Source organism: Lagenorhynchus albirostris, chromosome 16 (assembly GCF_949774975.1).
Source record: "Lagenorhynchus albirostris chromosome 16, mLagAlb1.1, whole genome shotgun sequence".
In the NCBI taxonomy this organism is placed as follows: Eukaryota; Metazoa; Chordata; class Mammalia; order Artiodactyla; family Delphinidae; genus Lagenorhynchus; species Lagenorhynchus albirostris.
In genome coordinates, this window is record NC_083110.1 from 2,874,357 (window position 1) to 3,018,535 (window position 144,179).

Sequence of the window (144,179 nt, forward strand, 5' to 3'; positions counted from 1 at the left end):
CAACCGAAAAGGAAAAATATGTGTAAGTGTACAGGTTTTATATGTTCCAAGGTTGGCAAAATACCAAAGACACCTGAGGTTTTTTTTAAGTTATAATTTTTAAAAATTTTTTATTTATTTCTAACTGCGTTGGGTCTTTGTTGATGTGCATGGGCTTTCCCTAGTTGCAGCAAGCAGGGGCTGCTCTTCGTTGTGGTGCACGTGCTTCTCATGGCAGTGGCTTCTCTTGTTGCAGAGCACGGGCTCTAGGCACACGGACTTCAGTAGCTGTGGCGCATAGGCTTAGTTCCTCCGTGGCATGTGGGATCTTCCCAGATCAGGGATTGAACCCGTGTCCCGTGCATTGGCAGGCAGATTCTTAACCACTGTACCACCAGGGAAGTCCCAGACAACTGAGTTTAATCATTATTACACATGGGTGGGTGTTAAAAAAATTTTAGGAGAAATGGAGCAGTGTGTAATCTCAAAACTTTTTGGTTTCATCCTGTGCCACCAGAGTATTGGGAAGCTTGGGACTGCTCAGGCTGAACCAGTCTGTGTTTCACCAGGTGGGCTGGGACTGGGCTACCACGCAAGTGCATCACCAATATTAGGGTATAGTTTAGTTGATCCAAAGGTGGAGAGGAAGGAGATATAGAAAGGGAGAGAAGAGAGGTTAAGAACATAGGGATAGGTGAAGACTATTTTAATGAAGGTGTTCCTGATACTGAATACATTGCAGAAGTCAAGACTTTATTAGTCAATAAAGGCACTTAAGATGCAAATTTTCATAGACCAAAGAGTTTTAAAATCACAAACAGACATATAATACCAATTATATAATGATAGAATTTTTTTAAAAAATTGGAGGCATAAAGACTGGAATAAGCTTGAGATATTATACAGTTTTTCTCATTGGATTAATCCTAATAAGAAATTGCTTATTGAGAGGACCTGAAATGAAAGAATTCACAAATTAAGTATAGCCACTAGGAGATCGGAGTGGGATCAAGAGGAATTCAGGGATCACTGACACTGGAGGATGGGGCTGTTGACTTCACCCAGGAAGAGTGGGAGCTCCTGACCCCTGCTCAGAAGGACCTGTACCGAGACATGATGCTGGAGAACCACCTGTGTCAGTGGGGTATCAAGTTAGCAAACCTGGAACAAAGAGAACCACCACAGACCTTAGAAGATTAAGTTCATAGTCACCTCCTTCCAGAAATTGAGAAAGTGGATGATCATGTGCAGCCGCGCTGGCAAAACCAAAATATGCTGAAGAGGATGGAACAGTGTTATGAACAGAATGCATTTGCGAATATTATTTGTCAGAGCAAAAGTTGTTTTCCTTTAAGGCCAAATCATGATGTATTTGATTTACAGAGGAAAACTTTGAAATCATTTTCAGATGTAATCAACCAGAGTAGAAGCTGTGATTTAAAAGGAGCCTGCTGAGTTTAAAGGAGATCTTTTCTCCATGCTAATCATGAGCAAACTTATACTGAAATTAAACATCAGCAAATACACAAAATAGAGAATGCCCACGAATGTACTAAATGTGGGAAAGCCTTCCTCAAGAAGTCTTGGCTCAACGAACATAAGAGAATTCATACAGGAAAGAAACCCCATGGATGCAGTGTGTGTGGGAAAACTTTCTCCAACAAGTTCAAGCTCATTGAACATCAGCGAACTCACAAAGGAGAGAAACCCTATGTGTGCAGTGAGTGTGGAAAAGCCTTCCTCAGGAAATTTTAGCTTACTGAACATCAGAAGACTCATATGGGAAATAAACCCCATGCATGCAGTATATGTGGGAAAGCATTCTACAGAAAGTTCAAGCTAACTGAACACTTGAGAACTCGTACAGAAGTGAACCCCTATGAATGTACTGAATGTGGCAAAGCCTTCTGCAAGAAGGCAGAGCTCATTATACATCAGAGAAATGAAAGAGGAGAAAAACCCCATGTATGCAATGAGTGTGGGAAAGATTTCTCCAGAAAATCACAGCTCATTTTGCATCAGAAAGTTTATACAGGAGAGAAATCTCATATATGTAGTGAATGTGGAAAAAGTTTCATACAGAAGGGCAGTCTTATTATACACTAACAAACTCACACTGGATAGAAACACTGTGGATGCCCTGAATGTGATAAAGCCTTCAGACAGAAGGCATGCCTCATACAGGAAAGACTCCCTGTATATATGTACTGACTGTGGAAAGTCTTGTTCACAGAAATCAGGACTCATTAAACATCAGAGAATTCACACAGGAGAGAAACCCTATGGATACAGTGACTGTGGGAAAGCCTTCACTACAAAGACAATGCTCGTTGTCCATCAAAGAACTCACAGGGGAGAGAGGCCCTATGGATGCAACGAGTGTGGGAGAGCCTTCACTACAAAGACAATGCTCATCCAAAGAACTCACAGGGGAGGGAGGCCCTATGGATGCAACAAGTGTGGGAGAGCCTTCACTACAAAGACAATGCTCATCCAAAGAACTCACACGGGAGAGAGGCTCTATGGATGCAATGAGTGTGAGAAAGCTTTCTCCCACATGCCATGCCTGGTTAAACACAAGAGGACACGCACAAGAGAGAAAGAAGTAGATTCAGTGAAGGTGGAATATCCTTCCATAAAGGGTCACAGCTTATTAGATACTAGTGAACTCCTGCAAGGGAAAAGCCCTGTTAATATGGTAACTGTGCAGATGCCTTCTGCGACCCCTCACTCATCATTACACATCAGTGGGCTCCTCACAGATAGGAATGTAGTCCTTATGGAACAGTCAGATGCCAGAGCTGCACCCTCAGGACATAACAGAAAGTTTGTGCAGGAGAGGAATCGCATGAATGCGCTGAATGTGGTTATGCCTGCAGTGGCCAATTACATCTTATTTTATGGCACAAAAAACACATAGGGAAAACCTGGTACATTCTATGTGGAAAAGCCTTGAGCAGTAATGTATAGCTGATTATATGGTTATGTATAACCAGAAAGCCTATGAATGCAGAGGTTAGGAAAGCTGTGTTTTGGAAGATAGACCCTATCATCAGTGATCACCATAGGTCATCAGTGAGCTTATACTGGGTAAAAATATAAGAGTGGGAATTCCCTTCCCTCAATACGTGTCATTACATACTGGAGAGAAACTGCTGGAAAGCAGTGAATGGGGCAGGGTTTGCAGTGGTACATTCTGCCTCGTCCATTAGCTGATGAAATCATATACAAATAAAACATTGTGAGCACACTAAAAAAAAAAGAAAGGAAGGAAGTCAATTATTGCTGACACAAAACTAAAAGGGCAGGTAGTGTATTGAATGACAACTAGATTTTGTAATGAAGTGAAAAAAAGAAAACAGGTATAAGAAAGCATGGACCCATACTGATAAGATTGTCCTTGATGGAGATTAAAAGATCAAATGGTAAAGCTTTATTAAACAAACATAGTCACAGCTAGGGAAGAGTTAGGTTAGGGGTTTTTAGTTGACTTAGGTCAGTAGTGTGATTAACTGTCTCACAGAATTACTGCAGTCTTTGTTATATTTATATAAAATTTATGACATATATTTACCATGCATATATACATATATAAATTCCTGGGCTTCAGGTAATGTTCTCTTTTGTCATCTAGATGCTGTTTATAAAGGTGTGTTGGGTTTGTGACAATTCATCGATGTGAACACATATGTGCATTTTTCGTATTATGTTGTACTTCAACAAAAAGATTTTTCAAAAGAAAAAGATAGCTCCTTTACACACTGTGCTGGCCAGACCAGAGCTGGACTGTTATTTTTATAAATGTTTCATTTTAAGAAGTAAGAAGAGGAGGTACAAGTTTAAAGAGGAAGGGAGAAGAGTAATATAACGGGCGATTTACCCTGAAGAGGAGAAAGCCCATGGGGTGGAGTGGTCAGAGGCTTTGTGCAGTAGAATCAGCGATGGTGCCCTTTATAGCCCTGTCAGCCCTCACTGTGTAACTTGGGAAACTCACCTCTTCATGTCCCAGTTTGTTCCGTTACAAATTGCAAGAGCTCAACCAGATAATCTGGGAACCCTTTACATTCTAAACTGCTGGACGCATTGAAAGGCATGTCCCTTAAAACGGGAAGCGTGTATTTCAAGTTTTCTTTTTTTTTTTTTTTTTGGCTGTGTTGCGTCTTTGTTGCTGCGCAGGGGCTTTCTCTAGTTGCGGCGAGCGGGGGTTACTCTTTGTTGTGGTGCTTGCGCTTCTCATTCCGGTGGCTTCTCTTGTTGCAGAGCACAGGCTCTAGGCATACGGGCTTCAGTAGTTGTGGCGCATGGCCTCAGTAGTTGTGGTGAACGGGCTTAGTTGCTCTGCGGCAGGTGGGATCTTCCCGGACCAGAGATCGAACCTGTGTCCCCTGCACTGGCAGGCAGATTCTTAACCACTGTGCCACCAGGGAAGCCCTGAAGTGTGTATTTTAATGGTTTGTTGGTTCCCCCCTTGTACTATTCTTCTGTATTGCATATATTTGTATGCATTACTTTAAACCTTTGTGAAATGGGATGGATAGTTAACATACACATATTTACCTGAAGCAGAAGTGACTTTTACACAACAATGGTAACTTAGGACTTAATTTGCATGTAAAAATTGTTCTAGACCTACTAAACTTACTAACTGAAAGATTCATTGATTCAGAATCTATTTTTGGTCAGAGATGTATTATTTTAAATTCTGATCCTAGCAAGTGACAATTGTTAGTCTTAGTTGAGACAATAAGCCTTAACAAATTTGTTCAGTCTTAGGCAATCTCCAGAGTTGCATTAAATTACAAGCCAATCTATATGGTCCCCCAATGGATGACCGCTGGGAGATCCTCGAAAAACATGGTGGCATTTCTACCTGGTATATGGCGGGAAGCAGTCAGTGCACTTTACAGCTTTTTTCCTCCCTCCCTCCCTCCCTCCATCCCTTCCTTCCTTCCTTCCTTCCTTCCTTCCTTCCTTCCTTCCTTCCTTCCTTCCTTCCTTTGTCCACCCAGGTCAAATCCCAGGGGGCATTCATCCCTGGGCCTGCTGTGCTCAAGGCAGTTTTATTTTATTTTTCAATGAAACATGGTAATTTTCACATTTTATTTCCTTTTAATACTTTTTTTAAATTGAAGTAGAGTTGATTTACAATGTTTCAGGTGTACAGCAAAGTGATTCAGCTACACACACACATATGTCCTTTTTCAGATTCTTTTCGATTATAGGTTATTACAAGATATTGAATATAGTTCTCTGTGCTATACAGTAGGTCCTTGTTGTTTATCAATTTTATATATAGTAGTGTGTATCTGTTAATCCCAAATTCCTAATTTGTCCCTCCCTCCACTTTCCCCTGTGGTAACCATAAATTTGTTTTCTATGTCTGTGATTCTCTTTTTATTTTGTAAATAAGTTCATTTGTGTCATATTTTAGATTCCATATATGTGATCCTATGATATTTGTCTTTCTCTAAGTATTTTACTTAGTATGATCATCTCTAGGTCCATCTGTGGTGCTGCAAATGGCATTATTTCATTCTTTTTTATGGCTGAGTAATATTCCATTGTATATATGTACCACATCTTCTTTATCCATTCATCTGTCGATGGACATTTAGGTTGCTTCCATGTCTTGGCTATTGTAACTAGTGCTGCTATGAACATTGGCGTGCACGTATCTTTTTGAATTAGAGTTTCTGTCTTTTCCAGATATACGCCCAGGAGTGGGATTGATGTATCATATTGTAACTCTATTTTTCTTTATCTGATTGACTTAGTAAGCGGACATGTATTCAGGGGTTAAGGCCAAGGGTACCGGAGTCCATCCCCACTGCCCCACCCCCCCCCCAAGTAAGTGCTTGCTTACTCAGTGGCAAGCACTCAGGCAAAATTCAAGAGCTGTGATGGGCAAGTGACTCCCCCATCTGAGCCATCGAAGTAGAGATAACACTGGTGCTTACTTAGAAATATGCCAGCCATAGTAAGTGCTCAAGATGTGTTAGCTCCAGAGGGCCCTCCCCCGGGGAAGATGGCAGCCAGCCCCATGGAGAAGTCCCCAGCCCAGCACAGGCCCCGAGAGCAGAGGAGCGACAGCCGATGGGGCAGCCTCCAGCGTGGGTGGACGGTTCAGCCCCGTCCTGCTCGCGCAGCACGGTGTCCAGTGGATGCCGAGGGGAAGGGGAGGTGAAGAGGCCACGCATGCACCGGTGGGCCAGCGATGGCCGGACACAGTGGCCGCACAGATGCAGCCGCTGCCAGTAAGCAAGGCGCACACGCTCCACCCAGTGGGGTCCATTGGGCAGCTGAGCCGCCCCACTCTGGGTCAGACCGTCCTGTCCTGTTTGACGGGGAGCTTCAAAAAGGCAGCTCTTTTCTTTTTTTTTTTCAAATATTTATTTTGGCCATGCTGGGTCTTAGTTGTGGCATACAGGATCTTTAGTTGCAGCATGTGGGATCTTTGGTTGCAGTATGCGGACTTCTTAGCTGCGGCATGCGTGCGGGATCTTAGTTCCCCGACCAGGGATGGAACCCGGGCCCCCTGCATTGGGAGCTCAGAGTCTTACCCACTGGACCACCAGGAAAGTCCCCCAATAAGGCAGCTTGAAACTGGAAATGTCCGAATCACCGTGATTCGGTGATTGGGTTACATTTTCCAGTACTGGTAGAAACTGGAGCTTGTGAACTGAGTTGCATTCAATTATAGAGAAATACCAGTTTCATATACGTTTGCATACCCAACTTTTGTGGACTACCAGTTACAATACTGGTAAAGTTGAGGCCTGCAAACTGGAGAACTAAAGTGATTTTATATTTGTGGGAACGTAGCTTGAAGAACAGAAGGGCCACCATAATTCTAATCGCAGCTGTTATTCAAGAAGATACTTGGCTCTATGGGGTTTCATAAAGGGGAGGAAAAAAAACCTCCCAAGGCAGCGAGGCAGGTTTTCATATCCTAGCTTGATGCTTCTCACGTATGGTTCCTGGACCACCTGTGTGTGAATCTCCTCGGGGAGGACGCAGACCCCAGGCCTATCCGCAGATCCCCGAGTCAGTAATCAGTGGAGATTTTTCAAGCTGGTGGTGGTGATTTCCTTTCTCTCTCCCCTCTCCCATTCATCTCCCTGCGCTGCAACTAAACTCTGTGATTTTTAAACCCCAAACCCCTCAAAACCTGTACTCTTGCTTAAAACCACAGGGACTCCCACTCTAATTATCGTCTGACGCACAAGCATCAGTGGAGGGGCGGTCTGTTTTCAGGGTAGCAGCACCGTCCAGCACAACTTTCTGTGATGATGGAAATGTTCCCGTCTCTGTCCCGTCCAATAGGGCAGCCGCCAGTCACCGGCGGCTCCTGGGCACTCGGAATGGGGCAAGTGTTACTGAGGAACAAGTGTGTACTTTCATCTTATTTAATTGCTTTAAATTTAAATAGCTTGGGCGGGACAGTGATGATGGCTGGACAAGAGCATATCTGGGACACTTTGGAGTCGACTGGACGGGCCAGGGCAGGCTCGGGGAGGCCCCTGGGGCTCTGGCCGGAGCTGCTGGGTGGGAGGGGGTCACTTAGGGAATAGGGAAGGGTGGGGGAGGGAAGTGACGTTGGGGTGAGGAGTCACCGGCTCCAAGACAGACATCTTGGGAATGTTCGTGAACATACAGCCAGCTCCTGCTGGTCTGGGACACACAGGTTTCTCCAGGTGACTCTGCTGATCTCTGCTCTGATTCGTATAAATCTTGCCTGAAAGGCAAGCACTGGAGAGCTGGAGCTTAGTTTCCCGTCCCTCACACTTTCCTCGTCAGAAATAATGTTCCACGCAAAACTCCTAGTTTGCGAACAAGTCTTACCTATAGGATCTTCTGGTCTTTTGAAAGTTTGAACGTGTTGTTCATAGGAGCCTTTTTACAAATAGAGCTGAGATACTTGGAAAAGTCTATAACCACGTGTTCATAATACAGTTGGTTACCACCGGAGGACACCATTTGGGATCATTCCCATGACAAAGCTTCTTCTAGTCTAATTCAGAACTCTCTAGGCTGTGCTATCCCGTATATTAGCCACTAGCTCCATGTGGCTATATGAATTTAAACTCTTTAGAATAAAGTAAACGTTCAGTAGTTCCTCGGCCACACTCGCCCCACTTCAAGCGCTCAGCAGTCACATGTGGCTGGCGGCTGCCATGCTGAACCAGGCACAGCCTCCTCTAACACACACTTCAAATCATCTAGGGGCTAAACGGGTCCTAAGACAGGCAACTAGTAGGCAAATGAGTTACTCAAAGAATATCTAATGGTAATAGCTGTAGCATGAGAGAACCAAAATGCAGGTACACAATTAGACCAACTGGGGGTAGGCTCAGGGTATCACAGGCCGAGCAGGAGAGCCCTGATTTCTGTGCCATGAAATCGAAAGGATCAGGGTATCTGATGAGCTAAAAACCAAACACAGACAGAAGACACGGAGCAGCCCTGTTTCTTCAGAATGATCAAGTTTTCTATATGAAATTTTAAGGATAAAGGTGAACCTGATTCTGATTTTAAAGACTTAAATGTTTTAAAGAAGTTTTAAACAGAGGACAGCTTGTATGATGCAACTCTGATTTTTAGGGGAAATTGTTCAATGTAACAGAAGATGTGATGACAGGACTTTAAACATTATGATATAAAAATGCATTCCAAATCTTCATGACCTTCTCGAGACAAGAACCCTCAAAGATGGGAACGGGAGCCCAGTACCCTCTCGGCCACCAAACAGACCTGCTCTGTTCAGACCACAGTCAGGTTGGCTCAGGTATTTTGGGACCTGGAGCAGAAGATGAAAGGTTTTCCCAGAACATCTTGGGATCACAGAATTTGGCATTTCAGTATGTCTAATGACATGATAGTTATAATACTCGCATGAGGAGAAACTGGGCTATTTAAATGAAAGTTGAAACGTAGTCATTTGGAGTTGGTAAACTGAGTTTCAAGGAAAAATTACATACTAATTCTGGGGTTTCGACACACTGTCGTATATTTTAGAAAAGTCAGCTAATTTATTTGGACCATTTCCCCAACTGAAAGATGGGTTGTCTCACAGTTAAAAATCTTGAAGAGTTGGTGATAAAGTAAAGAAAAGTCCTTGATAAAGCTGAAAGATTTTGCCTTTAAGATAATAAGCAAAAAAGAGGGAAAAGTTTAAAAACGTATTCATTTCTCCTTTGTTTAATCTCTGCAATCCCTATCTCACTTTGCAGTGCTGTAGGCTAGATGTGGATGCAGCTCCTCTGTGGCTTCAGGAGTCTTTAGGTAGCCCGGTTTGGTCAAACAGCCTGAAGTTGAGAGTCCAGAGAAATGTAACAGATAGATGGAGATTTTGCACGGAACAGCGTTAAGTCCTCTGAATCTTGAGAAGAACCTGCAAATGAATCCTTGGTGCCTCGAGACCGTGGTGAGGCAGGCTAGGCCCCGGGGGTCAGAGAGGCCTGGCTGGATCCTAGCACCTTGGCTTTTAACCGCTGGGGGACCCGGGAGAGTCATCAACCTGCCAGAGCCTCAACTCCCTCATCTGTAATATGAAAATGAAGACCCAGGGGAAAGCTGGCCTGTGGGTGTGAAATCTCTCTCTAAAGTGAGGTGTGCCTGACAATTTCTATCACCATCCAGATGAGAGGAGAAGACGAGCCAATCTTGGCGACTGCTCTGAAGCACACGTCAAGACGCAGAACAGCATCTGTCCAAAGGGCAAGTCCTATCTGACCCAATGGCCACGTTCTGCTGAGACCACAGACAACTCTGCCAGCGCCCAGTGTTAAGTCCCTGCCGACGAGCGTGGACGCCTGCAGACACTGCCGTGTCCCTCTCGTGCAAGCCTGCGAGACAAAAACTAAATAACGGAAACAAGCAGTGACTAGTTTAACTCTTTAACAAAAATCAAAGAAAAATGAAAATGATTTGGAAATGGCAACAGTTTAATTGAACCCATTTACTGGCATCTACCCTGTCTGAAAAAGGAAATCAGCAATTTTCTGATCTTATAACCTGACAGTGAAACTGGTTCACACAATGAAAACGTACATAATCCAGTGTCAAAAACTGGTGATTTACAGAAATCACCCCCATTTATTTTTTCCAGCAAAGAGGAGAAAAACAAACATGTTTCCACAATTCAGTGTTTGAATCACTGGCAAAAACTGTCTGCCTCGTTCAACGTTCCCGGCCAGCTCCGGGAACACTCTGATGGCCACGAACCTCCCGTGGTTCAAACGAAACGGAGAGCCCACGCATGAGGATTATGTGAGTTGAAGACAAGATGCCTTCTCACAATGTGCCTACAAAGAAGGTCTTTGAAGAATACCCAGATCTTCAAAGGAATGAAAACACTCCTGTTCTGTTGTTGATTTTTGGTTTTGGGAATAAACTTTCTTCACTGGGAGGAAGGGGTTGTATGACTTTGTAAGTGGAAACCAAGAGGCCGCTGGCTAATACGTATGCCTCCCCTCCCACAGAGCTCTTCTGTCGCCCCAAAACCCTCTTCCATGAATTTTGTTATGGTTCGGAAAGGTAAGGAAAATGACTTCAAGTATTCAATTCCTATCAAAAATTGGTATCAAAAGTAATAAAGGACCTAATTTCTTTATAATTCCATGTTTTAAAAAATAACTTAAGAAGCAAGAGGTCCGGCCCTTTACTTGTATAAATACCACAGCGTAACTAGAGTTTCTTAAGACAACGTGGGGAGGAGTCCGTGTTGAGCACCTCGATCATTGATCTTAACGTTGGGAACGTCTCAGACACGGACGGAAGAGTCTTATAAGAAGGTGAGATACTGAAAAAGAAAAACACAAAGCAAGGGTGTGAAAATCAACACAACTGTACAAAAAAGGCAAAGCTTACGGTCTATTAATTCCTATTACGATATTCACTTTCCAGTACTCCCTACGCACGACAGCAGACAATGTTACAAAGCAGGGGGCGCTGTGAACAGAGCAGGCCCTGCTGCAGTGATGATCTGGGGTACGGGCAGGCTCCCACCATGAGCTGCTGGGAAATTCAGCCAGTCTTCAGAAAGAAAAATCAACCCCTGATTTGCACAGTGAGTGCTACGCACACGCGTCCCATTGGGGCGCATGCTGGACATGGAACCAGAAGACACAGGTTTCGGGTCCAGCCTTGACCCTTATCAGCTTTAGGGGTTCCTCTCAGCCCCGCTTCCCATATCTGCAGCAAGAGGGAGAGGGTTCCTAACTCCCAGGGCTAGCAGGAGCATGGGACGGGTGTCAAGGTACGCTGTGAAACGGCAGCTGCACAACATAGGGTAGTGTTGCTATCTTTTCCTTAAAGAGTTGTTGACAGATCAACACTGTAAAATGATGTAGGAAACAGAGGCAAGGGCTTTGACCTTATGGTCGTGTTACTAAAACATGTGTAAACTAGTAAACGTGAAACAAGAATATACTGCAACAAGGTGTAGCTGTTAGGAGTTTCCATTACAGAGCTCATGGAATCCTTGCAAACCGGACAAAAGTGTCCTACAGACACAAATTTCTGTTTTAAACAGAGCACAAATTATCCAGCAACTTTTAGAGAGGTTGCTGTGTTCAGTAGGTAATGAAAGGCAGAACTGGAAGTGGTTATGATATAAAGGGATAAATAAGGTTGAACAGTGAGATTTGCTTATTCTTAACTAACTCTGAAAGCATCTGTGAGTTTAATTTCATCGCAAATTTACACGTTCCCCGTGGTGCTTCTGAAAACAAGGGCCAGGAAAGATCAGAGTCTGCTAGGCTCTCCCACCGTAATCGTCAGGGGTAATTTCTGGCTAGCATTTCCTGACTCGCGTGTATTCCGCACCTAAATAACAATAAAGTACCACCTTCCCAAAACCTAGAGTGCAGGAAAAATGCAGCTGAAAGGCAGGCACTACCACCCAGACTCAGTCTGAATCGGGTGCAGCTCAGCGTTCAAAGTCGCTCCCGAATACTGACCCTGAGAGTCTGGGACAAAGGGCGGATTAGGCAAGAGATACGGATATCTGACTATATAAATAAGACATTTGTAACCCTTTCTTCACAAACTGGTTTCCTTACTTTATTCATTATTCACGTTTATCCATATACTCACCTGTTAAGGGGTCTTACGCAACAGCAAAGACATTTTAACCTTGAAAAGTGGATTAAATTCATTGTATAATCATAACTCATAAAAATGAGCACAATTCCAGTTTCACGACGCTCGAAAAGTAACGGGGAGCCCCTTCTTTCCCTTTTCAGTTGTAACATCCTTTTGTTTGACCCCTATCCAGCAGTTACCTTTTCAAGTTCATCCAGCTTTTAGCTATTTTGCTAAAGGCCTCTGAACCAGGGGCGGTCATAGCTTCAAAGTCAACCAACTGAAAAAGAAAGAAATTTAACAATGTGATCAAACATGGAGGGGAAGCTCCCTTTGGGATCCGTTGCATTCGTGTGTCTCAACACAAAACTCCACAGATTGGGATTTAAACGTTTCCCTTCCAGCTCCAGCTCCGACATACCTTCCCTTTGGGAATTTTTCCTGCTACTTCCTTTCCACTCGCCATCAGGGCTCCCACAATCACTGAGTAAGCGATCACACTGTTTAGGTAAAGAACAATTACCGGTCAGTCCCAGGCCGCGGACAGTTACCACATTAGAGCTTACCACGGATTTTCCATCCTAAGAGATGACATTTTATTTCTCTTAAGAATTCTCTGGACATTAAACATAAGAATATTTTCATTTGCCTTAAAAATATTTACTAATAAAACTATTTACTGATTTACTAATTTAAGGGTAAACGTGTAAGAATAATATTTTTCTGAGAACAAAAAGTATCTTTTAATTAGGAGTTTTCTCCTCACTTGGCTTTTCTCTTCTTGTGAAAGAGTGAATTAGCAAATGTGCCTGCTTGTATTTTTAACATCTTCATGAGGCTTGGCTTTAAAACGCAATATGTACGATATACTTTGTAAATGCAAACATATTAATATTATCATTTAAACATTAAACACTGTGGCCCCGAAGACGAAACAAGCAGAACGCGTTTGCAGAACGCACTAACAGACTGGCCCGAAGCCGGCTGCGCTACGGGGACATCCCGGCATGTCCGGCCTCACTCTGGATCCTGACGTCTTTGTGGCACCAGCCCTGTGCCCTGTGCCAGGCAGCCCAGGACGAAGACAACTAAGACAGACGTCTTGCCCCGGCGAGCGGACACCAGAGAGAGTGAGCCCGCCCCGGGGTCGCCTGCCAGGGAAGCCCTCACTGAGGCCGCGGCCACGTGTGCTGCATCTTCGAGGGCCACGGGCGGGGCCCCCGAGGCAGAGGAGGGGGAAGCGGACCGGCGTGGGGGGGGGACAGGAAGGTGTGGGCACGGGCTGGGGGCGTGGGGAGGCAGAGAGCAGGGCGGCACAGCCGCCGTGAGGACACGCGCGTGCACAGCGCCTGTGAGGGCGGCGGGCGGCAGGCGGCACGTGGAGGGCATCGCGGGCACATCTAATGACGACTGTCCCGAAGGCACAAGGTTTATGTTCCCATTTTGTTTCAATGCCGTCGTTACCGTTATGTAAGTTCCGCGTAAGGGCACGCACCCGTCTACACCGGAGTGCTCACTACGAGCCTAGTTTCCATCCATCACCACACAGGGGACCCCCTTCGCCCATGTCGCCCACCTGCCCCCAACGCTTTTGTCATATTATAACTACATTTACTACCACATTTTGGAGAGTTTTACTTTCTAAAGTAGTACTTAAAGATCAAGACATTTAAGTGTATTACTTTAGCCAAAGCATCTTAAAGTCAAACATGCGCTAACGATGGCATACGCCATTCGCATGATTTACTGTACACGGTACCAGAGAAAAGGGAAGAAAAAGAAAGCTCTACAGACGCATCCTTGTTTGAATGACACCTGAAAGATGCCTGGTGAATTCAGTAAGCAGCAAGAATTCATTCATACGTGCGCACACAGGGAGACTTCGAGCTCCAGCCTATAAACGCCAAGCACCTTCTTTTAAAACTACCTTCCAAGACTCTTGGTGGTGCAGTAGATCAAGGACATCACGTTTGGGTGGACTTTGAAAAAAAACCAAGGGGTCTTCCCGCCATTGCTGGGGTACCTGTACCCAGGGCCCCACAGGAGATGTAGGCAAAAGGAGTGCGTTCTTCACTCCAAAAACTGTCAGATTAGAGGATATCACTCACCTGGATCCGCGAGAGAGCGGCATTAAATTATAAAAGTAATAAACTAAGGATAAGATTAAGTTGCCAACAGCATCAGTCTCCTAGGGAAAAAAAAACACATGTGCTTATGAACTTAAATAACAGATTATAAACTCATTTCTTATCAGGTGACAAGACACATCAGAAGCATTTACATTAGGAAGAGGATTATTTCCTTCTTCTTCTACAAGAACCTACTTTCCACATCCTTGAATATTTTATACTCTTCCCAATGATGTTTTTTCTCACGAGAGGGTATACATTCAGTTCGGTTTAGAGCAGTACGTCCCCAGCTGCCTTTAAAACTGCAACCGTTTCTGATAAACCTAGACATCTGTTTCAGTCTATAATGTTACTTGAAATGTCGACATATACATTGAGATTAAAATAAAACAAAGCACTTATTAATACTGAATACACTTTCTCAGACTACAGGCCCCTCTACTCCAGGGTTCTGATTAGTGCCCTACCCCCACCCACTGAGATTTAGGTGATCAGTATACTTAATTTTTGGGTATAAACTGATGAAGATCCTGAGAAACAAAGTAACTTCCCAAGGGCCACGGGCATCCATTCCAGAATGCGGATGGAGTGGCCGCTACGCTCTCCACACGGTGGACAGCTACAGCGACGGAGGTGACGTTGCAGCTCCTGCTACCAAGGAGCCCCCCCTTGAGTTGGGGAAGCAACGGAGGGCAGAGGTCACAGTCCAGGAGAGTGTCACTAAATGCAGCACAGGTCATATCCATCGTGGACCAACCTGTTCTCTTAAATCTCGACAAAGCCCAAATTTCGGATACTATGACACAGTCACTACATACATGTATCATTCCCCTTCCCCAGTTTCTGTACTTACTAAATACGGGAATTGTCTCTACAAGAATATTAAAAGAAATATTTACCGCTCAATTAAAGCTGATTTCAAGCATAAACTGTGTAATCCCAAGGAAAGGGTAAAGGCTTTAAGCAGTGTACAAAAGAATCAGAAGAAGCATGGATAAAATGAAGATAAACGAAAACCTACCCCAAATTCTGATGAGAGAATCAGTACTTTTCCTTTCGCTGTTAGATCTTTATAAAGTGCATCTATTTCGGCGTGATATAACTGTGTTCTTTCTTCTGTGGTCTGGGTTTCCACGGAAAATAGTATATTGCCTACCCTAAAAATACAAGAAGGTGTGTCGAAGGCACGTATGATACGGTTCAAAGAGCTAAGCACAGAAGGGTGGGGAGGGCAGCGTGGCGACGGGGGCACAGGACGCAAGGAAGACTGTCTCTGCCTCTCTGAGCAGACAGATGGGGCGTGGCTCACAGCAGGCAGCTTTTCCACAAAATACGGTTTTGCTCAGTCTAACTGTAGGCCCTGCTTACATGAGCTTCAGCTAACACAGGAGGAGGAAACTACACAGAGTAGAATGTATTTCAATGCCCAGGAAACATTTTATCAGACAGCCACCCTATTACAATAGAAGAGCAGGGGCCGGGGCTGTGCCCTGAAAGCGAGTTCAGGGCCTCCGCTGTTTCCTTTTCTATTAAGCTTCTGCCGCATGAGCTCCATGGGAGGCTCTGTGGAGGATATAAATTCTATGCAACAGGTAGTTACTGGATAACGCCGGTACCCAAACGCTGAGAATACTCCTCAGACCCTCTAAAGGACAACACAGCAGAGCTGCCGCGTTGATGGAGGGACGGAGGGGAAACGAGGCCACAGATTATGAGCCCGTGCGTAGAGCCGTAACAGTTCAGCAGAGGTCCCAAGGAGACAGAGTTGATCTACTCTGGAAGACAGGGAAGAAAACAGGAATTGCTTGCGGAGGAAGGGGCCTGAAGAGGCCCTCCTTGAAGAGGAGGACGGCGACGCCAGAGGCGCAGAGCCAGGAGGTGGGAGGTGACCTCGGCGAACAAGCAGTCCAGCTGAATTAGCAGGCCGGGCGCTGGCAGGAAAGTGCTTCAGGGAGGCAGGAAGCGTTGTTTGAGGCCATGACTACAAAAGGCCTGAATGTGCGGCACGGGGGCCGGTGTTGGTGCCAACGGGCAACGGCAGGGCATGGACTGGGGAGGGCGCTCTGGAGCCGGGGGCGCCCCGCGGACCCGGCCTTAGGACCCGAGGGTGCGCGGGCCAGCCCCAGGAGACGGAGATGGAGGCATGGGTCATGAGTGGGGTCGGAGGCCCCGAGCGAGACTGACAACAAATGGGGCGAGGCCGACAGCTGAGCAAAGACGCTGTGTTTCCGGGAAGGACTTATGGACTCTTACTCGGCAGCTGCATTTCTGCCTGGGTGAAGAGGTAGGAGAAAAAAATTTCACCTCGACAGAAGACCCTGGAATTCCTTCTGGGGGGAGGATGACCCTTATTGGGAAAGTACTTTGATAAGTGGCTTGAGTTAGAGACGGAGACCTCAACGACGTGGCAGAGCCATAGAATCTGGAAGTTGCTAAACGGGGGTTTCCTCATGAAGGCCTGTGTAAGTTTGGACAAGGAAACCAGAGCCCAGCAGGGGCTGAGAGGACACGGCTCCCACCGCTGAGCTGCCGGAAGTCCCTGATGCAGAAGTGGTGGAGCCTCCTAGGGAAGCAACTGAGGAGCGCGGTGTTTCGGGGACAGCAGTGAATGGAGAGGGTCAAGGTCATTCCACCCAGAACTCAAGGGATACGGAGGCTCCTAGGTGAAGTGTGGGTTTCAGATGTAAATAAAATGATCATTAATAAAAACGGTCACTGCGGCGCTACTACTGATAAGGTGAAAAAATGGGAAACACCCTGAATGATCAATGACAAAAAAATTAGTAGCAGCAACTCTACAATATCCCTAAAATGGAATACTACGCAATTTTTTTAAATGCTTCTAAGAATAGGATATGGGGAAATGTTCGTAGTAAGGGTAGAAAACAAACAGGTTGTAAAACAATATGTACAGTATAATCTCAGTTTTTAAAGGAAATAATGATTTCAAATTTTTAATCTTTGCTTATCTGTATTCTAAAGTTTCAATAAGACTGCACTTACACTCTCATACTACTTTAAAACCTATATTTAAAAATCCAGTAACAGCCTTCAACCTGCCAATCTCTCATCTTTTTTCCATTTAATGAGTAAAAGTCTTACCCACGACAAACTTCAAGAACCTGGAAGAATGCTTTCCACAAACCACATCAGACATTATACTTAATATCTAGAAAGTTGTCAGATTTAGCACAGTCAGAAAATCTATCTGCTGGTGTAATAATCTAAATGTCACGTTAAAAAAAAAAAAAAAAAGCTGGTTCTCGTTACACACTGGACCTTGATAATCTCCGTTTTAGGAGACAGCCAAAGCCCAGGAGGTCCGATCTCCCGCAGCAGCGCCAAGCTGCCTTCTGACACCAGCCCCCGTCTGCGCACCCGCACGTGGGAAGCACACGTACTTGTCTCCTGTAATAGTGATCGTGAAGCCGTCATATTCCTTCCCTTGGTCTTTGAGGCTGGGAACTTTTGTGTTCACAGTGAACCCATCCTTCGTTTTAGTATTAAACTGCTTTCGGGGAAAAAGAAAATTCACGTTACTGGTGAGAGTCACTGTAAATTCCCAACTGCCACTGTGCAGCGCCGACTCCGGCTTTCATGTTTTCAAGACGGGTCACGTGTATTCTCTGCCCTGGCCCCGTGCCCCAACTCACACTCCCAGCCCAAGCCACGCTCCCCGTGGCCCCTGCCAGAGGGCAGCAGAGAACCTCAGAGCAAAAGGCGCACAGCCTCCCTGCAACGCCAAGGCCCTGCTCACTGCTAAGAGCTCCCTTGGGGTCTTTTCTCTTGTTCATCTTAAGCGGCAGCCACACTGATACTCTGCAGAATAGTTGTACTCAACATCCTATAATTCGAAAGAGCACCTTGTGTTTATTCTACTGCTTCTTCAAAGGAGACTCTCATCTGTCTGCAAATACTCAGAATTTTGTCACCTGAGAATTTTATACACACACATGCACACACCCCAACTCCGCAGACCACAGAGTGACAAAGCAAAGTATTCTAAAGGAATTACACAGAGATCAGAGTGGCCCTTAAGGGTGATGAGTATGAACACGGCTTTCTGTTGAAAACACTTTTGACGAAGTGAAATGCCAATAAATTACTCCAGAAAAATCCTCCCCAATTCGGTTATTTAGTGTAGCCAACATGTTCTTAGGACTGACAGACTTGAATAAGAGAATCAATGGTAAAATTAAAAGAGGTCGTGCTTCGCATAAGATATTGGAGGGAAAGTTTGCCCGAAAACAGCGACAGCCAGCAGGCGTTCACCAAGCTCCAGAGAAGGACATAGATGAAGGGACGTCGGCAGGAGAGCAGGCGGCAGGGGCCAAGACAGGAGGTGTCCCGTAGGAGACTTGTAGAGGCAGAAGGCGCTAACACTTAGTATGTGCCAATGCTCTTTCATGCCCACAGCGTGCCCATAAGACAGGACATGACCTCCATCTTACAGGTGAGGAAACCAAGTTGGTGAGATGAAGCGAGGTGAGGTCTGGCCCGAGCTGGCATGAGGGAGTGGCAGAGTGGAAGCAGGGACCCAGGCCCTCTCGACGTCCAGTCCCCTAACTTACTAACCAGCCGCCCCGAGGGGAGCTGAGGTACATCTGAACTTGGCTTTTCAGAAAGCAAAAGTGAATGTGCTGAAAAAGTACACGTACTTTTCAGCAAAAGTACCTATATCTCAGTGGAGGCTGTCATGGCATCATATTCACCAAGCACTTTAAACACAAAGGTGTATTGTTATACACTTCTACGTGTGCCTTTAGAAAGGCCAGTGTGCCCACAGCCTGGCTGGAGGTGCGGTGAGCAAAACCACAGTGGGACGGCCACTCCCAGATGTGGCCAGACAGGCCGTGACTTTGCACTGGGAGCCAGGCACTGGGTGGGCGATGCCCGGCCCCTTAGCTGCTCTCCAGGCGACTGCAGCCTTTTGTCCATTGCGCTTTTCTTTTTAGACAAAGATATACATATATTAAAATATCCCTAAGCTGACTTTGTATTCTGCCTAATGTAGTAAATTTAAATGCCTAAAATACCCACAGGACAGCTAAAGACTGAAACCTGAGTCAGGCTCTAGTTTTCTTTCTGTCTGCTGCATCCAGCGGCCCTCGGTGCGGCCCTTCTGCCCCTTCGGGGGCGTCTGGGGAATTTATGGGAGAATGTGGTGGCTGAGGGGATGAGGTGCTGGGGACGGTCACACAGGTGCGACTCCCACTGGACGTCCATGTAGATGAAGAACTGTTCATAATGTAATGATTATCTAGGCCTGGAACCAGACTCCGTTTTACACTCACACGCTAAATACTTGTTACATTTTAATACACGCTGACTTTCCTAGGAATGCAAACAGCATATACATTGAGGAAAGAGGATACTATACGTCGTGTGGAACTTTATTAAGCGTGGTTTACCATTACAGAAAACCGTTATCGCCAACATCGTAGCTCGTGATACTTGAGTCACCAAATGACACATGGATACAGGGCTGCACCTGTCGCTGTCACGTTCACCAAGATTATACACATCTGTGCAAGCAACTGGCTACTTCTTTGTGGCTTCTCATGAAGACATGCCTGAATGTTGACACACTGAAATACATGGTTTTCTACTATAAACAACTTACCTTTTAGAACTCCCTTACGGCACTGTGGTGACTTTTGAAAGAATTTTTTGAGTAGGTGGGATACATTCTTTATGAATTTCATTCTAGTGCAGTAAAGGGGCCATCTGAACATGTTTACTGAGTTAAGACGGGTCTGAGAAGACTGAGAACCACTGCCTCAGTTCATGAGACCCTCACAACGAGCAGGTTGGCCGGAATCACGGCTCTCCAACACATGAGAGCCTGGGATGAGACCGGGAGAGCCTGTCAAACCCGGCGAGTAGACTGGACCCTGGGTACAGAGTCAGCTCACGGCTTTGTCCATGACAGGATGCTTCCTGGTTATTCTTTAGAAATGGATAAGCTTTGGTCAGTCAGAGAAATTTCTTAATGTTTATTTGATGTAAATCAATCTCATCTACTATAGCTACAAGGAGAACATTGATTCAAGTTTTATGTTATAGTTCAAACCATTAACTGAAAAAAACCAAACCAACCTGCTGCTGGTGCATTATGGGTAGTTATGGTCCTAGGTGAAGAAAAGGTGCATAAAATTATAACTTCTTAATGGATTGTACTTTTAAACAATATAATTGCTGTCCCGTGACACGCCCTTTATCTTGAATTCCAATGTTTCTGATACTGATACTGCCACACCTGCTTTTCTTCAGTAGCATTTGCCTGCCTACCTTTCCGCCTTCAACATTTTGAATGTCATCTCGTTGTAGGTGTTTCCTGTGAACAGAACCTAGCTGGGCTTTAAAATACCGATCTGAGATGCTCATTCTTTCAGCGAGGGCTCAATTATTCACGTCATGTTGAGAGCCAGCATCCATTACAGACATTTCCTCCTTACCTTTCCCCCCCTCTCTTTCTGTAAGCTTTTAGATGAACTGACTTTGTTTTCTTTATTCCAGTTTCCTACCTTCTAGGGTCTGTTTTGTTTTATTTTCATTATTCTGCAGAATGTGTTTTTATCAGTGTTTTCAAGTAGCACACTTTATAAAACTTAAAATACTTGTTAACAAACAGGCATTTAATAATTACGAGTTCGTTTTGTAAAAAGTACTGGGCTTCCCTGGTGGCACAGTGGTTAAGAATCCGCCTGCCAATGCACAGAACACGAGTTCGAGTCCTGGTCCGGGAAGATCCCCCCATGCCACGGGGCAACGGAGCCCGTGCGCCACAACTACTGAGGCTGCGCTCTAGAGCCCGCAAGCCACAACTACTGAGCCCACGTGCCACAACTACTGAAGCCCATGAGCCTAGAGCCCGTGCTCTGCAACAAGAGAAGCCACCACAATGAGAAGCTCGCGCACTGCAATGAAGAGTAGCCCCCGCTTGCTGCAACTAGAGAGAGCCTGTGTGCAGCAACGAAGACCCGATGCAGCCAAAAATAAATATAGAATAAATAAATTTTTAAAAAAGTACTAACTGTTTCCCCTAAAAACACCTATTGCGATTTTGATGATAAATTTACCTTCATAATTGGAAGGAGGTCTTCCACTTTGTGGACCTTTTCCAGAGCTTCTCTAACTTCCAACAATCCTTTAGGATTATTAGCTCTTAAAAAGGGAAAGAGAGATGGCAACTAAAATTAATACAGAAATTAATAATTATGTTCTCACCTTTAATTTAAATAAATCATCCTTAATTACTAGTGGCTCAATATTCAAAACAGTGGACCACACACAAAGTTTTGAAATAATGGGATGGTTTAATCCAATGAGTATTGGGCTACAGATGAGAATTAAGGAAACAAGACAGCAGTCTGTCTAGAATGTGAACTGGGGAAAACCTGAAAGGATGGACAGCCAATGTCTGTGTGGACATGCATGGGTCTGGGCTTGGTCAGAAAACCTTGATTCTCCTATTCCAACTATGAAATTAGAAGTGAATGTTTCTTCTTCCTAAAGTTGCTCAAATGGAAGTATCCTACTAAGCTCTTATACCAATTTTATATTTACTTGGTGAACTAACATTCAGAATTCCTTTTTCCCCAGCATTCTGTCCACTGTCCTGTCTATACTGTACTGCCTCTCAGTTGAGGGAGAATGAGTATTAAGGCGAAAATCCCTCATTTAATCCCTAATTAAGAAATTCAAAGAAACATCCTGCTTTGAATTCAAAGAAAGGCTAGACGCTTTCAAAGAGGCTAGAAAAGTCACAGCAATGTGTGTAAGATAAAAATACTCAGTTAAGGTCCATGGATTTTGTGGAGCTCTTAAAAAGAAGGTTGATAAATGATTATGAAAGGTTTTATGATTCCAAACAGTATGTAAAAATATGACACATTTTGTTTGGTCTGTCAATAGGCTTGGTTTTCAAGTTTCATAAACATAACGAATGCAAAATACATAAAATTTATCCATTACTATGAAAAGAAAATTGAAAGATTACCCATGATAAACTAGGATTCTATCTTTAATAAAATGAAGAATTTTCTCAAAATATTCCAGGTATCTCATGTTGATCACCTGACCCCTGTAAGAAAAAACAATTAAGAATGTTTTTACAAAGAAATATGTTCCACACAATATCTAATTTCAAAGTTAATTCAAAAGGACAATAAGAGAGCTGGGAAATTCGCTTGTTTGCAGCCAAAGAACGGGAGAAACAAACACCTGTCTAAGCAAGACTGATGGTCAGCGACTGGGCTTATTCTGGTGGGAAAGGCACCAAACTCAGCCCTGGAGATGCCAAAACAGGAAGAAAAGTCCTCAGGTACTTAAACGGGGCTCAGACTTGTATGCCCCTTTCCCCTTATGGATCCTTTCCCTTTTTCGGCAATATGCTCCCTCCTGCCCCTCGGGGCTCCTGATAGCACTAGGGGCTAATACTCCTTCTTGCTGTCCAGCTTACTAGCTGTCTTCATCTCCTCTACCACTCTAAATAGTATTTTCCTCCCGTTTCTATCCCCACTCCCATTTTTAAAACTCTCCCAGAACCTCACATACAGCCAACACGCCGATGTACCCATCCAGCTGACGCACGTGTCCGGCAACGTACATAGCCGACTGCTTCCCGGGCACGGCTCCCTGGACTCCCCGCAGGCGAGTCAAACCTCAGGTTCAGGAACTCACCCCAGCTCCCCCAGCGTGTTCACCTACGTTCTGCCCTGGGGCTTCCTGGCCTACTGGGGCAACCACGTGCCCGCTCGGCAATGGGGCAGCCTACCCGCAGCTTCACGCTCGCCCTCACTTCTAACCCACCCCCAGTGTTCCGACCCTGCCTTCTCAGTATCCACTCTTCCCCTCCAGCTCACTTCCACAAAGCTTTCCAGACCTCGGGACCAGTGCACCGGAATGTTCCAGAACTTTCTAACCAGTCCCACGCCTCCAAGGGAAGTCGCTGCCCTCTCATCTATTCTGCCACCTGTGGCCAAAGTGATCACCCAAATGTGTAAATCTGTTCAGCTCGCTTCTCTGCTTCTGATCTCTGAATGACTCTGTTTTATTTCAGGACAAAAAGGCCTGAGCATGGATACGTTAGCTATATTTGGGGGAAAAAAAGCTGTTTGTTTCAGCCTCTGCCTGTCTTTCCAGCCCCGACTGCTGACAGCCCCTTAATCATAAACTAACCACCAGTCATAATGAATTAGTGATACCTCCCTGACCATGCCTGACTCACAGGTGCGGCCACGCCTGACTCACAGGTGTGGCCACGCCTGACTCACAGGTGCGGCCATGCCTGACTCACAGGTGGGTCCATGCCTGACTCACAGGTGCGGCCATGCCTCACCTACCTCTCTGCTTTCCATCTTTCCAAACAGCATCACCTGAAGGCTGGACTGGGACCCCCCCCCCCGCCCCGGCATCCTGTACACGTGACCACCACCACTCTTAACACACTACACGGTAGGCTCATAGCTCAGTGAGGTCCATCTTCGTCACTAAGCTACAAGCCTTCTGCCGTGAGAGGCTGTACTTCACGGCTCAATCACCATCACGCTGCACAGCACATGGAGAGTGGCCTTTAGTTGAAGCTAGTTGAGTCTACCTGTGAATGTCACAAATTATTCTGTGGGAAACAGGAATATACAAGTCACAAGGGGAAAGGAAATTTATTTTCTAGGAATTAAAAACATAAATGTCTTAAGAACATTTCCATTAAACTTAAATGTCAAAGTTGTATACTATACTATTTTCTTGATTCAGGGTTCTGGAATTCGAAGCATTTTAGATGTGACACAACTACCATAGGTGTAAAATTTACCTAAAATTAAATTCAGTGGGTCTGATACTGAAGCTGATACTCTTTAATATTTGCTCATCATATACCTAGAGGGTGGCTAAGCACATGAAGGGTCCGGCAACGAGGTGAGCACTTCACCCATGCCCCTGACTTGCCAGAGCCTCTGGACAAAACAAAAGCTCCCCAGGTAACCTGGCTCATCCTCCCAGGAAGGCGGCTTAGCACACCCAGACCGCGCTTTGCATCCAACCGCCTTGGGCGTTGCAGGGCTGGAAGGGGGAGTCTTTCCCTCACCACAAGAATTCCCGATATTATCGGGATCTTACGGTAATGTAATATTCTCCATCTAATTACTTTCTATGATGTTTTAGGGCCCTTTAAAGACTGACATCTAGGCAAAAACCTGGCACTCTACCCTTCACTTGAGTTCTGCGGCAAAGAGCCTGGAGAAGGGGTACAGCATTTCCTTCTGCAACCAGGCTAGCTCAGAGGAATGCGGGAAGGACCTTGCAGGTGCAGAGCTGATTTGTGTCAAAAAGTCACCGAGGAGGGAGCACTGGGTTGCTCGTGGTCTCCATGAACTGACGATTTAAAATAAACTCCTATGAGAACAGAAAAGATAAACAGAATGTTCATACCTGATCAAATTGATGTGGTTGTTAAAGCCTCTGCTGAGACTTCGTGCTGGCATCTGATCCAACCATAACACTGGCTGGTCTGGGTCCGCAATCCTGTAAAAGGGAGCTTGTTGAAAAATGAAGACCTGGGCTTCCCTGGTGGCGCAGTGGCTGAGGGTCCGCCTGCCGATGCAGGGGACGTGGGTTCGTGCCCCCGTCCGGGAAGATCCCACATGCCGCGGAGTGGCTGGGCCCGTGAGCCATGGCCGCTGAGCCTGCGCGTCCGGAGCCTGTGCTCCGCAACGGGAGAGGCCACAACAGTGAGAGGCCCGCGTACCGCAAAAAAAAAAAAAAAAAAATGAAGACCTTATAAAACCTAGAAATGTTCAAAAGCTTTCAAAATAAAACAACTGCTCAGTCCATTACATCTAAAAGTATGAAACACAAACCTGCAAATTCCAAAAAGATGTTCTAACTGGACCAAGGAAGACGTCAGTACAGGTTTACTAGTAGAGCAGGATTTTTCTCAAGAAAATGAGTATCAGCGGTTCCCCCTCTAAACTGTAGCTGGTTGGCCAGGCCCGCACTTCAAGCATAAGAAGACTGGTGCACTGAAGCTCGTTCAAAGGTACCACAGGTAATGAACGATATGCTCTTCCAGAGAGACCGCTTTTTCTACAACACCTCACTTAAAAATGTGCTCGGAAGCACGGCAACGATCAATTCCTATTTCATAAATATTCGTCAAGTGTATTTCAAAGAATAATGATGTCAGGAATTTCTGACAAACTGTAGAGGAAAACATAACTTACAAGGCCAATTATTAGTAAATAAAATGGGATTCAAAACCTGTGAACTAGAGGAGACTTAACGTTTTCTGACAATGATAAGACGTCTAGCTTATTTTCACTGAAACGTCAGTTACCGTCTCCACTTCACTGCGATGTCAAACATGTCTCTCCACTGCATCAGCCGCGTTTTCCCATTCATTCGAACCTTTGAACTGGTCCACGTACGCTGTACAGCTTGCATGACTTCTAAGGCTGCCAAACCCATGGCTAAAAGAAGGAAATGTGGGGAAAACAGAGTTTGTAGGTACACTTTAGAGGGAATGATCTTCGCCGACAACTCGGCGAAAGAATCATGGAATCTAAAAAAAAAAAAAAATTGGTTCTGATGCACCTAGGGCCCGGACAGGAATAAAGACGCAGACGTAGAGAATGGACTTGAGGACACGGGGAGAGGGAAGGGTAAGCTGGGACGAACTGAGAGAGTGGCATGGACATATATACACTACCAAATGTAAAATAGATAGCTAGTGGGAAGCAGCCACATGGCACAGGGAGATCAGCTCGGTGCTTTGTGACCACCTGGAGGGGTGGGATAGGGAGGGTGGGAGGGAGACGCAAGAGGGAGGGGATATGGGGATATACGTATGCATATGGCTGATTCACTTTGTTATACAGCAGAAACTAACACAGCATTGTAGAGCAATTATACTCCAATAGAGATGTTTAAAAACGTGACAAAAAATTTTAAAGGCAAAAAAAAGAATAAAAATTAAAATAAATATGAAAATAAACGGGGGAAAACAAAAAGAATCACAAGTATTGGTAATTTAACAGGACCATAGATGCATTACATGATGGCCTGACTAAAGCTCAACTCTATCAGAGGAAATTGGAGGCAACCTCACACTTGTCTGCTCCCAATCCTGAAAGAACTGAGGTTCAAATCCCTCCTCACCCTACAGTAAGGAGACAGCTCTGGTGGATGAGCTGTCTGATTTACAGCAATGACTGAAGACCTACCTCCTACATCTACACCAAAGCAACAGCATAAGAGCCAAAGCTGGAAGCACTCTTCTCTCAGAATTCAGTGTGAATGAATCTATACATTTCTGTTCTGATCACATGGAGATTTTCAGTAAGCACAACATATGATTCTTTTCAAAAGTACAACGTGGTTTTACCAATCCTCCGCTCCTTTGTCATAAACACTCCCATTTTCAGATAGTTTTAAAATACCTCTGTGTATTCTCTTGTTTGGCAGGAAACCAGGTGTTTCATATTGCATCAGAGATCCCAAACGATCAGCTACACAAATCAGCTCTTGGACCTCGGGCTTGTAACTCTCAAAATTCTGATGTAACACGTCTCTGGAAGAAACATTACGGACATGATAAAGACTTCTACCACAGATATCTGGTTATCCAGTTTCACCTGAAAAGCAGTCGCTTCTTCCACTGCAAAAATAATCAAGGAACTTCTGACCACATGATCTTTACTTCAGTGGTCTGTACCCAACCAGACACAAATTCAAAGCAGGACTCTTCATGACAGTGTGTGTACAGTCGCTGTCACGTGCTTGTTAGTAACGCTGATAACTAGTTTGCAATTCAGAAGACACGTCTGAGCCTTATTTGTTCTGTAAACCTCTCCAGAACACAGGGACTGCCTCTTTTGACAAGCAACCAAACCCGACCCTACGTCCATCTCCCGCTCCGGCCCCAAGTTACATGATGCCAAGTGTACTTGGGACTGTGTACGTGACTGCTACTGTTTACCCGCCAACCTGCTAACAGTTTTCATAACAAAGACTGCAATTCTAAGTTACAGGATGTGTCAGCGTCCCCAAGGGTTCAGTAATTCACTAGGAGGACTCCCAGGCTCTGTGTACAGTTGTACTCGTGGCTCTGAGGACACAGCACAATCGTCAGAGGGAAAAGGCACGTGGGGCGAGGTCCAGAGGAATCCAGGCGCACTTCCAGGACCCTGGGGAGACACGTGGCACTAATTCCCCGAGTGAAACGCTCACTGGACACGCCGTGCCCAGGCACTGTACTGGGGGCTGACCACGTGAGCACCCCTGCCTTGCAGGTACCCTAGGCCCCCAGAGGAGGGCAGGTGTTCAGCATGAACCACACTGTTCATACACATGGCGCAGGTGCTGGGAGCCATTCTTAGCTCTGGGCACTTGGGGGTAGGGGGAGATCCCGAAATCCCCGTTCCCAGGCGCCAGCCCAGCACCAGCCTGGTGAGCAGGTCTCTCCAAGGACAGCCCTTCAGGCGCCCCCCCTTTCCTGCACATAAGTATTTCTCTAAAAAGGGGTGCTAGAGAACATACATACCTCTTTGAGCAATCTATTTGGTTTTTATTATCTTGATTATTGAAACTTACAAAAGCATACAACCTCATCACTCAACGAAAGGACCTGAACAATTATGTAGCTCTACCTACTTGAATGTCACTTTCCTGTCCTATCCTCCTGCCTCCCAGGAAGAGGTAACTTACCTTGAATTTTGTGTTCACAATTCCTTGACGTTCTTCTTTTAAAAAATAGGTTACATATGTATATCCCTAAACAATATATTCTATAGTTTTGCTTATGAGCTCTATGGGGAAAATGATGTGACCCTGCAGTGTACCAACTTGCTGTTTTTACTCAACTTTATATTTCAAAATTAGTCCACACTGTTGCTTGGGTCATTTGTTTATACTGCTGTATAATACCCCACTATGTGACCGTATCACATTTATCCGTTTTTCTGTTCATGAACATTTGGGATGATTTCGTTTTCAGTTGTGAACAAAGAAACTGCTATCAACAGGTCTCCAAGCAGACATGTGCACAGGTACATGGTTCTCTCCTGAATATACACAGGAGCGGAACTTAAAGATCGTAGGACGTGCAAATATTCGATTTTACACAATAAGGACAAACTGCTGGCAGAAGTTCATGGAGCCATTTATACCCCAGTGTATGAAATTTCCCCATATCCTCCTCCTGGTCAATACTACTATCATCAGACTTTGTATTGCTAATATTTGTTTACCTAGTGGGTGAAGCATTTCATGTGGTCTTATATATTTATGAACTGAAGCATCTTTTCATATGCTTGCCATTCACGTTTTCCCCTTGATGAAATTACCTGTTCATGTCTTTTGCACTTTTCTAATTAGCTGTTTGACTTTTATTTGCAGAAACTGTTGGTGTTGAAAGGTTTACAGTCAGTCCAATAATTGACCCTAAGTAGGTGATATGACTTTCCTATTTTTAAGATTTTTCTCTTTACCTTAGGTGTTCTCCAGTTACTTATGATGTGTCTGAATGGATTTTTTTTCGTTTACCCTGCTTTTTTTTAAAAAAATCTATGAATGTGTTTCCTTCGTTCTGGAAAATTCTTAGCCATTATTTCTTCACATACTGCCTCTCCTCCATTTTCTCCTTCGGGAGTTTCAATTACACACACAAGTGTTAGCCCTTCTTACATTTTACGTATCTGCTCTCTTTCAAGTTTTCTAACTCCTTGACTCTCTGTGCTCTATCTGCCAATTCTGCAATTTTCTCTCAGCTACATCTAATCTGCTTTTTAGCCTGTATACTGAATTCTTCATTTCAATGATTATATTTTCTATTCCTAGAGCTTATGTTTTTGGTCTGCGGCATGTGGGTCTGTGGCATCTGTCTGGTCATTTTTTATAATCTCATGTCTCTTCCTCATGTTTGTGATCTCTTCATAATTTCTTCACATTTCATTTGGAGTTATTGTAGAGTCTGTTTTCAACAGTTCCAATATCTGAAGTCCTTAGGGTCAAAGTCTATTGTTTGTGGCTTCTGTTGATTCTCACAAATGGTTTCGGTCATCTTGGTTTTCATTCTCACACTAATGATCTTAATCTGTGGGAATACTGGGGGTACAAATTGGCACTAATTTCTCCCCAGGAAGGATCTACGTCTGCTTCTGTTGAGATCCTGGGAATGCCTCCAATATGGGATCACTTTAGCCCTTTGAAGGTCAACAAACCCACCCTGCCATGCCTCAAGGCACTCCACTGGACAGGACGCCTTCTTCCGTTAAAATGTGTTTACCATCCATCACTGTAGTTTGAATACCTTCTCTTTTCTTTCTTTTTAGGCATAGAGGGAGCTGATCTTTACAGATTTTTCCTAATTTTTAAGACACTGCTAGACTGCCAGGAATTAATTTCTATTCTAAATCTAATTGTTCTGTAATGGGATAGCCTTTTAGCATATCCATTTTGCCGTATTGCAGCAGTATTGGCCAGTGCTGTAACTTCAAACTTTTAATATGTTAAGAAATTTGTTTTAAAGTAACATGGTAAAGGAATAATGCATATCAAACGCTACCAAGAAGTATAAGTACATTTGAAGTTACCCCACGTTAGCAGGGAATGTCGCGCTAAAAGGAAAGACGATGTCCAAAGGTAAGCTAAAAGAAATATTTGCGGACATATCCAATTCGAAAATAAATTCATCAGAAACATGAATAGAAAGCCATTTACTGACCAAGAGATATTATGATGAACTTACAGCTCAGTGTTGAAAAAGAAAAAAAAAATCTTCATTTAAAGCGCTCACTTTGAGAGTTGCACTCACATATATACACCACCAAACGTAAAATAGATAGCTAGTGGGAAGCTGCTGCATAGCACAGGGAGATCAGCTCGGTGCTTTGTGACCACCTAGCGGGGTGGGATAGGGAGGGTGGGAGGGAGACGCAAGAGGGAGGGGGTATGGGGATATACGTATACGTATAGCTGATTCACTTCGTTGTACAGCGGAAACTAACACCACATTGTAAAGCAATTCTACTCCAATAAAGATGTAAAAAATAAACAAATAAATAAAGCACTCACTTTATGTGGGGTTGCAGCCCTGGCTGCTCTTCGTAGTCTTCTATGAGGAAAGGCAGATTCTTAGCCCAGTGGTCTTTAAAGCTCCCGGGCAGGTCCGCGTCAATGTTATATTCCGTAAGGGGAGTATCAAGGTGGGCATGAAGATATCGAGAATACTCTGCAGATGGGAAATGGGACCTGACACACCCGGATATGCCAAAGAGACGGTTTTTATAGCTAACTGTAATTTTTTATAGCCAGTCTGTACAAATACTTCATAACAAACCGTTATTTAACTACGAGGATTCTGGGACTTTCCTGGTGGTGCAGTGGTTAAGAATCGCCTGCCAGTGCAGGGGACACAGGTTCGATCCCTGGTCTGGGAAGATCCCACATGCCGCGGAGCAACTAAGCCCGTGCGCCACAACTACTAGGCCCGCACTCTAGAGCCAGCGAGCCACAACTACTGAGCCCACACGCCACAACTACTGAAGCCCACTGCGCCTAGAGCCCGTGATCCGCGACAAGAGAAGCCACGGCAATGAGAAGCCGGCGCACCGCAATGAAGAGTAGCCCCGGCTCGCCACAGCTAGAGAAAGCCCGCGCACAGCAACGAAGACCCAACGCAGCCAAAAGTAAATAAATAAATAAATTTATTTTAAAAAATTACAAGAATTCTAAATGGAGACTCCAAATTTTAGCAAGTCACTCTTATATGATAACGGAGGTGGCCTGCCACTGACTTGAGTTACCAGGGTCAAATACAAGCCGGCCAATCAGGGTCCACTTCGGCTAAATTTTAACCACCTTTCCATAAGCAACACCAAAGATCTCACTATTCGATTCCAGAGTCTGGGAATGCAAGTTCAGTGTTAGACAGAGCCTGCTTCCTTCTCAACTAATAGATCTACTGACTACGTATGCGATTTCATCAACTGACTGACCAACTGCTGCTTATCTCTAGGGACGCGGTGTAGAAAAAAACCAAGATATGGAGTGCCCCCAGCTTCAGTCTATAGTTCACAAGTCCAGGCTCTCCTAAACCAGGAAAATAGAGGGAATTACAATTTAGAGTAAAGAGCTGTGCTGTCGAAAAGGTAATCCCTAGCCAGCTGGCTACTGACAATTGAAGGGGTGACTAGTGCGGCGGAAGCACTGAACTTTAGATTTTACTTAATTTGAATTAATTTAAACTTAAAACTGATATTTTATTCAATTATTAGAAAACTGCCGTAGGTTTGGAACAACGTACGTATATCAGTCTACTTTTACAACTTTAAACTTTATGAAATCTACGTTCAGATCAAGTATTTCCAATGAAAATTTAGCGTCCAAATCGAGATGAACTGTAAGTGTAAAATATAGGCCATATTCAAAGACTAGTACCAAAAATGTAAAACATCCAATAAAGAGTGCTTTCATATTAATTATATATTGAACTAATATTGTGGAGGTACCGAGTTAAATAAGATAAAATATATTATTAAAATGAATGCCACCCGTTCGTTTTTACTTTTTTTAGTTTTTTGCTGTACGCGGGCCTCTCACTGTTGTGGCCTCTCCCGCCGCGGAGCACAGGCTCCGGACGCGCAGGCCCAGCGGCCATGGCTCACGGGCCCAGCCGCTCCACGGCATGTGGGATCTTCCCGGACCGGGGCACGAACCCGCGTCCCCTGCATCGGCAGGCGGACTCTCAACCACCACGCCACCAGGGAAGCCCCCGTTTTTACTTTTTTAATGTGGCTACTAGAATTTTAAAATTACACACATGGCTTGTAAATGTTTTCACTTGGACAGTGCTAGTACAGAGGGCTAATGATAAAGGAAAGAGAAGGAATAAAAGTAAAGATTTGGGCTTTATATGAAAAACAAAGATGTCTTTGTGTATGGCAGAGAAAGGGCAAGACTGACTAATAAAAGGATAACCCAAAGATCTGCTTTCTTCTTCATCTCAATTTAAATTCTCCAAACTATGTGGGAATTCTGATATGAAGGAATGACAGTTCAAAGATACCAAGTTTTTATTTAACAGTATAAACCTCATAAAATGTTCCTTTCCTGTCATTCCTATATCTCTGGATGAGGTGCGACAAGTCATGGATACCCAGATGATTGTCACATTTAGGTCAAAATATGTTTTTTTGGCATAAGTAAAATTTTTTAACTTTAGAAAGGAAAAATGTGAGGAAGAGGAAAAAAAAAAAAAAAAAGCACTGGATTGGCCTTTAGAAGACATGGGCTCATCCCTCTAGTCCAGATACCACCACTAACCAAGGGGCAGCTGAGGACAAGTCACGCAGCTGCTCTGAGACTCAACTGCCTAACACGGAACGTCAGAGACACAAGCAGTGTCACTCCTACTGCAAGCACTCAGGGCCAGTGATTCTGCAGCTGTTTGACTTACCTCGGAGGTACTTCACTTTAAGGTACTCTGGGCTGGCCTTCTGGCCTGGGAGAGGGCCATTTAGCATAACCGCAGTCTGTGCTTTTACCCCTTCATAGAACTGCCCCATGGCTGCGTGGCTGAGTCCTTTCATGTACTGGCATGCCTCGCTGCGCGGTTCCAGCAGCAGACACCGCTGGGGCATCAAAGGAGAACACGCTGTATTAGAATCCACACAGTTTAAGGAGACTTCAAAGTACTTTCCTCTTTACTCTGGAATTAGGAAAGTCTTCTCTCCAGGTTAAATCAGACCAAATACATCCTCAGTAAATCGGTCTACAGGACCAGGCCATGGCTGTTTCCTCTGTCTTTTTGCTGAAGTATAAGCACGATTCTTGCCCGCCCTCCCCGCTGACCCCATTCATTTCACTGAACTCTGTGGAAGAATGACGCAGAATTGCAGTTACACTGCTTCTCACTTACGGATGCTCACCTTGAAGTGCTTAAGGGCTTCCTGCAAGCTGCCATGGTGGTAGAGCATCATTCCCCGAAGCTGGAGGGTCTGCACGTGATTTTGGTTCAGCAACAGAGCCTTTTGAAAGCTCTCAGTGGCTGCTTCAAAATTGCCCAGCTCTCTAGGTGTTTGACAATAGCAATGAACATAGTATAGGCATTTCAGTAAACATACAGAATAAGTTATCCTCAGAATTATGGTTCAATCTACAAATACGATACTTTAACGTGGGAGTTTGGTTTTTTATTTCACCACTTTATAGCTACCTAGCCTTTGACGCATCATATCCTACTTGCTTTTTCTAATTCTTACCGGGTTATAGGATCACCATAGAGCTCTTGAAATTCTTTGGGGGAAAATTAATTTATTGATTTCCAAAGACAAATGCTTATTCAAATCCCTTTCCCCAACTCATGATCAGCTCCAACCCCTAAAAAAACTTTGTGTAAATTTTAGTTATCTGGATAGAAACATATGTTTCTCCTTTGGAAAAAAGTAAGTAGGTTATAATCATACAGAGGTATATCATTGCGAATCAAATTCATAGGCTTATAATTTTTTCTGTCACTGAAGGTCCTTCACTTAAAATCCAGTAAATCATTATCTACTTTAAAATTCTGAAATAAGAAGTATATTTCAGAATTGTGATCATTTCAGAGTGGAAATGGTTATTACTGACCAGGCTTGCCCTCTTTTATATATCAACATTTTTATAAATAATTGAAGAACCTTCAAAATATCCCATATGTCAACTTTCTATAAATAATGAAGATTTAAAATATATATATATAACACCCACTGACATTTCTACAGCACTTTACTATTTACTAGGTGTTTTCAAATCTGTTTTCAATTTATATACCCAACAATTTCGTGGGACAGGAAGGATAAATATCATCCCTTAAACCTAGAACAAATCCAAACACACTTTCTCCAAGTTAGTATGAGAGCTTTTCCAACGATGGCATCAGATAAACAAGCTCTTAAATGTAACCCTTCCTGAATAGGGCACCTAACAGGGTTTTACAGGGGGTTTCCATGACTGTCTCTCTCTTTCCTAACTTTTATAGCACCTTTATACGAGTCAGAATGTTAAAAAAATTTTAAGCCAAAAGTCAAAATAGCTTTGCTGGTCAGGGCAATGCATGTAGTCAGGAAGCCAGGGTCCAGGCACAACTACTCATACCCTACAGAGATGCATCATAACTGTAACATTTCCATCCCGCAATTCTAGGAATCTTCAAACAGATCCTAGTGATGTGGGTATTAACCTTAGTTACTGCCTAAAAAGGCAGCAGCGTCTGTAACTCAGCAGCTTATAATGCCACTATTCAAAGCAACAACTCTTGAAGGACTAACGTCTTCTAGACTAATATATACAGACCGAGGCTGTTTTAAGACACAGTAACAGGTATCACGATATCCTCTTACCCGTGGTTCTATGTTCCAGAGAAGATCTTAATAAGTATGTGAATGCCTATGTGATTTAGAATGACCATCTCTTTTGGTTAAAAAATGCATTTTTTTTTTTAAATCACTATTATGTGAGGCTATCCCACTCTACGCCCTCCCTCCTACCCCAACTATTAGTACTTTACTTACCTATAGGCCTGCCCCAGGCTTTTATATGCATCAATAAAATCAACTTTCTGCTTCAAAGCTTCTTTGAAGGATTCAATAGCTTCCTGTAAAAAGTATATAGAAAATTATTCATTTGCTTAACTGTTAAAATTGAGTTTCTCTCAAATCACTAAAGGACATACATATATATATATATATTTATATATATATATAAAATACATGGTCTCTGAGTACTTTTTTTTTAAATAGGAGGACTTAAAAAAAAGAGAGAGGCAGAAAGTACAATAAACTATGAGTCTGGAGGATTTAATTTCAATAGTAAACAAATGCATTACTATGAACAACAGAGCCTTAAGCTTCTCCTTCCAAAATGGGAAAACAGCTTCTCACTATCTTTTTCATTAGGACTTTAGTACTGATAACACCTGCATTTTAATATCAGTTCCTTAATTAATAAAAACCCTATGGAACAAAAGTAAGCCTAATAGCTGTGTGAAATGATGCAAAACGATCACAGCTAGCAGCATTTGAAAGTGAACCAATAGAAGAGACAAAAAAAAGCAAGCCCAATGTGAAATTATTTATAGAACAAGAAGAAAGGCTCCCAGGATAGCCACCTGAAGGACTCCCATGATCTACGAGGAAAAAAGAAACCGTAAAATTCAGGAGAAGCCTTCAAGTTGGGGGCAGGTGGGCATGACTCCTGCCAGCACAGCTCAAGGCGGCACTAAGGGCCCAGAGCTGCACACACTACGCTTTCGGAGGAGCCCTCAGAACCACAGTGCACTTGGCCGCAGGGGGACTCTCTGGGGAAATTGGTGATAAAATAAAAATTGGTGATGAAATGTTTCAGAATAAACATCCTAGGCTTACACTGGGATTGAACGTACTTTTCATTATGACTCTAGTTATTGTGATTAAAAAAAAATTACGAAGACATTTCCCACATTTCCCAAGGAAAAGACATATCTGACTTAACGGCTATAAAGGCTCACAATCTCTAAGAGCTTTAATTGAGAGACACTTGACTTTAAAACTTCTGGAATAGATCATTTCAACCTGATTAGAGAATTCAGAGCAGAAAACCACTAAAGATATCAAATGCCTTGCCCATGGTAGGCACTCAATAAATATTTAATGCCCCGGTAGGCACACAAAATAGTTTTGCAAAAGCTATACAATCTTGATTCTTTTCAGAAAGTCATTCAGCCCCTGCTCCTTGATTTTCTCAGAAGGGGCCAGCAGGGCAAGAGAGGCTGGCTTTGAAACTCTTCAAAGGCAAAACTGAGGACAAAATCGCCTCACAAAGAAATGCCACTGAATAGCTACTGTTTGGGTGAAAGATGAGAACGGATAAATTTGAACACCGAAGAAACGTAAAAGGGCATTCTTCATTGGGCTTCCTGCCGTGACATAATCTCGATCTTTTAGGATTTGTACAACTGTACTTTTAATTCGACAAACATGTATTGAGCGCCTACTATGTGCCAGGGATAGCAGGAGGTAAGGGGACACGAAGATGGGTGAGTCATTACCTCTGTACTCTGAGAACTCACAGTGTCATTAGAAAGCCAAGTAGGTAACCAGTTTATTAGAATACAAACTAAGAGCTACAGCAGAGATGTGAGGAAGAGGCTCTGGGAATAAAGAGAAAGAAACCACTGAACTGAGCCTGGGAGACCAGAAGAGGCTGTACAGAGGCGCTGACAACTGAGCTGGGTCTTAAAGAACGAGGAGTTTGGTAAAGCAAGAGGGCATCTTGGACGGGGCCGGGGGCACCGCACAGCGGCACAGAGCGCTCACCGACGCTGGGAAAGCCGGAGGGGCAGGAGTGCAGGGGGCATGGGGTCGGGGGGAGTGGGGAAGAGGGAAAGCCGGGGCCAGTAGGAAGGAAGCAACGAGGACTGGGGCCTCTGAGGAGGTGTGGGACCTCACAAAATTTACTCTTTGTAAACATGAAAGATGCTGGTAAAAAAGGAGAAGACACGCTGGAGAGGGGAGAGGATGGGGCCCAGATGGGAGGCGGCTGTGATGGAACAGGCAAGAGAGAATGCAAGCTCAGATTGAGACAGTGCCTCTGAGGAGAGGGAAAGAAGGGTCAAATTCGGCAGAGAGTTTTAAAGGCAAACTAAGAGAAAATCTGGTGGCTGTCTGGGTACGAGGGAGGGAGGAGGGAGAAGAGAGGGCAGGAAGAGTCTAGGCTGAGAGCCCGGGTGGAGGAAGGCGTTAAGGAATGTTAGGAAGTACGGGGGAGGTCGTGAGTCCACTGGGGCGTGTGATGTCTGGGGTGTTTGTGGACGTCTCGTGGAGATGCCCAGGAGGCGGCTGCTGCCCACTGCACTTACTGCATGCTTGGACGCCACAGTTCTTCAAAGTCTGATTTCTCTTCAGCTTTTAAGTCTTTGGTTTCGGGGTTCCTGTCTAATCACTGCACAGCTCTCTACCTCATTCTGCCAAAGAGGGGACATAGCAGAATCAAGATTTTGAGCCATTGGGAACAAAGAAACTACGTTTGTTGAATCAATCTCTAAGCACATGAACTGGCTCTGAATTCGCTGGCATCGTGAATGCAATCATCACCACTTAGGCCACCATCTTCTTTACTAGCTAAAGGGCAGCCATCGCCCTGGGGCTGTTCGGTATAACTGAACAGAACAAACGCAGGTAACTCTCAAAGTAAAGGCTTATAATATACAATTTTTGAAATATCCTTAAAACATGGGTAGAATTCAGTAGAAAAGTGCTTGCTGTTTTACTCCCTAGGAATTTCCAAAATGTCTGATATATCTTCTGAATTGGACAATTGTGAAACTTGTCATGTAATATATCCTAATATATTTCTAATGTATTATATCATAAAGTAAATAAGCCATCACCCGCTCTGTTTCTAAACTGCTGTTGACCTGGAGAGACCACCTTTAGGGTACAGAGATAGCTCAAACTCATTGGTCCATTTAATACTTCGTCTCTACAATTAACGAGAGAAAGAGAGATATCTGAACTAGGTTCATTAATTTAATTAAGGCATTTCACCACTGACTCAGTTTTCCAATCTCTGTAACTGGGACACCCTCTGCTCCTTCTATACTTCACGGGGATGCTTTTGGGATGAGTGAGGCGCTATGGAAACACCCTGACCTCCTCGGATGGCAGATCTATAAAATGCAAAGAAAAAGTTCCCATCTATTACACACGTTGCTGCTGTGTCGGTGGGCATGGTGAAAAGGAGGGAAGACCAAACCGTTTGGTGAGACTGGTTCACTGAGGGGCTGCCAACACTCAGAGAATGAAAGCACTGTTTCTAGGTCTTCATCCGGGAGGTTTGGAATAAACCAAACTGAATTTTGGTCCATGTCTATTTTCTACTTAGTGTCTCTGTTATGGCTCTTTGCTGAAAAATTCTCATTTCGAAATAACACAAAGGGCCCTGCCCACGTTCCTAAACATGGCTTTACAGTTAAAAGTGAAATCAACTGTTTGCATTTGTTTACTTTAAAAATTATCTGGACCCTCTTAGTACTAATAATTGGCCTTTTTTTTTTTTCTATTTCAGATCTCTTTCTCCTCCATGTGATACTGAAGGGAGAGACTCTGAACACAGCATTGCGATTCTCAATTTTTTAACTGAAGGGGACTGAGAGAAGATGAGAAGACAGACGGCAGAGACAAAATAAACTGGAAGACGTCAGCTGGCAGCTGCTCAAAGCACATGTTAAATAACTCAAAGCCCGCACTGCCTGTCCGAATCCTCGAAGGGGGACGGAAAGGGTCCCTGTTAGGACCACCTCCACATACTTGCAAAACGGAGATGAGGTGTATGAAGTAAGATTTGCAAAATTCCTTCTAGTTTGGTTTTTAACGGACGGGAGTTATTTTTTAGAATCCACAAAACTTCGATGAAATTACATTCTCACATGTAAAATAATCTGTATCATAATCAATACCTGATTCAGCTTTACAGTTTATAAAGGGCTTTTCACACATGTTGTTTTATGGAAGCCTCACTCTCACTTCAAGAGGCAGACAGTAGCATCATCTCTGCCTGATAAATGTGGAGAGACGGGCTCAAAGAGTTCAAGCAGCGGCTTCAGCAGTGCAGTTAATAAGATTCAGAGCGAGAGCTCAGAGCAAGGCCTTCCAACTCCAATTCCGCTCTCTGCCCTTGACATGCATTTACCCCACTGATTCTTACTGAGCACCTACTATGCGACAGGCACTGTAACACGGAGGACTTACAACTTGTGGCCTTTTTAGAGGTAAACCCTCTCCCCACCCTCCCAGTGTGTGTGTTTATGTGTGTGTCAGATCCTCAGAACTATTTTTAATAATAACACGCATGCTCTCTCTGCCAGAGTACCCTTCTCTGCCACAGGTTGTTGAAGCTCTTCCCACCTTTCCAAGTTCAGGGTTAAGTGAAGCCTACTCTGAATTCTCCACCTCCTGGTCAGAATGAGTGTCTTCACCTAGGCGGGCGGGCAGACCGCCTGTGACTCTCAGGCCGGCTGTCTTCAGTCGGGCAGTTTGGAGTGTCAGGCCTTGGGTGAGAGCCAGAGCTCCGCTCTCAGCCGTGTTTCTGCCCCTCATCCCGGCCGGAAAGAAGCTGCTGTAGGACAGGCTCCCCAAACAGGCTCGGAGAACGGAGAGTCCCGGGCAGGAGGAGGGGCAGGCAGGCTGGCAGTGACGTCCCTGCCCCACTCAGCTGACACAGAGCCTCTCCTTTGTCCCTCGCCTCCTTCTTCCCACAGCAGCCTTCAAGGGACAGTGCTGGGACCACTCCTGCAGCCCCAGAGGACCCGAGGCAGTCTGGCCGCCCCTGACCTGAACGTGGCCAGCGACCCCCTCAGCAGTCCCCCTGTCCCTACCCTCCTCGGCCACCGCTGCATCAGCAACCACTTCCTCAATACAGATTGGGTCTCAACTCTGTATTTCCCCCCAGATCTAGACTTCACAGCCCCTCTGGGCCTAGCAACTCAAGTCCGCACCTGAGACCTTTCAGGGCCCCTCCCCGTGCTGCAGCCCTTCACACTCAGCCTGCCTATTTGCCCAAGGGCCTGACCATGGCCCCGCCCCCCACGTCATCACTCACACTTCCTCTCGCCCTCAGAGCCCTTCTCCTTCCCAGCCCTGCTCTGCCTTCCAGGTCAGGACGAAGTCCACTTGCTCTCTGGACCTTCCCTAACTCCCGAGTTCAAATGAATCTTTCTCACCTCTGCTTCCAAAGCACTCTGCTTCCACTGCTTTCTTTCGTGTGTTCACCCTATGATAAGTTATCTGTGGGGAAAGCCTTTGGAAACTGTATTCGTCCCAAGTGTAAAGCATTATTTCTCCCTTATAACCTTTCGCCCTCTCCCCTTCTGCACCCTCCTCCAAGTACCTATCAGATAGTAGGCGCTCAATAAATATCTCGATGCAAACGACTTTCTAAAATAAACCAATGAGACACTTGAGACGTCATTTTAAAACCTGCCAGACTTAACCCCGCTCAGTTCACCGCAAAGGAGAAGCAGGATTGCTGTAGGTACACATATTGCACAGCACTTTCACCTTCAAAAGTCCTCTGTGAAAGAAAGTTAAACCTTTGTATAGCATAGCTATGGGCTGGTTTTTGTTCAGTTCTAAGGACTGCTGAAAGTCTTCGTGGGCTGTTGCATAGTCCTACAAAAAGGAGAATGAAAAAAAATAAATAAAGTAGTATTCGTTACATATTTGGACATGTATTTCGAATGATAGAGGAAAAGAAATCCCAATTTAGTTTGTGCCCTTTCTGGCTTTAAAGGAGACATTTCATGACCACGAATATTAGAAGAATGCTTACACTGTTTGTTGAAAGAGTCGATTTCAATTGACAGGAGACGCTCACAAAGGTTTAATTTAAGCACACTGTCTCAGCCACAGAAAAGAATATTATTTTAAATTCCATTAAGGCCATAATCTGTTACAGAAATTTTACAAATTATTTTCTGGTACTAGCATTTTATTATACTGAATTCTAAAATAATTAGGACATAGATCAACCTTAAAATGTGTTATGTTGTGATTTTTTAAATCTACTTTCTTTTGCAATAGAAAATTGTTATTAAAATGACTGCAAGCCCACAAAAACAGCTATGGCAGTCATAAATACCACTCTAACGATAAAAGATGATCTTGCTACATTGAGAAGCTACAGTCTGGGAAGCCGCATTAGTTCAGGTTATGGTTTTCGGGTTGGGATACCCAAAGAAATTCAAATTGTACCTCTAAGTTTAATGATCACACATTGACAACATGCATACCTGCTTCTCTATGCTGACATCTGCAAGCACAGTTAAGGTATAATCTGTAAACCAAATTTCTCTTCTTCTGTTTCTCACTCTTTCTTTTCTCCCCCAGCCCAGAATTAGTTACTGCTGACAGTTCAAGCAAGAAAATGTGTTCCTGGTACTTAATATTTCTCCACTGGGTTCGACCTCAGCTAAAGAAAATGCTTTCATAACTGTCTTGTATCACGAACTATTATAATACAGCCCCAAACCCAAATCTATCCAATAGCAGCTTTCTGAAGCAGAAGGAAAGGCGAAATCTTTATCATCATGAAAGGGCACGTTTTAAGGCAAGAACAATTCACCTCTGATATGAAGTACAGGGTCCCGCGGTGTCTGTACAGCCGTGCTGAGGGCTGAAGTTGAATAGCTTTAGTGAGATCACTCACTGCTTCATTAATTCGTCCCAGAGGGGACAGAATCTATAAACCCAAAAATGTAATTAGGGGAGAAAAGTCCCAACGATCGCCCCTACAACCGTCAATGTTTCTGACTTTTCAATTCCGCTTCACCACCCCACATTCACAACGTGACCCTCTCAGCAGTCTAGAACCCTTGACGCCACGTACTATGCAGTGAGGTTCAAAGTCAACAGCTGAGGGGCTCCCGATCTTGTCCAGCCAAGGGGAGGCGGATGACCTATGACCGTGGCAATTGCCTTGTCACTGTTTCATGTTCTAGGTCAAAGCAGATGTTGCTTTTCTTGAAGTGTGACCATTTGTTCCCCAACCTATCATTTACCTTTCAAAACAAAATTTGGCATGTCAAATTAACCTGAAAGATAACTTTGAACCATTAAAATAGAGGAATTGTTCAACACGGATTGGAGTCCTCCATGGCGTCTAGCTAGGCCGTCTGGAGTATTCGGTGCTGAACGGCAATTTCTAGGATTCCAGGTGTTTTGTAAGCCCTCTTCTGTGAACGGCTCTCAACTCAGCAGTCACGATCTGCAAGGCCGTGAAGGAACATCTGCAGGCCTGTTCTGAATGCTCTTTTGATGGAGCCGTCGGTGGTGTTCAGGCAACCATGACAATACAGAAGACAGCTCAGAATGCAGAAGTTCACCCAAATGACATAAGAAAACCCAAAATGGGTATCAGTATTCATGCAGTCAAGCTCAAGCAATTTATCCAGAACAGATGTCCTTAAATTAGGGTTAATTTTGTTCTTATAATAGGTCATTTCCATCAAGTTTTACTAACTGGTTTCCTCCTCTGCAGGAACTTAAAAGCAGCAAGAGAGGGAAGATTCAGGCAGGCACATGACCAGGGGCAAGAAAGCTCAGAGAGAGGAAAGAAATGGAAAATATGCCCTTAGAGTTCAAGAAGCATAGGGGTCTAGGGTTATATCTTCAAAGGAAAAACATCCCAACCCAGTATATTAACCCCTAGAGACATAAGTGAATTATCACACCCCAGCACAACAATCAATACGCATAATAATGACCAGAGTAACTAAAAAAGGTTAAATTATGTTCACTACATATAGACTATTTCCGAAAGTATAAAAGTGAAAGCTTTCTTATAAAATAATGCCTGATGTATATAAATGGTATCCTGTAATTTAGCTGGAAGAATCACTATGTCATGACATTATTGCCTGATGATGCCAGAAAAGGGGGATATTACTATATATTTTTAAGATCATTGGAAATCACTTTTCTGATTACTAACATCATTTGGGGTACACAATTAGCTTTTTATTAGATATACAAATTTTTTAAAGCTGCTAAATCAGTCTTCTTTCTAAGTGTGCTTAATTAAATTCATGCTTTATCATAACATTTTAGCACAGCACCAGCGTAATGGTGGGGAAAAGCACAGTACCCAGTCCCTGGAGCAGAAGGTCACCAAGTGAACCACCAAACGCTCACCCTAAAAACCAACAGGACTCTCGTGCAGCAGCGAACAGATTACGGTCACTTAACCCTTAGGGTTACAATCCAAAAGTGCCATGGGAAAATGAATTCTTTCATTAATTGAGAAGGAATTTCCTTCAGAAAGCCAAATCCCCAATAAAACAAACAACTCATTTTAAGAAACTGAACTGTAACTTCAGACACTATAATTTTGAGAACATCACAAATGCAAACATCACAAATGCAGTTTTAAAATTACTAAAACACTTAGTGTGCCCTTTGCTTGCTAAGTTTCCTCCCCCAAGAGAGGGGGAAAAAGTCATTTGTCCCTTTTGTCCAACTATGAAATCCCACCAGATCAGATAATTAAAGGTTACGTTTTATTCAGATTGAAAACATTAACATAAATTCTAAAGCATTTCACATGGTTAAATGTGCAGTAAAATAAATACAACATGAAACCTGGATAGTTTACTATTGTTTTATGAAAATGGTAAAATGGACCCATTTCATTTAAAAACATTAAAAGGGGTGCCTTTGCACACATTCCTTTCTCTGGCCTGAACGCCCTTCTCTACCTTGCTCCCCAGGACATGGTTTCTGACCAGCTCCAGCATCACCTCTTCAGTGAGGCCTCTGCAAACACCACCCACGCCTCTCCCCTTGCCAATCTGTCCCAGGGCTCCAGCAGACCATGCTTCTCTGCTCCTGACCAAGCAGCCCCTCTCCCGGTGTCCACTGTCACACACGTTACCTGGAACTGTCACCACGTGTTGCCTCTCTGTCTCCACCGTGAGTCCCAAGTTCCAGTTATGGTCACCCTTACCTGATCTACATGTTTATGTAGATAGGTATATCTCATAAAAATTACATGCAAGTGTGCGTGCGCACACGCACGCACACACACACGCACACGCACACACACATGCTTCCAAAGGCTGTAAATCTCATTTGACCATACTGTCATATTGTTTTGCTAAAGGATGTCACGTATACAATAAACACGGTGACATATTTTTCAACAAACATTGACAGTGGTAGTACACATCAAAACTGTACACCTTAATACTAAATGTTACTGTTATATGTTAAATCAGGAGTATCACTCGGCCCATAGTTTTCTAGTAATTTCAACTGTGTTTAAAGGCGTTATGTATGTATGGAGGAAAACACAATAGGTATACGGGAGTTTTAAAATTTCTCAGTAATAAAATAATAGGAAAAAAATCTGAGATTCGACTAATCCAATAACAACAGAGGGAAAAAGAAAGCCACACTCACTTCTGCTCGCTGCTCAAATACCTCTGGACGATCTGGTTCCAAGGTAATTACTCGGCTCAGTTCGAACAGAGAAAGCTCAGCATTCTTAATGTCCTTGAAAAGGCATTAGCTTAGTGTGAGATACACTGTTCCTCAAAACCAGCTTGAATAGATTTTCTGAAAAAACTAATAATTTAGCAATGATATAACTACTTATTTAGAAATAAATATGAACTTAGCTTCTAAATAAGAGATTGGCCAAGTTAAATAAGCTCTATTACGATTACTTAACTCACTCAAGTCTACCTACCCATCAACAGCACATGGGACCTGGCTACCTATCCCAAGTTCCACAGAGGGCGAGACATTTTCTCAATTTAACCTATTGAAACACCGCATCAACAAATTTCAAGGGATGAGCATATATGGACACCAGTGTGCAAAGTGATGCTGACCAGTGGCAATGAGGGAACAGAGAGGAGCCGTGTCAGTGTCAATCAAAACCCCTAGGCCTACACACCTACACCTGGAGAAGTCTAGGTAAACCTGTTCTCTTTAAAATTTGCACATCACTTTATATCAAAAATATGTGAGCATGTTACTTTTACATTAAAAGTGCATTAAAGATACAAGCAAATTTCACATCAAGATATAAAATTAAAAGAGATGAGAATGAGGAAGAAGCACTTCATCGCTGACCTTTACTAGGGCAACTTAGGTCATTTACTGATGCCCTGAACCTAACTAGGGCTATTTATTGATGCTCTGAATGTAACATTGTTTCCTTCCTAAACATCTTCATTCCCAAATCTGGGTTCCTGCTCAGTCTTCCTTCTCAAGTCTCAGAAATATACAAATATTATACAAGATTTCTCCAGTAGGCCGGCAGGCAATTAGGACAGTTTTTTTTAATTGGCAAAGATACAAAAGTGACACTTCTCCCTCAAGACATAATTTCATTTGAATATTTTTAATAGAAAATAATAGAAAAAGTTTACGTAGAATGTTCAAGACTGAAAATTTGGACATCTGATCTTAGACCACTTCATTATTTACTATATACTCTCAGGAAAAGTCTTCATTTTTATACCATAGTGCCTTTGTTTGACCAAAATATATTGGGTTGACCAAAAAGTTCATCCGGGTTTTTCCGTAACATCATGAGACATACTGTTATTCAAAACCAGCTTCAATAGATTTTCTGAAAAATCCAGTAATTTAGTAATGACATAACTACTTATTTAGAAATAAATATGAACATCTTATGGAAAAACCCGGACGAACGTTCTGGCCATCCAATACTTATTATAACCTTCCTCCTGCATTCCTCAGAAATAAGGGGAATAAGGCTCCAGAGACATATCTATCTGGGAAAGTATAATGTATGGTAACAAATTAAAAATAAATCTTACAAAAAAACCTTTGTTCTTTTATTCAACCTTTAAAAATTGTGGAAGGAACTCAGATTCTAAGTCCTACTACACTACTGATGCCCCGTCTCTCTTTTACAGCAATGAGTGTTTCCTCAGGAATTCAGTCAAGCTCTCGTGTTTTTCTAGGCTTATGTCCAGCTCATCATGAAATAAAGTTTAGGCTGCCAAAGGCTGTCCTTTTGGAATAGAAAGTAACCTCAGAAGACCTGGGCAGAAACTCCCATCCCCCCACATCCCAGCCACTTGATCTTGGAGAAGTCCCCTACGGCCATGGTCTCATCTGTGAACTGGAATGACACCACTGCGTGTTCCCTCAGAGCCCGGGGAGCGGTGAGGGGCTCTATGGGAACCCTGGTCCGAGTCCGATCACGTAGACACTATGGCAGGCGTAACTATTCCATACTCACATGTAATCCCTTCTTTCCATAGGCTATCCCTCGGCCATAAATTGCACTAACCAGATCAGGTTCCTCCTATTCAGACCAAAACAGAAACACGTCAAAAACCATAAACAAAACAAAACAAAACAAATCAGTTTCTGCTTAAAGCACGTTAATGCCACAAATGACAGCTCTACATTATGCTACCACTACTCATGTCAGTCAATACACAGTCGCCAACCACAAAAGTCTGTATTTCTAAAGCTCATTTGAATGAGACATGAATAAGAGTTTTACATCAAAAAAAAAAACACTTAAAAATAGAGAAAACCAACATTGCTGAGCGCTGTGCTAGTTTCTTTCGCACAGTCGTCTTACTTAAAATGCAGTCCTCTCAGCAACTCTATGCTTGGCCACCAGCAAACACAGCTCAGAGAGAAAACGGAGGTTCGGAGAAGCAGATACAGGAGTAAAGGGCCTGGGTGACGCCCCCTCCTAGTTGGTCTGCTTTCAGGGAGTCATGAAATCATCTGAAAAGGAGAGAACCCGTCGGAGCCAGCACGACAAGGAGGAAGAGGTGAGTCGACTCCACAGACTGTTGAGGATTAATACAGTCCTTTATTCTAAGGGGTCAGAGTGAGAACCAGACCCTTTCTGCAACCTGCTCCCATGTGGACTGGATGCAACGCCTCTCAGGCCCAAGGACAGGGCATCTGTTGCCCCCGCCATCAAGTCCCTACGCGTGGGGCAGTGGCGTGAACTCCCGTCTGCATCTAACCTGTGCAATTCTTAGCCTCTTCTCTGAATGCTTCCCTGCATATTTAAGAAAGAAGAGTACACAGCCTCTGGCTATAAGGTCCTGAAGGAAGAACCTGGCAGGGCTACAGCAGATGAGCTATTTTAGAGGCTAATCTATTATCAGTTTCAAATCTGAGATCGGGTGTCTGCGGGTATTGCCGAAAAAGACACATCAACTTCAATGATGAGAAAGTGCGAAAAAATAAAGGATAAGATGCTATGCACTGAAAAACAAAAAAAGGCTACTATATAAACAGAATCAGGTATATCACCTCAGGTAGCAAGTGGGTGCATCACTGCCTACAGCCCAGCCAGCAGATGGGCCTCATGGTATATGGAAAATTGGAAAAATTCAAGTAAATAATTACAGATTTCTAGCTTCTCTTGGAAAATAAAAAAATCCAACAATGACAGACCCACATTCGGGCATGGGAATGCGAGAACGTGACAAAAACATAGGCACCGGCTGCCTATTGCGATGAAGGGTGTGTACTCACCAGCTTACCATGAGCCCACCCATGGTCTCTACACTACATCAATTCACTTTGCTCATTTAATGTGTTTCTCTGGCTCCCAGAGAGTTTTGGATTTCTGATTCATAACGTATGTGTAACTGACATGAAAGGTTGTCCATGCTATTTGCTAAATGGGAAAAAGTATGAGTTACAGAACGAGAGAGGAATGGTAGTCACCTCTTATAAATAATACTTATATAGGATTAGGTGGGCCAGTAGGTGCATAGAAAAAAAGCTCTAACAGTAGTTTTCTCTAGAGAGTGGGATTACTAGGTATCTTCCTATTCTGCTTAATACACTGATGCATTCCTTTTAATTGTTTAAAACAAACACACATACAGTTATAATCAGAAAAAAAATGTGTTAAGTGAGACATATTACAGAAAATAATAGAAAACTTTACTGTCAACTGAAAGTATCATATTTAAATAAAGAGAAAATTTATTATAAATTATAGAAAATTTAGGAGATGAAGAAAAGCTCAAAAAATAAGGTAAAAGGCATCCTACAATCCTGTCACCCAGAGATAACACTAAACATTTAAATATTCCTCTGGAGACTTCCCTGGTGGTGCAGTGGTTAAGAATCCGCCTGCTAATGCAGGGGACACAGGTTCGAGCCCTGGTCCGGGGAGATCCCACGTGCCACAGAGCAAATAATCCCGTGCACCACAACTACTGAACCTGAGCTCTAGAGCCCATGTGCCGCAACTACTGAGCCCGCATGCTGCAACTACTGAAACCCGCGCTCCTAGAGCCCGCGCTCTGCACAAGAGAAGCCACCGCACTGAGAAGCCCACGCACCGCAATGAAGAGTAGCCCCAGCTCGCTGCAACTAGGGAAAGCCCACGCACAGCAACAAAGACCCAACGCAGCCAAAAATAAAAATTAAAAAATAATAAATAAACACATAAATATTCCTCCTGGCTTAAAGAAAGGCAGAGCAAGTAGTTTGAGAGAGGGATACAGGTACAGAGGGTGAGGAGAAGCAGGAAAAAGAGTTCCCCACTGAGGAATCAAAGTCAGACGGTCTTCACGTTTTTCCCTAGCAATGGCACCTGCCAGAAGACAGAACAGTCAACAGAGCAGCACCTCGGCCAGGCTGGGTGGGGCTGGTGAGCCCACGCAGCTCACACCTGCTGATGACAGGCCTCCAGGGAGAGGAAACCCCACTTTCAGAGAAGCTTTTCTCCTCAACTGAGGAAAATTTTATACCAGACGACAGGAGGTTAGAAAAAAAGTGCATTTAAATAACGAGTTATTCTACTTGCGTGACGGACATCTCCATACACCCAGTGGCCACTCCAGCCACCTGGGAGTCGTCCTCATGTCCCCAGACAACATATCTACTCAAGATATCCCGGTGCTTTCACCTGCTGATCGATCAGCCACTGTCCAGTTTGCAGCCTTCCCCTCTCACCTGGCTACTGCAATGGCCTTAAGCACGCTCCTGTTTCTTCCCATCCCGTCTCCAGGCCCACACTAAGCCGCCTCAGGGTGATCATGACACTCCCCTGGCAGAGACTGTTCACTGCCCCCCAGCACCTACACTAGCAAAATTCGAACATTTTCACTCTCATCCACAGTAAGAAATACATTTTACACCGTAACCCAGTACACTCGTACGTATATACATAAACATACACACAAACACATCAGAAACAAGTTTCACTAACGTCACATCAAGAGCCTTACTACACACAGTGTAATCTGGTACTTCCTCGTCTGGTATATTTCATTAAAAAAATGCTAGTCTTGACTCACCAATTAATTTCAGGGCCCACTAAAGGGTAGCGCCTCATAATTTAAAAAACAGCGAGGTAACATCTAAATGCCTTTGCAAAAAGTACTGATCATTTCCTGCCTCTCTGTTCACCTCCTTCCTCTGCCCCACTCACAATTCATACTCTAAAAATTGGCTGGATGGGGGCTTCCCTGGTGGCGCAGTGGTTGAGACTCCGCCTGCTGATGCAGGGGACACGGGTTCGTGCCCCGGTCCGGGAAGATCCCACATGCCGCAGAGCGGCTGGGCCCGTGAGCCACGGCCGCTGAGCCTGCGCGTCCGGAGCCTGTGCTCCGCAACGGGAGAGGCCACAGCAGTGAGGGGCCCGCGTACCGCCAAAAAAAAAAAAAAAAAATTGGCTTAATGGGACTTCCCTGGTGGTCCAGTGGTTAAGACTTCGCCTTCCAATGCAGGGGCTGTGGGTTCCATACCTGGTCGGGGAGCTAAGATCCCGCATGTCTCACGGCCAAAAAACCAAAACATCAAACAGAAGCAGTATTGTAACAAATTCAATGAAGACTTTTAAAAAATGGTCCACATCAAAAAAAAAAATCTTAAAAAAATAATAATAATAATAATTGGCATTACTTAATAGTTCCCTAGATACAACAGGGTCTCCCAAGCTCGGTGCATTTGCAAATGCGCTCATCTGCCTGAAACACCCACTCACGGCCTCTGTGCCCAAGAAAGTCCTTCAATCCTTGAACCCTCTCTTCTGAAGCCTTCCAGATGCCCCTGGAAAATAAGATACGCCCCTCTCCTCTGTTCCACTATATGTCATATGGATGTGAGTCATTCATTCAGCAAATATTTACTCAGGGCCAGCTATGAGCCATGTCTCGGCCCATGTGCTATGAATACCATAGTAAGCGAGAACCAACACAGAAGGCAAAAAAGATTCTTGCCTTCTTGGAGCACAGCCAAAGAATCACAGACATAAATGTAAAGTTACACCTTCAGTAAATGCTAGAGTGATAAATGGTGCTTTTAAAAAACGTATAAAGACTTAAACAAGGTTAGGAAGGATTTCCTACGGAAGCGATACCTGGGCTGAGATCTGTAGAGGATGGGGGAATCCCAGAATGACTGGTCCAGGCAGCAGGGGCAGACGGTACAAAGGCTCAGAGGGACGCGGGGAACACGGCATCTCCAAGTTGAGGTTGGAGAGGCAGGTAGGGACCTCACTAAGGATTTTTATCTCTAACCTAAAAGTAGCAGCAAAGTATATGTGTGTTTAAAGTACATGTTTGTATGGTATGTACATGTGAGTGTGTGTGGAGGGTGTGAGGAGAGAAGCCAGGAACCGAGAGCCCCATCTGTCATCTGGCAGATGGAAGTGGCTCAGCCGTGGTTTGAACAGAGCCGGGAGTAGCAGATGGACAAAGGAGATACTTAGGAGGCACACAGACAGAGCTGGTGATGAAGTAAGTGGCACACATGTGTGTGGAACATGTAGCCTCACATAACCCTGTGCCATTCATTGAGCTTGGCGACACTAGGATACGAGTAGGAATTCTTTTTCAGTTGTGGCTGGGGAGGGTCTGGTGGGATCAGGGGAGAGCAGGCAGTCGATTTGGAACCCGTAAGACTAGACTATAACTATGATAACTACCGCAATAACTAAACATCCTTCTGTGCGGTTGCAAGAAAATTCTGAAGAGTCAGTCGAATGGAGGAAACCTAAATACGTTACAGATGCACGTTTGTTTTCTCTAGTATTCAATTTACACGTTCTTTTTAGAATTTCTTTTCGACAGTGTAGAAGGATCTATAATTATTGTGGCTGTTACCACACCACAATATAGCCTAGTATTACAGGTTCCTAAATTTAAATAGTAGATTTTATTGCTTTTTTTGATTGATACAACTTTATTACTTTATCACTGGCTTTGGATGTTAACGAGTCAAAACTCTTTCTTTATGAAATGTCACAATGAATTATTATTTCAAATAAAAAACAATGTTTATTTCTAAAAACTAATTGAGCTCAGAATATCATTTCAAAGTATTTTTGAATACACAAGTCTAATAATATTTACACTTTATAAAGTTTTCAGAATTTTAAATGAATTAAATTAAACTAATATTTCAATCGTCCAATATCACTCACTTTATGCAAATACAAAATCATGGTATAATAAGACTGTTATCTTACTGGATCATGTCCACTTAAATGTCTCAATTCTCAAAAGAATCAATTTTTTTAAACACATAAAAGTCTAATTTACCATCTTCATTATATTATTTACATAGTGATTTTAAAATTTACAAATATTTATTTTTCCACCACAAGGCTGGCTTTTTGTTAAAACTCGAAAGTCACTGGATCAAAGACAAACGAATAAGTCAAAAACGTCACTGCACAGCAATGTAACAAGGATTAAGTTCTGTGTAAGTGGCAGGCGCACATACATATGTACATAAAAGATGGTTACAAGAGCACGTGCAGAGGAATGTTTTACACTTTGTCTGCTAATGCAAAGTTCTTTCATGAATTCAATTCCGCCAGAATCAGATCAGAATCAGATGAGCTCAAGGTCACACGACTAACAGCAAAGGCCAACTGCCTCATAACATTGTCACAGCACTTACGTCACCCAGCCCTGCATGAGCATCAAAGCAGCACAGACAACAGGAAAGGGTCCCACTTTCAAGAATGCTATGATGGAGGTGCTGACACATGCGGAAGTGACACAAGGACACTGACGTGGAGACAATACTGACTGATACACTTTTAAAATCAAGAGCTTCCAATGAAGACGGACAGATCTATTAAGTCTTGAAATTGTGCTCTGTTGGAAACCTTGATGCTCAAGGAACACTGTATTCCTTTATAGACGTGCCAAACAACCCATACTTGGATAAATATTCAAAGGAACAGTTTGAAACAATAAAGATTACGGAAATAGCCCTTAAGTTTGTTCTCTGATGCTGGAGCTGAGACCACAAGAAAGTATAAAAGCTTTACATCAAAAGGTCACTCTGGAATATGAGTGGCCCTCATGCATAGATCCAAATTTCACATTAAATGATCTTATATAAATGGTGACTATAATAAAATCCTAGCCCCCATGGCCCCATCTGTCTTCAGCTTTCTATGAATGAAGTCCGATTCTATGCACTCCTGCTTCACCCTGGAGTCCGCGGGCTGTCCAAGAGAAACACTTTGTCGGGAGATAACAAGCTAAAAAAAACTGGAAAAGCTTATCTGAACAGTTATCACTGAAGATTTGTTAAACGATGTTTATTGGCTTAAAAATAAAGAGTTGGGCTTCCCTGGTGGCTCAGTGGTTGAGGGTCCGCCTGCCGATGCAGGGGACACAGGTTTGTGCCCCGATCCGGGAGGATCCCACATGCCGCGGAGCGGCTGGGCCCGTGAGCCACGGCCGCTGAGCCTGCGCGTCCAGAGCCTGTGCTCCGCAACGGGAGAGACCACAACAGTGAGAGGCCCGCGTACCGCAAAAAAATTTTTTTTTAATAATAAATAAATAAAGAGTTGTCGCACATGTGGAAAGATCCTGCAAGGAACAGGTGAACATCTGATAGCATGTACTGACAACAAATGACCCTCTGGTGATGCTTAGTTGAGTCCTAACCTGGCATCCCTCCATGCTTGAAGAAACGCTTTACCACTATTCTGAATACTGGATACGAAAAAGTATTGCTGGGGTAAAAATCAGTTTCATTACTGCCAAGACCCAGTATTGCTGCATTTGCCAATAAAAGAAAAGGAAGAGCAGTTAGATTTAAAGAATGGTCATACTTTAAAAATACAATATAAAGAGACTGATTTATGCAAATTCTGATTCAAGGTAAGAAAAGGAGTTTTGGTCAATTAGAGAAGTAGCAATAACTAATCTTTGGACACTTGCTACCGTGTGGTTGTGCAGTTTCTTGATGAGATTGGCTATCAAAGATTTGAAGAAATCCATGAAAAGCTCTTAAACAGGAATTATGTGCATCAGTTTCAAACATAAAGCCTAAATGCAAAAGTTATGTCCAGAAAAGCAGGATCAAGTCTCTTATTAAAATTTTCAAAAAGAATTTTAGCACTTAATGTCAAATCTTGGTATTTTGCATTTAGCATAGTCATATAACGTAAAGAAAATGTGACAGATTTTCACCAAGCTCTATCTGGATGTCTCTAAATTTGCTCCTGCTTACTCCAGCGTGTCATGATTTTCCACATGTGTTATAAGGCAGAAAAGGCTGGGAAGCACCGAAACAAAGGGGAAGAGAGACATCCCCAAGAAGAGCACCGGCAGAAAAGCCAAAGGCATTGAATTCCCATGTAAAGACGTGTCATGAATGACAACGCAGTCTCGTCTTCTGCGGGCCCGTAGCATTTGAACTTTCTGCTGCTCCATCATCCTTTATTCCTGCCCCATCGTAGCTTGAATCACCAAAGTCACCAGTCCAACCTTATAACCCACACATTCTCAAAGAAAAATTTACCAGTCGAAAGCAACCCAACGCAGATTGATGAAAATGTTACATCAAACTTCAACATATTAATATCTTTTCTTAGCACAAAGAGAAAAATTCTGATCTACTTTCTGAATGCGACTGCAAGGAAAAGATGTTTTACGATAATAAATGGACAACAGAGATATTATGGAGTCACTAAAATTATGATTGTAGAGAAAGACTGAAAAACATTTATAAAATTAAGTAAAAAAGTAATACAAAATAGTACATAAGTTCAGATTATAAAAAACAAATGCATACTTTGAAAAGGTCATAAACTTAAATAATGGTAGAGTGGCAGAATTAGGAAATTTTTCATTACTTAAAGTTTTTTCTTTAACGTTGTTATCTTGCCTTCAGCTAGACTGATAACAATATTTTTCAAAAAGTTAAATGAATTGCTAATACGTCTGCAAGCCTGTACTGTTGTCTTCTGTTGGCTACCGTAAATTAACTGACATTTGCTCCTATAAATGTATCAAAACCTCCCTTTCAAGCCAGGGTGTTAAAGTGCTTTCTTACCTTTTTAAATACTGCAATGCTAAACAGAAAGGCGATTTTTAAAACTTTATAATCTACCCGTCGTACTTTAAACTCCACTGAAGAATATTATTCCCTATGACCACTCAAACACATAGCCGCTTGGATCTAAGCACTTTAAAGTAATAACTATAAAAATATCTTATTGATTATTTGAGAGTGAAGATAGAATTGTCAACAGAATTAATCATATGTTTAAAAAGAGAAAACAAAAGCGGAGCAAAACTTTCAAAAATAATACTTTAAAATTAAGTCTGCCTGCTGGATTGAAAACTATCTATTGGCTCTTACTGTATTAGCACAGATGAATATGCCAGAATGGTCCTTCAAATAGCTGAAATTAACTGAGCACTTACTATGTGCCAGGCACCTAGTAAAGTACTTTTTAAGATATTTCATTCAAACTGAACGAGAATATTTTTGGAGGTAGTTATTATTATGCCCATAATCCAGGTGGTTAAATAACTTGCTAGTAAGCAGCAGAGTAGATGAGAACTTGGGTATTTCTAACTCTACTTGACCCTCCTGGACAGAGAATGGATAATGGCCAGGCATCTACCAGAGTACAGTTAAATCATGACCTGAGATACACAGCCAGCAATGTCAGGCTGCATTGCAGGTCTCCTATGCAACTCTTAACACTTGCATATGAAAGCACTTGGTCTGTACCGGATTTTAACACAGCCATCAATCAATAGAGGCCCAATACTTCCACTGAGGAGTCTCATAATTATACTTTAAGGTGAGAAACAAATCCACGAATGGACTTAAGCGTGTAGATCAACTCCTGCATGGAGAGTAAACATCCGTAGCTCCAAGAATTTCCAGTGTCCACATCTCATGGGAGATATCAAGGTAGAGAGGAAAATGAACTGAAGCTGACGTTTGTCTTTTTGAAACTTGGTTTGAATCTCACCTCTGCCACCTGATGGTGGGGAGACTACAAGCAAATTGCCTGATCTCCTTAGATCGCATTTTCCTCCTTTAAAATAAAGTAATACTGCAAAGATTAAATGAGAGCATGTTACAAGGCCTGCACTAAGAAAGTGCTCAGTCAGGGCTGATTTCCTTTACTTTCTTGTAAAATCTTAAAATCCATGTTTTATTGCAGCACTTTAGCTATGCATAAGTCCATATTTTTGTCGTGACTATAAACTTGCAATCATATAATTAAGAAGAAAAATTACCTGAAGCATTGTTGAAAAATGTCTTATTGCTTCATCATAGAGACCACTGCCAATCAACACATATGCAATAGCTATGAAAAAATACAGAAACATTAAAGGAACGAATAAAGGATCTCAGACTGGAATCGGTAACTAAATTCTTTACCAAATCTTAAAAGGCAGCTCCAAGGACTAGAAGCAGTTAAAGAAAACCTGGAAGTTAATAAGATGTAATTGAATTCTCCTACCACTCAGCACTTGCTAATCAGTCTTCTAGTTCCATCTAGATTTAAATTATTAAAGCCATCTATAAAACACCTGCCTACAAGAAGTAATTATCTTTTTCTAAGCCCATCACTCACTTGCAAATACCAAATAGTCTTTACGATGTTTCTTATCTATATATACAAAAGAGCTAGTAATAAGCCTGAATAATGTCCATATAACATGGCGATGTGACTTTACTGTGAAAGTTAGAAGAAATACCCCAATAGCATCACATATCTCGATTCCTGCAGGTGCTGAATTTACTGCCAATTACCTAGTAAGAACAAAAACAGAGGCTCCAATTAATATATATTAATATAGTGCTTAACTGTAGATATAATTCACAGCACTGCAAAAGACCACTAGTCTTTTCCCTAGCTCTTCTATTCAAAATATAGTCAAGACACTACTCAAAATATAAAGATCACAAATAGTTTTTAATCAAATTGTTTAGGTAAGTGGTATTTTGAAATTAGAGCCATGAATATCTCTTAAAACACGGCACAACTTAGACTGAACTTTTTCACCTGTCAAAAAACCCAATAAATTTTAATATTCTAGATTACATTTTAATCTATAATATTTGCCCTAACTCCCTAAAGTCCCAAATATCCCTGAAAAATTGTATTCCTAGCTCAATATAATACTATTTTGATCATATTTCTTTGCAAAAAAAGCTTTATGCAACCCTCTAATTCAAGGACATAATTACGTGTTCAAGAAGATGGGGAACTAAAACTTTTAATGTCATTCAGAGTTTAAATTCCTTGACACTAGAAAGTAGTCAAAACATTAAATGCAGAAAGAGATTTAGAGTATCTTTATAACTAACCTGAGAAAAGTAAAGTTCAGAAACATCGAGTATCATAATAATACAAGAGCTTTGGGGGGCATTCATCAACATGAAAAGAGGACTGTTTTCATCCTAATTTTTTTGAAAAGATAATTAAGCTCAAACTCCTATTCAGAATAATGGGAATGGATACTATTCAGGTAGTTGTAGCAGACAATGAGATAACCAGAGACCTCTTCGGCGGGGGTCAGCGGCATTAGTAGTAAAAACAACAACAACAACAATAATAGTTACATGTACAGTACTCTTAATACGTGCCAGGCACAATCCTAATTATATACATGTATTATAACCCATTTACTCCTTAATTGCAGTGAGGTAGGTACAACTGTCATCCCCATTTGCAGAGAAGGAAATGAAGCATTTAAACTCTCCAAAGGCAGCATGCAGTGAGACAAAGGAAACAGGCTGCCTGGCTCCAGGACCCACCCATCTCACCAACACGCTACCCTGAGAAAAATCTGGGCTGCACTGAAACTACTGTGCACGGGGCTGGACTGCAAAATGGTTTGAATTTCTTGATGATTGGATGAACAGGGACTGAAACATAAACTTGTGCATTTTTGAGTGTAGGAAGATACTTTAGAAAGCCAAGAACTGGGCTCAGATTCTGGCCCCGCCACTCGCTGGCTGTGTCACCACAGGGACCTCAGTCACTCTCATGACTCTCTGAGTCTTGCTTAACAAGCCTGTAGAAAATTTTCTTAGATTCCTTTCAGATCTAAATTTTCAGAATTTCCTATCTATCTTCCCATAATCGGTAAATATCTGTTGAATGAACAAATGAATAAGTGACCCATAAAAACAAATACGGCTTTAGCGGATAAATGTTATACTTGGCAACATGTTGAAAATTTTCGTCCTTGGCTAGCCTACTGAACTCCACTCAAATAAAATCAAATGCAGCTCTCAAATATTTCCATCTAAAAGTAAATATTTTTTTGAGAAAAACCCAAAAGTATGCATTAAAAAGTAACCTAAATCTTGGACAAATATAAATAACTATTCGTACTAGGATCTAAATTTGGTTGTGGGAGTTCAAAGACATAAAGAAAAAACTAGGATAGCTGGAATCTCCCTGAAATTGTTCATAACCAGCAATTCCACATCTCCCCACAACATGTATGTTGACAGAGGTCATTTTTCCAAGAAAAAAAAATACTGAGGTTCAAGAGCTCCTAAGCCAGCTCAGGGCCTATCCTATCCCAGGGTGTACTACGATTATTCTTAGAGCACAGGACAGGCCTGGCACACGTCAGACTATTAATTCATTATTTAATAAATGAATATAAGGCTGAACAGAATCCAAGGACTACAACAGAGACCAAATCTGATGCCTTAAAGGATAATTAATTCTCAAAGCCCACTCAAAGAATATAAACAAAAAGTGATTAATACTTTCAAAATAGTCAACTCTCAATTATCTGCACTAACAAAGGAAGACGCCAATACAAGAAGTGCTCAGTCTTAATATAAAGTGCATATGGTAGAAGAAAGGATAAAATGGTTATGTGTAAATCAGACAGAAAAAAATTTCTGCAGGTGCTCTGGGCCACCAGGCAACATGTGGGAGAATGCACTTATGTGAAATCTGTCCAGCTGCAGTGTTCAGTCCTCTATTCAATTTTGTTTCCACTCTTTCAAGTGTGAGCTGACCAGGCACTGATGGAGACACACCCAGAGCATATCAGACACTGGCGAAACCAGACTGTTTTAAGACACGCCTTGAACAAGCCAAACTGCATGACCCGTTTGCAGATTAGAATGAACTCAACTTTCTACACCCACATGCTTAGACCCAACAATAACTGATTGGCCCCACAGTAAAATTAACTCAAACCTAGCTATTTTATTACAAAGAAGACTGAAGTAGTATGATTCTCTCCTGCTTTTACTTCTCTATCGTTCATATTTGATGACAGCACACAAATAACCTTCTAATGAATGCTAGTAGCTCATAAGAACTCGTTACCATAATTATTAATATCCATAGAAACACAGGTGTGGAACAGTCCTTACGGATTCCATCCAGACCTTTTATTTTATGACTTATAGTACCGAGACCCTCACAAGGGTTGAATGCCCTCCCTACCCAAGATCAAACCTCTCGTGCTGGCAAAGCCAGGCTCTGTGCTCTTTCTGTCTCACCATCCTGCCTACCTGCTCTGCATCTGATCATAAGTTCTAGGCAAATATCCCAGGAACAGCCCCCGAGTCAAGTCTCACCTAACTCTTCATTTGTGCTGTCATTATCAGTAGCAAATGGGAATCTCTTTTGTTCGGCAATAGACTTGGCCTGGCTCTGAAATAAAAACAAACATACATTTTTAGCTCATCGCAGATGAGGAGAAACTTACCATGAAACCTGTATTTAAAAGAATTAAAGCTACCTTTGATTTATATGAAAGCAAGAAAATATTCACATTAAGTCACATCAATCATGTACTTCAGGGACACAATTTGTGCTGTAACTGATTTGCTTCCTCTTCTTATCGCTAGTGGTTTTTGGTTTCCAGGAACACCTATCTTTCTACTTTCATGGGGATTAATCTTCCCGGCTGTTTCAAAGCTCCCTCCACAGACGACTCAATGACATCGATCATGTTACAAAGATCACACTCTAGTGTTTGGTCTCCAAAGTGGCTTGATAACAGAATATTTTTTCAAATAAATTTATTGATTTCTGACTGCGTTGAGTCTTTGCTGCTGCGCGCAGGCTTTCTCTAGTTGCGGCGAGCAGGGCCTACTCTTCACTGCAGTGCTCGGGCTTCTCATTGCGGAGGCTTCTCTTGTTGCGGAGCACGTGCTCTAGGGGCGTGGGCTTCAGCAGTTGTGGCTCGCGGGCTCAGTAGTTGTGGCTCGCAGGCTTTAGAGCGCAGGCTCAGTAGTTGTAGTGCATGGGCTTAGCTGCTCTGCGGCATGTGGGATCTTCGCGGGCCAGGGCTCAAACCCATGCCCCTGCATTGGCAGGTGGATTCTTAACCACTGCACCGCTAGGGAAGTCCCCCAGAATACTGCCTTTTAAACTTTAAAAATAGTTTAGAAGTAAGAGCTACAGTTTGTTGGGACTTCCCTGGGGGTCCAGTGGTTAAGTCTTCGCCTTCCAATGCAGGGGGCCCAGGTTCGATCCCTGGTTGGGGAGCTAAGATCCCACATGCCTCGTGGCCAACAAACCAAAAAAAACCATAAAACAGAAGCAATATTGTAACAAATTCGATAAAGACTTTAGAAATGGTCCACATCAAAAAAAATCTTAAAAAAAAAAAAGCTATAGGTGGTACAGGGATGACACCATAATAGGACCAGCAAAACCTGACCAAGAAACAAGACATGCTATTAAATAACGCAGAGCAGGCGATGAACATAACCATACTACTTGATGCATATGCAGACACGCACATGCACGCTTGGCAGAAAAGCTAAAGCAAAAGCGGAAGCTAGGGAAAAACTAAGTAAGTTAGCTTAGCAATTGGAAAGATTTTATAGGCAGCAACGGTCCAACATACAAAATGACGGCTCTATTGTGTTTTGGAGACAAATCATGTCTGATTATGCAAACAGCTGTCACTTTGCCAGAAGATTTGACTGTCGACACTCAATTGTGATATGCTTAGCCTACAGGGTACACGTTAAAATGATAACTTCATACCAGATTCACCTAAGATATGATTAAAACTTGTACACACACAGACAGGAAAAGCTAAGATACTACAAGACTAAAGATGTCGCTTTTGGCAAAACTTTACGATCAGAACCAAGTGACATCTCAATTATTTGAATTCCTCTTTTTGTTAATCCATTGTACAGACGCCTACAGGCATGTATGACAACCAAATAATTCTACACAGGTGACTCTTCTGACTGATGGATATGCTCTTTGGCTAATGATTGGTACTTACTAGCCATAGTCTCTTGGGCTTCACTGACTCAACAGAGTAATAGGTATTTCCACCTATATTCCCTACACTCTTAAAGTCAAGATTGATGTTCAGATACAGAGTGGTTTTGAGTTTGCCTATAAAACAAGTCAAGAATAAGCTACCTCTACTTAGAACACAAGTTGAAAGACTCAGGTCAGAAGGGATCCCATCTCAGGAGACTCAGAGCTCTCGCTTCATTCCGTTCAGGACCCCAAACCAAATGAAACACCTGAAAATTCTACCGCTTTGGGAATGTTTATGCTTTATTTCTTCCAGTAAAACCTTGATGGCTAGAGGGGAACTCTGTCAGCTCTTTCTTCCCTTGCTCTATAGCTGGGAGCTTCCACACATGGGAACCTCATTCGGCTTCTTTAGGAAGTGGTAGATTCCACAACACGTGAGGGCAGCACAGCACTGTACATACATCCAGGTGTGACCAGACACAAGTCCTTCCTCTTTACCAGCTGCTTACAGACAAACACATAAGTGCAAAACATTTTCTACTTAATAAATAGCTTAGAGCCAAGGAAAGGGGTCTATAAACAATGCTTTTAATACTTCAAAAACTTTTTATTATTTCATCCAGTGTTCAATGAAGGTCTTGACAACCATTTGCCAAGACTTTGTGCAAAAAGATGGGAAGAGAAGAGAAATGAAATCCCATAAGAAGAAGAAATCATTTACTAAGCAACAATAAGAATATGCTGAAGAGCATATCTGATTTTAAAGGGTTTGGATTATATTAGAAATAAAATTTATAACAGAAGTGGGCAGGCAAAGTATAGTAGGGACAAATTCATTTCCTGATCAAAAAGAATCTTCCCCAAGTCTAATACTGCAACTATAGATATCTTCTGTGGACAGAGTGGAGCAGCTATGATCAAGGAAGTTTAAACACACAACCCCACGTTGCTAGTAGACTAACTCCAATCCACCTTTCAGGTCCCTGCTCATGGTTCAGTTCCTGAAAGCTGTCTTGCCTGATACCCCTAACTTAAGGGAGATTATGTTGACCCTTTGTTTTTCCTTCATATGATTTGCACAGTTATACTTCTATGCTTACCTGTATAATTATTTGATTAGTAGCTATAGAGCCCTAAGTGCTGGGACCAAGCCTCTCTGGCTCACCACTCCCTGGCTAAGTACTTGCTTAGCTCAACGCTTGACAGAAATAGGTGCAAAATAAATATCTGGAAAATGAATGAATAAATGAAGAGTTTAACTCCCATATTTTCAACCTAGGGAAAACAAAAGGCCTAGACTTATCAGCTTTCTCCCATAGGTTACTAGCTAGTGCCATCTTAAACTGGAAAGGCAAATAGCAGGTAATATTTGAATTACTATCAGCAAGAAGGTCCCTAATAACTCTAAGAATCTAATCACTTCTCCAAGGTGGGGATGATCCAGTTTCTATTTAAATGTTTTCAGTGATGGCCAACTCATTACTTCACAAATTAGCCCATTCTGGTTTGGGACAAGTCTAATTCAAAAGTTCTTCCGTATACCACGTTGACGACTATGCAATGAGTTAAGTAAAATCAGTTGATCATTCTCTAGTTTGCAGTTTCTACCCATACTGAGTAGTTCTTACATGAAAAGGCAGAAGAGCTTTGTCTGGAAAAGAAAAGAGTACCCCTAAAGGGAAATTTTAAACAAAAGAAGCCAACAATATCTATGTGGATGTTGAAGGCAAAGGCCTGGTGAAACACTGTTAACCTTGGGCACTGAAAGAAGAGCAGCCTCACAGAACCAAGTGTGAGGAAAAATACCCTGGTACATGGAGGCAGCCGGGCCAGAGGGGGACACACGCTAGCACGGCAGGTAGATGCACGTTACGTGGCACGGGGCCAGGTGCTCGTCCCTGGAATGGAGAGGTCTCTGGTTCAGCTTAGCTGGTACTGATTAAAAAACCATAGATACAAAAGATACACAGGCAAAGGCTGGAAAAATAAGATTATACGCTACCTTCAAATCCGTAAGGCTCCTAGAAATAAGGTTCAGCCATGATCTCCTTTATTCCTTGGAAGGTGAAAGTAAAGAGTCCTAGGTCCAGAATGACCAACCATCCAATGCATAAGACATAATAATTCAATGTGACTAAACACCAGATGACCTATCTTTATCTTATGCAACTGGACTCAACTCCTAGTTGATAAACAGATGCAATCTCTACCTTTTGGAACTAGTATCACCATGTTTCAGGTCACAAAAACAGAAGGCATAGAAGATGCATACCAGAATCTTTTCAGTGTTGAGAGAAAGCAAAGAGTCACAGGGTGGTGGTCCTTTGGGTTCGCAGTCGGAGTCATGGAAGTTCAAAAAGGATGACTCTGAAAAGCAAACAGTCCTTGTTATTCTCCTTACCTTAGATGTATGGCTCTTAGGTGCTTAACTATGAATTGCAATGTGAAGAATCCACAAAATCAAAACAAGGACAAGTGTAAAAAACACTAAAAGGGGCATCCTGTCTTCCACCTCTACAACTGGGTAACATTTTATAGTTTCCAAGTATCTCACACACGCCTCGGTGATTTTGTCCTCACAACAGTGAACACAGCTGTTAAGATCCTTTCATGGGATACCTCTGATGTGGCAGCATTTCCCAGAGGTTAAAAAAAAAAATCACAAAGAGGGGAACAAAGTCAAGCCAGGAAGACCTGATGTTAAGAGGTATGTGCTAAGGATCTAGTAACCAGAATATCTAAAAACTCCTCAAATTCAACAAGAAAAAGACAACGCCGTTTTAAAAACGGGTAAAGGACTTGAACCGGCAACTCTCCGAAGATGTACAAACAGCCACTGAGTACATGAAAAGATGCTCTACATCATTATTAACTAATGAATACAAATCAAACCACAAGGAGGTACCAATTCACACCCACTAGGATGGCTATAATTTTTTTTTTTTAAGGGGAAATCACAAGTGCTGGCAAGGAGGCAGAGAAATTGAACCCTTGTGCAATGCTGATGGGGATGTAAAACTGTGTGGCCACTGTAGAGTTGGCTCGTTCCTCCAAAAGTTAAAGATAGAATTACCACCTGGTCCTGCTATTCCGCTCCTAGGTAGGTACCCCAAAGAACTGAACACAGGGACTCAGACAAGCACACATACGCACATGTTCACAGCAGCACTATTTACAATAACCAAAAGGTGGAAACAACCTAAATGTCCATCAACAGAAAACAGATAAACAAATTGTGGTATATACATATAGTGGAATATTATTCAGCCTTAAAAATGAATGAAGTGGGGACTTCCCTGGTGGTCCAGTGGTTGAGAATCTTCCTTCCAATGCAGGGGACGCAGGTTTGAGCGCTGGTTGGGGAACTAAGATCCCCCATGCCGCGGGGCAACAAAGCCGCACGCCGCAACTACTGAGCCCGTGTGGCACAACTAGAGAGTCCGCGCTGCAACTACAGAGCCCACACGCTCTAGAGCCTGCGTGCCACAACTCGAGAGAGAAAATCCACGTGCCACAACGAAAGATCCCACGCGTCTCAACTAAGACCCAACACAGCCAAAAATAAATAAATATTTTTTAAAACACGAATGAAGTACTGATACATATTACAACATGGAAGAACCTCCAAAACAAAAACTAAGTGAAAGAAACTAGACACAAAAGGTCACATAGTGTATGATTCCGTTTATATGAAATGTCCAGAATAGGCAAATCCACAGACACAGTATGCACCTTGGTGGCTGAAGGAGGGAATGGAGAGAAACTGCCTGACGGGCAAGGGAGTTTACTTTGGAGTGATGGAAATATTTTGAGGTAATTGCACTTGCCTGGTCAATGTACTAAATGCCACTGAACTGTTCACTTGAACATGGTTGATTTTACATTATGTAATTTTTTTTTTTTTTTTTTTTTTTTTTTTTTTTTTTGCGGTACACGGGCCTCTCACTGCTGTGGCCTCTCCCATTGCGGAGCACAGGCTCCGGACGCGCAGGCTCAGCGGCCACGGCTCACGGGCCCAGCCGCTCCGCGGCATGTGGGATCTTCCCGGACCGGGGCACGAACCCGTGTCCCCTGCATCGGCAGGCGGACTCTCAACCACTGCGCCACTAGAGAAGCCCAACATTATGTGAATTTTGCCTCAACAACTTATTTTTTAAAATATGCTCTAATGCAGCAGTCACTAAAGAGCACAAAATTAGGTTCAAGAAAATTATGTTCAAGAGAATTTAGCTGAATTCTCACATGTGTGTATCCTAACGACAGGAAGAAGGACATGACGGATCCAAGAGCCCTGGTGGGGAGCAGTGACTGAAGCTGGAATGTTAAGCCTCACAAGGCACAGCAGGGTTTAAAGGATGGATGGCTTCAGACTGGCGGGCAGAAAGGGAATGGATACTCCAGGCAGAATGAGTGGTGTACAGAAACACAAAGGCACGCAAATGCAAAGGGGCAGTGAGCAGACCACCCTGGCTAGAGGAGGGAGTCGGTGCTGGAAAATAAAAAAGGTGAGTGGTCAGACTAGGAAGTCATGGACCCAGAGAAAGGCTTCAGTCTGACAAGAATGAAGAACCAGTAATGCTTGTTGATAGGCAGTTGGATATACGTTCATCAATAACCTGTCTCCCCTACCTTTTAAAAAAGGTACCATTTGAGAACTCACATGTTGAACACTGTGCAAAGCACTACACAGACATGGCTGTATTCTCTTCTAACAATCTCTCCACTTTATGGAATTCTTTTTAGTTTCAATAAATAAACATCGACAAAATTTTATTTTTTATTGTAATTGAAGTATAGTTGATTTATAATATTAGTTTCAGGTGTACTGTTTTTTTTAATTAAAAATATATATTTTTATTTTTGGCTACGTTGGGTCTTCGTTGCTGCGCGCGGGCTTTCTCTCTAGTTGCGGCGAGCGGGGGCTTCTCTTCCTTGCGGCGCGTGGGCTTCTCATTGCGGTGGCTTCTCTTGTTGCAGAGCACGGGCCCTAGGCGCGCGGGCTTCAGTAGTTGCGGCACGTGGCCTCAGTAGTTGTGGCTCGCGGGCTCTAGAGCACAGGCTCAGTAGCTGTAGCGCATGGGCTTAATTGCTTGCGGCATGTGGGATCTTCCCAGAAGAGGGCTCAAACCCGTGTCCCCTGCATTGGCAGGTGGATGCTTAACCACTGCGCCACCAGGGAAGTCCAAACATTTATTTAATTTTAAATGGTTGCACAGTATTCCATTGCATGGAATTTAACCATACCCCTATCATTGGATAATTAGGATGTCCTTTCTTTTTCCTTAATACAGACACTTTCAATGAGTATCCTTGACCTATATTTTTGCAAATTTACACAACTGGGCAATTAAACTACAGTATAACATATGTAATTGCTGAGGCAAAGGGTGTAAACAATTTTAAGACTTTCCATATATATTGCTCCATTTCCATCTCAATGCTTAATAATTTCATTTCCATTCACAGTGTATAACACCACTATTTCCCTCTGCTCAAAGTAGTGCCATTCTTTTTATCTTTTCCAATCTGAAAATAGTACTAGTAAGATTAAACTTTTGCTTTATTGGCCATTTGTATCTCTTTTGTAAATTGCTTATATCCTCTGCTAATTTGTAACCCATCTATTCTGGCCTAAGATTTAGAGAAGAATTTCTAATTATCTACTTTCTAACCTCAGGACCACTTATGAAATTATCAATTTGAATGCCACCTTTATAACACATTATAGTCACTGGGATCTGTTTCTAGACTCCTTTTTTTTTTTCTTTTTTTGCGGTACGCGGGCCTCTCACTGTTGTGGCCTCTCCCGTTGCGGAGCACAGGCTCCGGACGCGCAGGCTCAGCGGCCATGGCTCACGGGCCCAGCCGCTCCACGGCATGTGGGATCTTCCCGGACCGGGGCACGAACCCGTGTCCCCTGCATCGGCAGGCGGACTCTCAACCACTGCGCCACCAGGGAAGCCCTAGACTCCTTTTTTTAAAGGAATCTTTGAGACGATTTACATCTACCTTCTGCAATAGCTCTGACAGATGACTCTTCAATCTCTACATGGACATTTATTTCTAAAAAATTATAGTAGTTATTCACGATTGTTGTAGAAAATACAGAAAAATCACAGAATGTAATTAAAAGTCACTTAGAATACCACTATGCATTGAGAACCACCATGAAAATTTTGGGGTGTATAACTAGGAGTCATAACTCTGAAATCGGGTGGCTGGGTTTGAATTCCTGTTCTCTGCCACTGCTTACTAGCTCTTGGCCACTGACTTAGCCTCCTCCATCTTCAGTTTCTTCATTTGTAAAACAGGGTCAGTGATAAATTATCTACGTCACAGGGGTGGTTGTGAGATTTAAATAAGGAAATATAAGTAAAGCATGTGGTATAGTTTCTGACACAAACAAGGAGCTCAAAAAATGTTTGCTACTATTGTTATCATGAGGTTGTGAGGACTGAATGAGCTACATTGTTTTGTAAGCTGCCCTTTTAACTTAATAATATAATGTAAACACTTAACCATATGATTACATTTTCTTCTACATTATTTAAATTTAAACTTGGTGAGATTATATATCATTTTAATTTAACACTTTAGACATAAAATTTCAATTCTCTACAATAAACCTGCATTTTGTTGTTTTGTTTTGTAGACTTTCTAATCCCTTATAATGATGTTTATTCTGACTTCAGTATCATTGTTTCACTTACTATAGCCTTACAATGAGTGCATACAGGTTAATGTAAAAGCAAAGCCTCATCACCTTTTCTTAAAAAAAACCTTCTGGGCTTCCCTGGTGGCGCAGTGGTTGAGAGTCTGCCTGCCAATGCAGGGGACACGGGTTCGAGCCCTGGTCTGGGAGGATCCCACATGCCGCGGAGCAACTAAGCCTGTGCGCCACAGCTACTGAGCCTGCGTGTCTGGAGCCTGCGCGTCTGGAGCCTATGCTCCGCAACAAGAGAGGCCGTGACAGCGAGAGGCCCGCGCACCGCGATGAAGAGTGACCCCCGCTCTCCGCAACTAGAGAAAGCCCTCGCACAGAAACGAAGACCCAACACAGCCAAAAATAAATAAATAAATTTATAAAAAAAATTTCTTGGCTATTTGGATAAACATTCTTCCTTCAGATAAACTTTAGTCATTTTGTTACGGTTCCAAAACAAAAAGCCCTGTATGATTTTTATTAGAATTGCATTAAAATTGTAGATTAATGACGGGAGAAACACTTGACTTCTTTACAAAATTTAATCTTTTATTAACCTATGTGGAATTTTATAATTTTTATACAGGATGTACACATTCAAGTCTGTTGTGATCTTAAAAAAAAAAATCGCTTGATAACCACAGATTCATCGGTGGTTGAATCTATTATCTGTTGAGCATCTACTATGTTCCAGTCACGGCCTTAGCCTCAATGGTCGTCAAAACCATAAATGACCCCAGTCCTTGTATATAGCATTCAGTGGGGAACCTGACAGTAATCAGAGCCACATAAAAAAATGTCAGAATGCAACAGCTTAAGAGTCATGACCTAGAGCATAATCGGGAGAAGAGGTGTGTGTGCTCAGGAAAAGCTTCCAGAGGACTGAGTAACGCCAGCCAATACCGATATAGTCACCATGTATAGGTACCCTTCCAATCCCCCTTTTTTTTTTTTTTTTTGGCGGTACGCGGGCCTCTCACTGTTGCAGCCTCTCCCGTTGCGGAGCACAGGCTCCGGACGCGCAGGCTCAGCGGCCATGGCTCACGGGCCCAGCCGCTCCGCGGCACGTGGGATCCTCCCGGACCAGGGCACGAACCTGTGTCCCCTGCATTGGCAGGCGGACTCTCAACCACTGCGCCACCAGGGAAGCCCCCAATCCCCATTTTAAAGAAGAGAAAAACGAGGCCGACAGCCTAAGCAATCTGCAAAAGGCCACCCTCTAGCAAAGCAATGGAGGTGTTGGTTGGCTGCCTGCCATGAAAGAGTGAAGGCAGATCTAAGCGAAGTTAAGGACTTCACAGGTGAAGGTCCATGGGAGGCTGGCAGGACCGGGAGAGTGGCCCAGGCAGAGATGCAGCATACTGTCAATCTTTTGCCTTCTTAGCTGACTAGAGCTGAATATTTTATCGGTCCACATTATTGAACTTTTAACAGCTCTATTAATGTCTTCATTTACACACTGGATAACTGTGCCATCTACACGTAAATACATCAAGGTCTTTTTAATATTTATACTCACTTAGCATCTTATTTTACTGGACAAACCTCCCCAAAGTGCTCAATAATACTCGTGATAAAAGGCACTCCTGCTTAGTCCTGACGTTAACATGTCATTTGATGACCCAGAATTTCCTCAACTTTTGACAGTAACATTTTTAACATTTACAAACATCCAGTGGGAAGCTGCTCTATGTGCCTATTTTGAGACTGATATATTTTACCATATAAAGGAAGGGTGGAGATCGATGTATTTTTACCATATAAAGGAAGAATTCTCCTATTCTTTGCTTTACCCAAAATTTTAAATCAGGAAAGCTGGCTGAAATTTATCAAGTGATTTTGGATATTTCTTTATGATAATCATGATTTCTCTCCTTTGACCTATCAAGGTGATTAATTCCTTAAAACGTTGAACCATCTTTTGTACTTCTAGAATAAACTAACTGATCAAGGCAGATTATTCTTCTGTTTGCTGGCTTCAGTTTACTAATATTTACTTTGGATTTCTATAACTATGTTAATAGCTTTCTGTTCTGCCCCCGAACTTTATCAGATTCTGGCATCAGTGTTTTTTGCTGGTTTGGTAAGGTCTGTGATACAAGACTAGTTTGTTCTAGTTGTAACTAGAGTTGTCTGGAACAGGAGGTTAAATTTGTTCTTTAATCTAAAAATATTTAACTCACTATGGATTCAATTATTTTCAAATAATAACCCAACCAGCTGTATTTAAATGCTACAGACTTCCATGAAATTAGGAAAAGTCTGTTTTCTTCCTTGTTCAGGTCATACAAGTAATGTCATTGTGATTACTGCAGAAATAGTCTCAAAACACATTATAGAATCTCATCTTTTTCTTCTGCATCATCTTCCTGGATATTTCTCTACTGCTTCTTATTTTTAACCTACTAGCAGAGGTTTCTGCACCGTTGTCTCTTAAATTCTAACAGCCGCTACAGTTGCGCACATACCCCCTCATTCATTACATGCAGTTGCATCTGCTCCCTACTTACATGTCAGCCTTATCAGATTCATCTATTTTATTCTTTTCTAAAGAAGCAGCTCTTGGGTCTATTGATCCATTCCGTTGTTGCTCTGTTTCTAATTCATTTATTCTGGCTTTGGTCTTCTTAGCCCTGCAATTTCCTTTATTTCCTCTTCTAGTTTCCCAAGTTTAGTATCCAGTTCATTTATTCCCTTTCTTCTTTAGTATTAAGATGCCATGGAGGGCTTCCCTGGTGGCGCAGTGGTTGAGAGTCCGCCTGCCGATGCAGGGGACACGGGTTCGTGCCACGGTCCGGGAAGATCCCACGTGCCGCAGAGCGGCTGGGCCCGTGAGCCATGGCCGCTGAGCCTGCGCGTCCAGAGCTTGTGCTCCGCAACGAGAGAGGCCACAGCGGTGAGGAAGAAAGATCAAAGACAGTGGGGACAGAAGAAGATATGAAGGGAAAAGGACAGGGCTTTGAGAAAATTGGGCACAGGAAGAGGAAAGAGGCACTGTTTCCCGTTTGTGCAGCTAGAGAGGGGTAGTGCCTGTAACTGAAGTGGGGAGTCTAAGAGGAAGAGTGCTTTTAGAGGGAAGTAAAGCGCTAACTCTGGGTTTAAGCAATTGCTCATGAGATGCTAAACCAGGAAGCTGTCTTGCATGTAGTTAGGAAATTCCAGAGAAAGAGCTACAGATATAAATCTGATAATCATTAACTGATGGTAGATGATTAAGCAGGAAATGTAGGTAGGATCTCTAAGGAAGCTTAGGAAGCTTAAGTTTAATGAGAAGAAAAGAGCTGACCCTGGTGGGAACAAGATACTTAAGAGGCGGAGGGAGAATCAACTTGATAATTTACCTTTTTTCTAAAGAGCTACCTATTTCTTTGAACTGTTCTACATCTTTGTCATAAAGCTATACAGAGAGTTATAATGATTCCTAAAGGCAAATACAGTTGACCCTTGAACAACATGGGGGTTTGGGGTGCCAATCCTCCATGCAGTTGAAAATCTGTGTATAACTTGTGGTTAGCCCTCCGAATCCGCAGTTGCACAACTGAAGATTCACCAACCACAGATTGTGTAGCACTGTAGTATCTCCTACTGAAAACAATCCATGTACAAGTGAACCTGCACAGTTCAAACCCGTGCTGGTTAACGGTCAGCTGTATTTGTTTCCTCTCATTTTCCTTGATTACCCTTGCTAGATGATTGTCTAAACTTTACCAGTCATTTTCAAACAACCAGCTCTTCTACTTAAAGCGCCTCTTTCCCTGACTTCAAATGTAATTAATTAGTTCTGCAGCAAAGTAACAGAGGGGTTCAGAGCACAGGCCGTGGCGCCAGACTGACTCAGATGAGATGCCTAACTGGCTGTTTGACTTTGGGCAAGTCCTTTAATTTCTCCTAGCCTCAGATGCCTCATCTGTAAAACAGGAATAACTACCACCACATACCCTCTTAGGGCAACTGTGAGGAATAGACGTAATGCCCACAGTTCACAGAATGATTGTTAAATGTTAGTATATACATCTAGGCTAAAATTGCTGGGGTTTTCTTGTAAATTTCTTCTTCCTGCTTTCCTGAAGTTTATTTTGGCCTTCACAGTACTTTACAGCTTTCAAGATACTTTCACAGACATTATTTCTTTTGGTCCTCCATCCTCTGAGGCTGGTGGAACATACCTTGGGCTCACTGTACACGTGGGGAATGATGCTCAGTGTTAATGGACACGTTTAAGGTCACAAAAATGAAGAAACAACGAAGCGAAGATTCGCCACAGATGCGCTCTAGGACACCCCATCGATAGGGGCACACGGCACATTTGTCACCGCTCATTCTGCCAAAGCAGGGTCCTGGTAATAGTCTACTACAGCAATGCCATCCAACTTCTTTCTTCTCCCCCTCAACCTTACACACAGCTGACTTTAAGAAGAGCATCTTTGGTGAAGACAGGAGCTGACTGTAGGACATTGAGACAGTGTATATAAACATCTTCTTTGAGGAATTCTGCTGTAAAAGGGAACAGAGAGATGAGGTGGTGGCTGGAAGGACTCGGTGGTCCTGTCTTTGTTGCCTGTTTTTCAAGATGGGCGCTGCACCAGGCAGAAGCCACGGGTCCTCCAAGGAGATAGGACCGCAGGCAAAGGCTATAAGTACAGCTGTGGGCGGGCTGACAGCTAGAATGGTGGGAAAGCGTGGAAATTCTCAATCAAATAAGAGGACAGCATTGCCTCCTGCTGAGGAGAGGCGCTGTTACTGCAAAGAGCATGCGTGTGTCACACATTCCTGTCCTGCAAGGGAAAGCTGACTGAAAGTTTGTGTTTCCCCGAAGGAAAATGTTTCATAAGGAATTCCACAGCTGCTTCTGTGCTCATCACTTGACACCTGGCTCTAGGTATAACAGACGGTGGGCCAGGTTCACCTGAACACAAGGATGACTGGGCTTTTCCCATGGAGGAGCCAGAACTTGGAAGTCAGGTACCATATATTTATCGACAATTCTGGTCCCAGGTGTAGGGTAACCCGGGAAGAGCAGACCGCATTACCGTGGCTGGAGGAGCTCCCTGAAGGTCAAACAGGTGCTACACGGCATCAACTTGTAGTACCTTTGCTTTTTTTTTTTGTCAATAACTGGACTTTAATGAGTAATTCTGGTAAAAGCGTTTTTGCACAGATATGCAGGTATAAAACACATATAAAAAATGAACAAAAAGATTCCTTCTCTCCTTAAGTACATCTTAGAACAGCCATGACTAAGTTTAACGTGATATATATTTCAGAGCTTAAAACCCAAGAAACTTTGCTTTTATCAGTTTCTGCATTTGTAAGACAACCACTGTTGAGAGTGAAGCTAGGTCCCCCTGAAACCGAGCTGCCTGTCAAGTTTATGATTAACCTTTCTATCCAAGACTTTATGCTCTTTCCTATCCTGCTCCCTGTTCCCCCTCAAGATTGAGGAGTATCAGAGAAAAGGTGGGGGGGAGGGTTGACCCCTGCGGGGTCCTCCCGGGTACCAAAGCCCCTCCATGTCACCTGTTCCTTGTTTGTGGAAAAAGGCTTTAGTCTCCTAGGTCTTCCCTGAGTTCCAAAGAGCAGACTCAAGCAGTTACCAATTAGGGAAGTGAGGGAATGCAGAAACTAAGGGAAAAAGGTCAAGCAAGAAACGTAATGGTAGCTTAAACAGTTCAGCGACAGAAGTCCTAGTTCCTCCTAAAGGACGATAACCTTGGAGTTGTTCTGCAGAAACTAAGACCCCACCCAGGTGGACGATGGTGACGACCTGCTGATCACAAGCCTGTAGATCCCAGACTGGTTGGAACCAGAAGCTTGATGATTAAGATCCCCAAAGCATCACCTTATTTCCTCACCACCAACCAGTCAGAAGGAGGTGCACAGGCTACAACTCTCACCCCAAATGTTGCCTTTAAAACCCTTCCCTGAAAGCCATCGGGGAGTCTGGACTTTCTGAGCATAAGCTGCTAGCCCTCCTGGCTTGGCGCCCTGCAGATAATCGACCTTTCCTTCACCACAGCCCGGTGTCAGCAGACTGGCTTTGCGGTGCTGCAGGCGTGCAGACTCAAGTTCGGTTCAGTAACAAGGACGTTGTAGATTACCTTGCTGGATGGTCCCAGGTGGTACTTTTCCTTTAGAATGTAATAACAGGAAAAGTAGTAACAGGGAAAATTCTCCTCTGAAGAATTTATATGCTTCTTTTGTTCTAATACTATTCATCAGTGCCTGAGATGTGTAAGGTATCATAAAACAACTTGAAAATAGAGGCCGCCCACTGAGAATTAGATTATAAAGTCAACATATAACTAGTCCTCTAGAACAAGGATCTGCAAAAGCCATCTTAAAAGAGACAGGACGGCTTTATAGCAAAACATGAATGTAATTTGACTGAAGCTGTATTAACTCAGTAAAGTATTTTAAAAGTAAAGTACTTGTAAAGAAGGTATAAAACCAAAAGAAAAGGAGTTGGTCAGCTGCACAGAATGGAAAAAGAAGCATGGAAGCAAGTTACGGGGCGCCGATCCAGGAACAGAACAGGATGGCAGGTGCTGCCGCCAGCATACTGGGCAGCGGGCCGTAACCACAAAGGCTGCTCACTTAGCCTGGGGTTATAAACTGCGCTGAAAATGCATCGCAGGCTCAGGGTGGCACGCGCTCTTAAGAGCTGAAGGCTTTCGCATAAGCCCACACATACTGTCAAACGTCATCAGCTCTACTGGGAAAGCTGAAGCAGATCTAGGCAGTGATGTGAAACCGTTAGAGATAAGGAAACACAGTGTCACTTAGAACACTCCAAACACAGGCAGGAAAAAGTCACAAGAGAAGTCAACTGGTCTTTCGTGCAGAAGTCGTGCCAGGTGGAGGACAGACCACCTGACACAGGACCCCTGGGCACCTGTGTGAAGAACGCCAGTGCCTGAGCAGAGTCCATGCACTGTGCCGGTTCCTGAGGCAGAAATGAAGCCACAGCAAATATTTCCCAATGAAACAAGGGTGACGTAGAATAAGACTTTCTTAGCATGCTTTAAAACAGATAGTAGCTATTGATTTGGGGTTCTTCGGGGTTCTTTCTGGTTACACGCGTTAGTTTGTGAAAATTTATGGAGCGTTACACTTGTGATGCACACATTTTTCTGCATATGTCATATTTCAATAAAGAGTAAAAATAAAGACAGCAGAAGGAAAATGTTGGAAAGCATTAACCCGAAGGGAAAAGTATTAAAATTCTGTTATTTTAATAAATTTTGTACTTATTCTATCTGCAAGATAACAAGCCCAAACAAAAAGATAAGATGACCTCTTTAAAACACTACACTGTGAAAAGGGGATGCTTTATAAGTTGGTCAGTCAGGCAAGTATCTACTGAGTGCAAAGAAACCAAGCTGTCTCTACAGGCTGTAAAAGAGACTCCTTGCAAAGTTTTTATATAGAAAGTACTCTGCCACTTCCTGTAGTCATATGCTCCAGGTATGTAGGTTTAAAAACCCAGGCCAGGGCTTCCCTGGTGGCGCAGTGGTTGAGAGTCCGCCTGCCGATGCAGGGGACACGGGTTCGTGCCCCAGTCCGGGAAGATCCCACATGCCGCGGAGCGGCTGGGCCCCGTGAGCCATGGCCGCTGAGCCTGCGGGTCTGGAGCCTGTGCTCCACAACGGCAGAGGCCACAACAGTGAGAGGCCCGCGTACCGCAAAAAAACAAACAAATAAAAAAAAAACCAGGCCACGTATCTTTTGCCTTCATCCAGAGGGGAAAAGAATTAACCTCTGTCACCCAAAGCTGAACACATCTACCAGTGCACAGAAACTTGTAAAAGGTAAATGTAATTCTTAACGACAACGTATCTACAGGAAGAAGCTAATGATATGCAAATACCATGGGCTACCAGCTTCACAGGGCTCTCACGACACAGAGCCACCCCTGAATCAGATGACTTTCTGAAAAATGTTGTTCACCCTCACAGCGATCAGTCGTCTGGGCTGGTTGAGGTAACAATACACGAATCTCTTCATCACTCTGTGCCTCAGTCTCTGTGCTCAAAACAAGCTAGTGCCTTTACACTGTCAAATTTACTGTGTATGTCTTGAAAAGATCAGAAGAGATCTGCCACAAAACTGGGTATGATAACTAACGCAGAAAATCAGGGCCAAGGGGAAAAAGGATCAAGCAAATACACTAACGGTAAGGGTTACCACAGCTGCCGTAACTGAGCGTAAAAAACTTGGCTCTAAACTTCCCCGCAGCCAGAGCAAAAGAGGAAACAGCTCTCATTATAGAAGTTTCCCTCTATTGATTCCTTACCACCTCTAAGACACAGCAGTCATTTAAGGCTGTGAGCATTAAGACCGATTGCATGTATTTAAATAACCAATCCCTCAGTTAAGAGAGAGACCATAAATACTGACAATCTCTTTAAGTCTGACTGACTTTGTCAAAAACACAGAGCTAGGTTCACAGCTACTTCCTTGTTTTTCTGGCAGTTAAAGCTCCCAAATCGGACAGACACTAATGTTCCGTTCTCCACAAAGAACAGTGGGAAAATGAAATAAACTCAAATCTGGGCTTGTTAATTTCAACAAGCTAAAGAAAAGTACTTCAGGTTGCAAATCAATCATTGAACTGGACTGAGGCATTAAGCACGGACAGTGCTAATGTCACCAGTTAGATGAAAACGACCACGAAGACATCAAGTACAAAGCTACCTCACCTAGGAGCAGACAAAAAACTCTCAAGAAGGCAGTTAAAAAAAAAGAAAAGAAAAACACATAAATTCACTGTTCTTATTAATACATTTTCAAATAAGGAAAACAAAAGTAGTTTTGAAACAAGGACTAGAAATGCATATGTTTGAACTAAAATACAGGTGGACCATCTATAAAGAACACATAAAGACATTTAATACAGACGAATGCTGCACTGGAATAAGATGCAGCTTAACTTTGGTAGGAAGAGCAGAGGAGAAAACCTGAATTCTTGAATCAGTGGACAAGTTACAACTTAACTAGACCTTACTTTACCAGATCTGTGACATCAGGGGGTCAAGTTAAGATATGGCTAAGCTCTCTCTCTGAGTCTCACTCCATCCGGGTCTTTGCTCGTGTCACCTTAGCAGAGGCCTTCCCAGGCCACCTCTCAAAGAAGCATCCCCACACCACTCTATTCCTCAAGGCGCTTATCACCAGGCCTATTGCACACTGCTCCTTCCCCCACCAGAACACAGCCTCCACTGAGGAACTCAGCCGACTGTGCTGTAACCCCAGGGTCTACAACACTGAGTAGAATCTAGGAGGCACACAAACAGGTTTCCAGGTAAAAAACAGATCCAGGGACTTCCCTCATGGTCCAGTAGTAAAGAATCTGCCTTGTAATGCAAGGGATGCGGGTTCGATCCCTGATCAGGGAACTAAGATCCCACATGCTGCGGGGTAACTAAGCCCGCGTGCCACAACTACTGAGCCCGCGTGTCGCAAACTACAGAGCCCACGCGCCCTGGAGCCAGCGCGCCACAACTAGAGACGAGAAAACCCACACGCCGCAACTAGAGAGAAGCCCACGCACCAGAATGAAGAGCCCACACACCGCAATGAAAGATCCCGCATGCCTCAACAAAGATCCCACGTGCTGCAACTAAGACCCAACACAGCCGAAGTAAATAAAATTTAAAAATAAATAATAAATAAATCTTTTAAAAAAAGAACAGATCCAGTCCCCTCTACGGTTCAAGTATTAGGCTCAATGGAGCATCCTTGCACATAACGTAAACATAAAATTCTAGGACAATTTACCTAAGACTATAACTTACAACAAACAAAGCTTAAGGGCACAGGACTTCATCGATTATATTAGTATGAAATTACACTAACATGCAAATATTACTGACGGGAAGTTTACAAACGGTCGGGAGGCCAGGTTCAAATCCTGGCTCGACTCTCTGCGTGACCATTCTTAACTTCTCTTTGCCTCAGTTTCCCCTTACATGAAATGGAGACAAAAACAGTACCTACTTCAGTGTCAAGTACTGTGCGAAATAAGGATGCAGTGTTGACAAGGATAAACCCGAGGGAAAGAATTAGGGGAAAACTTCTGTTCCTTATTTCTTCCCACAGTTCCAAACTACAAATAGGGCAAAGGTAACAAGGAAGGGAGGGGACATTTACTTTTATTTGAAAAATATGTACATTACAGTGTTCGTGTTTTTAAAAGAGCAAGGTAATTTTCACCACGGGAAAACAGAATATCCGAAGTCTGTGGTTACACATGCTTTTCAAATAAAAAGCGAAATGTAAAAACGTGCTAGAGGAGAAAGAGCTGAAGGGGGGCTGGGGAACAGGAAAGCCGGGCTGAGGTCCGTGGCACTGAGACCACCCGTGCTTGCCGTCTGGGCAGCTGGGCCCCCTGAGGCTGCTCCCTGGGGCCTGGATTTCGGCCACTGTCATTTTGCTGTCCAGTCAGCTCCCACCAGCCATCCTCTTCGGCCCTACAATCACTGGAGGTTCTGCCTTAAGAGAATACATACGCAGCTCATCTGAAGGTGTGCAGATTCAGACCCCTGCAGGCATCAACTCAGTCATTTATACCCAAAAGCAGGGGGCAGGCTTCTGAAAAGTGGCTGTGCAGCCGTGGCTGCCCTCTGCATAGGGATAGGCTTGGGCTGGATGAGCCAGCCGGGCCAATGACGTGATTAATAAATAGTTGGTGAGGGCAGGGCTTGATTCTGAATAACTGATCAGTTCTGGATCCCAGCACTTGCTTAGACCCTAATGTCGATCATATGGGGGCTCTCGATGCAGAGCATGAACCCCTCAGGCGACAATCTGGCTCGCTGTAAATCCTGAATTGCTGTTCTTCCTGGAACAGAGAGGGACTGGCGCAGGTTTCACTTGCTTCTACCTGGCTGTCTAGGACAAGGAAGGAGAAATGAGAGACAGGTGGGTGAGTTTCTACCACAAAAGAGACAGCTTCTGTCACACACCGCTGCCAGCAAAGCTAAGCGGAACACCTGGAGGCCCAGGTAGCATGAGCAGTTGACCCTGGGGGTCATTTCCTGAGGTGGCCGCGGGAACAGCAAAGCCACTGCAGCACCTGTCGGCAGCCACTGGGACACTCACGTCAGCCCAGGGAAGGCCGTCTGGAAGACGTGTCACCAATTTTCAACAGCACGTTCTTAACTCTAAACTAAGAAAATAAGTACTACACGGAGGGGATAAAGAGAAAATGGAAACATTTAAATAAATTATGCCTAAAGCCTCATAATACAGTGTTTATCCTCTGAAGCAGAGAACATTGGATAATGGTCTCCATATGTGAGGGAACGGAGAATGAACAGGATTCCTCCAAATGCCCTGGTTCTAACAACCTACGTTTATCACGATTTGGGTGAAAAGCATAATACAAGTCAGAGGTGGCTCAAACGAGGACTCTTAACCATTGGCGTAAGCCTGACGTTACAAAGTGAAATGAGCCACCTATAGCAATAGTATCAATTGATTTCATAATTTGTATCTTTCATCGCCTAGAATCTGGGTCTCCCTTAGCCAGTGAGCATCACATGAATACAAGAGGGAAAGGAAAGGAAGATTTACACACTACCTACTGTATGCTTGTAAATATTACAGATGCTTTTTCCCTAACTATAATCATTGAGTGCTTCAGACAAATGCTGTCTGGAGTCTGGCCACCCGGGCTCCTCCCCTTCCAGCTGTGGGCCCTCAGGAAAGTGATGATTTCACTGTGCCCCCGTCTTCTCCTCTGAGAAAAGGAGCTACCACCCAATGATGTAGTTACCAGCGCTCTGACAGGCTGAGGGTACTGCCTAACCAACCTAAGGCTGTCACAACGGCACAGGGCACACAGCGAGCACAGCGTACGTGTACGATCGCGATTTCCCATTTCCCTCATGGCATCCTTGTGAAGAAAATAAAACCCTGTAATTGGGGAACAGTGTCTTCAATTTACAGAGGAGGCAATTTTGCAAAGACAGGCAATCAACCTGCTCGGAGTCACAGAAAGTGACAGAGGGTAAAAGCCATCCTCTTGCCACTGTGCAGAGCTGGCCATGGTGTTCATGCTGTTACCAGCCGCGGCTTACTTCAAAATACAGAAGTCACATAGCCCTCGGTGAGCGAGACGTCCTCAAGGAAGTCAGATTGTGCTGAAAGGAAATCAGACTGACTGTGCTAACCTCGACATTTCATCTCAACCAAAAAATACTTATTGTCTTCCCAGGTACACAGCTAGACTGCTGTCAGGCCATAAAAGCAACCAGCCAGCTCCTAGTGAGTTAGGTAGACCCGGACGTTTCAAAAGCGAGCCTTAGGGGAACTCACGGAGGGCAAGAGGAAAGGGAAAGGACAAGGGAGGGGATTAAAGAGTAAAAAGACTCACTACAGACCTTCAAAACGAAACATGTACATATCTACCTTGCCCCTGAGGAATCTGCCCAGGACCTTAAACTGAGGCCAATAGCGCCCAATCTTAATGAATGAACTGGCCCAGTTCCCACACACACACAGCTCTGACGTACACAGGCCCGCAGGGCTCTTTTGACTCTCTGGGAGACACCTGACAGATCACAGGTCAACCTTAAAACGCCTGGGAGCAAGATGTCAATGAACAGATTCAATGGGGTTACTCTTCTGTTCCCTCCTTTCTTCCCAGGGATCACATTTTTACAGGCTATGTTTGATACAATACGTCAATCGGGAGGTCAGGAAACCTGATTTCCAGGCCTAAGATGGGCCAGACAGCCCCGCTCCGGGCGCGGGTCCGGTCCTCTTTGTCCGTCGGTCCCTCCCTCGCTCCCACAGCACCCGCGGGGGCCAGAGCAGGGACTGGGGCTGCCCCGGACCACCTGCCATCTCCTCCTCCACCCTCTCAAAAGTTGCCAGGGCTGCAGAGAGGCCGCCCTGGCCTCGGGGGCATGCTGTCAGCTCTTTTCACTATCCACCGGCCTCCCCACGGCGGCCTCGGGAGGAGGGCGCGCAGCGGCGTGGGTGTGAGCGGCGGGAAGCAGCCCCGGCGTGACACTGCGCGGAGCCGGCTCCCGCAGGGGCACGCGCCGCGGCCGGTGCCGGCGAGGCCCGGGCGGCCCACACATCGGCCCCGGGGCCCGGAGCCCCCGGACCCACCGCGCCGGCGCTCCGCGGCAACCCGGACGCCCGCCCGCCGCCGCCGCCGCCCACTCACCGCCGCACTCGGCAGAGTACTGGTCCCCCCAGTCTCCGGACTGCGGGCTGCAGCCGCCGCCCGCCGGGGCCTCCTGCTGCTGCCGGTGCTGCAGCTCCTGCTTGAGCAGGGACAGCGGCGAGTAGTGCTCGGTGGCTAGGGCGCCTGGTCGCGGCCCGCTGGACAGAACCCCCAGCAGCAGCAGCAGCAGCAGCAGCAGACCCAAGACTCGCCGGGCGGCGCCCGCGGCGGCCACAGCGCCGCCCCAGCAGCCGCAGCACCAGCAGCCGGCAGGTGCCATCTTCCCTCAGGGCGCATGTGCGGCGGCCCTCGCCGCGCACTGCGGCCTCCCAGCCTGAACCTGCGGCTGGCAGGTGGGCCGTGGCGAGGGGGCGGGAGAAGGGGAGTGGCAACGCCTCCTGGGAGTTGTAGTCCCAGCTCAGCCAGCCTGCGAGCCCCTTTTCAGTGCGGGGACTGCGAGTCCCGGTAAGCACCGCGCCGCGCAAGGCTTCCGGTCTGGAGTCTGACGTCTTCCCCGCCACTGAATCGGAAGTTCTGGCCCGCAGTTGCGTGGAAATGAGCACTGATGGGCGGAGTGGGCTTCGGCCCGGCAAGGGGAACGCCGAGGGGGTGACAGCTGGAAAGGGGAAGACGGATGGGGTGGCAGTGACTCCTACTACTGCTGCTGCCTCGGCCTCCTGCCAGTACAGGTGCATCGAATGCAACCAAGAGGCCAAGGAGTTGTACCGAGACTACAGCCACGGCGTGCTGAAGATAACCATCTGTGTGAGTGTCAGGTGTGGGCTGTCCTTGGGGAAGAAATGGCGCAGCGAGGTTTGGGAACCGCGAGAGCCCATGGTACCTCTACCAGATTTTTAGGGTGATAAAATAAAAACCCAACGAGTTTCAGGGTCCTCTAATACAGACTTCAGTTCGATGCTTGACATTCCCGTTCCTGCTCAGTAGAACCTTTGCATGAATCCCAGTAGTGGTAGAGAAGTCATACCCTACAGCGCTTTTCTCATGCCGGTCACGTTTGCTGCTCCGGGCGAACGAATCCTCGGACGGAGATGGATGCAGGTGTTGTGCGTAGAAATTTAAAGATCGGATTAGGGTGACATTTGGGCTCACGCCAAAGCTATTTCATTCTTATTCTCCCTTTGATAGATGTTACCATCTTTACACTTCATAACCTATAGTAAATTCTCCTAGAATACTTTTTCAAGCTTCATCCGCTGTGGTTTTTGCATGTAGAGTATTATGTGCAAAGTACGATGCTAGACGTTGGTGATATAAAAACCAAAAATGAGGAAGTAAAAATTCTCTGCCTGGAACAGTCTTCTCTCAGGTATCTGTGTGGCTCATTCCCTCACCTCCTTCAAGGACTTTTCTCGAATATCTTATAGAGAGGCCTACTCTGACCACCCTATTAAAAATGATGAGCCCCCCTTCAAGGCTGGTATACCTTATCACCCTTCCCTGCTTATCTTTCTCCATAGTACCTATCATCTTCTAATATTGTATATAATCGACTTTATTATTTATTGCCTGTCTCCTCCCACTGGAATGTAAGCGACACAAGGACAGAGATTGTGTATATTTTATTCATTAATGTAGTTGGACCACCCAGGACAGTGTCTGACACATAGTAGGTATTAAATAAATATTTGTTGAATGAGTGAACCATTTCTAGGTTTTTTAGATGATCATATCCTAGGCCATCCCGGTATGAGAGAACAGTAAGTTATATGTGGTCTAAACTTAATGGCTTTGGACTAGTCCAATTAAATGGCCCGTCTAAAAGACGACAGCCACGTAACTGTGAATATAGTTTGTCCAAAGAAAAGCTAGTAAATGTCTATGCATTTTAGTTAGCAGTGATTTGTAATAATCTGTATTTAAAAAAAATATTGGCATTAAGCTAACAACAACAAAATCCCTGTTCAAATCATCAGACGCTGGCTTCTCTATACCTTTACTTATGTAAAGAGAAAATAATTATTGGATAGCTGTTTAGGTCAACAGCTATACTCTCCCCCACTTGTTTCCCCCAGACATTGCACTTTCTCACCCAGGAGACAGATTTTAGAGTAATATTTGGAATACTGAACGGTGGTACTGTACATTATGGATTATTGTACACAGTCATTCCCTAATGAAACAGAGTAGGTAGTATCCTTGTTTATATCATGCTAATGCTTAATGATATGCATGATTGCATTACTCAGATAAATCATTCATGTGATGCCAGGCTCTGAAAATCAAACCATAAATTAATTAACTTTGTAAAGGCAGCCCAAGTCCTGGGATTAAAAGGAAAAAGTGTTTAGACATCAGGCTCTTTGTTGGGAAAAAATATACAAAGTTTCTAAGTGGTTACAGCCGGTAACTTATAGGTACTTTGATCTCTTCTCTGCTGTATTTGGAGTCAGCAGTATACTCAGCCTGATCTCCTACCAGTATTTTTCATTCTAATCTCCCTTCCCTTTGCTCTTCTTGCTTTTTCTTGCCATTTCTCCCAGCTTGCTTATCTGTGTTTCTCTAACATTCTTCTAATGGAAGCATGTCCCTTGCTTTTAGTCACTCTCTCTGCTTCAGCGCTTCACAATTTATTATAGTTATATTAAAGATATTGTACTTTTAATATCCTGAGGAGCCTGGCCTATTTTAAGTGCTCAGATATTTGCTAAATCCATTATGGTAACAAAACAAGACTCCTTTGAGACTGTCTCAAGTTTTAGTTCTGTTCAGGGCAACAAGATGCAGTTTTCACCCCTGGGTGCTGGGTGCAAAGATGAATAAGACAGCACTGCCCTCACAGGTTCCACTTCTCAGATATGTTTGCTTATTGTGGAGCTAAAATTTGAGAATGAGTGGGGAAGGGGTTAGTCCTGGAGATGATGGGCAGGAAGAAGCAGCAAGAATATTCATGAAAAAAAATGGCCAATTTATATTCTGAAAGAGATGTGATTCATTATAGAATTAGAGAACATAGCAGCAGAAACTAAGCCATATCCATGTCAAAACTGAGCTGGTGGAAGCAGTATTTCAGTTCCCCGGTGTGCACGGTCCCTGTGCTGCAGGGATTTCTTAGAGGACAGCTTTCTCTTTCAGGATACTTGTCTGTTGAGTAATAAATGATACGGAATAGAACCATCTTGCCAGAACAAGAAAACATTTCTACCACATTTAGCCATCTCCCAATCGGATGTTTTAGCACATTTGTTCGTCTTGTGCGTGTGTGTGTGGTTTGACTCATTACGTTCAAGGTGAAGGAAGCACTCAAGGGAAAAGCAAATAACAGAAGCAGAACAAGGAAAAAATGTGGCCTAAACTGATAGGGAGGGAACCAGCAGACTTTAATGAATTGTCAATGTTTCTAAAATACTCAGCATGTTGGGAAAGGGAGATGGGCAGAGCACATAGCATGTCCCATGATACCAGCAGCTGCCTCTTCTGTTGGGGTTCATGTCACCCTGTGCTCATTCCATTGTAGCACTTACAGTAGCATGTGTATTTTGACTTCCCCTTCTAAACTGTAAGGTCCTTGAGGGTAGAGCCTATGTCTCAAGGAAAGTATCTAGCACTGTGGAAGTGCCTGGTCCATAGACATGGCTAAGTAAAGAGAGCTGTTGTGAGTGTAATAGGCACTCCAAACACGTATGTCAGACAAGCGATTGCAAAAGCAGTAACTGCGCTGCTGTGCCCCCTGCTGCTGGTTTCTGCCTACCTCCTTCTAAGGAACGTCCAAATCCCGTCTTAGACTTGTGATGCTGTCAGAAGATGGGTTTTAGGGAACTTTTAAAGGACAAAGAGAGGATCCCTGACCAGTCTGCAGTTTCATTTTAAAGTGAAGTAGCATCTCTGGTCTTCCATTCTCATTTGTATAAAGAGAGGAAGTGTTCTCCACATGAGGAGCACAGGGAGAGGTTCTAGAAAACAGCTCTGTCATGTATATGGAACTTCTGATTCTGTGGCTTCTGTTTAGATACTGGCTTACTCTTTGCTCAGCTAAAAAGCCTAACCTCTTAAACCTCAGATCTATTAGGTGGATTTAAATTTGGAGTAATAGCACATCTCCCTTCATTGGTTCACCTGATGACTAGACAGACACACACACTTCTTGTAACGACATGAGTGAAGTGGAGAAGCTTTGAATTGGAATTGAATCTAACTTGGTGACATTGGGAAGGCAGGGTTCATATTCTTCAACGCACTCCATTCTTCTTCTAGCACTTTGATATAATTAAAAGGCCATCCTGGTATGTTTGCATATCCATCACTTCTTCTATTTCTATTTCATCCCCTCAATGTTTCAAAATGTTTTGTGTTTCAATTGTAGCCATTAGTTTATGCAGTGAATAGGACACTTGATGCAACTTTGTAGCTAATACTCTTTCAAATGTCATTTCTAATGAGCTTGTTCTCCTATACCTGCATTTTATATGTTCTGATGGTACTGGGATTTCATAACATTGTAATCACGTGTCCAAAAAAAAAAAGCCCTTTAATAGGAATGGCTGAAAGCCCAGGGAGCCTTGATTTGGGCAACTCAGAATCAGGCGGCACAACCCCGTTCCTTGCATACAGCCAGCGTTCTCCAGTGTCTACTATGGCAGAGAAGGACCATTTTCTTGCCACGTTCTCCATGGAGAGAAAGACAGGCTTCTCTTGGTATGTGCCACCCGAGGATTCCTACCTGCCTGGAGCTCTCAGAAGCTCTGGGTGCAGGGTTACTTTTCTGAACCCTTTTCTCCAAATCATGTTTCAAGAACCACAAAGTTGGAGCCATCTAGCCAACAGGCAATGAAAGTACATTATAAACTTACTTATTTTATAATAATTCCTACAAATTGAAAGTAGCGTGCTCTGAGATACTTTCCTGCCTAAAATCAGTCTTTAAATCAAATATCTTTTGGGTCTTCTTAAATATGAGATTAAAAGATTAATATTTTTAGCCTAGAAGATTCTATTTAGGCATTTCTGAAACCAGGTCTTATGCAGATGAACATCTTGTATCTGAATGGAAGTTTATTTAAATAAATGCTGATACAACCTTATTGCCATACAAATCCAAAATAGACTCCTCTGTTTTGAAATCCTTTAAGATTTCAGAATGTATGAATATGTTTATTCTAATGTTATCTTGCATTATTTCAGAAATCCTGCCAGAAACCTGTAGACAAATATATCGAGTATGATCCTGTTATCATCTTGATTAATGCTATTTTATGCAGAGCCCAGGCCTACAGGCATATTCTTTTCAATACCAAAATAAATGTAAGTTGTTATAATTTTTTTCTTTTCTAATTTTACTGGATGATTTTGCATTTTTAAATAATAATATCAACAATTTTGAACAGAATTAAAGAATATTATTTAAACAAAGAAATTCTAACAAGAGTGGGTCTTCTATCTCAACAGTGTCTGGAAATTTCTAGAAATAGCAGGCACTGCTTTTTAAAAAAGTGTACAGTGTTTAGTGTATGTTTAAGAATATGGGCACTAGCAGGAAGTTGACAAACCATAATCTGGATTGCCTTTTAGTAGGTTACCTTTTGAAACAGACATCAATAATTTTGAACAGAATAAAATTAAATATAACCTGGTAGGGAGAGAATTATACCTAAAAGAAATAAGCAAACATTGAAAGAAAAAGTTTTAAAAACTTAACTTATTGCATGTTATACTCTGCTGTTCAGGGAACACATGAGGTGAAAAATCAGAAAAGTCCTAATATATGAAGTTGGATTTTTTTTTTGAAATATACATTTAATATACTGACTTGTGAACTCTTTTAATAGTTTGGCTAGGGTTGACAAATAAAATACAGGACACCCAATTAAACTTGGAAGTCAGATAAACAATAAATAATTTTTTAGCATATGTCCTAAGTATTGCATGGAACATACATACACAAAAACAGTATTTGCTGTTTATCTAAAATGCGTATTTAACTGGGTGTCCTGTATTTTTCTTTGCCAAATCTGGCACCCCTAATTTTGGGCTAACGGGGACAGTAACAGTGCAATTTATTTTCCCGGTGCCTCCTCCCCCAAGTTAAACAACCCAGGCAGTGTTTATATTAGTAATATAATTGAGTCTCAAACCTTGCTACACATTAGAACCACCTGGGGGAGACAGAGGGGACAGCAGTTAATTCTTCCACGCGGAGGCCTCACCCAGAACCAGTTATATGCGAATCTTTGGGGATGGGATCCAGGAAAGGGTATTTCTACAACTCCCTGGGCAATTCCAGAGTGCAGCCCGGAGCGCCAGTGCGCCAGCTGGAGGAGCCTGAGCGGCTCACCCCGCGCTCGTCCCCGGACCACATTGAGTTTGCACACACACTTTCTCTTCCCCACTTTATATTGATAAATGTCAACCCATGGGAGAAATATATGGAACAAAGCCACTTCTTGTTGCCTAGCATTTTCTGTTTTTACCAAAATTTCAGCCTCTTAAAAACTTCCAGCTTTTAATTGCTTTCACTATTTTCATTTATACTCATCCAACCTAGGGGCACTTTTTAAGAAATTCATGTTCAGACTAATCGTTTCTTCGGAGGAATCATGAAATCTTCAGGTTGAATCTATTCTCTTATTGCTGCTTCCATCTCTCCTGAGTCACACAAATTCTTGCTGGATTCCGTGTATCAGACGAATGTTGAAAATATAATGGAGGGTGAACTCCTATTTAAAGCAGTGATTCTTAACCAGGGGTGTACATTAGAATTCACCCTCTGGGTGTGGAGAAAAGGGAACCCTCTTGCACTGTTGGTGGGAATGTAAATTGATACAGCCACTATGGAGAACAGTATGGAGGTTCCTTAAAAAACTAAAAATAGAGTTACCATATGACCCAGCAATCCCACTACTGGGCATATACCCAGAGAAAACCATAATTCAAAAGACACAGGCACCCCAATGTTCATTGCAGCACTATTTACAATAGCCAGGTCATGGAAGCAACCTAAATGCCCATCAACAGATGAATGGATAAAGAAGATGTGGCACATATATACAATGGAATATTACTCAGCCATAAAAATAAATGAAATTGAGTTATTTGTAGTGATGTGGATGGACCTAGAGTCTGTCATACAGAGTGAAGTAAGTCAGAAAGAGAAAAACAAATACCGTATGCCAACACATATATGGAATCTAAAAAAAAAAAAAAAAGGTTATGAAGAACCTCGGGGCAGGACAGGAATAAAGATGCAGATGTAGAGAATGGACTTGAGGACACGGGGAGGGGGAAGGGTAAGCTGGGACAAAGTGAGAGAGTGGCATGGACTTATATATACACTACCAAATATAAAATAGATAGCTAGTGGGAAGCAGCTGCATAGCACAGGGAGATCAGCTCCGTGCTTTGTGCCCACCTAGAGGGATGGGATAGGGAGGGTGGGAGGGAGACGCAAGAGGGAGGGGATATGGGGACATATGTATATGTATAGCTGATTCACTTTGTTATAAAGCAGAAACTAACACACCATTGTAAAGCAATTATACTCCAATAAAGATGTTAAGAAAAAAATTCACCCTCTGCCTGGAACTGTTTCAAAATATGCGTGCCTAGGATTTACTTCCACAGATTCTGAATCAGGACTGGGGCGTAGACATTTGTGTTTCGAAAACTCTCCCCATGTGATGCTTCTGCTGAACATTGCTGATTAAGAACTACTGGTTACAGACTGAATACAGTTGGCATTTAATTGGGCAGTTCAGAGTTTGACAAGCTACTGGTGGGACATCCTTCAAAAACCACAGAAGTTAGCTCTGTCTGTGCCTATTGGTGTTAAGTACAGTTGTTTCTTTACCTGATTGCATGGCAATGTCTTTTTGCCTACCAGATGCACGGAAAGCTCTGCGTGTTTTGTTTGCTTTGTGAAGCGTACCTGAGATGGTGGCAGCTTCAAGATTCGAGCCGGAGCATTGATCCTGACGACTTTATCAGATATGCTAAAGAGTGGGATTTCTATAGAATGTTTGCAATTGCTTCTCTAGGTAGGAAGAAGCCATGCTTTCTATTCTTAGTTGACCTAACGTTTTGATTTTAAAATTAAGGTGTGTGGTCTTAATCACTGGTAAAGAGGAGCTAGTCAGAAGACTTGAGACTAAATTTTCAGCTGTACCACTAATCTGCTAGGTGAGTGTGTATAAATCACCTGCTTTCTTTTTGTTACCACACATATGGCATGGAAATAATGCTTATCAGATCAGAGTGTTTCATAAAGTATTTTGAGACACAGTATTTTTAGTAAAATTCTTCAATTTAAGTTCTGATTATCCAATCTGAAGATTGCCTAAATCTCATCTTTATTAAAACAGATTGATAATTGCCAGGCATTATTCAATGTATTATACTGACTGCGTTGTACTAATGCAATGTATTTAATAGGGGAAACTTGTTATATATCTGGCTGCATGCAGGGAAGGGGCTACTCCCCCAAATTCTTTAAGTTCTGAAATGGCTTTTCTTCAGAATTTGCATTTGTGACTTAGGTCAGAATTGAGGTGAATTAATTTCTGTGACTATTTTATTACTCACTGGTTTCCATGCTTTTCTGCTTCTACAATCTTCTCATTATACTGAAACATTATTTTAGTAATATTGTCTCCAGTCCACTCCAATGTCACATTTCTGGACTGTGTGTCCTTTTTTGTCCCTTTTTCTTCTCAGTCTGCCCTTATTCCCTCGGCCCAGTGGTTTTAAAATTCATCCAGTCCCAGAGGTTTTAAAATTCATCTATATGCCGAGAATTCCCAAATGTACGTAATAATATTAAAAACATCCTTGAACACATCACCTAAACCAAGGACCAGAACCTAATATAATTTTAAGCTTTAAAGCAAAGCCTCTTAGAATTGCTCTAGATAAACTGCTTTATGTCCATAATTTATAAAAAACAAACCAGGCTTGTTTTCAAATAGTTTGGAATTTCTGTGGCACCGACTCTACAGTGGCTATTTTGACACTTGATCAGAAATTTTTTTCTACTGTTACTTTTTTATGTGTCTCAATCTAATCCCTAGTTAGGTTTCAAATCCCTAAAACAACTCATAAAGAATATTTTACACAAATACAGTATTTTACAACCTAAACACGGTTTTTACGGTATTATCAACTCAGTTTTCACAACCATCCTCTTCGGTGGGTAGATGGGGGCTCCTTCCCTATCCGCAGCTGTGGAAGCACAGGAACAGGAAGGGCAAATGGTTTACCCTAAGTGCCCCCGCAGGTTACCGTCAGCGCAGAACCAGGGGAAGGTCTCCTGGCACCCTGTCTCCCGTTTCCTCCACCGCCGCTCCTACTGAAGCCACCTGATCACGAACGCCTTAAGTACTAGGGGCTCTCCAACATCTGCCTTGTGAAGGAGTGTGCAGAGCCCAAGGGCAGCTGCAGTTCCCTGAGTCTCCCAAGTTCTAAGCTAGAAAGCTATGGAGCGTGACCTAGGTCAGCCCTCCTGTCCAGTGCAAGAAACCCTTCTCTCTAGATTCCTGCAAGAGGGTTTGAGTATCCCCAGTGACAGGAGACAACCCACCATCGTTAGATGGTTCTTCTTGTTGTTAGGGAGTTCTTTATTATTATTATTATTATTGGTCCAAAACCCAGGCTGTATGATCTGCCTGTTTGCACAGATCCTTGCCGTTGACAAGCCCTTCAGTCCTTCTGAGGTAGTGTGTCTCTCCTGAAGAATATATCAAATTTCATGTGGGCTAACCATCCTAAATTATGTTGATCGATCCTAATCACCTATATTTGGAACCTCCTTATTTTGGCTAGATTCAGTTATAAAACAGAAAGAATACAGTTGTTTCTCCTGTAATATGATACGGGTGTTCCAGAAAAACCTGATCCTGCAGAAACCTTAAGGCAGAATTAGGGACAGACCATTCAGAATGTATGCAGCCGGGAAGTCAGCACTAACCATCTTCATAAAAAGAAGAGTGCAGTTAAAAGCAACGTTAAATTCCTAGTTGATGGGGACAGAACAGATGGTGCCCTATTCTGACTGTGGGACACCAGGGGAACTATTGCTTCTTCTAGTCTGGACTCTCTCTGAATGCTTTCTGGAAGGATATGGAATTACTCTCAAAAAGTTTGTTAAAATGAATAAGGGAAGTTTTAAATTTAGCTGACAGAGTATTCAGAATCTTATGGCTAATAGGCACTCAATAAAGAGTAGAAGAATGAACCACGAAAAACATCTTCATAGGTACTTCCTAGGCTGGGTCCCACCTTTCAGATTTAAAAGCGTCCGTTCTCCTGTCTGTTCTTTCTGTGGAGATCGCTAGGACTAAAGCTGTTTACACAGAACCTTACTTCCTAAAAGGAACTTTAGAATGTTGATGATTACAGTTCTTATGGAGTTACTTTTTCTCCAGAGGGTGATGAAGTATTTCATGAAAGAATTATTGAAATACGTTTCTGAAATCATACAGGATTTGACACAAGAGACAGGGGTTTATTTAAAAAAAAAGAAGAAGAAGGAGAAAAGGGGACAAAAAGGAAACTTTGACCTTGGTGAAGCATTTCTTTCGTGGTCAGCTGATGGGCTGCACTTTGGAATTGTGGGTTGTTTGCTTCTAGGGGGCTCTGCTTTGGATTGGACGTTCATATCTTTATTTTTCATTTCCTCCTTAGAACAAACTGCCTACTTTACTGGCATCTTTACTTTCCTGTGGGTAGAACGACCCCTAACAGCGAAAAAAACCCCCAACTTCGCTTTGCTGCTGAAAGCATTGTTATTATCCAGCTACGGAAAACTCCTGCTCATCCCAGCTGTCATCTGGGAGCATGACTACACACCCCTGTGCCTCAGACTCATTAAAGTATTTGTCCTTACGTCAAATTTTCAGGCAGTTAGAGGTATGTTTGTGTCTTATTGTTTTCTCAGCTTTCAACCCATCTGAAAGCTTGAAGTCTTGTTTCTATAGAGTAGTTTTGGGGTTTTTTTGTGTTTTTTTTTGTGGTACGCGGGCCTCTCACTGCTGTGGCCTCTCCCGTTGCGGAGCACAGGCTCCGGACGCGCAGGCCCAGTGGCCACGGCCCACGGGCCCAGCCGCTCCGTGGCCTGTGGGATCTTCCCGGACCGGGGCACGAACCCGTGTCCCCTGCATCGGCAGGCGGACTCTCAACCACTGCGCCACCAGGGAAGCCCTATAGAGTAGTTTTTATATAACCTGTTAAACGCTGGAATTCTTCGTAGAATAATCACGATGCCTAACATCTCTATAGTGCCTTACATATAGCGCACATTCGGTATTCAGTTTAACCACATGGTACTCTTTAGTTTTCAAAATGCCTTCTTTATGCATTATATCTATCCCCTGGGGTCTGTAGGGCAGCCATTATTATCTCCACCTTATGACTCATGGGGACTTGACCAAGGTTACACGGCTGGCAGTTATCAGGCCAGGGTAGGGTGCCAGCCTGCCTCCCAGCTCAGGACAGTTCAAGGAAGGGGTAAGCAGCCCTGTGTGTCTTCCTTTTTCCCACATATTGTGAGAAGTGCTATTTTAAATGGACCTATTATCTGATACTTTGTAAAATGTTTATCATCTTGTAAACTATAAAACCAAGAGTAGCAAATTTTTTCTGTTACTCTCTTTATAACCTTAGAATCTTTCATTTTCCTGTGTAATATTCATGGGAATCCGTGTCTTGATGCAAGCAGGAGAGGCTCAGTGTTTTTGTTATAAGCAGATGCTTTGGTTCTCTCAGAAGGCTTGCAGATGGGAAAGTAACAGCATAGATTAATAAGAACAAACAGATTTTCTAAAAACAGCTTTACAAAACAACTCCATTCACACTACCACATAATTTACATGCCAGTATCATTTAATTAAACTCTTAAGAACTTATCAGTTGCCTTCTCTTTTTCAGTGACCCTAAACGTCAACCGCAAGCTCTCCTTTCTGGCCATCTTGAGTGGCTTACTGGTGGAGAGCGCCATGGTCTACTTCTTCCAGAGGATGGCATGGGCTGTTGGAAGTGACTGCCATCCATAAATCTCAAGACTTTTGAAGAGGTACAGAGAGCATCTCTCCGTGTTCATGCACGCAGACACGTGTCCTCCTCAGATTAGACAGATGTCGTCGCAGAATACATCACCCACCCCCCGGCACCCGGGTGCCTCGAGGTCACCTGCATCTCCCTCGGGGTCTTTTGTCATCCACAGTGACATCAATAGCTATGTTTTTGTTGCTTCTGGGACCCTGTTCTCACAGTTCTGTAACACCTTCCCTCCAACGCACTCCTCCTAAGACCTCGGACTCTGAACGACAGCCGTCTCCCGCCCTTTCCAACCATTCCACTCCCTCCCTCCCATGAACCCTGCCTTTGCTGCCTTTTGTACCTCTCTTCCCTAAACCTCTCACTTTCCTCTACTTCTCACCTCCCTTGCCTCTCTCTTGACTGTGCCTGGAACCTAGAGGCAGCTGTTGCCTTATCCTGTTAGTCCCTGGAAACGAGCCAGCTTCCTACCCTTCTGTCAGCGCCCCCGTTAGAGCTCTTGGGGTGAGTCCACCAGCCGTTTCCTCTGTGAAGCCTGGCAGGCGGTCCCTGTGTCTGCACAGAGCACGGCCGGGTGACTGCTCCTGTCTCGAGGGCACCTCTAGGGACCCAACACACACACACACACACACACAGACACACACAGACACACACACACACACACACACACACACACACACACACACACACACACACACACACACACACACAGCGGCCTTAGAGCAGTTGTTCTGAAGTCTTCCCGCGCTCCTTCCTTCCGCGTCTGCTGTCACTTTGCTGAGAATTGAGACTTACCAACTCCTTGGGTGTCCCCCCTCCGTTCCGGAACTTGTTTGGCGTCTGCCTTCTTTCCTCCTCCCTCCATCCCGCCTCGGAGCCCTGCTCAGCGTTCCACGCCCCGCACCCCGGGCGGATTCCACCCTGCAGCTGTCCTCCCGCCTCTGGTCACCCTCAGGGGTCTGGACCACAGCTGCAGTCCGCCTTGAGGCAGGACGGGCGACTTGAAGGCGGGGCAGCTGGTGAGGGAAGCGTGGGGCAGGAGCGAGCAGCTGCGGGCCGGCGCGTCCTCCGCGTCCCGCAGACCACCTCCGCCTCTCCCGGTACCTCGGCCTCCCCCCCCCGCCCCCCGCCCTGCTCAGCTCAGCCTCGTCCTCTGCGCCCCCCAGGCATCGCTCCCTCCATCCTCCCTCGTCTGTGCCGGCTCCTCCCCTCTGCCAGCAGACACGTGCAGCTCTCGACTTGCGAGCAGCTGCCCTGAGCCTCTTTCTCCACTGCCTTCCCTCTTGGTGACACGTCCTTCCTCCCTAGTCTCCCGAGCCGCTGCTCCTGCGATCAAAGGCAGCCGCCGACGACTGTCAGGCTCCTCCCTGTCGCCGCCCTGCGCTGGAAGCAGCTGGCTTCTGAAACAGGCCGCCCGGGCCCCTTCTGTCACCGACTTCCCAGTCTGTGCCCGGCTTCCGTCCTCGGCCCTCCGCTTCTCCCTCCTGCCGTGCAGACGCCCGGCTTCCACACGCCTTGGCCCATCTCTCAGTGCAGGTTGCTTCCAGATCTTTCCAGATCTGACACCTCTAGCCCTCCGCCTCTGCCAGGTCACTCATGCCCTTCCACTGCCTCCGAGGTACTGCCAAGACGGTGTGGCCATTACCTCTCAAATCGAACTCAGTACCCCGCCCGCCCGTCCCCACGGAAACAGAACCTTCCTGATGGCTTCTCATCTTGTCACTCCGACCCCAGCCCAAGCCTCCTGGTCTCCTGCTTCACAGTTTACAACAGCCTCACCCACCTTCAGCCTCTCTTCACTGAGCACCGCTCCTGGTGTCTCTCTGAATTTCTCATCCTTTCCTACTGTGGACAGGAGCTTCCTCTTCCTGAGGAACACCTTTTAGTGTTCTCTGAGCTCTAGTGCTAACTTCTCCTCTGCAGACATGCTCCTGCCCACGTTCTCTACTGCACTCTCCCCCTCCCCAGAGATGTCACACCCTCTCCAGGACCTGGAGGGGCCTCTTCTCCGCCTAACCAGGTCCAGTCACCTCTGCTTCTCCGTGGAACGAAGCCCTTCCCCACACTCCAGTCTGCCGTGCTCACTCCGTCCGTAGACCTCCCGGTGCCCAGCTCAGCACAGTCACACTGCCGGCGCTCCTGAGACCCTTCCGGCGCTGAACGCCTGTCCCCTCCTTCTGTTAGCGCTTCACTTGTCAGGCTACCCATGACAGCTTCTGGTTAGGAGAAGGTCACCTGTCTTTAACGTCCCTTACGTTGTTTCATCTTTTATGCTCGTCTCCCCCAGTCTGGTTGGGTGCGGGAGAGGCCATGCCTGCGTTAACTGTCTCTCCCATAGTACAGGGCCTGCCCTAGTATCTACTGATTTGATCTTCAGCAGAATGTGCCGCTCTGAATACTTCATTCATCAGCCACAGTGTCCTTTTTTTTTACTCTCTGGGGCATGACCAGCTGCATCCGTAAAATAGAAGGCGTAAAATACAAACCAAGCTTCTCGTTATTGTTGTGTAAAATGAAGCAAAGATTTGGATACACTTCCTGAAAAAGAAAGCAACGGTTATGGCGCTGGGGACTCCTAACCCTACCACCCCACCCCTACATGTAGGAAACAACTAAACCACACAGGGACACACACAGAGACACTCACACAAACACAAGGAACCATCTGCATTATAGATGGTTCAGGTAAGCATCTGAATTGAAGGAACGTGAATTCATGCGTCACACAGAAGAAAAGATCTTTGTTCGTTCCTTTGACATTTAAATGTTAATGGTTAAAATAATATTTTGTGTTCTTAAACAAGAGAAACGCTTTTCTCTCAATGCAGTCACAATAAACTGAGCTTTTGTGAATATTTAATTCAGTATCTTCCCCTGTAACTAAGTTCCTCTTTAAAATCAGCTGATCCAAAAATAACTAAAAACAACTGAATTTGTCCACTTAACAGGAGTGAATTATATCTCAACAGAGCTGTTATTAAATAAATATCACCTCTCTCCTTTCCTCTCTCCCTGCTTCATTCATTTGTTCTTTCATTCATTATTTACTTATTCATTCACCAGATGTTTACTGAGCACCTACTCTGTTTGGGTCAGACACTACGGATACAGTGGGAAAAAAGACACGACCCTCTCGACATTTACCGAGTAGTGATGGATTTAGAAACAGGAGTAGGTAATTGCAATACAGTGTCATAAGTGTTATAAAGGGGTGAGTATAGGGTACTCAGGAAAGGCAGAGTGGGAACACCTGTTCCAGTCTCAGAAGTCGAGAAGGTCTTCCAAGGGGAAGGGGAAAGGACACGAACTTTCCATTACCCCTGGTAGAGAGGATACCAGTGCACGTACATTCCTAGAGAGCAGAGTGCTAATGTGCACAGGCAGGGGCTGAAAGCGAATAGTCCAACTGGGTGGAATGTGGGCAGTGGGAGTTTTACAAAGGACACTAGGAAGACACGTAAAGGTCGGATTATGAAGGGCCTCGTGAGTTGTAATTTATCCCAAGGATGATGAAACCAACACAGATAGTTAAAAAGAAGACTCCAAAGTAAAAAAGAAACAGGACAAAACCAACTGGGATAACATCACAGAATAGCCGTAGCCGTAATGTCTCCACCCTATGGCTGGAGAGGACCGTTGGCCACCAGATGGAGCCTGTAAATGTTAAGGAGGGGGTAGAAAACATGGTTCAAAGGCATACAACCAAAAGAAAAAAGCAATTCGAAAACAAATAATAGGGGGAAAAAATGACCAAAAAAAACCCTACACTGATCATATCTTTTCAAATCTTTGACTCAGATAAAGAGACACACATCACCCATTTATAAATTCGTACTCAATACATTTCCAGGCTGTCTTGATCACCATAAAGGTACTTGTTAATCTTTCAAAATGAAGGAAGTGTTAGAAATCCCTTTCCAGGGTGTCGGTGAGGTATCCGTGAGCGATAGGTAGCTAAGCGCTGCAGAATGTGTGGTAAGGACGGCAAGGGAAACCCATCTGATCAGCTCTGACCTTGGACTCCACTCAGCCTATTTATCACATCACTCACTGGAGTGAGAAAAGAAAGGGCAAGACTCCAGGAACAAGGGAGACAGACTGCCTTCCAGGTCACTGCGAGGTGGCCAGTTCTCCCGCCGCCCAGGCCGTGCCCCAGTGCCTGGCACAGGAGTTCATCTTATCTCTGTGCTGTCAGTGGCCCTACTTTTTCAACATGCTTTATGAAAAGTTTCAAAGATACAAAAACGTTGAAAGAATTGTACAGTGAAAACACACCTATCCGCCACCTAGGTTTCACAGTTGTTACATTTTGCCCCGCGATTCCTGAGACGGCAGAATTTTCAACTGTGCCGGGAAGATGAGGCAGTGGTGGTGCTTGGGCCTTAGAATGATGTTTATGTTTTCCAAGCCATCCCTCTCTCTCCCCCAGTCACTGAAACATGGTCTGACAACAACAAAGAAGGCATTTATATGGAAATGCTCTTGAAGGTATAAAAATTACTTTTATCCACACTTTTTTTGAAAAAGCATATGCACCCAAGCCATCCTAGAAAAGCTACCTTAAGATCACGGGTCAGTTACCGTCACAGTGGCTACACAGACAGCCCACTGCTGACTCTCGAGTTTTCAACACAGCCAAGAACCAGGAGAAAAAATACTCAATTTATGAGAGCACAATATAGATGAATAAGGCACAGAGAAAACGGACAAGTGGTCTTCTGTTGGAAGATTTTCCATCACAGTGTTTGAAGCCTTTGAACTAAATCGGGAAGAAAACGTCACGGTGTACATGAGAGCCAAAGAAAGCATATTTTTAGGTATTTACAACAAAACAAGGCAAACATCAGTCAGAAAAGCTGAAGATATTTTTAAAATCAGTCTTATATGAAGAAACTGAAGCTCAGAATGGTTCAGGGATACGCTCATGGTCACAGAAGCATATAGTGATAGAACTGGGACTAAAACCTGGTCTCCACTCCCAGTCTAACAGGGGATCCCTGGGTCTATATTAGTCTCCACACCTAGTCTAATGGTAGATCCCTGGGTCTATCTTGGTCTCCACTACCTAGTCGAATGGTGGGTCCCCGGGTCTGTCTTGGTCTCCACTACCTAGTCGAATGGTGGGTCCCTGGGTCTATCTTGGTCACTACTACCTAGCCTAAGGGTGGATCCCTGGATCTATATTAGTCTCCACCCCTAGTCTAATGGGGGGTACTGCAGTCATTCTTACCTTGTTAAGAAAAAGGACAATGGTCTTCAAATACAGTTAGGAATAGAGAACAACAGAGTTTTAAATCAATAGGGAACTCAAATGACTAGAACCAGATTAAATATTAGTCCTCTGCCTCCAAGGAAGAAGCTGCAGAAGAAAATGAGCGTTGTATTGTATTCTTTCCTCAGAATTGCTGCGATCCTTAAGAGATGTGTTGTACCTTTCCGATATAACCTTATTTCCAAAGCTGGCGACTCATTCTGCAGGGAGAGTTAGTAACCCAAGACTAAATTATAGCGTTCTCTGGCTAAGCCAGTAGAGGAAATACGCTGCAAAAGCAAGAACCTCAGTACCCAAACAGGATTACAGTTATTCATTCCTACTTAAGAAGAGTTTATATATACCATTGACTTTGCGCCAGGCACTGTTTTAGGGGCTTTATAATCGTTAACTCACTTCGCCCTCACGATAACCCTAAGAGCCCACTGGGAAATGCATCCTGGGTATTCTGAAAGGGGGGGGCACAGTGTATTTGGCTGGCAGATTAAATGATGCCGTCCTGTCGCAACAGAGATAAGCAGCTAAGCAGGAGGAACGCAAGGGTGCCCAGAAATCTGTACCAGTTTCCTCTGGCTGCTGTGCCCATTACCACAGCTTGCGGCTTAAGACAACAAACGCATTCTCTCGCAATTCTGGAGGAAGGAAGTCCGGAGTCAGTTTCACTGGGCCAAAGCCGAGGTATGGCCGGGACTACCCTCCGCAGAGGCTCTAAGGGAGAATCCATTCCTTCCCTCTTGCGGGTTTTGGTGGCTGCTGCCAGTTCCTGGCTCCTGGGCACGTCAATCTCCCCTCCATCTTCATATCACCTCCTCTTCCGTGAGTCAAACCTCCCTCTGCCTCCCTCTTACAAGGACATTTGTGATAGCATTTAGGACCCACCCGGGTAATTCAGGATGATCTGGTCATCTCAAGGTCCTGAACTACATCCACAAAGGCATTTTTCTCCAAATAAGGTAACATTTACAAGTTCCAGAGACTGTATCTTTGGCCCAGATATCTCTGGGGGGCCATTTTTCAGCCTATCACAAAATCATCTGGTGAACAGCAGCTCCACACCCAGCAAACACACACACAACCTCCCAAATTTGAGCGGGACTCGCCCGTGAAACTTAACCTTCTATCTGTGGCTTCATCAGAGTCCCAGGGACACAGATTTCAGCGCACTGCGAGGGGCTCCCCGCACTGGCCGGGAGTGGACTCCGTGCAGCTATGACGACTCCCTCACGACACGGAAAGAATGCCATTCTAGCTCCTTCCCGTATTTCCCAGAAATCACCTTGCTTGGACTCATTTGGCAGGGAAACACCCAGGCGAACACCTGCTCTAGAGCTGAGCCTTCTCCATCCATCTATGGCCTTCATTTCAATTCAAGGTCAGAAACTCCCTCATTTATGTTCTGCAGGCAAATAGAACCACTTGTCTTTCTCACAGCACGTGCTTCCTGTGCTGACTTTACACCTGGCTGCATCTTACCTTTCCTGCCTTCGTATTCCCTTTGCTGATTTTTAAACCCACTTTTTTAAAAAAACTGCATTTTATTGTGTTGTGTGAATTTTTATAAAGCAGCCTTAAACCGTTTTTTTAAACACAGGTGGTATATAAATCATACCAGTCCATTTAAAATACATAGATGTGTGACCAGGCATATGTCTGTACAAGAGTGTGTCTTCTGCCCTAGGGGGCGTGTTTCTACTCTTCCTTCCACAGCTGGGGGACAGAAGTTCAACCTCCGCGTCTTATACTGGGCTCCTTCCAATTCGAGGTCCGAGCCCACTGGAAGTGCTTCGGGCAGCGTGCTTGAGCTGGTGTAAATTACTGATCAATGGTCATTTAGGGTGTGTCTTGATAGCTTGTTGAGAAAAGTCACATAGTGTATGACCCCAGGGGAAATGAGTTGAATTTATCGTCCCTAGTATTTCTGCCAGGAAGGCAGATGGGCATCGGCCAGAGAGGACCAGCGCCCAGTGGGGAGTACTCCTGGCGATGGCCTGGCCGGGGACACACAGCAACTGCAGGTGGAGTCTGGTTAGCAAGCACCCTCCTCGTTCTCCAAACTCACCTCCATCTAGATTCCTGAGGCGTCCATGCACAGGGACACACCAGATGAATAGGCGCTATTACCAGCCTGCCCTTCAACCTCAAGTCCCCATGGCTTCCCTATCATTGTGCTGGACTTAGGAATTTCAGAGCTCTCTTGCCTCTAACACAAATGATGTCCTAGCGGTCATCTTAAGTGGTTTCCTCTCTCGCCCTTTCTCCCTGAGCCCACCCTGACATCTCATCACCCTGAGGGCAGCAGAGAGAGAATGAAAGGTAAGCTGCTCTCTTCCCTAAGTCCCAGAACAAAGTCCTAACTTCTCTTCTCTGATACCCCGTGCCCTTGTGAGAGACTTGGGAAATGCTCCCAGGTCGTATGGTAACTGTGGCTTTAACCACGTCTATTTCTAATGCAAGTACTCCTCCCACCAAAATCGGCCTTCCCAGTAACAATGGTTTCTGCGTTCCTGGGGCCCCACTGGTCATTGACTTTCATTAGTGCTTCTGTCTTGGAGATGGGACGGAGAGCAGAGAGAGGGGGTCTTTGAGCTTCTGCCTGAGGTTGACAGTGCGCAATTCTCTCATCCTCTTGTCCTCCCCTCTCACAGGGACCTGCCTCTCTGGGGCTATAACTCTTCCTAAACTACTAATCACTTCATGCTTTTATTCTGCTAATCTTGCTTTGTTCGTGTATTTAACAAGGGTTGTGCTCAACATTCTGTAGATGCTAAGCTTCCTTGTGAGAGTTCTTCAGAAAGTCAGGAGAACCAGGTTGAAAGCTGGGTCTCTAGGGACCTGTCCTCAGTTAACTGGTGGCCAGAGGAGTGAGGTGGAAAATCACGCATCCTTATCACAGCTGATTAGAACAAAGGCATCAGGCAGGCTGTTGACACCCTCTCCAAAGCCCACACTAGGTGGTCTGGAGGCCCACGCGCTCCCATCGCCTTTTCACCCATGACACTGACCCAGCAGGTGTCAGCCGTTCTTCAGGTGTAACCTCCAGATGTCACCTTCCAACCGAAGTTCTACCAGCTCCGTACAGAATGGGCTCAGATACATCTCTCTGAACTGCAAGTACAATCCACGAAGACAAGAGGACTGGACGTGCTTGGGCTTTTGACAATCGCTAAGTTTTCCTTGGGCAGAGAGATGAGACTCCACTGAGAACTCGCCTCCAGTGAAGTGATGTTGGTTGCTGTAGGGTCTTTGGGTCACACATGCACTTGGCGTATGTTTATCATCACAGGCTCTGAAAGAAATCAGGCCTGTGCATGTAGACGTCAGACCAAGATCCAGTAGAAAGCACTACACGACAAATCATTAAATAATACAGCACTGTGATGAAGGTGAAGGGGCTGTACCAGGCAGTCTCCTTAGATTTCACGTTATTCCAGCACCTGCTTGCGCCTTAAGCGTAAAGCACAAAGCGCGTCTGAGAACTCCAGCTCCGCCGTTATTTAGCCACGGTCCTAGGCAAATCGCTTAACCCATTTAAATTAGAGAAAGGAAAGTGTTTTATGTAAGCACACGGCACTGCACGTACAAGTTTTTGGAGACTTCGTTTAAGCCATTGCATCCGCCTTCTCACTCTTGGCCTCTTGAGGGACTCATTCAACCTCCAAAGCCAGCTCAGATGGCTCCACCAATATCCCCAAGTAGCCGTGGAGTCTCCTTCTGGCACTCAGTGGCCCACGGTACCTCCCCCATCACAGTACTCAACATCCCGTGCTAAGCTGTTTGTGGAAGTGGAGGACTGGCCAGAGGCTCTTCACGGTGTCATCTGTTCTGGGCGCCTGGATCAACGTGATCCCGATAACTGCTAAATAACAATGCTAGCTGAAGGAGTAACATCACCCTAGGTTACAGAGGCATGAAAGCAAGGAGTCAGGTTGGCTAACCGACTATGAATTCCACTGGGGACATAAGGGGAACAGTATCGTTTGTGAATTGCAAGGCTTAAATTAGCAACAATTCTGAGTTCACTGCACACATGCCTAGGAAGCTAGAGGTGTTTTTCTTAACAACTATGGATGTCGCCTTACAGAGTAGTTCACAATTTCTGCAGCTTTCGTCCAGTAATGCTGGACTGCCTTATCGTCTACGTTTCTCTGCTGGTTACCGAGCAGCAAGACAGACCCACCCTGAACTTACAAGAATGACTTACGCCAGGTAGCAAAAAAGGAAACCAGCTGAATTTATTTTCTAGTCACCTGTGGCACCTTTGTAGAAGGGTATATTTGAAAACACTTTATGATTTGGGAAACTTTAATATTCCTTGCCAAGCTGTACTTACAGTATTTAAAGCGTACTACACTTAGAGTAAGAGAAGGTTTGGGGTGAGTTATATATATTTCAGATGGAGCGCTGACCACCCACAGTGGTTTATGGGTACCTGCCACTTCACTGCAGGAGCCAGGAATGTGTCAGCCCAGCCGGAAGGGAAGGGCCCCTTGCTCGCCTTGATTCATTCCACTTCTGACTCTGACAGGCTATCCCACCGTGATGAGACAAAGGCCCAGAAACTCACAGGCCCTAGGAGTCACTGCGGGTCCGCAGACGCAGGGAACGCAAGCATTCTGAATCAGAGCACTCCCCCAGACAGAGCCAGCCCTGCAAGCTTCGCCTGGGGCAGGCCAGGCAATTCTTCAGTGCTGCAGGGACAGCCCTCCGAGAGCGGCAGTGTTGGTGCTGGGCTGACTTAAGGCAGCACTTCTGGAACTCTGTGCGGAATGATGGTCGGAGGACTCATGTCAAGGCGCAGGGCCGGGGGCAGAAGGCTGGGTGGGGTGAGATTCTGCACCACGTTTCCGGTGACGCCTGCACCACGGGCTACATCTTGAATTCTAGATCTCAACTAGATCCACATTAGACTCACGGAGTCGGGGGGACTTTTAGAACCGTACAGGTACCCAGGCCTCACTCCTTACTAATTAAATCTGAATGATGCTAAGGGCCGGAGCGGGGAGTGGGGTGGGCGCGAGGGGGGCACAAGGGGAAGTCTTGATCCAGGCTCGATACTGTTCTAAAAGCTCCCCCAAGTGATTCTCTTGTTCTCAAGGTTCAGAACAGCTGAGCTCAGGTTCACCTCATTGTTAAGCAGGGGCCCAGCCTCGAAGGAAGAGGTTCCAGTAGACAACCAGACTTCACCTGGTTTTGCCACTTTCAATTTTCCCCACCGAGGACTTCCCTGGTGGCGCAGTGGTTAAGAATCCACCTGCCAATGCAGGGGACACAGGTTCGAGCCCTGGTCCGGGAAGATCCCACATGCCGCGGAGCGACGAAGCCCGGGCGCCACAACTACTGAGCCTGCACTCTAGAGCCCGCAAGCCACAGCTACTGAGCCCGCGTGCCACAACTACTGAAGCCCGCGCGCCTAAAGTCCCCAACAGGAGAAGCCACCGCAATGAGAAGCTCGCGCACCGCAAGGAAGAGCAGCCCCCGCTCTCCGCAACTAGAGAAAGCCCGCACGCAGCAACGAAGACCCAACACAGCCAAAAAACAATAAATAAAATGAATTTTCCCCACCGAATAGTCCCGCCACTCGCTGAAGGCAGTTTCCTGCCACCCCTCATTTTAACGGTGACTTTCAACACAGCAAATGAGCGGGAAGGCTTTTCCTTCTCTGCCTATCACCCCAATCCCTGACATGGGGTTGTGTACATGACAGGCTGTCAACATGCTGCTTCACGATGGTGAGTTCTACGTCCTCTCTCTGACCCCAAAGAGGTGCTAATAAGCAACTACTGCACCAAAGGAGAGAAGAGAAGAGAAGCGAGGGGCCCAGAGTATTCAGTGACTGAACAGCCCTGAGACGGAACTGTCAGCCGCAGTCTACTGATAAAACAACTCCAGGAACGAGCTAAGAGAGGAATAAAGCTGCTTTCAGATTCTTAATGGCAAGAAAACAAACTGCAATTTTCTTTCAGCAGTTGATCGGATTCAACGCATTCAAGTTGATGATTCTTAATTCAGACCAAAATAATATCGATACACAACCACAGACAGTTTAGCATTTTATCCTCACTTGTAACCTACAAAGCGTAAAGTGTGCACGAAAGATTTTAATAAATATAGTAAGGCTTAAGGTGACGACCGTTTTGAGTGGAAGAGTTTGCTTTCTCACATAGTAGCTGACATTCAGAATCTTTAAAACCTGAAACGTTCACCGCCTTACCGTGAGAGACACAAAACACAGCTTGCTCCAGTTTTTTCCCCCCGGTTTGAAGTATCTTTGTACTATCTTCCTTCCTCCCACATCTGATGGACAAACGATGATACAAAAATTTTTGACAGGTTAAGAGAATGCAGTTCTCTTGATTGGTGTGACCTGAAATGTTTACTGTTTCAGGGAAAAGCTTTTACTGAGTCACTGGACCATGAGTAATGCAGCTGACAAATAAATACAGCTCAACCCAGTGGCTTCGGAGCTCAGCAAACAGCAAGAAGGGCTGTCGAACACACCGAGGAAGGGCAGCAGGGAAGTGTTCGCTCTCTTACACTGTAAACTGGAGGCAAACCCTACCTGTGAGAAAGCCGCCAGCTACACACGGGTCCTCTCATCTCGCACAAAATACCCGAGCAGGTATTCTCCAGGGACCCTCTCATCATGCTCTCAGTACAAATCCTTGGCCGCAGGGCCTCAGGGCCAGGCTGTGAGGAGATTGCTGAACGCCTCCAGGTCACCTCAGTAGAAAGCGGCCCCCGAAATGGCCCGAGGCCCCACGCCCAGGCAGATCTCCCTGCCTGCAAACTAAACGGGCAGCACAGGTCCCACTGGCCCGGGGATGCCCGCAGCGGGGGAGGAGAGGAGAAGCACACGCTGACAGTCGCCTCCCTCCTGGGTCCTTTAGATGGACTCCAGGATCCAGTCGGCGCTGCAGAGCGGGGAGGCAGGCGGTGAGGGGTCCCTCGGGGGGCTTCGCTCCCTCCTGTCGTGCAGGGGGCTCTGCTCCTGGAAATAGCCCTCCTCGTCGTCGAAGAAGCCGTTCTCCAGAGCGTAAGTGCAGTCTGAGCTCGACGCAGCCTGGCACGCTCCCTTGTACTCCTGGATGGACTCGTAGAGGCTGTATAGCTGGCAGAGCAAGGACATGTCCAGCTGTCGGAGGCCAACCTTGAGGGAAGGGGCAGGCAGGTAAAAACGACAAGTCAGCACTGCAGTGTCACCTCAGCTGTACCCTCAGCCAGCCATCTGCTCGCGCCTGCACATTCCATCCACGCGGCAAACGACGCAGAGCATCACCTGAATGCTTCGGATTTCCAGTTCTGAGAAAACCTTAATTAGGTGATGCCCACGCCTCAGACGTTACTCAACATGTCAGGGAAGGGCCACACCCGCAGGGCGGCGGGGGGGCCCCCGGCACGCCCTGTGGTGCAACAGCTCTGCACATTCTGCAAGCCCCAGCTGGCTTCACATTGGACGGCAAGACTCAAGGGTGTCATTTCCTCTTGCCACGATCAGATTCAGAGAAGACCCACGTGTGCCTGCCCTGCTACGGCCGTCTCTCCTCCCTGGGCCAACAGTCTCCTTGCCACCGCCAGTGGCTCACCAGTCAGTGTCACACACTGCCCCCTGGAGCGCGCACCCTCCAACCAGCTCCGTCTCCAGGCTCACAAGTGGTCAGACTCCCTCTCCTCTGGACAAGAGGACACCTCCTCCCGAGATGGCTGTGGGATCACTCGCCACAGCGGCCACCGAATCAGCCTAGTGAGACCCAGGACCTCTCCAGATTCTCCTGGGAACTATTTCCACAAGTGATGACAGAACTAAGAACATTTAAAAGTCACGTATTTGTTTACCCTCAGGTTCCTCCCTTCCCCGCGGCCCATCCCAGGGAAGAGAGCACAGTCAGGACAGGCGATGGATGCAACGTTTCCCAAAGGGAGAAGGGTTAATTCACCTAGAAATGCAGCCTTGACCAACGCATCTCCACTTTCCTGTGCATGAGAACCACTTGGGGATCTTGCTAAGCCTGCGGGTTCTGACTCGGGCCCCAGGCCTGAGGCCACTGGTGACGGGAACACTGAGCAGTGCTGCCGGGTGGCAAACCTCACGGAGTCTCGAGGGGAGACACTCTAAACAAGATGCCAGATTTATCATCTCTATGCCTCACCTGATGACAAAATGAAATACTTCCTCTTAATCTATTGGGAGGATCAAATGAAATATCAGCCATTTAAATAAACAGGAGTCAAATGCCTCCTGTGTATCAAGCGCTAGGCTAAAAGGGTCGCGATGCCCGGGGAACAGTCCACAGAAAACCGCAGGGAGTGTCAGAGGAGTTAGTCTTTAATATTACCCAGCAGTGAGATTTTCTGCACAAGGGAAGCTAGGGCCCAGGAAGGAGCGGTCAGCTGGTGACAAGACTGGGCGATAAACTCCAGGTCACTCTTCACACCGTCAACCACGCCCAGTCACCAGCCCTCTCTCCAGTACAGCCGAACAGACCACAGAAACGGAGCCGCTCGCACCGCCTTTGCATAATAGCTAGGACGCTCAAAGGAAGACCCAGACGGAGATGCGGGTCCTGTTCTTTCTGGAGCGTTTCCCTTTATTCTAGAATTCCTTCTACCTAGAACTCCTGCTACGCGAACACTGGGGCTCTGTGTCCTAAACCACCGCTCCTTAGTCCTCAACGAATGGCGAGCGCCTGGGAGAAGGCTTTCCTGAAGGACAGACGTGCCCCAAGGCATCCCACTCTCCCAAGCACACCTTGAACAGGGAAGGCAAACCAAGAGGTGACCGGGCGGCCACAATGTCCCTCTGTCGGGTCAAGACACCATCACTGTTCCTAATGAGTGTGTGTGCGCGCGCGCGCACAATATACGTGTGTATGTCGGAAGAGTGGGTCCCTGACATTTGTGTTTTAAAAATTATGCAGATGATCCTGAAGTCCAGTTCTAGTGAAGAACCAGGGTTCTTGACGGGAGTATCCGTCTGCCTCTCCCGGGCCACGTGTAGGGACCGTCCTGGGCGCCCGGAACCGCAGGCCGGCAGGGGGCGCGGCGCCGTATCCGGGGCGCGGCGCTGCATCCAGGGCGCGGCGCGGCCCCGGGCGCCCGCCCGCCGGCCCGGATCCAAGCTGCGAGAGCACCGCAGACCAAACTGTCCAGCTCCTGAAAAGAGCGGCAGCTGCTGCCACCCTTGTTTCCCTCTTCACTGTTCTTTTCCACTCTGCTGGCCTGCAGGGTTTCAGCTTGGAAAGGAATGGCAGGGACCTCGGGGCTCCGGCCAGGGCAGTGCCCGCGTGCCGCCTCATTCCTCCGCCCGCTGAGCCCTGATCCGGCCCGGGGTGTGCGTGGCGTCGCCGGGGCGGCCACACTGGATGCACGCTCTCCCCGTCAAGCCTGCTTTGTGGGAAGCAGTGGTAACTGCAGACTCTCGAGGAAAGGTCCTCCCGTGTCTTACTTCAAACCCCAACAAAGAGGACCTTGCAAACCAGCTAGTTCATTTCAAACCGATGTAATTATTCTTTATACCAAGTCAAACTCTGCGAGCCCTTCGATGCTATGTGTCGCCGCTGCACATACAAATTTAGTTACTCTCTTTCTTAACCACCTTTTAAATATTTGAGGATAATCTCTTTCCACCACCTTCACCCCCTAAACCATTTGCCTTCTCCGAGCTAACATCCTCAGTCCTTCCACTATTCGTGATGACTCTGTTCTTATTAACCATCTAGTTCTCTCCTCTGGACTTTCCAAAGCCTCCTCCACAGTATCCGGATCTGAATACAACCACCAAGCCACAAGGTTCAGACTTGGCAAATTCACATGGCCCTACCTTCTCTAGGATTTTATACAGGGAACATAAACTTTAATAAAGGAAGTCCTCACACCTTCCAGAGAGTACACCAATAGTTGCTCTGCAAGTCATAGCAGACATTCATCCAGAATCCTGGAGATGCTTCTACTGGGTCACTCTGATACCAGCAGGGTTGGGGGAATCCCAAAACTGTTAAGGGAAAAAGAAGTAGCAGGGAGTGACATGCTACTGGCCCAGGTCTGTCACCCTGCTGGGCCACTGGAATGCAGTGGGCACAGGTGAAGGCAGAAGACTAGGCTCCACGGCTCTACAACCCCCGACAAGCTGCAGAGGCCCCGACCTCCCACGATGCCGTGCTACCCCCGAAGCGAGGTTCCAGGCTGTTCTCTTTAGGTGCCAAGGTTCTCCAAGGCATTCCCAGGCCTACGTGGGAGACACACTAGGCTGGGAGTCGGATCATGACCTGGACCTTTCTGCACCGCGGCGGCTGGTGATTCACAAAGCTGCCTTGTCATCGGGCAGAAAGCTGGCCTAGGAACCAAGCCTGGCCAGCCCAGGAATACAGCGCAGCCCTGTACATGCCTGTTACACAAGCCAACGGATGCCAAGCGCTTGGACTAACTGAGCAGGATTACAGGGATTTAAAAACAACACACGTGCACGCACACGCCCACACCCCACCCAGCTTCTCGGGGCCTCCTTCTTCGGGTGCTAGATTCCACTTCCTCTGATTCACCAGCAATCCTCCAGATTAGCTAGGAGGACATGGGGCAAGTAAACAGGAAGCTAGGAACAACCCCCTCTCCCCCAGCTGTGCTTGTTTAAACATTTTCACTTGAATTTTCTAGATGTAAATTGAAAATCCCTAGGCAGCATCCCCTGTTCTGGTCTGAACCTATGCTCCCCTGCGCCTCATGCACTGATCAGGCTGAGGCCCCTTCACCCCGAGCGTCCCCTGGCTGTCTCCAGCTACATCTGTTGAAGCCCAGCCCCAGGGTCTCCTCCACTCTTCAGACCTGGATGGGCTCAGCCACCAGCGCTCCTTGCTTTCCCTTGCCTCCTCTGCCTGTCTCATGGCATCTATCACTCCCTACCTTATGCTGTGGGTACACACACGGTCTTCCTTCTCCTACTGTAGGAGGAGCCCAGATGGCAGGGACCCATCTGCCCTTTGGGTCCCTCAGCACCCAGCGCAGAACCCTGCAGAGGAAACTTGGATACTGGTTGCCTGAGGGAAAGCGCCTCGCTGTGGAGACCTCGGTGCCCTCCCAGAGGACGCCCGGCAGCGTCCTGGCAGCGGGTCGCACTAGGATCCGCAGGCCCCTGGCTCCAAACCAAGGTCCCCCTGAGGAAAGCCACAGACCGCGTGGTTCTCGCCACGTCATCAAAACAGCACTCACCTCTTGCCTGACAGGAGAAGGCACAAAACCAAGATTCCTTCCTGAGCGCTCGTTACAGAGCCAGCCATCTGCAGCTGGAAGACACACTCATGACAGGCCAGAAAGCAGGCTCTCAACACTGGCGCCAAGAGAGCTCAACTGCCATTATGTTCTAGGACATGATGAAATCACCCATGAACAAGAACTTCTCATCCTTCCCGAAGAAAGTGAGGCGGCGGGGGGGGGGGGGGGGGCTAGGCAGGGGAACATGCCCTCAGCAAGCCCACTAACCCTCGCCACTGTCCCCACCCTGCGAGCAGAAGCCTGTCACCTTACGGACATGTTCCCACGGGTCCCTAAAGGACAGCTGCTCTCCTCATTCACAGCGGGATTCAGAAAACGCAGCTCTTATTTGAAAGTGCAGTTGAAAAATTCAGACAGGCTCAGTTTAGAAAAACACAGAATTCTAAGACCCTGCCATTTACAGCCCCTTGGTCTACACCTCTGAGACAATTCAGAACAAGCCACTCGTTTCCATCTCTTTAAACTGCTAGCGTGATTCCTTCCTCTCCCCGGTCAGGCTTCCTGCCTCCTTCCTGAACTTTTCCCACGAGCAGAGCTCCCTGCACGCTGCCTGCTGCACGCACAGGTGCTCACCAACCCGCGGCATCTCCAACGACGGGGCCGGATAATCCTGAACAACGCTCGCTCGCGACGGTTTCAAGAGTTCACAGTGGGCTGGCCCCATGCATACACCTCAGACAGGGTGGCGGTTCCCAGCTGGGTCTGGGGTCACCCAGCCTCTGGATATCTTTGGAGGGTGGCGTTGAGGAGGAAGTTCTTCCTGACTTTCAGATTATAATAGAAACATTACCATTAGGGTACAAGGCCTAGAAGATGAAAGAAGACTTTCATGGGAGATTTATGTTGATTGAAAACAAAGCATCATGAAAAATGTTAGGATTTTCTCAGAAGTCAAAAATACATTTAAGAAAAAGAGTCTGTTTTACTGAAGTAACTAAAAACAAAATTTGGGGTAATTCGCCGGTGCAACTTCTTCCCAAACACAGCAGTGAGTAGAAAACAAGACAAACATACAAGGAAACGGCCTCATTTGTACCCAGCTCCGTATAGGGGCCTGGGCCCAGGGGAGGGGGAAGCAGATCTGGTGCCAGTGTGGGCAATGAGCCCTCTGCCCTGGTAGTCCTCTATCTGCTATCGCTGTGATTCCTCAACCTGAGATGAAAACTGCCCCCCCTCACATGGGGCGAGGGGCGTACAGATGCAAAGTTAAGCTATAGAATCAGGAACTACAGTACAGGGGGCCCCAAAATATGGGGACAGACGCGGAAAAAGTCTGTCGGGTAAAAGTTTAGTTCAGAACATAACGGATGATAGAAACTTGACTTAAGAAATTATATTATAGTCATACAATAAAAACCAGGCAGTCATTTAAAAGACAGAGCAGCTCTCTAAGCACTAGAGTAGGACACTGACCAACACACACCAGTTGGCACGAAAGTTCAAGGTACAGAATAGTATGTTTAGTAGGATCTCACTTTATACATCCATGCACACACATGTGCAAGCTTCTGACTAGAAGAGAAAATGTCCGTTAGCAGAATTTACTTCTGGAAAGTGGGACTGGATGTTCACGGCCTTCTGTACTGCTTAATTTTTTTTTCCAACAAGCACGTTACTCCTAATTTTAAAAACTAGTAATAATAGGGCTGCATGCTTGTAAAACCTTTCTGGAGGACTCACTGGCAATGTCTATCAAAAGCCTTAAAACATCACTTTTTTTTTTTTTTTTTTGGCTGTGTTGGGTCTTTGTTGCTGCACACGGGCTTTCTCTAGTTGGGGCGAGCGGGGTCTACTCTTTGTCGTGGTGCGCGGGCTTCTCATTGCGGCGGCTTCTCTTGCTGCGGAGCACGGTCTCTAGGCACGCGGGCCCAGTAGTTGTGGCTCGCGGGCTCAGTAGTTGTGGCTCACGAGCTCTAGAGCGTAGGCTCAGTAGTTGTGGCACATGGGCTTAGTTGCTCCACGGCACGTGGGATCTTCCCGGACCAGGGCTCGAGCCCGTGTCCCCGCATTGGCAGGCAGATTCTTAACCACTGCGCCACCAGGGAAGTCCCTCACGTAACTTTTAACCAGCTAACCAGTTCATTTCTGGGGACCGTGGAGTAGAAAATCTCAGCTGTACACAAATAGGTAATCCTCATCCCTGTTCTGTGAGGTAGGTGTGGATTCTGTTACGATGAGGAAACTGAAGCCCTAAAAGATGCAGGCCCTTCACTAAGAGCAGGGGGCTGCAAGCAGGTGGCAGGACTCCAGCGTCCATGCGGGACCCTCAGCTTGCCCCGCCTGCACAGACGACACGGGGAGACGCCGCCATGTCAGCTGCGGTGCGGCAAGCTGCTGAGATCACAAGTGCCTTCTATTTGGGGCTTTTCTGAATTTTCCAGATCTTCTACTGTGAATACGTATTAATTCATAACGAGAGAACTTTCAAAGTTATCTTTTGAAGACGTAATGAATGAGTAAGCATATCCAATGAACAGCTTGTACATTTATTTTAGACAAGACTTGGTAAATGCCCCCAATTTAATGGGAGTGTCTAGTGTGCACCCACAGGACTGGAATGCAATAAAGCAGTAACTAATGGATCGTAATCTGATTTCTGAATAAAGGACGTGTTGACAGAAGGACACTGACCTGCATACTGTTTAGAAAAGGAAAGTCAAAGAGAACAGCTTCATCGCTGTTGATCTAATAGAGAAAAAGCTATGAACTCAGCAGCCGGAGCTGGACAGAGCTGCCCCTGCAGGACCCCGAGCTGCCCGGCATGCTGTGATCCTGGGCTCCCTAAGCAGGCTTCCATCCGTCACATGGCTCCTCCCCAGGGGGATGCACATCAGTCAGCCTCGTCTCCTGTTAACACTGTGGCCCCACTGAGCTGAGGACTGCCTCGGAAGAGCCCCGGTGACTCAGAGACAGCAAACAGACCAGGTGCGTGGCCTCGCCAGGGATTAGGCCAGACCCAAAGCCCACCTCTACACTCTCCCGTGAACTCCTCGACCAGGAAGGGCAGTTTGAGTGGAGTTTTCTGCTTACACCAGAAGGCATCCGCACTGATGGATGGAGCCCATTCTGCAACTCAGCAGTTCTCATGAAGACGTCCTTGCTCATCTCTGACCTAAAGTAATGATAGTACCAATGAAGCCCATTCCCTCTCGTTGTGTCCTAGGTGAAGATGAAGAAAAGCGATCAACTGTTGTCTTTAAGAAACGTCTTTGTACATTCCTTAACTTTCCCGATTACAAAAATAAAATATTCTAACTATTAAAAAGTCAGCGGGGGCTTCCCTGGTGGCGCAGTGGTTGAGAGTCCGCCTGCCGATGCAGGGGACACGGGTTCGTGCCCCGGTCTGGGAAGATCCCACATGCCGCGGAGTGGCTGGGCCCGTGAGCCATGGCCACTGAGCCTGCGCGTCCGGAGCCTGTGCTCCACAACGGGAGAGGCCACAACAGTGAGAGGTCCGCGTACCGCAAAAAAAAAAAAAAAAGTCAACGGCTCATAATTATACAAAGAGTCTTCCGTAATTTCATGCTCTAAAGCAGCAATCTTCAAATGTTTTGGTCTTGGGACCCCTTTATACTCTTAAAATTATCGAGGGTCCCCAAGATCTCTTGTTTATGTGGGTTATACCTAGCAGTAGTTACCTTATTGGAAATTGAAACTGAGAAACTTTAATATTAATCCATTCGAAACACTATACCCATTGTTAATATAAATAACATTTTTATAAATGAGCTTTTGTAAATCTTTTTAATCTCTGGCTTATCTGCTCTGTACTTGATCCTTGTAACATGCTTTTTTTGGTTGAAATAAACCTGGCCTCATCCTTAAGGTGGCTGCAGTGTGGACAATGAGCTTTTCATACTGTTTCATTAAAACCCACCAGCCTCACACTCTGAATGGACCTTTTAACCACGTGTCAAGCGTTGGTTACGTGAAACGTGGAAAAATGATTCACTGAATTACTTAGCTCCTCGAAATATTGATACATTTTCTTAGGTACTATTTTGGAAAATCACATTTGTCAATGTGACCACCACATAATAACGGACCCCCGAAAGGATCTGGGAACCCCTAGATGTCCTCAGACCATAATTTAAGAACCACTGTTCTTAACATATCCACTTTTAGCTGTTTAGCATATGTCCCTCAAGACACCATGCATACACACATGTATACATGTGCTGTTTTGTAACTTAACTTTTCCATACCTTGAACACCTATGTTTATTTACATAGTTACCACATTCTTTTCAACAACTATACAGTATTCTATCACTGTTATATATTATTATTATAGACTACTACTATATATCACTGCAAAAGATATTCTTGTACAAGTACTGTTATTCCCTTGTGTGCTATTTCTGTAAGATAAATTTATGAAAATGAAATTGCAGGGGAGGAGGCAGAGAAGGGGAATGGGATGCCTTCCTTCCAGTCCTTCCCCAATCCTGGGGCCACAAACAGCAGACCATTCATCAAGGATTTGTGTCCAAGGCCTGAAAGTTCATTACCCAAGATGATGAATGCAAACGTGTATGCAGTTGAGGCTATAAATCAGGTGGGACTAGAGGAAAAAACACGACTTACTAATGACACGTTGGAACTCAACACACATTTGAAGGTTAGCTTGCATTTTGTCGTTTTCTTGAATGATATCCAACTAATTGAAATTGCCTCTCTGCAAGAGCAGATGCAGTTAAGGAAGAGCATCTGAAGCTAAAAATCAGAAAACCAAGTTCTTGGACAATATACAGAAAACTTCGTGTCAGCACCTAGTGTTTTTTAGAAAACTGACGTAAGAAGCAAGAGAAAGAGGTTGGTGCCCATTCTGTTTTACGGTGCTTATTTCCCAGAACCCACACCATCACTACGATCATTCTTTTCAATCTTTGCTAATCCTTTAGGTAAAACATGATACCTTATTGTTTTAATTTGCATATCTGTGGTTATAAGGGATTTTAAACACCTTGCCGTTCTCTTTACCTGCATGAACTTGGCTATTTTATTGCCAATCTTAAGTACAGTTGACAACCTAAGAATACACCAAACACCCTCCTTCCAAGTTTCTAGTCTCCATATGTATTTTGGTAATCTTCCTCAGCCCCGCCTCCCCAGGCTGGGACAGGCCTGGCATCCCACAGACGTTACCCCTCCCCTAGAGAGCAGAGATCAGAGGACACACACCCCCTCCACTTCTCCAGTCAAGGACAGCACCTCCCTCCCCGAATACTTGAAGACAGGATTCTCTGACCTGCAAAACGAGGCCAGCCCATGGCTCCTTAGGGCCCATCACGGAAGTGAACAGAGAGCGCTCATGAAAACTGAGACGGCCACCTCTCTTAAACAATTTCTGCAGATCCGCAAGGAAGGCTAAGGGTTTGTCTCTTGGGGGAGAATGAACATCTCTGTCATGTCTGTGGGGGAATGAGCCACAGGAAAGCAGGAGCAGCCTTTGTGAGCCCTGCCTACTTATCACTTGGAAACATCTGGAGAATGTGGGCAAGGAGTGAGGTGAACAGGAGGCCAGGGCTCTGGAGAACAGCACTGGGCAAGAGGGGGCAAACGTCTGACCTGGCCAGTCTCAGGGCTGGTTTCCTGCTCAGGGACTCTGTGATCTGTCCATAAGGTTTCTTACCCAGTATCGTGAAAAATGTAGCTTCTCAAATTGGGTTCTGAAGTCCCTGTAGTGCTGAGGCAGGCATTGCAGGAGCAAAACTGCGCAGCTTCTGACCGCTGCTGGGTGGGAGAAACTGCCTGAGGACTGTGGCCCTCTTCCTGGGCCCTCTCTGAACATCCTTGCCCACCTTGCCTCGAAGATCTACAGCAACGTCAGGCCCGGGCCCAGAGCGGGAGACACTGATGGCTGCAGGGTGCAGAAAGGCCTGGGCACTGGCTCTGTAAACAAAGAGGTACCCAAAGTGCCAACAACTGGGGCACTTTTAGAGCCACACTTAACAGATGAATGACTTTAACCAAAAGGGGGAGAAAAAGCAGAAGGGCAGCGCTATTCATGAGAGACTTCTGAGTTAGGGAAAATGTGAATTTAGAGTCTCTACAGGGAGGTACAGTAATAGATAAAAGTTGAAAGTGGTACAAAAACAGATCTTTCAATCCTTTACATCTTCAAATCTTAAGACTATAAGTATAGGGCTTTCCTGGTGGCGCAGTGGTTGAGAGTCCGTCCGTCGATGCAGGGGACGCGGGTTCGTGCCCCAGGAGGATCCCACATGCCGCGGAGCGGCTGGGCCCGTGAGCCATGGCCACTGAGCCTGCGCGTCCGGAGCCTTTGCTCCACAACGGGAGAGACCACAACAGCGAGAGAGGCCCGCGTACCGCAAAAAAAAAAACAAAACAAAGACTATAAGTATGATCTCACTTAGAGATAACCTTGAAAGGGAATGAAACCAGGCCAATGACCCCATAGACACAAGTCTGCTATCATATAGACTTTTAGCTTTTGCTTTTATTGGGTGGATACCGGGATGGAGACAGGTATTACACAGGGTAAGAATGGCCTAAAATCTTTAAGAACTATTGTAGACAGCCAAACTTCTGATGAACCAAGTCCAAGAATAGCAAACTTACACCCTCCTTCCTTTTCTGCTCCCAGCCCTTTGCATTAAGTGGATCTGTAAGCAGGTATAGCTGTGCAAGGGTCCTCGGGGGCACTAAGCACACTGCGTTAGGGAGGACCTGCCCCCGTGCCCACGTTATTTTATGACAGAGCAAACGTCTTCTATAGGCACCACAATGACCCATAAAAACATGAGGGGAAAAGAATTATACTACTATTGCCAACTGGATCCTTTATGGCATTTAATCTCATTTTCCCAATAAGGGACCTGTAGCCTAAAATAATGAAGAGGCTTGCCCAAGTTATATCACATAATTTGGTAACAGGATCCAAGCTCTCGATGCCCGGCTCATGCACGTCCCAGCTCTCAAAGAGCTTGTTAAAAATGCAGATTCTGCCTCTCCCCCACTCTGATTCTGTTGGTATAAGAAGGGGCCCAGGAATCTGCATTTTTAGCGAGCACCACAGGGGACTCTGGGGCTGCTGGTCCATTTGGGGAACACCAAGATACGCCATACTGGTGAGAAGACCAGTGGAAACACAAAGACAATACTAAAGGCCAGCGGCCATCCCCAGTCGCCTCTGCCCAAGGTCGACCAAGAACGCTGCATTGGGAGCTAATGCTCTTACCTCAGATGGCATTTCACAGGCCTGGCTCGAGACTGGACCTCCAACCAGAAACCCATTTAAAGACTCAAACCTGCTCTCTGAGACGCTAGTTTCGTGTGTAGGACGAGGACTGAACGCTGCGGGGATTTGGACTACTCAAGCTCATGCCCGTCTCCTAGAATACAGTTCACTGGACAAGCTCGTTAGGCCTTTAGCTGTTGTCTCAACTGAAATGCGGGAAATATAAGTCTTGCTGCTCTCAGGAATCAAATCCTTTTCCTCAGATTAAATTCTTCACCCAAACCACTGCAGCTCTGGAACTCGAAAGTTCTGCGCGGGTGACTTCCCACTCACGCACAAGTGGGTGACCAAAGTAACTGCTGGACAGTTTGAAGAAAAAAAGAAAAAAAATGAGGCCAAGAGTCTTCAAAGCTACTAGAACGTGCTGCTGGTTTGAGGAGTGGAACCCAAGAAGACACGGACCCCGTGTCTCCGAGGACAGACACGGCCATCTCCCAGCCCCACGGCTGAGGCACTCGTTGTGTCTCTCCGCTTCCGTGGGACGCTTTTGAGGACCTAAGCTTGATGCACTAACCCCACAGGGCTGCTGGCCAGGGGTCTCTGAAGAACCCTGCAGGGAAAGGCGTGTGCCAGGTCCCTGGGGACCCTGAGAATCGCCTGTGTCCTTCAACCACACGCAAGGATTTGAAACGCCAACCGAGATCTTCTGAGCCAAGCTAGCCTGTCAGCGTGGCAGATAAAAATCTTTGAAACTATGGGGGCCTTGAGGACAAAGTATTCTTATCCAGAAAAAGGTCTGCGGTAGACATCTAGTATTTTGGCTGTCCAACAGCTGCCCCCTGCTCCATTTCTGCAAATTGTTCTTTCTTTGAGGGATGCCCAACCCCGAACCCCATCCACATGGTCATACCATCATAGTAAAATACCATCCTGCCCTCAGTCACTGATAGCTGGCCCAGGCTGGCCAGACCCCACCAAGCTGGACCCAGTGGCATCCTTCCACACAGTATTTTCAAAGTGGCAGTAAGAAGCATGGCTGAGGGACTTCCCTGGTGGTGCAGTGGACAAGACTCTGCACTCCCAGTGCAGGGGGCCTGGGTTCGATCCCTGAACGGGGAACAAGATTCCAGCATGCATGCCACAATTAAGAGTTTGCATGCCACAACTAAGGAGCCCATGTGCCACAACTAAGGAGCCGGCGAGCCGCAACTAAGGATCCAGCAGGCTGCAACTAAGGAGCCTGCGTGCCACAACTAAGGAGCCAGCGAGCCGCAACTAAGGAGCCCTCTATCTGCAACTAAGACTCGGCGCAACCAAATAAGTAAATAAATATTTTTAAAAACGAAGCATGGCTGAACCTGGGAGTGTGGACACTTTCGGCAGCCACATTCCAAAATGTAGGGGAAAAGTTTTTTACATAAAAAGGAGGGGAAAGGAGAATACAGTGGCCTTCGTGGGTTCCCCATCAACCCTGGTTCTAGTCTGTCTCTGTACACATGCAGCCCTACAAGGTTCTCCTTTTGCAAGAGTTGGTTCAAACTGAGTCTCTATTACTAATACAGAGTCTTCAGACATGAAAAAATGACAAGTGGTCTAAACTACAGCAATCATATTGCTGCAAAGAGGCCCACCTCTACCAGATGTTATAAGCTTCTTAACACCTAGATACTTCCTATTCACCTCTGTGTCCTCCACAACACTTTATAACTAGCAGACACCTGGTCAACATCTGTTGAATATGATCCAAAACTATTCTCTGATGTTGGAAAACAAACAAACAAACAACAATCTCAGCTTCTTGTTTTAAAGGACTTTTTCAGGTCTAAAGAGCAAGAAGCATCTGTGTGACCCTCGCAGCTCTCCAAATGAGCTGGCTAGGGGAGGGGAAGGGAAGTCACAGGAGCACAGAACTTCAGAGTTACCCTGTTGTGAGGACAGGAAACCAGCACTCGCAGAGCAGAGCAGGGCGTCGCCAGTCATGGGACAGAACCTCTGCCCACACGGACGCCCCTGGACACCAGCTTCCCCAGGTTCTGCCTCACCGTGCATCAATCAGTTTATCTCCAGGCCAGACTCTGCCAGCCTCCAGCTCCACATTCTGAAATGTTTAACATACTCTTCCGCTGATGTAATGGCAAACCACCTTCCCCCATAAGCAGCCACTCCCCCTGACTCCCCTAGTGCTGTGATGAACCCCACTTTCCCCATGATGGATTATCAAGGTTATTACTGCCATATAATGGCACACTATGGAGTGAGGGAAGACATTATAGGATACATTGACCTAGAAAATATTTGTAATATGTGCCCCCCAAAAGCAGTAAAATGCAGTGATTAAACAGGGTCTTGGGGCCGGACACATCTGGTTGAGTTTGTCCGCCTTGGGTGAGTTACTTAAATTCTGAGTCATATTTTTTAAACTAGACACTTTCAGTACCTATCTTGTGGAGAAGTTATAAGATTCAAATAAGACGATGTAAGGAAAGCATTTACACTGTGCCTATCGGGAGATACACCCAGATATTAACAGTGACTATCTCCAGCTGCTAGGACTGTAATTTTTCGTTGTTTTGCTTAGCTGTTGTACTTTCCATTAAAACACTTAAGTCATCTCTGATTCCTCAGCATCACTGTCCCTGACTCCTAACATTGTATCAGCAATTCCTGCAGATTCTGTTTCAGAGAAGTAGTCCCCATTTGATTCTTGTTTCCCATTCCCGGGTCCCCATGCTGCTGGAAGCTCTCACCTGCCCCGACCATACCTCTAGCGTCTGCCAGGCCCAGCTCTCCCTCCTCAGCGCCCTGCTATCACATCAACGCTTCCAAGCCAGCTCTCCGGCTCAACCCCTTCCTTTGCTACTGGAGGCTTTCTGCAACTCACCTGGCCCCGGCCCCAGGCCCCTGGCAGCTGCAACGTCCACTCCCGCGTTATTCCAATGGGAGCGCCCTTCGGGCTGGCTGTGCTGCTAGAGTCCTATCACCCTCTCTCTTCTTAAAATCAGCCACCTTCCGATGCCTCCCGCACTACTGCTGCTGGAAGCTGCCCTCCTGTGCTGGCGTAGGACTGTTTCAAAAGGAACTGATTTCATTCTGCCAGGACTTCTAGTTAGGTCCCTTGACACAGAGCTGACCTCAGGCCTTCAGAGTCAGTAGATCAACACAAACTACTAGGCAGACAATTCAGGCACGAACTCTCTGCTCCGATCTTGCAAGGCCCCCCAGTGGGAGCCTCAGTTTGAGGTGACCCCTCAGACCCCACCGCCCTAGGTTAGTAAATCTCAAAAAGCCAAAACACCAGAGTACTTCGAAAGACCTTGTGACGTTTCTTGGAAGGGACCTGTCAAGGCCTGTAGCCATATTTTGTCTTGTTCTCAGCTAAATATCAGACAGACCTAAGATGGCTGTTTACTTTCCTTGTGCTTCAGATAGTTAGGCTTTGAGAGAGCTCTGGTCCAAGGCATAATGAGAAGGCTGTGGCTATACTTCAGTTGCACCAGGAGGGACCTGGAAAAACACTTTCGGGAAGGGCATGTTTACTCCCACTTGGGAGTGTGTGAGACTCCAAAGCACTTTCACAAAGCAGAGAGAGCTTCACAACAGGAAAAAACCTCTCTGAGGTTTTCCTGTCTCTGTTCTGGTAACTTAACCAGGATGGGTCTTCCTATTTCACCCCCGTATTTATGCTGCATCCAAGTTCAGGCTGTAAACATACTCGGTGTACATTTATCTAATTAAAACACAGCTTACCAGCTGTGCAATGCTGGTGTCGATTAATGTTTATTAATAAATTTAGAACAGTTGGCTTGGAATTTAAGTCATTCTGTAAGAAGCTTAGAAAAATCTTTTCGTAGAGAACTGGAAATCACTTCAGTGGCAGCCACGGGGGGGGGAAGACAATATCTAATTGATTAAAAGGTGTTAAGGCTGTTTTTCTAGATTTAATTCTCAGTTTTCAGAACAGATATGCTCCTGAAAAAATTCATAAATTGAATTTTTCTAAAGAATATCTTGATGCACTCGATGCATATTTAAAGGATTCCTATTATAAATTTTTTGGTAAATTTATTCTTGGGGAAAAAGCAGTTTTCATATATCAGATTTCCTTAATAAAGTATTTACCTGTGCCAGGAGAGAGGAAAAACCTGCACTAGGTAAAAGGAATGGGCAAATTCTAAAAAGAGAGAGGGTGGCCAGGGGACGGTGCTCAGGGGCCCTGCGGGAGGGTTAGAAGGAGGAAGTTCTTCTGTTCTCTTCTAGGCTGGCCTAAGCCTGGAGAAGGCTGGAGAAAGGCTCCCTGCCACCCAAATCCCTGTCCTTGAGTTGCTTCTGGCGTCACCCTAAGTCGTGCGTCCTGGTCCACAAACACCTAACATACTTCCCAACGACTGCGAAAAAGTAAGCCCCATTGTTTGGAGCCCGGACACAACCTGAAGAACCTGCACGGGCTTCACCCAGACGGCGAGGATGCCACCGCCCCACTCCTCCCGAGCGGGCTCGGGGTGTCGCCGTACCGCGCGGACACGGTCAGATCGAGCGGTGGCTTTCACGGCCATCTGTGGGCCGGAGCCGCTCCGCCGTAATCCAATTCTGCACGCGCCGCCTCGGGCGCGGGGGAGGGGCGAGGGCTGTTCCCATCTGCCGTCTACACTCGCAAGGACAAAAAGCTGTTCCTCTTCAGGGCAGAAGAACACAATCGCACACAGCTCTGAAGCCCTCGCGCGCAGCGATGGCCGCTCCCCTCCCGGGGGTTCTGCTGCCCTCTGGGGAGGGGTGACCAGCCGCCCCCGGCCCTAGGCCAAGCGCCAGCCCCACGCCGCGCCTCCCGGGTCTCTAAGCCAGCTGGGGCCGGACTAGGGGAGCCCGGTCTCCAAAAAGCTGCCTTTTGAGAAGGGTGCCCTCCCAGGGCGAGGGTCCAGTCGCGGGCACAGAGCGGACAGCGTCCCTCTTTCGGCGCCGGCGCTTGGGTTAAAAGAGCCGGAGACAGGCGGGTGTCGCGGGGACTTCCGGCGAACTTTCCCGGGACGGCGAGCCGGGAGGGGAAGGACCCCCGCCCCAGCCCGCGGACCTCCCTTACCATCTCCTTGCGCAGCAGGGCCAGCGCGGCGTCCAGATTAGGAGGCTTGGCGGGCAGCGCCGCGGCCCGCGCCCCGCCGCCGCCAGCGCCCCCGCGGCTCAGCTCGTCCTGGATGCGCGACTTCTGTGCGTACAGCCGCTCCAGGTGCCTCCAGCCCCCCGACGCGCCGCCGCCCGACGCCGAGTGCAGCAGCCCGCTCAGGCTCTTGGGCAGCGGGGGCAGCCCGTCCACCCGCAGCCCGCGCACCGAGCCGGTTGCCCCGGGCCCGCTCATTTCGCCCGGCCAGACCGCTAGCCCTCAAGTCCTGCGCCTCCGCCGCCGCCGCCGCCTGGGGCCCAGGCTCCGCGGCCCGCCCCCTTTCCGGCGGCGCCCCGCCCACTTCCCCTCCCCGCCGCGCTGCCCCCGCCCCTCTCTGCGTCCCCGCCCCGCGCCCTCGCCCCCTTGGCGCCCCACCTCCCGAGCTCTCCTACGGCCCCGCCCACTTAGCGCCCACCCGACCTCCGGCGCTTCGGCGCTCACCCCCGCGTTCCCGGTTCACCGTGGACCCCTACCCCGTACCCCCCGCGCCCACCCCCACCGCTGCGCCCATCCCCGGCGCAACCTTGAGAACCTCTCGAGACTCCCGCCTCACCCCCGCGCCCTCCTCGCGCGATCGAGCCCTGCCCGGGCTGCCCCACTCCCGGCGAGGTGGGTTCCGCGACCAGCCCCCAAAGCTGCTTGTAAGTACTGATGGGGGAGGGTCACCTCAGACGCCACCCGACGAGGCGGGCTAGTGCGGGGAGTCGGGGTACAGAGGCTCCCCCTCGGGGCGGGCAGGACGTCGGGGAGGTTTGGCCGTGCTGGTGATCCCACCGGCGGTCACCGTCCCCGGAGGCCAGGATCCACCTGGCGGCGTCCGCGCTGACCGAGGTGGGAGGAGGCGGGGCTCTGGAGGCACTAGTTCGCTCTGGAGCGCGCTGGCCTTCTCAGTAAATGGCAATGTCCAGCCGTGCCGACAGCAGCCAAGAAGAGCGCCAGGTCCACTTTGGGAACTTCAAAATGCGAACGAACACGTCTTTCAGCCTGGCTATGAACGCGAGGGTAGTTCTCAACGGAAATAGAGTGGAGAACGGGATTATCGCTCAGAAACTGTCCATCAGCTCTGAGGCGAAAATAAACACGACTCACACCTCAGAGAGGGAGAGAAAAGAGACAGAGAAGCAGGCTCTACCCTTTGGAGGAAGAATAAAAATGACAGATGTTATAACCAGATTAGAGACAGAAAAGGTAAAAACAGAAGCTAGGGACCGATTTGCAGAGACCACCTCATTGCAGATTGAAAACTACTGCAGTATATAGAGAGTGGATAAATTTAATGCCCATTGATCGTTGGTTTTCATTATAAAAGGGACTTAATTGTTCTAAATGTATTCAACAGGATCACAATTATAAAGTGTTCTGAGCGCTTCAGGCATTCAACATAAAAGAGCCCTGCACTTTGGGGGGGTTTTTCCCCTTTAATCTACCACCCCCCTTAAAACCCTCTCCAGAATCAGTATTCTCGCTGGACCCTTGCGACTGGGTGAGACCAACATGGAGAAGCCCCAGCGCAAGCAGTGTGATTCAAGGGTATCAGGAAAGCTTCCCACCCCAACCAGTGCCCAGAATTTTCCTTCTCATCACCGTGCCTCACCTTCCACTAATTGCCTAGTTCCCTTTCCGGATTTCAGGGGTTCATTCATTCGCCTATTTAAACAGTGGGTGTCTGGGAGAGTTACAGATTTGCTGGTGCCGAGACTAAGGGAGAGGAAGAGATGGGACATTTGATCTTTGGTTCACACCCTGGCATGAATTCCTTTAATTTGGGGTGTCAGATTGCTGTCTGTCCTGCAGTAGCTAACAGAAGTCACTGAAGTGAGGTGTTTGGAGGTTCGGTTATGTGATGGTACAATAAGAGAAGAAATAATTTCAAAGTATCTGGGCACTGAACTCATTTGAAAGCATGTACTTGAGATAATTACGGATGGCAAGAAGGAAAGAGGCTTGGGGCCAGCGGGATAGCAGCATGAGATCCCTGATGCCAGGACGAGAGAGAGTGTTTACATGATACAAACCCTACAATATTAAAGGCAGCTTCTGTGTTCAGATATATACTCAACGAGATGAACACATTGAAATTGTCCCCTTTATATCAATTGTCCCCTTTATATCAACAAACAACATCCAGTGTGAATAGTCGAAATTCCTCCAGAATTTCTGTGGTACTGATTAAGACTTTATTTGTATAAACCCAAAACATAATTATGCAAGAGCCCACCAAATATTTTGACACCCATGGGGCATGTCAGATAGTACCTGCTTATTCAAGAGCAAATATAAGGTGCCTTTTAAGGTTCATGCTTATATCAGGAATGACGTAATTTTTTAAAACTTCTGAAAATATGTGTTTTTGCTTTAATTCAAGTCTGAAACACCAGCATTCTGACCTCAAACCAGAATGAACCCCAGCCATCTCTTATGCAGCTAAATCAGTCTTTTTTTGTTTTTTTCTCTTGTGTTTTGTTTGTGCACAGGCTCTTGGAAGTCAGAAAATACAGACTTTTTTTTTTCTTTTTTTGTCACACTGCGCGGCATGTGGGATCTCAGTTCCCTGACCAGGGATCGAACCAACAACACCCGCGTTGGAATGCGCAGAGTCTTAACCACTGGACCGCCAGGGAAGTCCCAGAAAATACAGACTTTTAATTCAGTGCTCTAGTCGTTAACCCACATGTCTTCTTAGACTTTTCTGTAGGTCAAGGTCCAGGACCTGGGCCTGGGAGCACTGGCCTCACATCTGCTGACACTGAGTGGATCTCAGCTTTGTTTCCTAGCCTTTTCAGCCAGGAGTGCGCTGTGAGCTCAGAGTGAACTTTCAAAGACTCACCAAGAGGCATTCTCATCTCCCTCCCCCCTGTCCTTCCACTAATCCAGCCACTTCATCCCACCCCTAATCCCTACCCACTTGGTGTGTGCTTTCTGGAACATCACAGAGTCCTTCTGTGCTTTTTTATAATTCTAAAAGTTTAATAACTTAGGTTGTGGACAGAATAGAAGGAACCTGAAAAATACATTAAAATGTCGATTGAGCTTTCTTTTTAGAGCTGATGACCTTAAATTCTGCTAAGCAGAGAGAAATTTGTCTTCTTGTCCATGGTAAACATTTTTCACTTGTGTCAAGACCTAAAATTAGAATACTTTGAGAGCAATTGTGCAATGTATTTAGCCTCAATTTTAGCAGATGTATTTATTTCAAGATGTAATTTCTTATGTTTCTGTCATTTCTAAAACAAGTTATAAATTAAAAAGTGTACACAGAGCCTTTCAAAGGTCTTTACATGCAACTGTGTAGACACTAGGTGGGACTAAGAACTTAGCATGTAATCACAGATTCTTCTTCTTCCTTTTCTTTTCCCCCAGGAGAAGGAAGGATTTATTACTTGCAGGAAGTAAGGAGAGCACTGCAGATCTTTCCCAAAGCATTGTCTCCACGGATTCTTTCATATAGTTTTTATATATAAGAAAACTATATGAAAGAATCTTGTAACCTCAACAATATTGTATTGAGTCAGGGACAAGGGCAAGGCTTTTCGTAGCTGCCATTGCACCTGACACAATGCTAGGCACCTAGGGGTATTAAAAAAATTTTTAAAGAATGTATCATTAGATGTAACTTGTTGAATACCTACTATGTGTAAACCACAGTGCTAAGCTCTGTGATGAACAGAAAGATGGGTACATAAAGAGGTTCAATCCATGACTTCAAGTCATTTACAGTCTATCAGGGGAGATGACATTGTCATAGAAGTAGAAAGCAAACACTGGCAGTCCCGGCAGGGAAAGATTCTTCGTGGGGATTCAGAAAACGTATACAAGGAGCATGTTCATTTAAATTGGACTTGACGGGTAAGTAGACTTTCGGTGAGTGAAGACAGACCAGGGAGGGATGGGAAGAGTCCTAGTTGGTTGGAAGGTGGGTTACATTTGGGAGACAAAGGGCAGAGAGGTGAGAACCATGGCTCTGACCTTAGACCAGGGAGGGTTTCAGAATGCATGCTCGGAAGTTTGGACTCTACTTCTTAGGCAGGGAAGCTATTGAGCATTTTGAAGCAACACAGCCTGAGCCTTAGAAGATCTTTCTGGCAGTTGCATATCCAGCAGGTTGCACGTGGAAGCAGAGGTTAGAGGCAGGGAGAGTAGTTGAGAGGCGAATGAATGCATCTTTGAATTGAGAGGAAATGAAGGCCTGAATTAGGTGGCGGAAAGCAAAGGATAGGAAACGGAAAGCTAGCACTTGATAGATTTCTCATATATTTTTCTCATTTGACCTACACAACCTCTGGGAGATGAGTATTAGTTCGAGTTCCATCTGACGAATGCGGAATAAGGTAGCTGACTTGCCTAGGTCTTGCTCATCTCGTAAATGATGGGACCTTGCCAAAGGCCACTGTCTTCCTACCGGGGAGATGCCAGAGACAGAATCCAAGGAGCTGTTTGGTTGTGTAAAGGCTGGACCAGAGTGGGCATTTAGAGGTGACGGTTGGAACACTTAAAATGGAAGAGATCACAGAGAGAGCACCTCTCAACCAGTATTTGGAAACACTGTCACTCACTAGCCCTTTGAAGTTAAAAAAAAAAGAAGAAAAAAATGCCAAAGAGACTGCAAAAACCTAGAAAATGCAGTAAGTGAATTAGAACATTGGGGGAACATCCGCCACAAACTTGATTTTCTGAAGTGCAAGGTGAAGCATCTAGCCGAGGAGCTTAACCAGACAATAATGTGCCCTTCAGAGACGAGAAGGGACGGTCATCAAATCTAGTGGGAGAGGAGAAGGAGAAGTGGGTAGAGAACTAGAGTAGTGTGTGTGAGAAATCCAGGCAAGAGGTGACAGAGAAATAGAGGGGAAGGGACTTCCCTGGTGGTCCAGGGGTTAAGAATCCGCCTTCCAATGCAGGGGATGCAGGTTTGATCCCTGGTCAGGGAGCCAAGATCCCACGTGCAGTGGGGCAAGTAAGCCCGCACACCACAACTACTGAGCCCATGTGCTACAACTAGAGAGACACCCACGTGCCACAACAAAAGACCCCGCATGCCACAACTAAGACCTGATGCAGCCAAAAAAAAAAAGATGAGCAAGTGAGTGGGAGGGGGAAAAAAAGCATAAAGAGAAGGGGGAAATGCTTGGATTAATGTCATTTATTCATTTCTCTCTTCCTGCCTCCCTCCCTCCCGCTCTTCCTTCCTTCTTTGCTCTTTGATCTACTTTGTGCCAGGCAGTGAGCCAGGCTCAGAGATACAAATAAGTCACTCCGAGATAATGAATGAAAGGCTTTTAAGAACACGGTAATTATTTTTGTTAATGGGGTCCCATCCTCTCCGTAAACATCTGAAATGATCCGGGTCACACCAGATGAAACCTGTCCATTCAACTTGCAGACCTTTCTAACTTTTAGAAATAATTTTCCTCCTTGGTGGCAATTTTAAAAGCCCCTTTGGGCTTCTCTGGTGGCGCAGTGGTTGGGAGTCCGCCTGCCGATGCAGGGGACGCGGGTTCGTGCCCCGGTCCGGGAAGATCCCACATGCCACGGAGCGGCTGGGTCCGTGAGCCATGGTCGCTAAGCCTGCGCATCCAGAGCCTGTGCTCCACAACGGGAGAGGCCACAGCAGTGAGAGGCCCGCGTACCGCAAAAAAAAAAAAAAAAAAAAAAAAGCCCTTTTACGTCCATGACCTCATTTATCTCCACAGGAGTCTTTACTTAGTCAAAGCTATGCCCCCAACTATTAGAATCCTGGTTCTGCTCAGGCGCTGCCCCTTCAGGTGGTTATAGCACAGCTGCTTTTCGTCCCACTCCTCTGGGATATTCCTGCTTCCCGTCAAACATCCTGAGGGCCTGCAGCTTACCTTTTGTGAAGACAATCGTTTTGAATTCTTTGCCCCCTTTATCAGTCTCCTCCAGACACATACAGTTTTGTCAGTATTTTTCTTGAAAGGTAGTGTCCGTATGAAAGTGAAAAACTTCCAGATGTGTTGGACAAGTTCTAAAGAGCATTGGACTATTTCCTCCATTTTACCATTGACTGACTTCTTTTTTTTTTTTTTTTTTTTTTTTTTTTTTTTTTGCGGTACACGGGCCTCTCACTATTGCGGCCTCTCCCGTTCCGGAGCACAAGCTCCGGACGCGCAGGCTCAGCGGCCATGGCTCACGGGCCCAGCCGCTCCACGGCATGTGGGATCTTCCCGGACCGGGGCACGAACCCGCGTCCCCTGCATCGGCAGGCGGGCTCCCAACCACTGCGCCACCAGGGAAGCCCGACTTACTTCTTTTGAAGCTTAAAATCAAATTAAAGTTTGGAGTTGACACATCCCACTTATAAATAATATTGACCTTTAATCCAACTTTAGTTTTAACCCCTTTTCAAGTAAGTTGCACAAGAGAATAAATCTATCCCCATAAGTGTTAAAAGTTTTAAAGGATAAACAAATATATGTTTATTTAGGCACAGGACATTCCTGGAAGGACATGTGAGAAAGTGGCTCCTTGCTTCTAGGCAGTGGGAAAGGGGGTTCTCAGAGGGAGGTTTTTTAACCTTTTACTTTATACCCTTTTGGACTATTTGCATTTTACATTAAATATGTGATAAAATTAAAGGTATAATTATATTCCTAACTATATTTAGTCAAGTATAAATTTTAATTTATAGAATTAAATTTTAACTTATAAAACACTTAAGTGCCTCTTTTCGTATGAACTACAATTAAGCTGAAAGCTTATTTTTGTATGGTTGGATTTTTTAACGTAAATGCAGTACTTTCACTTATCTATAGAAATTTCAGCCTGTTTTATTCAACTGCATACAGTCCAGGAAAAGCTTTTTGATTCTTTAACTTAGTACCTGTCTTACCCCAGAATTATCTCACCTGCCAAATTAATAAATATACCATTTATGGTGGTAAAGATAGTGGTAAAACCTAATATTTTTGAGGGCTTAATATGTTCTGTGTACTGGGGTAAGCATCTTACAGACAGTATCTCTTTTACTCTTCGTAACACCCCTTTGAGGTTGGTGTAATTATCCCCAGTTATGGATGATGAAACCAAAGTTAAGAGAAGAAAGTTAACTTGCTCACATTCACACATGTGGTTGGTGGTAGTACTGAGATTTGAAATTAAGGTCTCTCTGACTCAGAGCAGATGTTCTTTTTTTTTTTTTTTTTAAATTGTGGTAATAAACACATAACATGAAGTCTACCCTCTTTACAAATGGTAAAGTGTACAGTACAGTATTGTTAACTCTATGCACTTTGCAGAGCGGGTGTTCTTAACCACTGCACGATCCAAGCCATCAGGGAAAACGATAAACAGAACAGGGTCAAGGACTGAAACTTGTGCCAGAGACCTTCCGCCAGTGTGACAACAGTATGTTGACTCACATTCTTTATGTATGTTATACCATCACCCACCCATGTGGGATATCAAGGGCTAAGAGTACCTCAAACTGAGCTGTCCAGTATGGTAGCCACTAGCCCCAAAGGGCTTCTGAGCACCTGAAATGTGGCCACTCCAAACTGAGATGTGCTGAGCACTGGATTCCAAAGGCTTAATATGAAATAAAGAAGGTAAGGGGCTTCCCTGGTGGCACAGTGGTTGAGAGCCCGCCTGCCGATGCAGGGGACACGGGTTCGTGCCCCGGTCCGGGAAGATCCCACATGCCGCGGAGCAGCTGGGCCCGTGAGCCATGGCCGCTGGGCCTGCGCGTCCGGAGCCTGTGCTCCGCAACGGGAGAGGCCACAACAGTGAGAGGTCCGCGTACCGCAAAAAAAAAAAAAAAAAAAGAATGTAAGGTGTCTCATTAACAACTGTTTACATTGATTGCATGTTGAAAAAATATTTTGGATACATTTGGTTACATAAAATGTATTATTAAAATTAATTTCATCTGTTTATTTTTTATGTGGCTATTAGAAATTTTATAATTACATATGAGGCTGCTTTTGTGGCTACATTGTATTTCTGTTGGACAGTGCTGGCTTAAAATAAGTCCTGAGTCCCCAGGAGCTTACAATTCAGATATACATATATGAAAGGGTTAAAAACATAGAAAGCGTTGTTGAATAATACACATGCCGAAATAGAATGCTGCAGACTACAGGAGTTCACACATAGGGATCATCAACAGAGAAAGGACTTGCAAGAAGAGCTGGACTTCTCTGGGCCTTTAAGGAGTTAAAAAGACGGGGCTTGCAGGACAGGGGCCCACATGAGCTCCACAGCAGGCAGAGGAAGACGGGGCCTGTGCGCAAGAATGAGGTTGGGAATGTGAATGGAGCAGGTAACTGAGGCTGAGGAACCCCACAGAGACCAGGTGGGAAAACGTTCAGAAAGGGCTCAGGCACTTGCCCTTCAGCAGAGAGGGAGGACAGATGTTTTTAGTGCAGGAATGATGCAATCTGCATTTCGATATTTTCAGGACAGAAGGTCTCACATATGTATTACTGAACCTACTAGTGCAGAGACATAGAAACAAAGAGAAAAATCATTTTCCCAGTAAAACATGTCCAACTGTCCAGTTAGTGGTGATAAGATAAGGTGCTCCTGAACTTGATACAGCATTAAGTAGGGTGCTCTCTCCTGTGGGATCCCTGAAAGACCCAGCTCGGCTGGTCTCTACTGTCTCCTCTTGGAGTTAGACCTGATTTTATTTTATATATTTTTAAAATATTTACGTTTATTTATTTATTTGGCTGTGTCTGGTCTTAGTTGCGGCACACGGGATCTTTGGTTGCAGTGCACGGGCTTCTCTCTAGTTGTGGCGCGCGGGCTCTAGAGCAGGTGGGCTTAGTTGCACCGCCGCCATGTGGGACCTCAGTTCCCCGACCAGGGATCTAACCCATGTCCCCTGCATTGGAAGGCGGATTCTTAACCACTGGACGGCCAAGGAAGTCCCTAGACCTGATTTTATTACCAGTTTTCATCCAAATCCATTTGGGGAATGAGATGATTATGCTTTTGTTTCTTGGCCAGGAATCTCTTAATCCTGAAAATCTAGTGAGGTGACCCGACAAGAGCAGAGTCCATCGCACACACCACGATGAGCTAAATCTGTGTTTTAGAACGTGAACGTGGCAGGGCTCAGGATGGATGGGGTCGGGGAGGGGAAGAACCTGACACAAGAAAAGAAGGAAAGAACAATTAAGAAGTGAATGTTTCTGTCCAGACAGGAGTTAAAGCTGGCCCCTACACCGAGGGCCTGGCTCTGAGGATGAAGATGGGCAGGATGAGAGAGACCTTTAACCAAAAGTAACATAGTATTTGATGACTGGTGGGACATAGAGACTTGAGAATCATCCTCAGACACTGTCTATCTATGAATGCTTACTTTTTTATCCCAAATAAATGAGAGTTGAGAGGATGATTACATTGGTCACTGGGACTGTCACACACAATAAAAGCCGTTCAGTTGACAAGATTCAAGTTGAAACAAGCCATTCAAAAGCCCCCTTTATAATGGCCAGCGTTTCCAAGAATCCTTTGGTTGGAAAATTATTTGCAAATCCCTTTTAGATAACAGCTGAACTGAAACTAAAAATCATGGCGTTTCCCCACTTGGCACTGTTCACTGTTTAAATGAATATCAAATAATGGGGTTAGAATTCACTGGACAGAAAGCTCTCAGCACACATTGGCCAAGAATCTACACAAAGAGCAAAGGGAAATTGGTACGTAAGTAGAATTGGGAGCATCAGACAGAATTAATGCCGACAAAGTCGTCAGTGTTCATGCAGCAGAGTGAAAGCGAGCTGTGCTTTCTTCAGCTCTACCAATTAATCCAACTGCACGGCAAAGAGTGGTGTGATCTGGCCAATAGGTTACTACCTTTTTAGTTTTTCTGGTGGGAAGTTTGTTACCAAAGTTAATCAGTTAAATAGATGTATGCGCTCACTCCAGGCAGATTTATTAGCCATAACTTGAAAACAAGTTTTAAAGTGATGGCTTCTCTGTCATCTATCCTAGATACCCTGAGATCTACCATTGTTCATTAATTTTTTTCACTTTATTGGTTCGTTAACTTATTTTTTTTTATTTACTGTATATTAAATAACTACCATGTACGAGCCACTGTGTTATGTGATGGGAATACAAACAACAGTTTCTCCCCTCAAGAAGCACAGGAGACCAGTACATAAGCTCACGAGGTTGAATATCCCTAATTGGTGCTATGATTGAAGTGGGGTAGGCAAAGCCCAGTGCCCTGGGGGCAAAACAAGGCCCTGAGAGCTCAGGCAAGGAGTGACATAATGGGGTTTTGTGTCCATCTTCATCCTTCACAGGTTCTGTATTTGCGGATTCTGCATTTTCCAATTCGCCTCCTTGGTAAAATGTATTTGTAACCTCAAAAACAACACTTGCGGCAGTTTTGTGATCATCTGTGGACCTGGACGGAGAAGTGAAAAATCTGAATCTCCCAGTGTTCACGTCCCCAGCTGAGGTGGAGCATGGGGACCTCTGCCTTCCTGTGTCAGTTCCTACTCTAAAAAAGTGTCCTTTTTGTTGTCTATTTAGTGCCACTTTTTTTGCATTTTTGCGCTTTTTGCTGGTGACTTTATTGTTCAAAAAGGTCCCCATGCTGAGTGCTGAAGGGCTGTCTGGGGCTCTGAAGGGCAAGAAGGCTGTGATGTGTGCTCTGGAGAAAACACTGTGTGTTTGTCAGATAAGATTGTCCAGGCGTTCACTGTGGTGCTGTGGCTGTGTAACATTCATTCCATGTTAATGAATCAGCAAGATATATCAAGTAAGGTGTCCTTACACAGAAATGCACGGAAGACAAGGTTAGGTACTGATTAACGGATGAAAATGTTATGTTCCAGAAGCCCTCAGGAGCCTAAGCCTATATTTCCCCTTAGGAGAAATGGTTCAGCATTTGCTAATTCAGTGTTTGCGGCAACTTCATAGAACATCACTGCTGTGAATAAGAAGAATTGAGAGTATTTTAGAACAATCCCTTTGGCAGAGTTGTGGTCAACGGACTGGAGGGTTTGTTGCTTGCTGTCCTTTTCAGACTATCAGAGCAGTTCATCTGAAAAGATGAAGGACGTAACCAAGGTAGTAGTGGTGAGGATCCATTCATTCATTTGTTCTTTCATTCAGTACCTATGTCTTGAACACCTATTATATGAGAGATAGAGCAGAGCACAGGCGGACCAGGCGCCTTCATCGTTGGGTGGAGTGAGGTGGTCAGACCGCCAGGTATCAGTGACCGACTAGGTCTGAGGCAGGAAAGAGAAGCAAGGGGGAGCCCAGCTGTCTGCTGGGCAGGTGAAAGGTGCTGATTCTCCCAAAGAAAAGGAAGGTGAGGAGCAGGAATAGTCTTTGAAGGAGACAGTGAAGAAGTTGGTTGGATACATACTGAGTTTCGAGGTACAGGGGACGCTTCCAATTAGAAGACCAGTGGCAGGTAAATATATGGGCCTAGAAATCAAGAAAGCAGTCACTGCCCCCTGTCCTTCCCAAGGTGGGCTCCAGGCAAAGTTATGAAGTAGAAGAAGCCCTCTCAGTGCTTGCCTTATTCTTGGAGCCTCTGCCCTTTGGGTAATCTCGTCCCATTCTGTATCATGATACTCAGGACATTTGCCTCCATTGGATGCCCACCCTAGCCCCCTGGGGCCTCCTTTCCTGCTCCTTTGGGCCCAGCTCCCTTCTCTTCCGTATCCTTAACCAACTTACTTCATCCCTTGATTTATAGTCAGTTTTTGGTTCCTCAAGTGCAACCATCCACCCACCAGATCTCCAGTCAAGTTTTAAAAGCAGTCCTGAATGGGAGCAGAAGTGCTAGGCAGTTGCCCGAAACCCACTCTATTCTTCCTGTCTGGGTGTTCGACAAGCTGGTCTCCCTAGGGGCTGGACACCGGTTTCCATACCTGGCTCTTGCTCCCCTTAGTGCCTTGGCTTTGTGTCCTCCTTGCCTCGGGTAAGAAGCTCCTTGTTTCACGTCTGTCCTCTAAACAGGTCACTTCCTAGGCCTGCCCGAGGAGGATTGCAGAGACGGTTCTTCTAGGTGTCAGTTAGTTTATCTTGTAAACTAATGCTCTTGGGGAACAAGTGGCCCTGAGGAGTCCAATTTATTTATTGTTTTTATACAGGTTTCATCTCCTTTACCAGTTTTAAGCTACCTGTTGGCAGAGGTTGTGCTCTGCTCAGCATCGAATCATCCTCAGCATCAAAGCACTTGGTAGGTACCGAAAAAAGATTTGTGGAATCAGTACTCAAAGTGGGGACTTCAGAGCAAATAAGGAGGGATGTCGTGGCAGGTAGAGTGGTAAGAGGATCTTTTCTTTATCCCTTAAATTGCCCCCTCTAGGCCACTACCAATTTTCCTCATGAAGCAGGGACTTTGATATCTCATCCCCAGGGCTGGGTGAAAACCTGGCATAGGGTGGGCATTCAATAATTATTTGTTGAATAAATTATCCCTCAATTTTGCTCTGTGTCTCTCCCAGGTTTTGTGAGGGATACAAAGAGCTTAGGCATCAGTTCCGCACTCACCAAATTTCTAATCCAGGATATGTGCAATCTCCTTTGGGAGATGAAGGCTCTAACTTCAAAAATTTGTCTGAGGACTTCTGACTCTGGCCGTATGGTGTCACCGGTACCAGAGTTGCTCTCCCACATTAATCAACTAGAAAACTAAACAAGACCTAGGAGACAGCTGTTTTTGGCTACTGGATAACAGGCAACAAGGGACTGTGGTCCCTGAGAGAGTGATCACAAATAAGAGAGTCCTGTGGTTGCCCTGGATTTCCATCCAGAGGCACTTCCAGAATCCCAGCAGAGTGGGGAAGGCTCAATCCTGAAGAGACGGAGATGGGTATGTGGAGAGACAGAGGCAGCTGGAACTCATCGGGCAGAACATGGAGAGGAGAGAGCTATGCAGAGTGGTCCAGAAATCCGTGTGGGGCTACCCTGAAGCCTTTGCTGAACACCTGGCTGCCCAGGCATGGGATGTGATGACAAAGAACAATCGTCAGACCTCCCACAGGGCTGGGAGATGCTGAGATCTGACAACCAGACGGGAGAGACTGGGTGAACACCCAGTGTCAGCAGGCAGTGGAGAAACCAGAGACTGACTTCTCAGTAATGGGGCTCTACTACCTCTAGGTAAAGGCATTTGTTGTATTTAAATGAACCAATCTTCTAAGAATTGGCTTACTTCTTAGGACCATGAAAAGTCCTAGTTCTATTATTCTTAATGTTTGTATACATAGCTTAACTATTTTCTACATGCCCAGATCCCACAGAGACACCCTGACACCATCAGTTTGAGGCTTAAAGTTGGAAGTTTAGGCATTTTATTAGGAATATTTACAAAATTAGAGCCTACCGTCAAAAGAAGATTAATTTTAATAACTTTTATTTGTGTAGCACTGTATGCTTTCTTGTTAAAGTATAGAGCATGTAATGCAAATTAAATGTTATTTTTTTAAAGTGTAAGTTATAGATAACACAAAGAAGAAAATCAGATGGCCTATAATGCCACCACTGACAGATAACAATTCTTTGTACTGTGTCCTTTTTAAAGAGTACTTTATCATACATTATCTCATTTGGTCATCACATCAGCTGATTAAGCAGATGGAGTGCATATTATTATCCACATTTTACAGATAAAATTAAGTGGCTTGCATAAAGACACTCTGCTTAACGGCCAGGAAGCCAGACCTGGGCTCAGATACTCTGACTGTAGATGCTTCTAGTCCCTGGGAGTTGAAGTTCCCAATGAACTATTCCCAAAACAGTCTTCAGTTAGCTTTTCCATTAAGGTGGGAAAAAGGCCAAGAAAACAGTTCAACTGTAACCAGCAAATAAACTTTTTAGGCTTAAATAGTTAAGGGAAACCTTTCAGGAAAGTGAAGAGAAATGCATTCAGAAGAAATGCACTGAGACTCATCTTTCCCTGAGTCGAAGAAAGAGGCCGGGTTTCATTTCACTTTCGGGTAGCAGATTTTATGAGAGAGAGGAGGAAATCCTAATTTATATATCACACACTAGGTGAGAGAGCAAGGTAACCCAGATCGAGAATTACACTGGGATAATTTGAGGATGCAACTAAGAGGGGGGAAAGCCTGAAGTTTAAATTGTCATTTTGTAAATCAAAGAAGAATAAAGAATTCTCCCATTTCTCCAATCTGCTGTTTTTTTAAAAGCAGATTCCTCAGTGAATCTATCCTTCTTAAAATCATTCTTCCAGTTTTATTTCAGTCTTCCTTGCCTTTGAATGCAGCATGGGGAATTCCATGCAGCCTAACTCCTTCCCAGACTTTGGCTAGTCCTTTTAGGTACTTAGCACCCAAAACGGTTTCTCAGATGGTAAGGTTGCCCTATCAGCCAGAGTGAGTTAGTAGCAGAGTAACTCAAATTCACACAGGAGGCAAAAAGGTTTGTCTTTGGCCTCATCCTCACCCTCTTTGCCAATCCTATTTTAAGAGAAATTTTCTGCTTAAGCAAAAAAACAACAAGCAAACTAACAAATGTCAGCAGCTTTACACTAGGTTCAACGTTTACATCTAAAGAGGAACATGGGGGGCTTCCCTGGTGGTACAGTGGTTAAGAATCCGCCTGCCAAGGCAGGGGACATGGGTTCAAGCCCTGGTCCAGGAAGATCCCACATGCCACGGAGCAACTAAGCCCATGCGCCACAACTACTGAGACTGCACTCTAGAGCCCACAAGCCACGACTACTGAGCCCGTGAGCCACAGCTACTGAAGCTTGAGTGCCTAGAGCCCATGCTCTGCAACAAGAGAAGCCACCCCAATGAGAAGCCTGTGCACTGCAACAAAGAGTAGCCTCCATTCGCCACAACTAGAAAAAGCCCGCATGCAGCAACGAAGACCCAACACAGCCAAAGATAAATAAATAAGTTTATAAAAAAAAAACTTATAAAAAAAAGAGGAACATGGGATGGGTCACCAACACTGGGACAAGGTGGGTGGTCTTCACTCTGGTTCAGGGCCCCCATGCCTTACTCTGTTCTTCTCGAATATGCTCCCATTCGTAACTGGGTTTTCTGCTGAGGGTAAGAGTCCTTTTTGTTTCCAAAACATTCCAAAACCATGGACTGCCCAAAATGCATATTTACTCTCTATGCATATATCGACCCTCTTATCTGGAGCTATCTGGCAAGCCCTGGTGAGCACAGTGAATTCTGCCGTCGGGGCAGATTTTGCAGCTGTCAAGAGACCATGTTTTAGAGACAAAGTGAATTTGTTACAGGATATTTTCTTGGTTCAGTCAGATGATATGGCCCATCAACCAACAAGATTGAGTCTGCTTTTTGCTAAGATTTCGGATAAATCTATTCATTCATGTACAGAGGTTAGATGATTATGAGTTTCCCCTTCAAGTAACAGAAGAAGAGTACCAGGTTTCAAGGTATTATAATGATGAATGGAAATAGGTAAGGGGGGAAGGAACAGGATTTCATAGGAGGTAAGCCTACATGCTGAGAAATGTATATTTTCAATGAATAACAAAGATTGTCCAGCAGGAAGGGCCATCGAATTTAAAAGAGATCCTAAAACCAGAACAAACTTGAAAGACTCACACTTCCCAATTTTAAAACCTTCTACAGGGACTTCCCTCGTGGCACAGTGGTTAAGAATCTGCCTGCCATGGCAGGGGACACAGGTTCAAGCCCTGGTCCAGGAAGATCCCACATGCCGCAGAGCAACTAAGCCCATGCATCACAACTACTGAGCCTGTGCTCTAGAGCCCACGAGCCACAAATACTGAGCCTGTGTGGCACAGGAGCTGCAACTACTGAGCCCGCGTACCACAACTACTGTAGCCCGCATGCCTAGAGCCCATGCTCCACAACAAGAGAAGCCACTGCAGTGAGAAGCCTGCACACCTCAACAAAGAATAGCCCCTGCTCGCCGCAACTAGAGAAAGCCCACACACAGCAACGAAGACCAAACGCAGCCAAAAATAAATAAGTAAATAAATAAAATTAAAAATGAAACCTTCTACAAAGCTCCAGTAACAGATGAATAGATAAAGAAGGTGTGGTACATATATACAATGGAATATTACTCAGCCATAAAAAGGAACGAAATTGGGTCATTTGTAGAGATGTGGATGGACCTAGAGTCTGTCATACAGCGTGAAGCAAGCCAGAAAGAGAAAAACAAATATCGTATATTAATGCATATATGTGTAATCTAGAAAAACGGTACAGATGAACATATTTGCAGAGCAGGAATAGAGACGTAGACATAGAGAATGGACGTGTGGACACAGTGGGGGAAGGGGAGGGTGGGACTAATTGGGAGATTAGGTTTGACATAAATACACCACCATGTGTAAAATAGATAGCTAATGGGAACCTGCTGTACAGCACAGGGAGCTCAGCTTGGTGCTCTGTGATGACCTAGATGGGTGGGATGGGGGGGTGGGAGGGAGGGAGGTCCAAGAGGGAGGGGATATATGTATACATACAGCTGATTCACTTCACTGTACAGCAGAAACTAACACAGCGTTGTAAAGCAATTATACTGCAATAAAAAACAACAACAAAAAAAACCCCACTGTGGAACTGGTGTAGGGTCAGACATATAGATCAATGAAATAGAATTGAGAGCCCAGAAATCAACCATCTCATCTATGGTCAATTGATTTTCCACAAGGGTGCCAAGACCATTTAATGAAGACAGAACAGTCTCTTCAACAAACAGTATTGAGAAAACTGGATAGCCACATGCAAAAGAATGAAGTTGGGCCCTTACCTTACACCAAATATAAAAGTTAACTCAAAATGGATCAAAGAAAATAATAAATTGGTCAAAGACTTAAATTTAAGAGCAAAACTATAACACTCTTAGAAGAAAGCATAGGGAAGATCTTTTTTTTTTTTGGCCATGCTGCATACATGTGGAGTCTTAGTTCCCCAACTAGGAATCGAACCTGCACTCCCTACATTGGAAGCGCAGAGTCTTAACGATTGGACTGCCAGCGAAGTCCCAGGGAAGATCTTCATGACTTTGGATTTTGCAATGTGTTCTTAAGTTTGACACCAAAAACACAAGCAACAAAAGAAAAAAAATGAATTGGACTTCATCAAAACTAAAACTTTTGTGTATCAAAGGACACTACCAGGAAAGTTAAAAGACAGCCCAAAGAATGGAAGAAAATATTTGCAAATCATATATGTGAAAAGGTTTAATATTCAGAATATATAAAGAACTCCTGCCTTTCAACAACAAAAGGACAAAAAGGGCTTCCCTGGTGGCGCAGTGGTTGAGAATCAGCCTGCCGATGCAGGGGACACGGGTTCGTGCCTCGATCTGGGAAGATCCCACATGCAGCGGAGCAGTTGGGCCCGTGAGCCATGGCCGCTGAGCCTGCGCGTCCGGAGCCTGTGCTCCGCAATGGGAGAAGCCACAACAGTGAGAGGCCCGCGTACTGCAAAAGAAAAAAATAATAATAATAAGGACAAAAAGTCCAGTTTTAAAATGGGCAAAGTACTTGAGTAAACAGTTCTCCAAAGAAGATACACAAGTGGGAAATTATATGAAAAGATGCTAGATACCATTAGTCAATAGGGAAATGCAAATCTAAACCACAATGAGCTACCACTTCACACTAACTATGACAGCTATAATTTTAAAAAAGACGTAAGTGTTAGCAAGGATGTAGAGAAGTTGCAACCTTCATACATTGCTGATCAGAATGTAAAATTGTGCAGCCTCTGTGAAAAAAAGTTTGGTGGTTCCTCAGAAAGTTAAACAGAATTACCATATGAGCCAGCAAATTCCACTCCTAGGTATTCACCCCAAAGAATTGAAATCAGGGACCTAATCAGTACACAAGCCTGTACATCGATGTTCATGGCAGCATGATTCACAATAGCCCCAAATAGAAACAACAAATGTATCCATAAATAGATGAATAAATAAACAAAATGTATTTATAACAGAATATTATTAATCAGTCATAAAAAGAAATGAGATTCTAATATATTCTACAACATAGATGAACCATGAAAAAGTTATGCTAGGTGAAATAAGGGCAAATATTGTATGATTCCACTTATGTAAAATATCTAAATCATAGGGACAGAAAGCAGATTAAAGGTTACCAGGGACTGTGGGTAGAGGAAACGCTAATGGTTAGAGTTTCTGTTTGGAAAGATGACAGGTTGGTGAAAGATTATTTAGAAATAAATAGCAGTGATGATTGCACAAAATAATGACTGTGATATTAATTACCCCTGAATTTAAAAATTGTTAAAATGGAAAATTTTATGTTATATACATTTATTTTACACAACTAAAAACGTACACACAAGTTTGGCTAATTGGGCTGCTGTGGTTATTACACTTAGGTGGCTTAGCTTTGCCACTGGATGGAGAGAGCCTGCAGTAAGTTATTGGCCTCTGATGAGCCTCATGAAGGTAAGTCTCATATACAAGTATGTAGAAAGGCTTATGGGAATTAGGAAGGCCCAGACTGGGAGATGGTTGAAGTGCTAATTTTAACGCAGAAAAGGACCATTCATGTGTAGAGTCCCAGGGAAAAGATTTGGTTACCAAACACTTGGTGAAGTCATATGGTAGCAAGGCAATTTCAGGGAAGCCGGAAGCCATAGCTCACAGCAGCCAGTGAGACCCAGGAATTCTCTCTTTTTTTTTTTTTAATTGAAGTATAATCGATCAGGAATCCTCTTAATTGTCTCTTAGTTACTGGCCTGGGAAAGTTTTGAAGGTCCTGCCTTGTGTCAGGAGTAAGGAATTTACCTCCTTGGGATAAAACATGTCCTAGGAAGTGAACTTTGACGAAATTGTAACTTCTCTTTGGAAACCTACCCCTTTCTGAGCTAAAACGCTGAGATAGATGGAATCAGTCTTAGAGCTCACCTCATCGTCAGAACACAACAGAAGGTCATCATGTACTGGATAGAGTAGAGCCATAGGGAAATGGAAGGTCCTCGAGGCCCTGGCTGAAGACCTGTGAGAAGTTGGAGGGGCACTCTAAACGCCTGGGGCATAATGTTCATTTCCCCGGGGAATGTAAGCCAGTGTTGACTTTCCATCTAAAGAGAGGCTGAGGAGAGTAGAATGCAAATCTACAGCTGTTAGATATGCAGCCTCAGGAGGCACCACTATGAAACTAGATGTGGGTTTGATACTACAGGGAAGCAAGGAACGTCTATTCTATTTATGGCCCTGAGTCCTGAATGCATCTCTATCTTAGCCCATCGGACTTTTTGGCAGGGAGGATAGGAGCATTACGTGGACTGGTACAAGCTTTTTCTCTGTGAGGCTTTTTATTTTTAAAATTATTTATTTCTTTTGTTGTACCAGGTCTTAGCTGCAGCTCCAGAGCTCCTTTAGTTGCAGCTCTCCAGCTGCTTAGTTGTGGCATGCGAACCCTTAGTTGCAACACGCATGTGGGATCTAGTTCCCTGACCGGGGATTGAACCCAGGTCCCCTGCATTGGGAGCACAGAGTCTTATCCACTGCGCCACCAGGGAAGTCCCTCTGTTAGGCTTTTTAACAATTGGTTTCAGTCCTTCTTTAGTTTCCGGTTTAACGGGATACTGTGGAGTTTGGACAGAGATTTAGATAAATCAGTCCGAACCTTAATTGTTTTAGCTCCTAAATCCTGCCTGTATCTAAAATACTGGGGGGGACTTACCTGGTGGTCCAGTGGTTGGGACTTCGCCTTCCAATGCAAGGGGTGTGGGTTCGATCCCTGGTTGGGGATCTAGGATCCCACATGCCTGAGAACCAAAGGACCAAAACAGGGAACAGAGGCAGCATTGTGACAGATTCAATAAAGACTTTGAAGATGGTCAACATCAAAAAAAAAAAAAAATCTTTAATAAAAAAAAAATTTTTGGACCTCCTTGGTATTTTGGGCTTGATTCAGATACTAGAGTAACAGTGAATCAACATCCAAATTAGCTATGATCTCATTGTGAATAGGGGAGTTTTGGGAGATTTCAAGGAAGACAGCCCCCGGAGAACATTTAATCTGGCATTTGCACGGTAAACCCCTCCCTATCAGGTTATGTCAACAGCTGTCGTGTTGGGAGGAGGAAAGACTGTTCCTTGGTTACAGGTCTGAGGGAGATGTTTTGGCACTGGGAACCTTTGGGGGTTATTAGAGATCCCACCAGCTGACTAGTTGTTGACTCTAAGACAGTGGTAGCTTTAAAGTTTATATATAGCACCTGAATTAATTAAAAATTGCCAATGTTGTCTGTTAATATTCAGAGAAATTTCTCCTTCTGATTTAAGGGTAAGACAGAAAACTAGGTGTCTACTTTCCCCTTGGAGCACTTTAACTGGTCACTCACTTCATTTTTGCCCCTTTAGTTTCTTAGCTAATGCAGAACAATTGTTTTTCTTTTTTTGTTTTCCCACATCTTTATTGGAGTATAATTGCTTTACAGTGTTGTGTTAGTATCTGCTGTACAACAAAGTGAATCAGCTATACGTATACATATATCCCCATATCCCCTCCCTCTTGCATCTCCCTCCCACCCTCCCTATCCCACCCCTCTAGGTGGACACAAAGCACTGAGCTGATCTCCCTGTGCTATGTGGTTGCTTCCCACTAGCTATCTATTTTACATTTGGTAGTGTATATATGTCCATGCCACTCTCTCACTTGGTCCCAGCTTCCCCTTCCCTGCCTGTGTCCTCAAGTCCATTCTCTATGTCTGCGTCTTTATTCCTGCCCTGCCACTAGGTTCATCAGTACCACTTTTATAGATTCCATATATATGCGTTAGCATACGGTATTTGTTTTTCTCTTTCTGACATACTTCACTCTGACAGACTCTAGGTCCATCCACCTCACTACAAATAACTCAATTTCAGAACAAATGTTTTTCTAACGTCCTTTCAAGAAGTGTCTTTGCCTAGAGACGCCCTCCTTTGGAGATTAATGACTAGGGGAGCATCTAGCTATTTTTTCGTAATACCACGGATTGGCCACCTTTTCCTGCCAAGAGGCAGACAGTGAACATTTTGGACTTTGCAGGCCATACATCTCTGTTGCAACTGTTTAACTCCGAGGTTGTGAAAGCAGCCAGGGACAGTGTGTAAACAAATGAGGGTGGCTGTGTTCCGTCAAAGTTTTATTTGCAGAAACAGGCAGAGGGTCAGAATTCACCCATGGGCTGTAGTTTACTGAAACTTTTGTGAGATCATGAGTTTATTCTGAGCCTTATTGTTTCTTTTGGAGCTCTCAGCAAAGAGCTGGAGGTCTGGCAATGGGGCTTTTTCCCATTGTAGCTTTTACTTGTATATTAAATCCCTTATTTCTGGATTAAGACCATTTACAAAAAGTGGGTCACAACTGCTTAAGGATCTACTTCGGAATGCTATCTATAGGTGGAAAAGAGCCTGTTCCTGATTCCTCCAATGGATCATCTTTTTTTTTTGCTTGCAGGACTGAATCAGAGCTCAACCTGTTTTCACGGGAAAGAGCTGGGGAGAGCTTCTAAAAAATCTTGTTCAACATGTACAACTTTTCTAAATTCCTCTGAGGTTCCTACTAATATATGAACTAAATGGTATAGATCTGTGAGTTTGGGATTCCATGTCCTAAGACTATTTTAAACTCTGTAAATTTCTCTCCATCCTGTCTAATTTCTCCAAAGACTTTGGAAAAACTTTGACAGTGGCTCTCAGCTCACAGCAAGAACAGGGCTTAACAGCAGCCATAAGGGGTTTTCTCTGTCCTGAGGAGGATTTAAATTGAAAAGATAATTGAACTTTGAAGTTTCTGGCTATTCAAGAAGGAAGAGGGGCAGATTGAGGTGAGGTGGGGACAGAAAAGATAGAGGAGCATAGAGTGGAGAGAGAGGAATGGAAATAAGAAAGGCTATTAGATTTTAGTTGTGAGTAAGGGATTATAAAGGAGACACAGTTTTATGTTGTTCACATTTTTCTTTGCCATGGCCAAGGAATCTCTTAAGGAAGCAGTTTTAGGATTAGAATTTCTTTTGGACACTTTCTCATACCAATCCAAGAGATGTAGACTATTGGATGTTTGGCAATGCTTCTAAAGTGTCTCTTAAATAAATAATTTTTTGTTCTAAAGTATCTCTTCACTAAATAATTTTATCCCCATCAGAGGTCCCTGCGTGTGGCTACTATAATGCCAAATCATCCTTGGTGAAATTACGCCATTGAGGAAGGCAAGTACACGAATTTGAGTTACAGCATAAATACAGATAAGAGGTAGGAATATGGCCTAGAGGGGATGTGCCCACAGACTGAGACGACTTCTTCAGAGTCTTGGAATAATTTTTCCAAACTATCACACTTCTGTGTCTCTGCTTCCCCAAGCTACTGGCTGAGCCGTAAAACCGCAAACCCAACCTACTTGCCGTTCGCAGAGGGTGAAGGTTTGGAGAGATCTCTCCCAGAACCAGACTCTCAAGGAGAAAGCAAGGTAGGACTGAGGAAAGTTCTCGTAAGAAATTAATACAAAAGCCGCTTTATTGAGGTATGGGTTATACATTATAAAATTAATCCATTTTATTTTTTTTATTTTTTTTATTTTTTGCGGTATGCGGGCCTCTCACTGCCGTGGCCTCTCCCGTTGCGGAGCACAGGCTCCGGACGCGCAGGCTCAGCGGCCATGGCTCACGGGCCAAGGCGCTCCGCGGCAATGTGGGATCTTCCTGGACCGGGTCACGAACCCGCGTCCCCTGCATCGGCAGGCGGACTCTCAACCACTACGCCACCAGGGAAGCCCAAAATTAATCCATTTTAAATGCACAATTTGATAGTTTTTAAAAAATTTGCAAAGTTGTGCAACCATCAATATAATCCAATCTGAGTACATTTCATCTCTCCGAAAAATAACTTCTTGTCCATTTGCAGTCAATTTCTGTTCCCACTCCCAGCCCTAGGCTACCACTAATTTACTTTCTATCTCTGTGGATTTGACCATTCTGGACATTTCATATAAATGGAATCATACAATATACGATCTTTTCACTTAGCACAATGTTCTCGAGTTTTATTTCATAATGCTTTGATGAGTGACCCAGGACAAAGGTTGTCCACAGGACCCTGGTCTAAGAAGAAAGCTTCTGACTTCTCAGTTCTCAGGGCTGCTTGAGGAATGGATTTTTGGGGACCTGGCCTGGCCTCCTCCCTGTAAACTTTCTTCTTATAGACATGCAGCAAATATCAAGACGGAGACATATACGTATTATTAGTGATAA

The 144,179-nt window shown here is 44.9% G+C and overlaps 3 protein-coding genes, 1 long non-coding RNA gene and 1 pseudogene across 10 annotated transcripts; 2 read left to right on the forward strand and 3 right to left on the reverse strand.

The window, feature by feature from the left end:
• Positions 1 to 10,035: 10,035 nt before the first annotated feature.
• On the reverse strand, positions 10,036 to 80,440 carry TTC13 (tetratricopeptide repeat domain 13). 4 transcript variants are annotated; one of them, XM_060125326.1, is made up of 23 exons: positions 80,108 to 80,440; positions 62,500 to 62,594; positions 58,571 to 58,646; positions 55,246 to 55,316; positions 45,984 to 46,049; positions 44,165 to 44,257; positions 41,331 to 41,447; positions 40,268 to 40,378; positions 34,745 to 34,827; positions 33,122 to 33,263; positions 32,650 to 32,824; positions 30,267 to 30,423; positions 26,633 to 26,763; positions 25,531 to 25,663; positions 24,627 to 24,719; positions 22,195 to 22,278; positions 21,275 to 21,359; positions 17,594 to 17,700; positions 15,214 to 15,349; positions 14,172 to 14,251; positions 12,485 to 12,563; positions 12,264 to 12,343; positions 10,036 to 10,780 (listed from the first exon to the last, which is right to left on the reverse strand). In XM_060125326.1, exons 1-23 carry the CDS (start codon positions 80,385 to 80,387, stop codon positions 10,666 to 10,668), a joined length of 2,589 nt encoding a protein of 862 aa, XP_059981309.1. In that variant the 5' UTR covers positions 80,388 to 80,440; the 3' UTR covers positions 10,036 to 10,665. The 4 variants fall into 4 exon arrangements, with proteins under 4 accessions (XP_059981309.1, XP_059981308.1, XP_059981311.1 ...); XM_060125325.1 differs by having other exon boundaries at positions 17,594 to 17,703; XM_060125328.1 differs by lacking the exons at positions 44,165 to 44,257; positions 45,984 to 46,049 and having other exon boundaries at positions 80,108 to 80,439.
• On the reverse strand, positions 62,576 to 121,241 carry FAM89A (family with sequence similarity 89 member A). 4 transcript variants are annotated; one of them, XR_009535935.1, is made up of 3 exons: positions 120,919 to 121,241; positions 103,939 to 104,526; positions 62,576 to 62,594 (listed from the first exon to the last, which is right to left on the reverse strand). XR_009535935.1 is itself a non-coding variant. In XM_060125331.1 (3 exons), the coding sequence occupies exons 1-3, from the start codon at positions 121,189 to 121,191 to the stop codon at positions 111,175 to 111,177; spliced, it is 507 nt and encodes a 168-aa protein (XP_059981314.1). In that variant the 5' UTR covers positions 121,192 to 121,241; the 3' UTR covers positions 110,837 to 111,174. The 4 variants fall into 4 exon arrangements, 3 of the variants coding, with proteins under 3 accessions (XP_059981313.1, XP_059981314.1, XP_059981312.1); XM_060125331.1 differs by lacking the exons at positions 62,576 to 62,594; positions 103,939 to 104,526 and adding exons at positions 110,837 to 111,279; positions 111,672 to 111,800; XM_060125330.1 differs by lacking the exon at positions 62,576 to 62,594 and having other exon boundaries at positions 103,417 to 104,526.
• ARV1 (ARV1 homolog, fatty acid homeostasis modulator) lies at positions 80,609 to 92,272 on the forward strand. Its single transcript, XM_060126312.1, is given in 6 exon segments — positions 80,609 to 80,872; positions 85,247 to 85,366; positions 87,942 to 88,095; positions 90,737 to 90,961; positions 91,979 to 92,090; positions 92,092 to 92,272. Coding segments are annotated over 6 exon segments (849 nt in total). The 5' UTR covers positions 80,609 to 80,662; the 3' UTR covers positions 92,120 to 92,272.
• LOC132507273 (uncharacterized) lies at positions 96,605 to 98,589 on the reverse strand. The gene is made up of 2 exons (XR_009536112.1): positions 97,217 to 98,589; positions 96,605 to 97,128 (listed from the first exon to the last, which is right to left on the reverse strand). It is a non-coding gene; the product is annotated as an uncharacterized LOC132507273 (long non-coding RNA).
• Positions 113,157 to 116,564, forward strand: LOC132507460 (short coiled-coil protein B-like; annotated as a pseudogene).
• Positions 121,242 to 144,179: the final 22,938 nt, after the last annotated feature.

Bases quoted from the DNA above. Each gene is read 5' to 3' on its own strand.
- FAM89A (XM_060125329.1), bottom strand. From the start codon at position 121,191: ATGAGCGGGCCCGGGGCAACCGGCTCGGTGCGCGGGCTGCGGGTGGAC. The intron at 111,801-120,918 runs GTAAGGGAGGTC...ATCTTCACCTAG, and splicing joins CCCTGCTGCGCAAGGAGATG to GACACAACGAGAGGGAATGG.
- TTC13 (XM_060125325.1), bottom strand. From the start codon at position 80,387: ATGGCACCTGCCGGCTGCTGGTGCTGCGGCTGCTGGGGCGGCGCTGTG. The intron at 24,720-25,530 runs GTAACTGACGTT...TCCCTTTTACAG, and splicing joins ATCGCAGTGAAGTGGAGACG to GATTGCGGACCCAGACCAGC. The intron at 21,360-22,194 runs GTAATCTTTCAA...TCCCTTTTTAAG, and splicing joins AGAATCCTAGTTTATCATGG to AGCTAATAATCCTAAAGGAT.